Source organism: Oncorhynchus clarkii, chromosome 28 (genome assembly GCF_045791955.1).
Source record: "Oncorhynchus clarkii lewisi isolate Uvic-CL-2024 chromosome 28, UVic_Ocla_1.0, whole genome shotgun sequence".
In the NCBI taxonomy this organism is placed as follows: domain Eukaryota; kingdom Metazoa; phylum Chordata; class Actinopteri; order Salmoniformes; family Salmonidae; genus Oncorhynchus; species Oncorhynchus clarkii.
In genome coordinates, this window is record NC_092174.1 from 4025896 (window position 1) to 4144969 (window position 119074).

Sequence of the window (119074 nt, forward strand, 5' to 3'; positions counted from 1 at the left end):
TCCCTCCCTCCCCCGAGAACAGTGTTTTGTTTTGTGATCTCTCTCTCCCTACTTCCCTCCCTCCATCCCCCCAGAACAGTGTTTTGTTTTGTGATCTCTCTCTCTCTACCTCCCTCCCTCCATCCCCCCACAACAGTGTTTTTTTGTGATCCCTCCCTCCCTCCCTCCCCCCAGAACAGTGTTTTGTGATCCCTCCCTCCCTCCCCCGAGAACATTTTGTTTTGTGATCTCTCTCTCGCTACCTCCCTCCTTCCCTCCTTCCCTCCCTCCATCCCCCCAGAACAGTGCTTTGTTTTGTGATCTCTCTCTCCCTACCTCCCTCACTCCATCCCCCAGAACAGGGTCTTGTGATCCCTCCCTCCCTCCCTCCTTCCCCCGAGAACAGTGTTTTGTTTTGTGATCTCTCCCTCCCTCCCTCCCTCCCTCCCCCCAGAACAGTGTTTTGTGATCCCTCCCTCCCTCCCTCCCTCCCTCCCTCCCTCCCTCCCTCCCTCCCTCCCTCCCTCCATCCCCCGAGAACAGTGTTTTGTTTTGTGATCTCTCTCTCCCTACTTCCCTCCCTCCATCCCCCCAGAACACTGTTTTGTGATCTCTCTCTCTCTACCTCCCTCCCTCCATCCCCCCACAACAGTGTTTTTTTGTGATACCTCCTTCCCTCCCCCCAGAACAGGGTTTTGTGATCCCTCCCTCCCTCCCTCCCTCCCTCCCTCCCTCCCTCCCCCGAGAACAGTCTTTTGTTTTGTGATATCTCCTCCCTCCCCCCCTCCCCCTCTCCCTCCCTCCCTCCAGAACAGTGTTTTGTGATCTCTCTCTCCCCACTTCCCTCCTTCCCTCCTTCCCTCACTCCATCCCCCCAGAACAGTGTTTTGTGATCTCTCTCCCTACCTCCCTCCCTCCCTCCATCCCCCCAGAACAGTGTTTTGTTTTGTGATCTCTCTCTCCCTACCTCCCTCCCTCCATCCCCCCAGAACAGGGTTTTGTGATCCCTCCCTCCCTCCCCCCCTCCCTCCCTCCCCCGAGAACAGTGTTTTGTTTTGTGATCTCTCCTCCCTCCCTCCCTCCCTCCCTCCCTCCCTCCCTCCCTCCCTCCCTCCCTCCCTCCCTCCCCCCAGAACAGTGTTTTGTGATCCCTCCCTCCCTCCCTCCCTCCCTCCCTCCATCCATCCCCCGAGAACAGTGTTTTGTTTTGTGATCTCTCTCTCCCTACTTCCCTCCCTCCATCCCCCCAGAACAGTGTTTTGTGATCTCTCTCTCTCTACCTCCCTCCCTCCATCCCCCCACAACAGTGTTTTTTTGTGATCCCTCCCTCCCTCCCTCCCCCCAGAACAGGGTTTTGTGATCCCTCCCTCCCTCCTTCCCTCCTTCCTTCCTTCCCTCCCTCCTTCCCTCCCTCCCTCCCTCCCTCCCTCCCTCCCTCCCTCCCTCCCTCCCTCCCTCCCTCCATCCCTCCATTCCCCGAGAACAGTGTTTTGTTTTGTGATCTCTCCTCCCTCCCTCCCTCCCTCCCTCCCTCCCTCCCTCCCTCCCTCCCTCCCTCCCTCCCTCCCTAACCCCAAGAACAGTGTTTTGTTTTGTGATCTCTCTCTCCCTACTTCCCTCCCTCCATCCCCCCAGAACAGTGTTTTGTGATCTCTCTCCCTACCTCCCTACTTCCCCCCATCCCCCCAGAACAGTGTTTTGTTTTGTGATCTCTCTCTCCCTACCTCCCTCCCTCCATCCTTCCCTCCATCCCTCCCTCCATCCCCCCAGAACAGTGTTTTGTGATCTCTCTCTCTCTACCTCCCTCCCTCCATCCCCCCACAACAGTGTTTTTTTGTGATCCCTCCCTCTCTCCCCCGAGAACAGTCTTTTGTTTTGTGATCTCTCTCTCGCTACCTCCCTCCTTCCCTCCTTCCCTCACTCCATCCCCCCAGAACAGTGTTTTGTTTTGTGATCTCTCTCTCCCTAACTCCCTCCCTCCATCCCCCCAGAACGGGGTTTTGTGATCCCTCCCTCCCTCCCTCCCTCCATCCCCCCAGAACAGTGTTTTGTGATCTCTCTCCCTACCTCCCTACCTCCCCCCATCCCCCCAGAACAGTGTTTTGTTTTGTGATCTCTCTCTCCCTACCACCCTCCCTCCATCCCTCCCTCCATCCCCCCAGAACAGTGTTTTGTGATCTCTCTCTCTCTACCTCCCTCCCTCCATCCCCCCACAACAGTGTTTTTTGTAATCTCTCCCTCCCTCCCTCCCTCCCTCCCTCCCTCCCTCCCTCCCTCCCTCCCTCCCTCCCTCCCTCCCTCCCTCCCTCCCCCAGAACAGTGCTTTGTGATCTCTCTGCCTCCCTCTCTCCCTCCCTCCCTCCATCCCCCAGAACAGTGTTTTGTGATCCCTCCCTCCCTCCCCACAGAACAGTGTTTTGTGACCTCTCTCTCCCTACTTCCCTCCCTCCCTCCCCCCAGAACAGTGTTTTGTTCTGTGATCTCTCTCTCTCCCTACCTACCTCCCTCCCTCCCCCCAGAAGTGTTTTGTTTTGTGATCTCTCTCTCCCTACCTCCCTCACTCCCACCATTCCCACAGAACAGAGTTTTGTGATCTCTCTCTCTCTCCCTACCTCCCTCCATCCCCCCAGAACAGTGTTTTGTGATCCCTCCTCCCTGCCTCCCTCCCCCAGGACAGTGTTTTGTAATCCCTCCCTCCCTCCCCCAGAACAGTGTTTTGTTTTGTGATCTCTCTCTCTCCTCCTCCCTTCCTCCATCCCCCCAGAACAGTTTTGTTTTGTGATCTCCCTCCCTCCCTCCCCCCAGAACAGTTATTTGTTTTGTGATCGCTCTCTCCCTTCCTCCCTCCCTCCCTCCCTCCATCCCCCAGAACAGTGTTTTGTTGTTTTGTGATCTCTCCCTCCCTCCCTCCTTCCCTCCATCCCCACAGAACAGTGTTTGTGATCTCTCTCTCCCTACTTCCCTCCCTCCCCCCAGAACAGTGTTTTGTTTTGTGATCTCTCTCTCCCTATCTCCCTCCCTCCCTCCCCCCAGAACAGTGTTTTGTTTTGTGATCTCTCTCTCCCTACCTCCCTCCCTCCCACCATTCCCACAGAACAGTGTTTTGTGATCTCTCTCTCTCTCCCTACCTCCCTCCCTCCCTCCATCCCCCCAGAACAGTGTTTTGTAATCCCTCCCTCCCTCCATCAGAACAGTGTTTTGTTTTGTGATCCCTCCCTCCCTCCCCCCAGAACAGTGTTTTGTGATCTCTCTCTCCCTCCCTCCCTCCCTCCATCCCCCCAGAACAGTGTTTTGTGATCTCTCTCCCCCTCACTCCCTCCCTCCCTCCCAATAAAACTTGTTTTTCTCAGTTAAATGTTTGGTGCATGCATGGTGTTGCTTTGTCCTCAGTCCTCCTTTGAATGCTGTGTCTAACATGATGGCATGTTAACCTGAGTTTAGCAGGTTAATCATATTAATGTCAGATTACATTCTATTATTTGGCACTGGCTATGTACTGTTAGTGTAGCAGGTTCTTCCTTTCATGTGTCCCTCCTGTACTCCCTGTTCACCCATGACTGCGTGGCCAAGCACATTAACCATCTGAGCCACTGCCTGTACACCCCGCTATCATCCACTAGATGTTCAGGAGTCTTATGGCTTGGGGGTAGAAGCTGTTTAGAAGCCTCTTGGACCTAGACTTGGAGCTCCGGTACTGCTTGCCATGTGGTAGGAGGGAGAACAGTCTATGACTAGGGTGGCTGGAGTCTTTGACAATTTTATAGAGGTCCTGGATGGCAGGAAGTTTGGCCCCAGTGATGTACTGGGCCGTTCGCACTACCCTCTGTAGTGCCTTGCGGTCGGAGGCCTAGAAGTTGCCATAACAGACAGTGATGCAACCAGTCAAGATGCTCTTGATGGTACAGCTGTAGAACCTTTTTGAGGATCTGAGGACCCATGCCAAATCTTTTCAGTCTCCTGAGGGGGAATAGGTTTTGTCCGCTTCACGACTGTCATAGTGTGCCTGGACCATGTTAGTTTGTTGGTGATGTGGACACCAAGGAACTTGAAGCTCTCAACCTGCTATACTGCAGCACCGTCGATGAGAATGGGGGAGTGCTTGGTCCTCTTTTTCCTGTAGTCCACAATCATCTCCTTTGGCTTGATCATGTTGAGGGAGAGGTTGTTGTCCTGGCACCACACGGCCAGGTCTCTGACCTCCTACCTGTAGGCTGTCTTGTTGTTGTCGGTGATCAGGCCTACCTGTCACGCCCTGACTTAGAGAGCTTTTTATGTCTCTATTTTGGTTTGGTCAGGGTGTGATTTGGGTGGGCATTCTATGTTCAGTTTTCTATGTTTTGTATTTCTTTGTTTTGGCCAGGTATGGTTCTCAATCAGGAACAACTGTCTATCATTGTCTCTGATTGGGAACCATACTTAGGTAGCCTTTTCCCACCTGTATTTTGTGGGTAGTTGTTTTCTGTTTAGTGTTCTGCACCTGACAGGACTGTTTCGGTTTCGTTTCTCACTTTGTTCTAGTGTTCAGTGTTAATAAAAATCATGAACATTTACCACGCTGCGCTTTGGTCCAATCCTTCATGCAACGATGACGTTACACTACCAATGTTGTGTCATCTGCAAATTTAATTATGGTTTTGGAGTCGTGCCTGGCTGTGCAGTCATGAGTGAACAGGGAGTACAGGAGGAGGCTGAGCAGATACCACTGATGGGCCCCTGTGTTGAGGATCAGCGTGGCGGATGTGTTACCTACAGTTGAAGTCAGAAGTTTACATTCTGTCACGGCCGTCAAAAGAAGTGGACCAAAGTGCAGCGTGGTGAAGGTACATATTCCTTTTATTTTAGAAAATGACACCAACAAAACAACAAACGAAGAAAACAACCGTGAAGCTTACAGGGCTAAGTGCCACTAACAAAGATAACTTCCCACAAATGACAAAAGGGGAAAAGGCTGAACCATACCCGGCCAAAACATATAAATACAAAATCATAGAAAACAGAACATAGAATGCCCACCCAAATCACACCCTGACCAAACCAAATAGAGACATAAAAAGGCTCACTAAGGTCAGGGCGTGACACACACCTTAGCCAAATACATTTAAACTTAGTTTTTCACAATTCCGGACATTTAATCCTAGTAAAACATTCCCTGTCTTAGGTCAGTTAGGATCACCACTTTATTTTAAGAATGTGAAATGTCAGAATAATAGTAGAGAGAATGACTTATTTCAGATTTGATTTCTTTCATTACATTCCCAGTGGATCAGAAGTGTACATACACTCAATTAGTATTTGGTAGCATTGCCTTTAAATTGTTTAACTTGGGTCAAACGTTTTTCGGGTAGCCTTCCACAAGCTTCCCACAATAAGTTTGGTGAATTTTGGCCCATTCCTCCTGACAGAGCTGGTGTAACTGAGTCAGGTTTGTAGTCCTCCCTGCTCGAAAACGCTTTTTCAGTTCGGCCCAAAATGTTTCTATAGGTTTGAGGTCAGGGCTTTGTGATTGCCACTCCAATACCTTTGTTGTCCTTAAGCCATTTTGTCACAACTTTGGAAGTATGCTTGGAAGACCCATTTGCGACCAAGCTTTAACTTCCTGACTGATGTCTTGAGATGTTGCGTCAATATATCCACATAATTTCCCTGCCTCATGATGCCATCTATTTTGTGAATTGCACCAATCCTTCTTGCAGCAAAGCACCCCACAACATGATGCTGCCACCCCCGTGCTTCACGGTTGGGATGGGTGTTCTTCAGCTTGCAAGCCTCCCCCTTTTTCCTCCATACCTCCCCCTTTTTCCTCCAGATGGTGATTATGGCCAAACAGTTTTATTTTTGTTTCATCAGACCAGAGGATATTTCTCCAAAAAGTATGATCTTTGTCCCTATGTGTAGTTGCAAACTGTAGTCTGGCTTTTTTATGGCGTTTTTTTATGGTAGCTTCTTTCTTGCTGAGTGGCCTATCAGGTTATGTCGATATAGGACTCGTTTTACTGTGGATATAGATACTTTGCACCTGTTTCCTCCAGCATCTTCACAAGGTCCTTTGCTGTTGTTCTGGGATTGATTTGCACTTTTCGCATCAAAGTACGTTCATCTCTAGGAGACAGAATGCGTTTCCTTCCTGAGCAGTAGGACGGCTGCGTGGTACCATGGTGTTTATACTTGCGTACTATTGTTTGTACAGATGAACGTGGTACCTTCTGGCATTTGGAAATTGCTCCCAAGTAAGAACCAGACTTGTGGAGGTCTACAATTACTTTTCTGAGGTCTTGGCTGATTTATTTTGATTTTCCCATGATGTCAAGCAAAGAGGCACTGAGTTTGAGCAAAGAGTTTGAAGGTAGGCCTTGAAATACATCCACAGGTACACCTCCAATTGACATAATTTTCTGGAATTTCCAAGCTGTTTAAAGGCACAGTCAACTTAGTGTATGTAAGCCTCTGACCCACTGGAATTGTGATAGTGAATTATAAGTGAAATAATCTGTCTGTAAACAATTGTTGGAAAAATTACTTGTCATGCACAAAGTAGATGTCCTATCCGACTTGCCAAAACTATAGTTTGTTAACAAGAAATTTGTGGTGTGGTTGAAAAATGAGTTTTAATGACTCCAACCTAAGTGTATGTAAACTTCCGACTTCAACTGTACCCTTACCACCTCGGGGCGGCCCGTCAGGAAGTTCAGTATCCAGTTGCAGAGGGAGGCGTTTAGTCCCAGGGTCCTTAGCTTATTGATGATCTTTGAGGGCACTATGGTGATGAACACTGAGCTGTAGTCAATGAATAGCATTCTCACATAGGTGTTCCCTTTGTCCAGGTGGGAAAGGGCAGTGTGGAGTGCAATAGAGACTGCATCATCTGTGGATCTGTTGGGGCGGTATGGAAATTGAAGTGGGTCTAGGGTTTCTGGGATAATTGTGTTGATTAGAATTTGTTAATTCGTCCATCACTCCAGTGAATGTGACCAATCTAAGGTTTCTAGACACGCATCTGCCTCTGCAGTGATGATGTTCTGCTCGCCCAACGTCACACTTGCAAGCTCTCAAGTTTGGCCTGTCTGCTCGCGGGACCCATCCTCTGCGCTCTCAACTCAGTGTTTGCTTACTCAATTATGTTTCATCTTGCTGACCAGACCGCTCGCGAGCATTCGTCCGTGTGCCCCGCATGTTGATTTTTGTCCCCCCATACCAGACGTGATCAGGACACCCAATTTGAAATATCAAAACAAACTCTGAACCAACTATATTAATTTGGGGACAGGTCAAAAAGCAATAAACATTTATGGAAATTTAGCTAGCTAGCTTGCTGCTGCTAGCTAATTTGTCCTATTTAACTAGCTATCTAGCTAATTTGTCCTGGGATATAAACATTGTGTTATTTTACCTGAAAGGCAAAAGGTCCTCTACTCCGACAATTAATCCACAGAAAAAAGTGTAAATGTAGTTAATTTTTAGTAATCTCTCCTCCTTCAGGCTTCTTCTTTGGACTTTATATGGCGATTGGCAACCAACTTTAAGGCGCATTATTACCACCAACTGGACTGGAGTACGGACCTCAGTTCATCTGTCAATCACCCACATGGGTAAATTCTCCTAAAAACCAATGAGGAGGTGGGAAAGGCGGGACTTGCAGCGCATCAAGCGTCACAAACAGAACACGAGTGGTGTGGTTACCCTTCCCTCTCTGTTGAGGGATGACAGTGTACTAAAACAGGACATTTCATTCCTATTGATGCATTCCAAACCATGACACATTAAAAAACATTTCCATTTTATTTTTTGGGGACAAAAATTGCCTATGAAGTCCTACATGCAGAAGATCAATGACTTGTCAAACACATTCTAGTCACATTTATAGTCACGGCTGAGATGGTAAAGAACAAGTAGAAACACTTTGCTCAAAGACCTACGACCAGATGTAGGCAGACTAAAGACATTTACATAAAGGCCCCAGTGATTAAATAAATAACTACTTAAACTGGCGGTTAAGCATTACACTTTGGACCTCGGAAGTGTTCTTTTTCATCCTATTCATTCGTCCATTCAACATTTTCTCTGTATTTGGAATGTCTTGCTGAGGAGCAAATGTAAGTAACGTTTTGTGGAGAAACAACAACAGCATTACATCCTCACATTCAAAGAAAACCCTTGATTACATCCATTTCGGCAACCAATAAGTTTTTAATTACATGAAAGTATCCTAAAGGGATGATAGTAGTATCTCAATGTGTAGTCCTTCATTTTGTATCATTAAATTAAATACCACTGCTCCCCCAAAGTCAACAGCTCTTTCATTACAATCCTGTGATTGTAAGACAGTTAAAAGACCCCCCCAAAAATGCTGCCCCAACGCATTACAATCCACTTTCATGTCTCCACCATCAAAGTCAAACTCCAGTCATAGATACTTTGATGTAACCCAGTATGATTGGTTTGAGGAGACTGACAGGAGACTTATTTTAAACATTACACATTCCTTTTTTCCCCCACTGACAAATCAATCAATCTACCATCCGAATTCTATTTTACATGGAGGCCTATCATAATGTGCTGGCATAATCGGACTGGTAGAGCTGCTGTGATGAAAGCTTTGAGGACTTGTCATCTTTTCTTTAAGTTAAAATTACACCACAGAACACAGTTTCACAAGTCATGCAATATACCGTACAGTAACTACAATTAGAAAAAGAATCCTCATAATAATAATGTAAACGTAAAAAATGTCACCATGAATAAAATGACAAAATAAATGATTAGCTAGTTAAAACACAGTGTATTCTTTAAAATTGTAATTACATATCAAAGAATAAGTGTAAACATATTATCCACCTTGCTGGCTGACCCCTCACCCAATAAATAAAAACGTCATTTTGGTGATCAGCTGCACATCATTTGTAAAAAGACATAGAAAGAGAGAGAGAGAGAGTCTTGGAGATAATTGTTTCCAATACGTAGCACATTCCATATAGGCAGACGCTGTATATGTTTCCTTGGGATTCATTTTCCAGTTCGCCGAAGGTACCGTATTTTCGGAAAAAGCAAAAAGTAAACAAACAGGAATAAAAAAACAACTAAACAAAAATGCCGATATAAGGGTAAGCGACGAGCGGCATGGTCGACGGTTCCTCCTACCAGTATGTGGCTGGAAAATGTAAAAAATAGCGCTGCAATATACGCTACATATCCACCAGAGAAACAGAAAAGTAAGGTCCCTGAAATAAATATCCTCATTCTTCTATATTTTTGGAAGAATAAAATAATAAAATGACACATCTTTACATAAAAAAAATTGTGTTCCACGTTGTAAGAAAAAAATATTTAAAAACACGAGCTATACCATCCTGGAGTTAGTGTCTGATGAGAAGTGTCCGAGGTTTTGCTTTTGTCGACGGCCCCTGTTGTTTTTCGGGCATTTCCTGTAAGTACAAAAAAGGAAATTAGTTTTGAGCCTCAGATTCTAAGTCGGTGCTTAAAACTAAGCTATGAGAGATTTATGTGGTTTTGTTAAATGATGGATGGTTTGTTTAACTGTCGGCTAGGGAAGATTAACTTTCCCCACACACATTAATATTGTATTCTCTTCTAAGCACTGAATAACTTAATAAAACTTGACGGCAAGTTAATTGATTGCCTTTGATCCAGATGTTATTTCTCAGCATCCATACACCTACTCCACGGAATTACTATCATGCGATGAGTAACCTTGCCTAAGATTTGAACAGCTAGGCTTTAGCTCAGCGGACTAACAGTCCTGTGCCACGCCGGAGACCTAGGTTTAAACCCTCGTCAGTCACACATACGGTTGGCTTCCTTGGCTGTAAGCCGTACACACCTCACGCCTAGGGTTATTTTCAATCCTTTCAGTCGCTGAACTTGACGACAATGTGGAAGACCGAAACGTCACACCCTCCGTGAGAGTTGCGACACCTAGCCGCTTACCTCATGATGCACATCACCACGGCAACGATGACGGCGATCTGTACGGCGCCAATGATGGCGGCGATGAGGACGTAGTGGAGCTTCTGGCCGCTGGGCACCACATACAGGACGTTGAAGTCCTGGGGCTCCTCGCACTGTGCCCCCTTGTAGCCCGAGTCACACCTGTTGGCGCCATCGCAAGGAGACAGAGCCACGATGAAAAAAAAATGACATTAAGATCAGCTGTACAATGTCACAATGCTCCATTTCTATTATGAACAAAATGTTCCGACCATTCCATTTATGACAGACACATGACATACAGATTATCAGACCGCTTCATGCTCTATCCAAACAGTGGGGCGTCTCGCCTGTCAGCGATCTGCCTGCAGCACGTGAACGGGAAAGAAGAAAGGAAAGGAGGAGCCACGACAGATATGAGACAGACCTGCAGGTGGCCATGTTGTACTTGATCTCGCATTTCCCGTGTACACAGAAGCCAGCGTAGCTCTCCGCACAGGGGATGTGCATCCCGGCGTAGAAGCCATCCCCTGGGTCTGCGGTGTCTGAGAAATTGAATTTTAGAAGAAAAGACATAACCCAAGCAACTTTGCAAACTATTCCTAGCAATCGCCAGATCCCTAATTACTTGCAAGACTTCTTTTGAGCACAACTGTTTATTTATTTCGGCCTAGGACACGTGAACGACTGTGTCTACAGCAATATAGCTGTCAGCTGCGAATGTGTACATCAAAATCAAGTAAACTACTAAATCTTAAAATGAAAACAAACATTCCCAACAAATAAGGAGAGAATGGCATTTGCGGTAATGATATGTGACGACATCACATGCACGTTTTGATTTGATTCCCTCTCTCGTTAGGAATAGCTGTATGTCATGTGTATGTTAGGCATTGTTATGGTAACCTTTTGTATGTAGCGTTTGATTGCACAGTATTATGAATTGCATCGGCACTGAAGCCATTGATTCAAAATGCTCAGAGATGTATGGGAATGACGAGAGATTGAGTTGATTATAATAGCAATGCACAAAATGCTCAGAGATGTATGGGAATGACGAGATATTGAGTTGATTATAATAGCAATGCACAAAATGCTCAGAGATGTATGGGAATGACGAGAGATTGAGTTGATTATAATAGCAATGCACAAAATGCTCATATGTATGGGAATGACGAGAGATTGAGTTGATTATAATACAGTGCCTTGCGAAAGTATTCGGCCCCCTTGAACTTTGCGACCTTTTGCCACATTTCAGGCTTCAAACATAAAGATATAAAACTGTATTTTTTTGTGAAGAATCAACAACAAGTGGGACACAATCATGAAGTGGAACAACATTTATTGGATATTTCAAACTTTTTTAACAAATCAAAAACTGAAAAATTTGGCGTGCAAAATTATTCAGCCCCTTTACTTTCAGTGCAGCAAACTCTCTCCAGAAGTTCAGTGAGGATCTCTGAATGATCCAATGTTGACCTAAATGACTAATGATGATAAATACAATCCACCTGTGTGTAATCAAGTCTCCGTATAAATGCACCTGCACTGTGATAGTCTCAGAGGTCCGTTAAAAGCGCAGAGAGCATCATGAAGAACAAGGAACACACCAGGCAGGTCCGAGATACTGTTGTGAAGAAGTTTAAAGCCGGATTTGGATACAAAAAGATTTCCCAAGCTTTAAACATCCCAAGGAGCACTGTGCAAGCGATAATATTGAAATGGAAGGAGTATCAGACCACTGCAAATCTACCAAGACCTGGCCGTCCCTCTAAACTTTCAGCTCATACAAGGAGAAGACTGATCAGAGATGCAGCCAAGAGGCCCATGATCACTCTGGATGAACTGCAGAGATCTACAGCTGAGGTGGGAGACTCTGTCCATAGGACAACAATCAGTCGTATATTGCACAAATCTGGCCTTTATGGAAGAGTGGCAAGAAGAAAGCCATTTCTCAAAGATATCCATAAAAAGTGTCATTTAAAGTTTGCCACAAGCCACCTGGGAGACACACCAAACGTGGAAGAAGGTGCTCTGGTCAGATGAAACCAAAATGTAACTTTTTGGCAACAATGCAAAACGTTATGTTTGGCGTAAAAGCAACACAGCTGAACACACCATCCCCACTGTCAAACATGGTGGTGGCAGCATCATGGTTTGGGCCTGCTTTTCTTCAGCAGGGACAGGGAAGATGGTTTAAATTGATGGGAAGATGGATGGAGCCAAATACAGGACCATTCTGGAAGAAAACCTGATGGAGTCTGCAAAAGACCTGACACTGGGACGGAGATTTGTCTTCCAACAAGACAATGATCCAAAACATAAAGCAAAATCTACAATGGAATGGTTCAAAAATAAACATATCCAGGTGTTAGAATGGCCAAGTCAAAGTCCAGACCTGAATCCAATCGAGAATCTGTGGAAAGAACTGAAAACTGCTGTTCACAAATGCTCTCCATCCAACCTCACTGAGCTCGAGCTGTTTTGCAAGGAGGAATGGGAAAAAAATTCAGTCTCTCGATGTGCAAAACTGATAGAGACATACCCCAAGCAACTTACAGCTGTAATCGCAGCAAAAGGTGGCGCTACAAAGTATTAACTTAAGGGGGCTGAATAATTTTGCACGCCCAATTTTTCAGTTTTTGATTTGTTAAAAAAGTTTGAAATATCCAATAAATGTTGTTCCACTTCATGATTGTGTCCCACTTGTTGTTGATTCTTCACAAAAAAATACAGTTTTATATCTTTATGTTTGAAGCCTGAAATGTGGCAAAAGGTCGCAAAGTTCAAGGGGGCCGAATACTTTCGCAAGGCACTGTAGCAATGCACAAAATGAAAAGATGCAAAATACAGTCCTGGGTGCTGTTTGAATTCTGTTGTATCTGTTCTTCTTTTGATCTGCTTCTATGCTACAGTAAGTAGGTGAAGTGGTGTATTGGTACGCTGTATTACATTATGTTCGCCGAGCGTTTAACAAAAAAATATACTGTAGCTTTATGGTGGGATTATGACTTCAATGCCACTACATAAATCAACAATTGTAATACAATGACAGGTAGATTAAATAGAGTCAATTGAAAAAAATGCTTGCCTAAAAGATTGTACGAACTGCCGTCATCTTTCTTCCCCATTTTCTCTTTATCTGCTGGTGGAAATGAGAGAAGATAAGTTGAAGCTCTCTCTCACACACACACATTCATATATGCATATAATACACATGTGTATATAGTATGTGTGTGAAATAGGACAGACATAAGCACCCACCAAATGATAATGAATAATATGATTGCACACACACACACTCATTCACTTATGTTGTTCATCATGAATACAGTCATCAGAATACGACCAAGGTTTTAGATACACATTCCTCCTGAGGTCTTTTTAAGAGTTGGTAAATGTAGCCTATGCTACTGTTCGGTCTGTGCTGGTGCCTACCTCCTGATCTTATCAGGATTGGATATATAGCCATCACCCATCTGGTATGCTGGATGGCCTCTGTCTGTTTAGTCCCCTTAGATCTACGAGGGGGGACTAATGGGTTTGGGATTGGGCCCTATGTCTGCCTGTGAGGACTTGGAGTTGCCCGTCAGTCAGCCTGCCTGTGTCTGCCCGTCAGTCAGTCTGTCTGTATCTGCCCGTCAGTCAGCCTGCCTGTGTCTGCCCGTCAGTCAGCCTGCCTGTGTCTGCCCGTCAGTCAGCCTGCCTGTGTCTGCCCGTCAGTCAGCCCGTCAGTCAGCCTGCCTGTGTCTGCCCGTCAGTCAGCCTGACTGTGTCTGCCCGTCAGTCAGCCTGCCTGTGTCTGCCCGTCAGTCAGCCTGCCTGTGTCTGCCCGTCAGTCAGCCTGCCTGTGTCTGCCCGTCAGTCAGCCTGCCTGTGTCTGCCCGTCAGTCAGCCTGCCTGTGTCTGCCCGTCAGTCAGCCTGCCTGTGTCTGCCCGTCAGTCAGCCTGCCTGTCTCTGCCTGCCTGTTTATCTTGTCTGCATGTCTGTCAGTCTGTCTACACGAGATACCGCTGGACGCAGGTCCTGTCCATCTGTCTGGCTACAGATCGGTCTCAAACAAACAAACTGGCTGAGAATGTTTCTCTTCATGGATGTTTGGAGGATAATTATTTCCCAGGAAGTGGGGGATGTTTGCTCTCTGTCTGAAGGGGGATATCTATCTGTCAGAACGGAGGCGTAAAGAGGTCTATCTATGTGTTTTACGTGCCTTTCGATGTGAGGTGAGTCCGGTATGTAACAACAAGTGCAGGGAGTTGTGCCAGTGCCTGTTGCTGTGACAGTGTGCGTGATTGTGGTGTGTCTGTGTGTCAATCTGTGTTTCTGTGTTTGTAGTCTTCCTATCATACAAAACAGTCGACAGCTAACGCTGGCTTGACACAACGCCGCTCTTGTCTTGTTGCGATGGCTCGCGGACGAGAGCGGTTGGTGGGGTGCATGTTAAACTGGAAGATGAGAGGAAAAGAGGAATAGAGTGAGGCTGTGAATAAGTAAACACGGCAGCACATACTCATCCATTTTTTAGATTCTATCCTTCCTCTAGAAATATTGACAGTGCCTCTTTCTTTTGTGTTTGTTTTTGATGTTGCACTGTGTAACGGCTCACAATGCAGCCACAGTGGGAAGTCAGTGATTGTAGAAAATTCTAGAGGGATAATCCTGGTTGTTTTAACCTAAAAAAAAGTGTCCCTGATTATGAGAGAATTGCTGCGAGATGTAGCATTACTGAGATAGCTACAGATTTACCTTGCTGTTGCTTTGATGTGTAAAAATCTAACATGCAACAGTGGTTAAATATGTAGTGCCACCTGCAAACAAATGCTTGGGCTTTATTTTGAAGCTGTCGAGTTTACCAACCCTCGAGTTAGTGCACAACCTAAAGGAATTTAAATATGATCAAATATGTATCGACTCTAATCAATGACACTGTGGTTGAACGAATGAATCTGCTAAAATAAAATCATGGGGAAAGTATTAATTGAAACTGCGATAACATTTGGCATATGGGCTTTCGAGCGTCACAAAATATCTTAATCCCGGTTTGTGTCAAGGAAACCGGTGCAATCCTGGCAAGTTGGTCTGTTGCTCTACATAATGAGGCAGGTGCTCCTCCTCCCAGATCCTGCAAGGCACACTGTCGCTTAGACTTCTCTCCCAGAGAGGCAATCAGTAGCTTTGTCATAGCCGCTCCTGACATCTGCAAACCAGGTTCCAAATAATATTATGCTTTCATTCAAATAATTGACCTGGGATTGATTGAGCATATCTGGCACAACAGAACCAATGGAATGCAAACCCCAAATGCAAACCCCTCCCACCTGGCAATACAGACAGGCTCAATCAGATGCTCAACGTATCTGAAAGAAAACAAATACTGCTTGATCCCAAGTCTGGACATTTGACTGCCTTAAACAACCAACAAGAAATCCATAAAAGGTCCTGCATTTTTTCTATTAGGACCTGTGGGAACACTCGTTTTAGGCTATCGGCCAGGTTTTGTGTAAAAAATAAGTAGGGGGGGGGGGGTTATTGAGTAAATCAAGTCTAAGAAGATATACTCTGAGGATGGTTTTCTGAAATAGCTTGGGGTGTTGGCACTCTCAACCCCAGAGTCTGGAAACATCAGACAACAACACAGGACTACAAACTACCCCCCCCCCCCCCCCCCCCCCCAAAAAAAAGTCATCCAGCATTGGCTAGATCAAAACTTCTCATACTGTGACCTGGGATAACAGAACTAATTTGAGCTTTTTCCCTCAAAAGATGCCTCTGAAACACACAAGGCGTAGCGAGCTTCAATCACGGCTGAGTAAATTGAATTCTGGGAAGGTTTCGACGTGACAGGGGTTTGGAATGGCAGCGGGGGAGTATAAATAAATGTTATTCCTTTTGAGGCTCTGGTCAGGGCTTGTGTGCTTGTTTACAGACTTCTGAGGCTTTGATACGCTTGCCTAGTGCTCATTGATTTCAGTGACTGATCGATCGGCTCAGTGCTGGCGACAGGTGTCTGCTTGGTGACGCTTATCTGGCTGCGAGCAGCTTCAGTCAGGCGAGCATGAAGGACTCTACGAGTGGAAACGGGGCCTAGCATTACCACAGCTTTTGTGTCAAGTGTGACTTGTGACTTTGTATAACTTGTGCGATGAGGCTACAATGGGACGACAGCTTTTGGGGTAAGATAGCATATGGTTAGCTAGCATTTGTAGTAGCATAGGGTTAGCGTAAGAAAGTCTCCAGGTGAGATGAGTGAAGCTAACAGTATTGTTCCTGGAACTAGTGTAATTACACTTCCCCGAGAGACTCAAAACGGTTGACTAAAATGTGAACATACTGCTTAAAGTGAGGCATTGGCCTAGCCCTAATATGGCTAGCTTCCTATGGCATCTACCATGATTATGGAGGCTAGCTGTATACTGTAGGTTTGGCCCAAATAGACTGGGGCCAGTTCCCAGTTTGTTTCCAGTGTAAGTAAGAGACTGACACTAGAATAATGCTAACATAAACACCCCCCCCCCCCCCCCCTCCGATCCAATTAGTGACAACAATTTGTGACGACCCTCCCACTCTGTCTGCCGTATTCTCTCTTTGTTGTTCCCTTATTAGGATGCTGGTGGGCAGAGTTGGGAGGGTCGTCAGCTACATGGGAAACACCTGGGCCCAGGTGTTTCCCAGGATAAATACACCACTTCCCCATTCATGGAGGAGACTCTCTCCATGCAGACACTTTGATAGTTTTTTTTTTGTTGTGTTTCTTGGTGGTTTTTGGTTGTTTGCTTTAGCACCTTTCAAAACCCTGCATTATCACATTCATGCATGCAAAACACTCACTTACACTACTGATTACTGATTACACACACCATTGTATATTTTCCTTAGTTGCTTTAGTTAATAAATATATATTTTGTTACTCCTTATCTCCACGTTGTCTCCCTTTTGTTACGGGCTTTGAGCCAGTTCGTGACAAGTGGGGGCTCATCCGGGATATTTGAACTATTGGGTTGGGAGACCGTGGAGGTACGTGTTTGGTTTGCATATTTTTTTGTTTGTTTGATAGGCCCAGTATTGGTTGCCTTTGTTGTTTGGGTTGTGTGCTGTGTTGGAGAGAGTATAATGGTTAGTTTCCAGGCCCTGCCTAGCCTGGAAACATTTGTTCTACTTTCTGTTGGGACATCAGTCTGAGGTGAGTAATCGGCTGTACCTCGGTGGGAGATTTGGGTAGGGTAGTGGAACTTGCCTTTTTCCCCCTGATAGGCTTAGCGACATGTTTCATTTTTTTTTTAATATCAAATCAAATCAAATTTATTTATATAGCCCTTCGTACATCAGCTGATATCTCAAAGTGCTGTACAGAAACCCAGCCTAAAACCCCAAACAGCAAGCAATGCAGGTGTAGAAGCACGGTGGCTAGGAAAAACTCCCTAGAAAGGCCAAAACCTAGGAAGAAACCTAGAGAGGAACCAGGCTATGTGGGGTATGGTTATTGTTTGTTATTTTTGTGTGGTGTCTGTGGACTGAGCAGTTGTCTCGGGGGCACATCCGTGGCTTGGTGGAATTTGCCAGCATGCTGGGGAGTTTTTCCTTGCCAGCGGGCTACAGTGCGTAAATTCCCACCGCAAATCCGCACGAAGACTAGGGTTGAGTTATTGTAGGTTTTGGGGAAGCTCCGTATCTCATCTCTCTTCTGTGGTGCTCAGGGTGATTGTCAATTCTCGGGTTGTGGTCTAGTGTGCTCAGCAGAGGGGAAGAGCGAGTTCAAAAGGAAACATTTTGGAATTTCAGTAGATGACTACGTCAAAATGGGAAAATCCCCAAATCTGGTCTTGCTGGGCTTTGAAAAGCTGCGCCATAACCTTTGCGAATTACAAAAATACACCAATTCAACCCAGTTGTGTACAGTAGGTTGTTTGTGTGGCCAAATGAAAAAAAAACGTTAAAAAAAACAACCAATTTTACAAGCAGTAAACCAGTTTTACTAGTTGCAGAGAGCGTAGTGCTCAGTCTCACCTGGGCATCTCCCAAGATGCTTGACGTCGATCTGCTCCTGCTTCATGCACGAGGCTTCTCGGACCAGACAGGGGTTGTTGTAGGAGTTTCCATCCGTGGCGCACACAGGGTTCTCATTGTGTCCACTGCAGTCAATGTTACATATGCACCTGACAGAAAAAGAGGAACATGTTTAACCCTTATTGTTTCACTCCAAACTCCTGGTCTACTTCCATCAGCGTCGACTACAGTATATTAGGAAGATCTCTTGGACGTGTACGTTCAGAGAGTGATTATGTAGGATTATACTCCATGATACTAATACTGTATATTGATGCAGTATGATATAGTATTGAAATGTAAAATGTATTTTAGATTCTAATGACAATGTGTTTAATATTGTTGGTCCTACAATGAGGCCAGAGACAACTCATCAACGCTTAAGTTCAATATTCTATGACCTATTGTATGATATGAAAAAGATATTAGATAGTTACTATTTTACAGACACTCACCAGACGTCCTCAGAGTCCTCGTCGCATTCCGCTCCATACTTGCACGTGCCGCACTTTGTGAACTTCTTCCCCGCGTCTGTGCCTGAGCCTTCGTATTCTGGGAGAGCAGGGTGGACAACATCCAAAACACTGTTACCAGCTATTTGGGTTTCATCCATAGTTTGTTTCACAGCATCCTGAACCATGGCTTTACTTATTCCCATTCTACTCTCTCTTGCTCAGGCAATGACTCAGTATAGGAGAAAGCCCTAGCCCCTTGTCACTTCATGTAGAACCAAGATAACTAGGCGTGGTAGTAGCTTCACCTTGCCTTCTGATAGGCAAGTAGGATGTTTTGCCATATTCCTAATCAAATCTTTTCAGCGCCTAAGGCCTAAGGGTTAAGGCCTAAGGGTTAAGGCCTAGGGCTTTTTCATGACTATCATTCACTAGGTTTCAAATCAATTGGTGACACACACCATATCATTATGTGACTCCAGGTTTACTTCCATGTGATGGTGAATATATCATATATTTGCGCATAAAGGCGTTTCCACTGCCATCTCTCGCATAATACATTTTACCGACACAAAAAGATCCCACCATGTCGAACGAACAAATGATCTGCCGTCATTGTACCGAAACGTCCTGTTTCCATCACTCTCATTTACAGGAGGCGGATAAGGGGGGGGGGGGGGGGGAGACACTAGTGACTCACACATTCTATTACGCCAGGTTGAATGAGTAAAGGGATTTATATAATGACAGTGAAAAGAAACCATGGTATTTTGGAACTATAGCAATGCATTACTATTATCTGGCAGTGGAGTGGTGATTTTTTCAGTGGAGCAGAGCATTCACTACGGAACAGGCAATAACACCCAAACAACACCCAAATGCAGATATCAACGAGGTGAGGTATCATTATCATCTGTGTGCAAATGATTGGGGCTGTATTCATCGAGGGCCGTTTAGGGATTCATCCGGTGTAATTTCCTAATGTAAAACACGCCCACCACTGTCAAAGCAGATTACAATTAACCCATATTTGATCAAATGCAATAAACCAGGGCGGCCGTCGTGGGGGGAATATGGGTTATCGCCGCTGTACTGACAGATTGGCCCGCTGCTTATGCTTGTATTGCCTGTGGTGCTCAGTTGTGTTTAGTCGGGATGACACAGGATCAATAGATAAAGATCTGCTAAGGCTTTGTTGTCGCTGCTAGGCTGACCTGTGTCACCAGTTGTTGTCAGCATTACCCAAGAAACTATATGTACCACATTAAAATCTCATGAGGCATTTATACGTTATATTCTCCAAGAATAAATGGCTTTAGATACAGTCACATCCCAGATTATTTCCCCTTAAATTGTAGCACATTATTACAGATTCGATTGATATACATTACTTGTGTGATAAAACAGAGACGTGAATATTATTTGTATCTGTAAGGGTTTTCCTCCTCCTCTTCGTCTGAGGAGGAGAAGCGAGAAGGATCGGAGGACCAATGCGCAGCGTGGTAAGTGTCCATGGTTCTTTAATAACAGAAACTCAACATGAACACACTACAAAACAATAAACGTGGCAAAACCTGAAAACAGTCCTATCTGGTGCAGAGAACACAGAGACAGGAAACAATTACCCACAAACCCCCTACACAAAACAAGCTACCTAAATATGGTTCCCAATCAAAGACAATGACCAACACCTGCCTCTGATTGAGAACCATATCAGGCCAAACATAGAAATAGACAAACTAGACACACAACATAGAATGCCCATCCAGCTCACGTCCTGACCAACACTAAATCAAGGAAAACACACAAGAACTATGGTCAGAACGTGACAGTATCCTTTTATCAAATGGGTTTAACGGATGTAAGAACACATCCAGCAGTCCGCCCAAACTAACAGCAGGATATTATACACCTGAAGTGAACACAACCCTACCACCCCACAACAACCCTTTCACATTGCTAGCAACCTACCACTCCATGGAAACGGCTATACAGTACCTCACTGTGCATCCCCACTCAATCAATGCCGGTGTACGTGTTACCTTCTATCCATCTTTTTACATTATTACAACACGCCTACGCCTGGGCGCAAACACACAACAGCCATGAGCCATCCACAGAGGCACACACAAAGGCTGAGTGTACCAAACAAACATTCTGTTCTCAGTTCTCCCTCGCTCTCTCTCTCTCCATCTCACACACACACACACACACACACACACACACACACACACACACACACACACACACACACACACACACACACACACACACACACACGCGCGCGCGCTGAGTGCTGGTCTGGGGAGGATGGCTCACAACAATGGCTGGAATGGAGTAAATGGAATGGTATCGAACACAAAGTTCCATTCCATAATTCCGTTCCAGCCATTACCATGAGCCTGTCCTCCCATCCAACCACCTCTGATACACAACATATTCGGTACACACACCAGACAATCCTCAAACACACCAGACAATCCTCAAAACAAACCAGACACAGCAATCACACACACACACAATCCCTACAGAGAACCACTGTGAACACCCAACAGTGTTCAAAGGGGACAGCAAAACACATCCAAAGCACACAGACAGATACACAAGCATCAGAGCTCAATTGCACTTTAATAATTTATATCATCAACAGCTCAGCCAATCGCCTGTAGTGGATTATGCACGTCTATCCAGTCCTGTGCAGATGGTAGAGATATTGGGGCCCCAGTCACTGCTTTCCAATTAAAACCACATTAAACAACAAACGCTGCGGTCGCCACATGCAGATGGTCACAAAATGTCTCGATGGGCCTGGCATTTGTGCAAGTGAGAGAATACACTGTTCAAATATTACTGACAGGCTACAGATATGCTGTTGGGAAATGGTGCTAATAGCCTACAAATGGTTTGTTGAGCATATATAGCTTGTTGAAAATGACGATATAGACTGTTGAGATGCTAAAGACATGCAATTGAAATGTTACCGATAGTCTGTAGATGGACTATCCAAATAGTGTTACTGAAATATCAATGCCTCCATCAGAAGTTACTGGGACGAACGAACGGCCATTTTCTCTCAGACCATTAACAGGGACTTAATATTCCAGCTCGCTTACAGACTGTGTACAAAGCCATGCGGTTCACTGGCTTGTGTAACCCCCATTCACAAATCATCCAAAAAGCCAGCTTGAGTATTCATTAAAGGAATCTGTTGTGTATTGTCTGAAATGTATTCCCGAGACAAACTCAAGAGTTGGAAGCTTTCAGAAGTAGTGAATAAGCAGGGGGATGTAAAGTTAAACTGCAATCTAAATAGGCATTTCCAGAAATGACCGACACACCAATTGTCACAGTCAAGGGACTGCATTAGCATTCAGCATGAACAGAATAGGAAATAAGTGCTTGGTGTATCAAGCCTGTGTACTTCCTAGGAGTTGGTCCACCATTCCATGTCGCACGAGGAAAAATCTTCAAAAAGGGTTAAAAGTTAGAGGCAGTACGGAGGTTTATTTGCTAATTGTTTACCTCACATTTTACCTAAATGGTTCACATATACACATACGACCGTCATTCTTAACTTGTGAAACCGCACAATCCGTGGTTTCAGGTGCGCCCCTTTCTTGTCCAATGTAGTCATTTTGGGGCCTTTGAGGTATGTAAGTATGTTTCACTGATATATTCGCCTCAGAAGTCACAGAACAAATGACTGTAAGTGCAGATTATTTCAATGCTTTATCATTTAGTACATGTGTAGTTCGAAAACCATATCGGATGTATATGCTTAACACAGGATTAACCATAGAGTATACCACGTACCTCCGTCTCCAGAGCCGGAACCAGTATCTGTGAAGACAGGAAAGACGTTGTCACAATTCTAATCCACATATGGTGTATGCCCTTCAAAAACACTGCTTCCCTATATTTCTTGGCATAGTGTCGTTGCATTAAGAAATGGACCCTGGCAACACAAATCTTGGCACAGTGTGCTTGAATTAAGAAATGGACACATGCTTCCAAGATTTTGGCATGGTATTGTTGCATTAGGAGATGAATATTGGCTGCATCGTTTAATTAAAGTTCCCCACAGATTTCTTTTACAGCACCTCTATTCAAATTCATAGTTCACGAAAACTTTTAACAGAGGGACCAGACGTAAATTCTCTAGAAACTACCAAAGATCAGCTTCAAGGTTTACTCAACCCAAAACCACAGCCCAGTCTTGACTGCAAAAACATTGACTGTAGTTCAATCTACCTCCATTGGGCCGACCAACCTGTGCTCCCGCACATTGGCTAACCGGGCTATCTGCATTGTGTCCCGCCACCCCTCTTTTACGCTACTGCTACCCTCTGTTCATCATATATGCATAGTCACTTTAACCATATCTACATGTATATACTACCTCTATCAGCCTGACTACCCAGTGTCTGTATGTAGCCTCGCTACTGTTATTTTTCACTGTCTTTTTACCGTTATCTTATTTCTTTACCTACCTATTGTTCACCTAATACCTTTTTTCACTATTGGATGGAGCCTGTTGTATTCGGCGCACGTGACAAATAAACTTTGATTTGATCAAATCCATACTGCAGAAAAATGACTGTTCCACTGTAGGTAGCTAACATTTACCGAGTGAAAAACTTGTCAGTAAGTAACATTGACACACTTCTTGGTGTGGGTTTGATCCATTTTTTTAACAACTCTTATACCGAATGCTAATTCTATTATGTAACCCAAACAATACGTTTTTCCTATCCGAATTCTGACACACCCTTGACTCTGACCAATTTTGTTACCAATTTTGACCCCCTGATCCCAGCAAATGCTGATTGCTTATCATAAACGATGTATGATGTCTCCTCTCTCCATGCCCCTTTTAATGTGTTCTTGGACAGTGGAGAGCATCCACCTACACGGACACTCCTGTAACTACTCCTACTCACTACTGCAAAAAATGCTTAGCCCTATTGCTGCATCCTAAATGGCAACCTTTTCCCTTTATAGAGCACTACTTCTGACCAGGGCCCATAGGGCTCTGGTCAAAAGTAGTGCACTAAATAGTGAATAGGGTGCCCTTATCAGGGTCCTTAGTATTCATGGTGTTGCCTCGGCAGTCGGCTCATAGCCGCCAAACGCTTCAATGACAGAAAGCCTAAATATAGGCAAGAGGAAATGGGACTAAGCAAGGAGAGGGGGGAAGGAAGCAGAGGGCATATTGCGGCGCAAGAACGCTCGGGTAAGTCGTAAAAAGAGTGCACTGCTGTGATGCGTCACCAGGGAAATCAGGCCACCGCCCCGAGAGATTGGTTTCACGACACGAGCTGGAAACTGTTGCTCAAAGTTTCTCAAACGTTTGCTATGTGTTATGACAATGTGACCCCTGGGATGTCTGTGATACTCGAAGAGAAAACCTGTCTGTCTTAGTGTAGGCACAGGTGAACAAGTGATGTGAGTGTGTGTTTGTGTGTCTGTGGGCAATCTGTGCAGGGCTTTTGTTTCTGCCTCAGAATTGGCTTCTGGGTTAGACCTGGTGAACCAGTCAGATATTTCCTATTCAAAGCCATACCCTGATGAATGACAAGCAAATAACTAACACTTCCAAATACACCTATTCTGAAATTGTGATTTCGACAACAGGTATCCCCAACAGAGCCAGCTGCTTTCCATCTTTTTCTTTAATTGCTAATTGATGTAGACCTAAGAAACGAGGTGAGCAGAATCTCAAACCAATCAGTGTAATCAATAAAGTATTGAGGAGAGTAGAAACCCTGTAGACACGCCAGCCCTTGAGGACTGGGATTGAGAGAACCTGGGGCTGCGTTCTAATTCCCACACTTCTCCCTGAAGTATGGACTTGCTCACTCCCCCACATGGACGTCAAAGCTCATTGGATTGGCATCAGCTAGAACTAGTGCTGAAAGAGTTTCTACCATATTTCGTCCATATTTCGTTCCTTTTAAATCCACCAGGGGAGTGAAGGAGTGCACACACAGGGGTGAAAGGTAGACAAACAGACTGCAGCCCTGAACAAGTCTACATCCATTGAACGTTACTGTAATAATATAAATACAATTATTTGAACAGACATTTCCATTCAAGTGAATGTTCTGTTCTGGGCTGTGATGGGTTGTGGACATATGAGTCAAATTGCTGTGGTCTGAGGGAATTTATTTTATTTTTTTCCTTTAAGAAATGATATTTCTCTGATTGTAACGTAGAAGTGGAAACACTCACCTGCAGAGCATGGCCCATCAGATGAGCGTGATATGAGCCTCTGCTGTTTGCAGGAGGCCTGTCTTCGGTAGCATTCATTCTGGTAGGTATCGCCATTGGAGCCACACACAGGGATGTAGTTTTTGTGGCACTGAAATTAAAAGCAGAAAACAACAAAAAACAAAAAGGTGAGTGCGTCTACATAATGCAAAGAGGCAATATACAACCTCAGAAGGTTGAAGAAATTTGGCTTGTCACCAAAAGCACTCAAACTTTTACAGATGCACAATCACCGCCTGGTAACGGCAACTGCTCCGCCCACAACCATAAGGCTCTCCAGAGGCTAGTGAGGTCTGCACAACGCATCACTGGGGGCAAACTACCTGCCCTCCAGGACACCTACACCACCCGATGTCACAGGAAGGCCAAAAAGATCATCAAGGACAACAACCACCCGAGCCACTGCCTGTTCACCCCGCTACCATCCAGAAGGCGCAGTCAGTACAGGTGCATCAAAGCAGGGACCGAGAGACTGAAAAACAGCTTCTATCTCAAGGCCATCAGACTGTTAAACAGCCACCACTAACATTGAGTGGCTGCTGCCAACATACTGACTCAACTCCAGCCACTTTAATAATGGAAAAATGGATGTAAAAAATGTATCACTAGCCACTTTAACCAATGCCACTTCATAAAATGTTTACATACCCTACATTACTCATCTCATAAGTATATACTGTACTCTATACCATCTACTTCATCTTGCCTATGCCGTTCTGTACCATCACTCATCTATATATTTTTATGTACATATTCTTATTCATTCCTTTACACTGTGTATACAAGGTAGTTGTGGAATTGTTAGGTTAGATTACTTGTTGGTTATTACTGCAGTGTCGGAACTACTAGAAGCACAAGCATTTCGCTACACTCGCATTAACATCTGCTAACCATGTGTATGTGACAAATAAAATTTGATTTGATTCTGATTTGAGAGTGCAGATACTTTCACAACAAGAAAACGTGAGAGGTAGTTGCGAAATAGTAGTAAGCTAGCTAATGCACAAGCTGTCATTGAGTAGCCAAAGCCATAATATAAATATGCAGTGCCTTCGGAAATTATTCTGACCCCTTCCCCTTTCCATATTTTGTTATGTTAGCACCTTATAAAATAAAAAACAGAAATACCTTATTTACATAAGTATTCAGACCATTTGCTATGAGACTTGAAATTGAGCTCAGGTGCATCCTGTTTCCATCGATCATTCTTGAGACGTTTCACCTGTGGTAAATTCAATTGATTGGACATGATTTGGAAAAGCACACACCTGTCTACATAATGTCCCACAGGTGATAGTCAGTGCAAAACAACCATCTCGGCAGCTGTCACGGCTCTCGTGGGTTGAAGGAGACCAAGGTGCGGACCGGGGACCGTCGCTGGAGGCTCCGGACCGGGGACCGTCGCTGGAGGCTTCGGACCGCAGATCAATGCTGGAGGCTTCGTGCCATGGATCATCACTGGAGGCTTCGTGCCATGGATCATCACTAGAGGCTTCGTGCCATGGGTCATCACTAGAGGCTTTGTGCCATGGATCATCACTGGAGGCTTCGTGCCATGGATCATCACTGGAGGCTTCGTGCCATGGATCATCACTGGAGGCTTCGTGCCATGGATCATCACTGGAGGCTTCGTGCCATGGATCATCACTGGAGGCTTCGTGCCATGGATCATCACTGGAGGCTTCGTGCCATGGATCATCACGCACTGGAGGCCAGGCGCGCTGAGCCGGCACCATCCGTCCTGGCTGGTTGCTCACTCTAGCCCGTCCAATGCGGGGAGCTGGAATGTAGCGCACCGGGATGTGAACGCGCACTGGAGACACCATGCGCTCCACCGTATAACACGGTGCCTGACCAGTACCAAGCACGAGGAGATGGCTCAGGTCTGAACCCTGACTCTGCCACACTCCCCGTGTGCGCCCCCCAAATATTTTTTGGGAGTGGCCTCCCAGTCTTTCGTGCCAGCCGTGACCCTGTGTAATCCTGGGCCCTTTTCCTCGTTGCCTCCACCTTTTTTGCTGCTTCCACCTGCTCCCATGGCTGGCAATCCTTTCCCGCCAGGATCTCCTCCCACGTCCAGGATTCTTTCCCATTCAGGCTGTCCTTCCATGTCCAGTTCTCCTTACCACGCTGCTTGGTCCGTTTGTGGTGGGTAGTTCAGTCACGAACGTCGTCAGGGAAATGACCGGACCAAGGTGCAGCGTGGTGAGCGTACATTTCTTTTTTATTTTGAATGTCGCCAACAAGAAAACACCCAAAACTAACGTGAAGCTGACTAGGGCTATACAGGCCACAACTAACTACCCACAACTAAGGTGGAAAAACAGGCTGCCTAAGTATGATTCCCAATCAGAGACAAAACAATAGACCGCTGTCCCTGATTGAGAACCATACCCGGCCAAAACATAGAAACAGTAAACATAGAAACAAAGAAACTAGAATGCCCACCCTAGTCACACCGCAGCACTCCACCAATCAGGCCTTTATGGTAGAGTGGCCAGACGGAATCAACTCCTCAGTAAAAGGCACATGACAGCCTGCTTGGAGTTTGCCAAAAGGCACATAAAGGATCATGAGAAACAAGATTCTTTGGTCTGATGAAACCAAGATTGAACTCTTTCACGTCTGGAGGAATCCTGGCCCCATCCCTACGGCAAAGCATAGTGGTGTCAGGGACTGGGAGACTAGTCATGATTGAAGAAATGGGAGAAACTCCACAAATACAGGTGTGCCAAGCTTGTAGCGCCATATACTAGACTCTAGGCAGTAATCGTTGCCAAAGGTGCTTAAACAAAGTACTGGAGTCTGAAAACGTATGTAAATGTGATATCAGTTGTTACACATTTCTAAAAAAACTGTTTTTACGTTGTCATTATGGGGTATTGTGTCAAGATTGATGAGGGGAATAAACAATTTAATAAATTTTAGAATAAGGCTGTAATGTAAAAAAATGTGGAAAAAGTCATGGGGTCTGAATACTTCCCCTAATGCACTGTACATTCTAGTCATCTATCGTTCATTATGAGGGAATGTCATGAATGGTTATAACCTATGTCATGTCGCATCTAGGAAGCTTCATAAAGGCTTTGCAGGCAAGGACTGATTGACGACATACTGTAGGCTATTGCTCAGTCTCCCCATTAAACTATGTCTCTAAGGTATTCTGGTTTCTTCACACACACACCTGTCCTCCTTCTGTTGCAATTACAGTCATATTAGAGAGAAATATGGTGGCCTTCTCATTCAGCACCTCAGACTACAGAAAGCAACCTAGACTAGAGGGCGAAAACAACAGCACTCCCCTCCGAAGCTATACCAAGCACCCCCGGGGGTGGGTAGTAACGCACAACAAGTAACGCTTTACATGTACTTAAGTCTGTTTGTGGAAGAACTAGTACTTTTCTAGTTACTCTCTGTGGGCTGTACTTGTACTCTTACTCAAGTATTTTCTGAAGAAAGTAACTTACCTTTTACTCGGTTACATTTTACCAAATCACTTCAGTTACATAGATTTATTTTACTCTATTGTCGCTGTCAGATGAAAACGTAGTGACTGTTGTGAATATACATTTATTTTACTCTGTGATTATACATTTATTGGCTCTCAGTTGTCCATCAAACCCTGTAAGTCCACCACAGCTCTTGAAGTGAAGCACGTCTTCACCCCTAAGGAGATTTTTTTGACGTTGACACTAGTGTTTTGCGGGTACTATTTATTCAAGCTGCCAGTTGAGGACTTGTGAGGTGTCTGTTTCTCAAAGTAGACACTAATGTACTTGTCCTCTTGCTCAGTTGTGCACCGGGGCCTCCCACTCCTCTTTCTATTCTGCTTAGAGCCAGTTTGCGCTGTTCTGTGAAGGGAGTAACTATGCTGGAGGACATCTGCAAGATGGTGCTAGCAGGCTTAAATAACGCATTTCAAATAAATTGCACTAAGTTATTGTTATCTTTGTTTGCTGTCACATTTTACCATAAGGTGTAAAAAATTAACAAACTAAATGTGTAACTAGTATTTAAGTAGTTTTCTGACCGGATCCTTTTTACTCTTACTTGAGAAGTTTCTTAAGAGGGCGACATTCTGAACCTGATAACGTAGGTAAACATGTACACACACACAATCTGGTAGAAACTACACCACATACCTGAAACTGGCACACACACTTCAGCGTGGCTCCGTCATCCCTGCAGACACCTCCAAAACGGCAGCTGGAGTCGTCACACACTCGTAGGTCGCTCTTCTTCTCCGACAGATCTAGTAAGACAAAGAAAAAAAGAGGTCATTCATTAATTTTGAATGTAGGCTACACATCTTTGTGCATTCCAAATGGCACCCTATTCCCTATTTAGTGCACTACTTTGACCAAGTCCCATCCATTCAAAAAATGCTGCATTAAAAACAACCCAATTTGGGTTATTTGGTAACCCAGCCCTGGGTAAATACTGGACAGAACACATGTTGGGTTATTTGGTAACCCAGCCCTGGGTAAATACTGGACAGAACACATGTTGGGTTATTTGGTAACCCAGCCCTGGGTAAATACTGGACAGAAAACATGTTGGGTTATTTGGTAACCCAGCCCTGGGTAAATACTGGACAGAACACATGTTGGGTTATTTGGTAACCCAGCCCTGGGTAAATACTGGACAGAACACATGTTGGGTTATTTTGACCCAGTCAGTTGGGCTGCGTAAATAACCCAACATGTGTTCACTACTACCCAACATGTGTTCACTACTACCCAACATGTAGTGAATCTTTGTTTTCATTTCAACAATTTACTATCTGTGATGTTCTATATGCTTTGCTTAAGATTGATGTGAAAATAAATCCACTGGGGCTGATATGCTTGATCCACTTTTACTGCAGCTCTCTGCCACCCTAACAGCTGAATCCTTTTACCTGATGATTAAATCTGGTACTATCCCCAAGGTTTGGAAGGCGGCCCATGTACTCCCTTCACAAAGGTGGTGACCCTTGTGACCTAAATAATTATCGCCCTATTTTATCTTAGTATTAAATGTATTATACATTTTAATCAGTCGGGTTTTAAACCAGGTCATAGCACTATCTCTGTTGCATCTTACATTAGTTATAAATTATGTAGTTTCCTGTATGAATCTTCATTGACCTGTCAAAGGCTTTCGATACTGTTGATTACTCACCCCTAATTCAGAGGCTTTGTCATAGACCAGGCTGCATGTAATTCATTGACAGATACAACTCAATGTGTATCTGCTGACGCTGTTAAATAAAATTTCCTGCATATTACGAAAGGTGTCCCACACGGGTCGATTCTGGGTCCTGTAGTTGTTACGGTTCACATTAACAATACCACAGCCACTTCAAAGCAACACAGTAACACATGGTAAGCCAAGTACATTGCTTTTGTTGGTTCTGGTAAGGAGTTAATTTGGCCCTTGGACTCCCTTCCCAGGTCTATACAGGTGTAATGGAGGGTATATACAGGCATACGCGGTATACCCACGTATTTTTCAGTGAGCATTGCATTTACTCACTTCTTAATCCCCAGGATGTGTAGCAAATTAGTGAAGTGGAAGTATACGCCGTTTCAATGAATAAGGCTGATCAGTATGTTTAGCTTAAACTGTTGATAAACTATTATTTCTTCACATTTTAGCACAGCAATGTGGTAGGCCTAGAATGGTGCGAATGTTAAACATTTTGTGGGAAAACACTGTTCTAAAATTCACCCCGCACCTGTAAGGGGTTTCATGGACAGAGATGGAAGTATTTATTTGAAATTTAGAGAGGGAAGGGAGATCTAAAGATGCAACAATTACCATTGCTAATATGACTGGGATAATGACTTTGGCTGCTAGACAATGAAAGAAAGCTGAAAAGAATACCAATAGAACAGGAGAACACATACGAAGTCTTTATAAAATAATTGCCTCCATGTTTCTATGGTGGGAATTTGGCTCTAGGCTACTTTGAAAAAAGGTACGAAATGATTCATAATATCAAGTAAATGTCCAGGTTCCAAACAATTAAGGAACAGGGAAAATATAGTGAGGCTAATTATGGCGATGCTAATGATAACTGTCTTCTGGTAGATGGAAAGGCTTTCCCAGAAACCTTCTCAATTAAATATTAACTAGTTACAAAGTAGTATTTGCCTACCTAGCAGAATGGTATCATGATTATTTGCATCAATCCAGTGGCCATTTGTTTTGCAAACTCCATCTCATGTGTTACAGAAACACCACTAACCAAACAACCGTGCTAGGTGCATGGGGACATTTATAAACCGTATGTACGTATAAAATATACCCCAAAATGTGCGTGCACCAGTTCACGCAAAAGTTGGTATTTAAAACAATTTTACTTGACGTGAGATGGACTAACACTCCCCAACATTATACCATGCGGATGCACATCTGCTAGTGGTTGAAATATTGTGTTGCAAGCTGGCAAGTATTTTGTACAAATCGGGGATATGATGAAAATCTTATTCATAAAAAACAAAAAAAACATACTAACAATAACGTAGCCATTTGCCATTACTGGGAAGAGTGAAAATATGTTTGTTAGAATAGTATTTTCCTTGAAATAGGCATCTTAAAATTAGACATAGGAATTTGTTTTCTATTTATTTTATTTTCATAACCATTGCAGAATATATTCCTCACTTTTTCTGGCTGTGATGGGTTCATTTTCCCGAAGGAGCCATACAACAAATGACCATGTGCATCTCTCACCCTAGTGGCCTAGCAAATAGGCCATATGTATCTCTGGTTTTGCAAGATCATTAGCAGCATGGTTTATAATACCGGCATACAGTCGAATTTAACAGCTTATCTTTGACATTTATGTCGGCCTATGCATCGAGTTTTAAGTATTTATTGTCACGTACACAAGTACAGTGAAATGCCTTTCTTGCTTGCTCTTTCCCAACATTGCAGTAATGAACATCAGTAGTACTATAAAACAATGAGAAAAAAACCTCTTAGCAGAACAAAAAACACACGTACTGTAATTGGATTTTATTTAGTAGCCTGCTCTACAATGTTACAGAATTCACGGGCAGTCCATCATATTTCGGTTGGTGGAAAAGTCGATATAAAAGGTTCTGCTGACAGGTCCACGACAATTTGACATTGTTTTCTCGTTTCGTAACGGACAGTCCTTTTCCAGATACAGCATAAATTACTGCTAAAGATTAAAACATTCTGCCAACAGTATGGGTAGGTTAAAGTATTGCTGTGCGATAGGAGTGCGACATCATGGCCCATTTAATCTCAGAACCTATAGCAAGGGAGGACATACACTACATTACCAAAAGAATGTGGACACCTTGTCAAACACCTCATTCCAAAATCATGGGCATTAATATGTAGTTTGTCCCCCCTTTTGCTAATATAATAGCCTCCACTTTTCTGGGAAGGCTTTCCACTAGATGTTAGGAACATTGCTGTGGGGACTTGCTTCCATTCAGCCACAAGAGCATTAGTGAGGTCGAGCACTGATGTTAGGCGATTAGGCCTGGCTCACAGTCGGCATTTCAATTCATCCAAAAGATGTTCGATTGGGGTTGCGGTCAGGGCTTTGTGGAGGCAGATCAAGTTCTTCCACACCGATCTCAACAAACCATTTCTGTATGGACCTCCCTTTGTGCACCTGGGCATTGCCAGGGTGAAACAGGAAAGGGCCATCCGCCAATCTTTTGCCACAATGTTGGAAGCACAGAATTGTCTAGAACGTCGTTGTATGCTGTAGGATTAAGATTTCCCTTCACTGGAACTAAGGGGCCTAACCCGAACCAATGAAAAACAGCTCCAACCATTATTCCTCCACCACCACACATTACAGTTGGCACTATGCATTGGGGCAGGTACCGTTTTCCTGGCATCTGCCAAACCTGGATTCATCTGTCGGACTGCCAGATGGTAAAGCATGATTCATCACTTCAGAGAAAGCGTTTCCACTGCTCCAGAGTCCAATGGCGGCTAGTTTTACACCACTGCAGCCGACGCCTGGCATTGCGAATGGTGATCTTAGGCTTGTGTGCAGCTGCTCGGCCATGGAAACCCATTCCATGAAGTTCCCGACGAACAGTTATTGTGCTGACGTTGCTTCCAGAGGCTGTTTGGAACTCGGTAGTGAGTGTTGCAAACGAGGACAGACGAGTTTTACTCGCTATGCACTTCAGCACTTGGTGGTCCCTTTCTGTAAGCTTGTGTGGCCTACAACTTTTGGCCGTTGTCGCTCCTAGATGTTTCCACTTCACAATAACAGCACTTACAGTTGACCAGGGCAGCTCTAGCAGGGAAGAATTTGACGAATTGACTTGTTGGAAAGGTGGCATCCTATGACGGTGTTTGTCTATGGCTAATGTGCTCGATTTTATACACCTGTCGGCAACGGGTGTGGCTGAAATAGCTGAATCCACTAATTCAAAGAGTTGTCCACATACTTTTGTATATATAGTGTATAAACCCAATTATCTATTGATAAACTAAATATTGAACAACATTCGTCTAGACCTCAAAAGTCTCCTGATGTGGTTTAAGCATTGTTGTTGACTTAGAAAAACAATAGAATTGGATGTTCTATTTAAAAGTGTGACATAAAAGGGGAAAAATCTGAAACCTGTGAATTTCTGACTAAGTTTGACAGCCTAATTTATCTGTTTAAATAGTAGGCCTACTATTATCCTACTTGCACAGTACAGCTTGGGTTAGCTTGACTGTGAAAGACCCAATATGAGATTCATAATTTTAGATCATTCAAGAGTGTGTAACAAGCTAGGTATCCATGCAATCATGCGAATATTCAAAAATCAGCATGACAAAAATATGCTCAGATACCCACCAGCGGTGTCTCCACCAAATGGACTTCTTGCGGTTAAAAATCAGTGCGTGATGACGTAGTGCACTCAAAATGTACTTTTTCACTTAAGTTTTCATGTACTGAATAAAAATCTAAAGTTCAATTGTCACGAACCGGCTCAAAGCCCATAACAAAAAGGGAGACAACGTGGAGATAAGGAGTAACAAAATATATATTTATTAAATAAAGTAAACTAAATACGATATACAATGGTATGTGGAATCAGTAATGTAAGTGAGTGTTTTGCATGCATGAATGTGATAATGCAGGGTGTTGAAAGGTGCCAAAGCAAACAACCAAAAGGCCACCAAGATACAACAAAATCTGTAAAGGTGTCTGCATGTAGAGTCTCCTCCATGAATGGGGAAGTGGTGTATTTATCCTGGGACACACCGGCCCAGGTGTTTCCCATGTAGCTGACGACCCTCCCAACTCCGCCCACTGACATCCTAATAAGGAAACAAGAACAAAGAGATAATACGGCAGACAGAGTGGGAGGGTCGTCACACAATGTGTTTGCGTCGCATTTTCAACTCTACCGATAGTTTTGTCTCTGTTGCATTAAATAGCAAATGTGCTGACTCTAGTCTTGGCACTTGCGCTCTAGCCAACAGCTCGCAGATACAGTGCAGGCAGGCTGTGCTGGTAAACTAGTCTACATAGTGAGAATATTATGGATAAGTCCGAATATTTGTATTTGTCAAACAGCAGTTAATTATCAAATCATCATGTCACCAGAATAAGACCCTCAATATTTTTTTGGGAAAGGAGCATCAATCGCCATGCACTTTCACCACCCTGTGAAGTTCATCATCATTTATTTCATCTGTAGCCTAATAAACTGCATGGTTTCCAGAGTCATAATGAGAGGCCCACACACCTTATCGCGTGACTCCAAGTTTACTTGGACATGATGGTTATTATATCAATATTTGTGCATAAAGATATTTCCACCACCATTTCTCACTGAATTAATTTTACAGACACCAAAAGACCCCACCATGTCGAACGAACAAATATCTGTCTGCATTTATAAAATTGTACCGAAACGACCGGTTTCCATCATAGCTTTCGTGCTTAAAAAATATATATATGGTATGACCTTACACACATAAAAACTGTGGATGTAAAAGTGGTTTGTGTTTCTCATAGAATTTCCTTTAGAAGGCGGGGCGTTTGGGAAATGTTTGTCAAAAGGAGAGGATACACACTTCTCCAGGCACCATTACTTCTATAGTAATGATAGGGCTGCTGACTACCAAAATGTGCAGAGTACCTAAATTAGCGACGTTTAGCAACAGACTCAGCAGAGATCAAAGGGAGGAAATCTGCACAAAATTATGTAGCGGTAGCAGCGTATTACTCAGTCATGCCTCTGTATGTGTCACACACCATGCCTGAGTGGTCTTTGAAGAGCCGTGTTATGGTCTGTAATTACCACTTTTGGACCAGCCTAGACTAGCTAACGACTATCTGCGCTAACCAGACCAGGCTTTCAATGTTGCTCCCAGAACGAGACACAAAAACACAGTGCTACTGTGTTAGTGAGTAAGACTACACCATTTCTACATTGAGTCGACCCAAAGGCCTAGACCCTATGCCATGCCTAGCCACTCATGTAGATCTAAAATTATTTGATACATTTATTAAGCGATATTTGCGTCACCTTGCCCATAATCTCTGGGACAGACGCACGTAATATAAAAGGTATCGTAGCATCTGTCAACAGACTGTGGGATGCGGCGGCTAACAATGAACTTTGTTCCTGTGCCCTGATTTCTTGTCAATGATCATTTGGAGAGAAAAAACAATTGCGACTTCACAGGTGCTTGCATCTTTCAAATGTAGCCAAAAGACTTTCCCGAAACCTGGAAAGAGAAGGGAGTGGAGCTACCACCCAGCGTCCGTAGTATCTTTTCTAACACATCTCCCACAGAACTTAATTGAGCATCTGACACAATTACACAAGATTTTACTTATGGGTTTCCAAGATTACCTTGCCCTAGACTGGGTGGAATGTTTTCCCTTATTGCTTATACCTATCCAATTGTTTGAAATCTACAGGAGGGCCTAGGTACACTCTTAGAAGAAATGGTTCTATCTAGAACCTAAAAGGGTTATTCTGCTGTGCACATAAGGGAACCCTTTGAATAACCGTTTTTGGAACTAGGTAGAACCCTTTTGGATCTAGGTAGAACCTTTTTGGGTTCCATGTAGAACCCTTTCCACAGAGGTTTTCTACCTGGAACCAAAAAGGGTTATCCTATGGGTACAGCCAAATAATTATTTTGGAACCCTTTTTATAAGAGTGTAGTAGGGGCTTGGGGTTGATTTAGAAATCAGAATGACGACAGCCTTAGATGTGCAAAGTAAACTCTGCTTTCCAGCTGCTCTCTGGGCTTACCAACCACTTGGACAGAGAACCATGTAAGCTATTCCAATGTTAAACCCATTGGAATGGATAACGCCTTGCATATATTGTACAAATGTCTTGTTCCAGATCTTTCTAGATGTTTGCATATCTAAATTGTTTATCTTCGTCTCAGCGTTGCAGTTCCTGAACAAACCGTTGCACCTTCGACCTACTACTTAAATATTTTATCTTTCCCATTCACCCTCTGAATGGCACATATACAATCCATGTCTCCAGGCTTAAAAATACTTACTTAACCTGTCTCCTCCCCTTTGTCTACACTGATTGAAGTGAATTTAACAAGTGACATCAACAAGAGATCATAGCTTTCACCTGGATTCACCTGGTCAGTCTATGACAATGTTTTGAACACTCAGTGTATAGGCCTTGTCTCCTGTACTATAAATATTGTTACTTAACCACACTTATCTTTCCAGAATGAGCCAAATTAGACAATTTCATAGAGCATCAAAGAGATACAATGTTGCTTAAGCGAATCTCTCCCGACCAGCACAAAATTGGCTGATTTGTATATTTTCTCATTTGACTAGGTGATGTTCCTTCTGACTGGCTGTCGACGTCATAGCAGAGCAGAGGAGCAGAGAGAGGAGTGTGTTGAGGTGGCCAGAACCCTGAACCGTCTGTGTAGTTTAATGTGTTCCGGGGAGGGGCTGTCAACAACAGCTGTTTACGGCAGCTGTCCACTGCTGGCTGGCTTTAATCTCTCATTGTTTCCTTCCTTCCGCTGGCTAGTGTGCCTTTCATGGCTAATTAAGCCAAGCCATTGCCCCATCCATCAGGGTAGATTGTGCCTGGTGCGGTTGAGGATGAAGCATGTGTGTCTGAGTTTGAGTGTATTTGGGAGTAAACATTTCAGTTGCAGGCATTTCTGTGCCTAACTTAATATACATAGACGCCAAATGTATCTATTAACAGAGATTTCTGTGTATATCTGTGTGAGTGCTTGTTTACAACAGAGCACTGTCTATCTATTTTATATGTTCCCTGGAATATAGGCTATATATTCCAACAAACTCACCAGAAATTTGTGATTTTTTAATATATTTTTTATATACAGTTATATATCACAATATTATTTTTGGACGATATTATATCTATATTTGACTCCAAGTATCGATTTGTACCTGCCCCAAACTTCTGTATTTTTCATCCTATAGCTTGTCCTCCATCTTTTAAAAAATATTTTTAAAATAGTGTTTTACAGCACTTTTATTTCTCTGACTGATCAAAACTCGTTCTCACGTTCTATCGTATTTCTGCAGAAGAAATATAGTGATCAATATGTTTGGAGTATCAAATCGCAATACAATTGCAGAATCTAATCATAATACATATAGAATCGTTCGATTTTTTAAATTGTGAGAATCGCAATGCATATCGTATTGGCACCTAAGTATAATGATAATATCGTACAGTGAGGTCCCTGGCAATTCCCAGCCAGACTAGAAATGCAACATAATTCCTTATTCAGCCAGAACTGGAGAGAACTCAGTGGTCCGTGGCTGTCTGGGCCGAGCGCAGATCAACCTCTGTCTCAAATCCCCCCCGCTTGCCTGAGTCGTCATGCCCACCTAGCGGTCTGTCTCCTGGGTCGTTATCTATGCCGAGCCCCCCTGACTCCAGGCTAGTAGACGTCAATACTTCAACTCCTGTCTGGTAGACTGGGGTCTACACTTCACTGGTTTTCCTCGGCTCAGACAGAAAGGGTCTTTTAGCTTTTAACCCTTTCAGCTTGAAACTGTTTTTCGGCTTGATACACCAGGATTAAAAGGTTCGATTCCAGCTGTGGCCACCCATATGAAAATGTATGCACAGATGACTAAGTTGCTTAGGATAAAAGCGTCTTCTTAATGGCACATATGATATTGAATTGAGAACATTCTTATTCATCGCCATTCATAGTTGGACATAAATATGTTTTGAATGTATATTTAGACTTTGCTCAAGACTTTGCTCAAAGTGTCTATGGATTCCTCCCTGTTGTGTTGAACATTGTCAGATCAAATGGAATATTGTGTAGCGAGCCTCACCTCTTCTCTTTACAGTTTAATCATGGACAAACCTCCATTCCCCTTCACTCCTTGCAAGCCAACACATTTCAAAGGAGAACCTTGGATGTTTGACATTGTACACAACTTGACAGTTGAGTAGCATTCCTACTTGTGAAAAAGAGATATGTGCTGCCCTCAACTACAAACAATCACGGGAGCATGTACACATAGAAACACACACAAACACACACAACTCATGGCAGAAGTCAAACGTTTTCATTTCATAGCAAAACAACCTTTTCAAGGACGATTGTATCATATTGATATTGTCTAAACGCAACGAGAGACTGTAGGGAGCGTCTGCGATGCCATTCTCCGAAAAGAAACATGAGAGGGGGGCGCTGAGCAATTCATGTAAAATGTCACCATCAGAAATACATTATAGGGACTTAATACCCAAACAGCTATTGATTTCATAAATAATAAATATACACTACGGGTCAAGTTATAGAACACCTCCTCAGTCAAGGGTTTTTCTTTATTTTTATAATTTATGCATTGTAGAATAATAGTGAAGACATCAAAACTATGAAATCACCCATATTTAATCATGTATTAACCCCAAAAATTATCTAAATATATTTTATACAGTATATGGGATTCTTCAAATAGCCACCTTTTGCCGTGATGACAGCTTTGCACCCTCTTGGCATTAGGACTGCAACAGGAAAGGAAGACTCAGAGTTACCTCTGCTGCAGAGGATAAGTTCATTAGAGTTACCAGCCTCAGAAATTAAAGATCAAATAAATGCTTCACAGAGTTCAAGTAACAGACACATCTCAATATCAACTGTTCAGAGGAGACTGCGTGAATCAGGCCTTCATGGTTGAATTGCTGCAAAGAAAACACTACTAAAGGACACCAATAGTAAAAAGAGACTTGCTTGGGCCAAGAAACACGAGCAATGGACATTAGACCGGTAGATATTTGTCCTTTGGTCTAGAGTCCAAATTGGAAATGTTTGGTTCTAACCACAGTGTCTTTGTGAGACGCGGTGTGGGTGAACAGATGACCCCCCGCATGTGTATTTCCCACTGTAAAGCATGGAGGAGGAGGTGTTATGGTGTGGGGGTGCTTTGCTGGTGACACTGTCTGTGATTTATTTAGAATTCAAGGCACACAGCATTCTGCAGCGATACACCATCCCATCTGGTTTGGGCTTAGTGGGATTAACATTTGTTTTTCAACAGGACAATGACCCAACACACCTCCAGGCTGTGTAAGGGCTATTTGACCAAGGAGAGTGATGGAGTGCTGCATCAGATCTGGCTTTCACAATCCCCCGACCTCAACCAAATTGAGATGGTTTGGGATGAGTCGGACCGCAGAGTGAAGGAAAAGCAGCCAGCAAGTGCTCAGCATATGTGAGAACTCCTTCAAGACTGTTGGAAAAGCATTCCAGGTGAAGCTGGTTAAGAGAATGCCAAGAGTGTGCAAAGCTATCATCAAGGCCAAGGGTGGCTATTTGAAGAATCTGAAATATAAAATATATTTAGATAATTGTTTTGGTTAATACATGATTTCATGTGTTAGTTCATCATGTTGATGTCTTCAATATTATTATACAATATAGAAAATAGTCAAAATAAAGAAAAACCCTTGAATGAGTAGGTGTTCTAAAAGTTTTGACCAGTAGTGTGTGTATGTATATAAATATATATATATTTATTTTTTTGTTATTTTAGTTTTTTGTGAAACACAGCAAAAAGAGGCTTTCCCAATCACATAATCAATAGAACCACTTTAAACTGCTATCCTACTACGGTCTTTCACTATTTAAATGTAAGTGCAGCAGGACGACTGATGGGTTTGTCTAATTACTTCATTTAAATAACAGGCTCTGGCTCGGAAGCACATCCTCCACCTGCCACCCGGGTGGCTGAGTGATAGCCGGTCTCTTTTCAGACCCTTAACCCGAGATTTATAGAGGGACACATCTCATCTCCCATCCCCCACTAACACACACAAACATGTAAAACAGACACACACACGCTCACATGCAGTGTGTAGATGCACACACAAAGCACACCCACCATGCAGAGTGCAGACAGACACCCACACAATCTTTCATTGCTATTCACTGCTGGGTTGATTAGTTGACTTCCTGGGTGACTTCCTTGAGGGCTTAAACCCACTTCATCCCCTCCATGCACGCACGCACGCCCTTTGCAAATGCTTTGGTCTGCTTAGGTCTTGAGCAAGGAAGTCCACATAGAGTAGTTGTTTTAAGGTGTAAACACTAGTGTAGAACACAGGTATGTTGTAATTTAGCCTCAATAACCAAGATTGTTATACTGGAAGTGTAGACTCACAAAACCTTTATTTCTACTTCCATTGTCAACGACAGACATTGACTCACTTTCAGGGGTGTGAATATTTACAAGGACTTTAGATCTTCCTCTGCAAAACATGCCCACCCCCCCCAAAAAAAAAAATTATATGAGGAAACCGTTGTCTTTAACCAAATCAAGACAGTGCCACCTTAGAGAAGCTGCTTTGCAAATTGATGAACAATGAGGAGTGAAATGGTTTGTCCATTGTTGTTTTTTGAGACCAAGAAAAGCTTGACCTCAAAAGAAAGATTAGTTAGCACCTTTTTTTTTTACCATTCTCTAAAAAGCCTTTCACTGTTCTCTTCACACCACGAGCAAAAGTGCCTGCTTTTGGTTTTTGAATAAAACATGATATTTTCCATTTTTCACCCTGAGTCTTTTTTTGTGCCCATTTGCTACAGGCAACACAGAAAAATGCACCAACCATGAAAAAATCGAAAATCTATATGGTAAAATTAGACTTGTATTGTCTGTAGCCTTTTTTTCTCTAGTCTCTGTGTGACAAATCATAATCTTGGAGACTTTAAGGTAACTAGGTACTACAAATATTGTGTTATAATGCTTCCAAGAGCTTTACATGGTACTTTGGCTTGATAAGAACATTTACGGCATCAGTGTATTACAATGTGCTTTAGTCATGCACTCTGAAATGTCTACAATCACCCTCGGACAATTAGTGTAATATGAATTTACCTATTCATAAATGTTTAATATCATACAGTGTTGGTATATGGTAAATCAACATTTTATGCCATGTAATTTCAAGGAATAGGAATAGAGCAACGCAATAGATTCATCCACCTTGGAATTCATTAGGCTAGATGAATAAATATTGAACAAATCCAAGATGGCTCCCTCAGGAAGAACCCCCTCTCCTGCAGACAGAAGGCTTTGCTTATTACAGTGCGGGCCTGTTTGCCAAGTCATCCCAGTGATCCGCAACTCCTGCGGAGGTGTCTAAATGAGTGTGTCTCTTTCTATACTAAGTGTGCAAACAGCACAGGTGTAGGAGAACGTGTCTGGCTTTCTATGAGGTGAGCACAAACGTGGGATGCTAAAAGATTGGCTTGTGTGGCACAGACCTCGGTCGAATCAACGTCAAATACCAAGAAAACAATACTCTTTCAGTCAAAACAGCTTTGAAATGTCAAATGCCCAATTTAAAGCAACACACTGTAAGATGTAGCCTACATGCCATCAAAGTGTGGACCACCAATCTTTTTTTTTTTTTTACAAACAACCATGCAAATCCATTCCAAAAAGTGTTCACATTCAAATAGCACTTGATTTCTAAGATACATCTGGAGTGCTCAAGGAATGACGTTCCATGAGCAATATTACTTGATTTGAAGCAATACATACTTTGTTTACAGTCTCATAACATGCCAGTTGCCTAAATAACACAACATGAAACCACAGGCATCAGAAACCTAAGCTTTAGTCAAAGACAATGCAATGGGACTTTAGTTTGGGCACAGTCAAATAAGTTCAGCTTCAGCTTCAAACACCAAAGCCAGGGTGGTGCCTCTGTCAAAACAAATCCAAATTCCTAACCCACCGCCTGGTTTACAACTAAAAAGCCCAACCAAATGACTTTTGCTATGTCAACTGAAGGCTTATGCAACCTGAGAGGATACAGTGCAGATACAGTAAATGTTACAATTTCCTGCTTACCAAAGGTGGATCTATTTTCTATTTTGAAACAAATATAATTTAAATATAATGCCAGCGAGTAACTAGAGGACACAAAGGTAAGAGAAACTGTATATGCTTGCAATATAAATTGGCAACTGTAAACTTTTGTAATGACTAAGAAGTAATTATTAATTTGATAAGTGCACGTTCATAGTTTGGGTCAAAATAGCAGAGCCTTTTTAACCTTCCAACCTTAACCTACTGTACCTAACTTAACCCTCATCCAAAGTTGACATTTCTAAACTTTAAAGGAGAACTCACCAGGCCGATTGTCGTTCTGTACACTAGGGGGCTGTTCGTCCTCTTGCTGTCGGCGCGGTGTGTTATAGGGACCACTGGGCGACTGACGGATGTCATTGTCGCCCGTTTCTACATGTAGAATCGGTTTGCACTCGGTTTAGAGGTGCTAAATACTCTCAGCCTGCAATCCTACTGGTCTGTCCGTGCCTTAAATAAACGTATTGCACTCCAGCCGTAAGAATTCAACATTCAGAAAACATTCCAAATAGAAAACTGACATTGCAATCTGTGTTTCACACTAAACTACAGTATACTTTCTTCCTTTGGTGGACAGCAAACTCCACACTCCTGAAGGGAAAAACTATATTGTGGTTGTGTCCTCTTGCTTCAAAGAGGCATGAATATCTATCCCAGCACATGGTTACAAAGGAGGAGGGAACAGAAATCTTACAGGGAGAGGGATGAAATAACTCACTAAAACCACAGAGAAAGAGCAGGAGCTTCTCAGCAGGCGGCGAAGGAACAGGGGGATGAAGAGCCTGACGCGATGAAAGATTTAAGTGCTGGGGGAATTCAAAGGCTGAGTGACCCCAGGCCTTTCAGCCTGTAAGCTGCACGCAGGCGCTTTTGGTGTGAGTGTGAGAGAGAAGAGGAGAGAGAGAAAGAGGGAGGGGTGAGACAGGGGGGTAGAGGGAGAGCAAGAGAGATGGAAAGATACATAGATGTAGAGAGAGTGAGAGAGAAACACAACTTTTGACGCCAATTGACTCAACATAAAAAATCGAATTACTTCAGGACTAAAATGTTTTCTTTTCCAGTCCTCAAATAGACAAACATTTGAAACAGCCACCATCCTCCACAAACCCTTAGAGGAGAAGAAGACAGAGCGAAAGAGAGCGAGGCATGCAGTGCCCTCAATGGGTCTTCTTTCCAGAGGTTTCCATCTGTCTGTGTAAACAAGACAAAAGACCCAGTGGCCTTTTCAGAAACACAACAAGACCTCTAGAGGAGGACCATCTGCCACCTCAGGGTTTGGGAGAGCCTGCATGGACGAGGCCCTCAACCAGGGAGAGCCAACCAAAGATCCACTCCATACCGCGATTCCCCTCCATTCAGCCAATGTTTGTCTCCTCACACAATCAACACAAGTAATACACTGTGTTCAGTCTTTGCTTCACTTTACAGTCCACCAACCCCCTGCCATGTTCTGGGTTAAGGCAAACCTCTGACCCCAGCTAGTGCAGATAACCTTAGTGATGGTGATGGTAGAATAGGTCTACATTGAAAACAAAAGGCAATAGCAAAGAAATGGTGTGTCCCCCAGGGTAGGTCCTAGGCCCCCTAGTTTTCCTGGGTGACTACCGGCTAATGTAAATCAAATCAAATTTATTTATATAGCCCTTCGTACATCAGCTGATATCTCAAAGTGCTGTACAGAAACCCAGCCTAAAACCCCAAACAGCAAGCAATGCAGGTGTAGAAGCACGTACTGTATACGTCCGATCCTAAAAGGCAACACAAGTATTGTTGAGACCATTTGTATCTTCAAATAGTCCAGTTCCCTGACATTGTTCAGACTGTCCAGGTTTTGTCCATTGTTCAGGTATTGAGATGCTTTCAGATCTTTAAGGTGTTCATATATGCAGTTTAGATTGAATTTCTTCCCACAGCCCAAAACTGGTTGAATCAACATTGTTTCAACATAATTTGTCAACACATTGTGACATGGAATATATGTGTGAAATACATCGGATTTGCAAAAGTCATCAATGTAATCTGTCTTTTTGAGTGGATGTATTGGTTGTAATCTTATTGATCAACATCTCAAACAAATATTACCCATTTGTCCATGCCGAAATGGTATGGTGTGCCCAGTGGGTTGAAATCACACTGAAATGGCTCCATACAATCATAGCTACTATTTTTGTTTTCTAGATTCAGTGACGTTTGCTGCCTCGTGTTAGATTCTCCATTTCAGTTGCAACACATCGAACAAGAGAGTTAATTGAATGATTACTGAAACTACCTAGTATTCACACCCTCTCAGCCTATCCCTGGATCCATCTGCCAGAAACGGCAGACCTAATGTAGGGAACAGCCAAGCAAAACCACTCTGATATCCCATGTCCTTATTTATCCATTAATCTGATGGATTTCACGTCCTCCCTACCTGGATGTGTCTGCTGGTTCCGCTCCTGATGAAATGAGACCTACTGGCAGAGACTCCCAAACCTCTCCCTATGGACCGGCCAACATGGCCAACATCCTCTAATGCAGCCTGCCCTGCCTCCCTCTCTCTCCGCCTCCTCTGTCTCCCTGCCAGACATGCAAACACTCAAACGTCGACTTGGACAGTTATACAATGGGCAAACATAGAGATGGACAAACATATGACAAACACATTTGTTCTTGCTCTCTCTCTCACAGACACACACCCTTGCTCTCTCGCCCCCTCTCTCTCACACACATGCACACCCTAAAGACAGGGTAAGAAAGCCTCCGCCTCCAGTGGCATCAGCCTTGGCAGTGTAGCCTTTGGTGCAGCTGGGAGGCCAATACAACTGGCAAATGGCGTGGCCACAGATTGGACACCAACCAGCCTACTATCAATCTCCGGCCCCATGTCAACAACCCCATGTCAACATCCATAATCCCTTCCCCCTGCCATTGGTGTAACTATATGCATTATTACTGTACTACAATTCAATACAGTTTGTTTGGTCTCCCAATGATATCTGCCATTCAGCCACTGAGTGAACACTGCAATCTATATGTTGCACTGCCTTCCTAGTTGCCATTGGACATGACAGATCTCCACAAAACTGTCCTTCCTTATAGTGGTTCGTTCTGGAAGTGGCTTTTGTCTTAAAAGTGGGGCATGGAGCTCAAAGAGGCTTCATAAATGTCTGTTTTGAAAGTCAATGGAAAGGGCTTTTGTCTTCTCTCAGGCAGTTCTCACAGTCCCTCATGAAGAGTGTTAATATCCTCTCTGCATGTTCTTATTGTTTATGGGAGCCTTACGGGAGAGACTGGAAGGGAGCACAGCAATCACCACTAACACGCAGAATGCCGGAGATGAAATGACAAGCAATGCAGATTTTGCCACACATCCTCTAACCCTAGTGAATAGTCTCTAACTCTAGTAGATTGTCTTCATACTCATTTCATTTCATTTTCCTGTGTCTGTCCTCAAATGTAACTAGTTATCACAGTCTGTACATCCCACCACCTTCATCTTACTGCAGTCTTGAGCGCGCCTTCTCCCGATCCATGCAATCGCATAAATCTCAAAGTGAGCGTGTTACGGAGGAGGGAAATTCTCGCCCAGTATTGATTTAAAAGCAGAGACCCAACCGATTCAAGTGCTGTTCGATTTGATTTTACTACTTCTTCTGACAAGCGACATCACTCTCTTCTGTAACACTAAACAGATTTAGCGGTGAGTATCGCCCCTCCACAGATCCACAAGACTGCACAATTTGCTGCTGCAGTGGGGGCCGGAAAAGCAGAACAAGAAAGGCAGCATCTGCGAGTGAGTTACAGTGATAAACAACAATGAAGTAGGTGATGTAAAACTCAATTCTAAAAGGTACATCAATTTCTGCGATGCAGTGATGTAGGCCTACCACTGAATCACAAATACATCCATAAAACAAATCAGGATTTATTGTAAGGCCTGTATGACCAACGTTCCCATTTAGCAGATTCTCTTATCCAGAGCAACTTACAGGGGTAATTAGGGTTAGGTGCCTTGCTCAAGAGCAAATCAACAGATTTTTCACCAAGTCGGTTAAGGGATTCAAACCAGCAACCTTTCGGTTACTGGACTAATGCTCTTAACCGCTAGGCTACACCACACAATTATCACAATCAGAAAAAAATAAAATAATATATAATGATAATATGGCCAGAATGTTTGCGCAATATGTGATATTTTCTACCTGTCTATAGCATGAGACACTTTTTGAGGCAAAACCCTTTCTGCTCTGCTGGTGCATGGAATGCTGTTGAATGAATTTGGCCAAGGACTCAGTGATACGAGAATAATCAGGCCCTCATTACAATTCTGGGCACACACACAAGAGGATGCCCAACTTGATGCATTCTACTTAACATAGGCCCATTCTATCTAGCATATTCTAAATTCTGCTTCCTTTATCTGTGTAAGAGGAGATGGCAGATCCTACTGCTGCTGTTCAAGGCATCCTTCTTGTGCTTCTTTTGTCTATCCACAATCAATGGGAAGGAAAGCTAACCCCAACCCAATGCCTCAAATGACTGCATAACAGACCCTACAGCCAATATGAGCTGCTTTGGACAGTTCAATATTAGAGAGGAAAGAAACAAAAGCCTGCCCTAGATCAGGGGTTACAAAACCTTTTGGGTACGGGGACCCCTTTTGTGATAGCAAATTCATCAGGGGCCCTTCAAAATTAAAATACAACTTGACTTTAGAATGCGCTAAAAATAGCTACAGCACCTGGCTGGACTAACCAGGGGCTCTATTCAATCTATCGCTGAAGCATTACAGATTGCGCGACAGAAATATAAAGGTAATTTCCGATTGAGCCGACATGTGCAGCGTTTAACGGTGAATGAGGTGTCCATTCCCTTTAAATGTCAGTAACGCTGGACTTCCGCAATACGGACTGAATAGAGCCCCAAGTCCCAGGCCCTGGGAAACAACATCATAAAGCCCCCCCCCATCTTCAAATTGGAGAGACTATTTTGCAGTATTAAAGTCATCTCCTGTAATTCAACACATTTTCCCTTGTGGCAGGGAATCAATTAACTTTTTAAAGCTTACAATTACAGTGCCGTGATGTAAACACTTTAAGGTATACTAGAAGTAATGAGTTGAAAACTGTATCATTGATTGAGTACTGTGGATCCCTGTGAGCCTCCCAGGCCCTGTGTGCACATAAGAGTAGCCTATATTGTAGATGAATGTTACATTGTATTGTATAGCAACGTCTAAACTTATTCTACAGACCCCTTGGTCAAACCAAGCATATAAATGCATACCAATAAGGTTTGCTATCAATAAGAAATATGTGAATATATGGAATCAAAATACGAAACACGTCTCATTGAAAATATCACCTTGTCAGGTATAAATTAATGTATAATAGTTATTTTGCTAGACCGTACCCTCAGTTAACAAACTGGCTGCATAGACAAAAAGACAGGATGCCATCTTCCACAAATGTACCCATTCTTTTGACATATGTACATTTTGTACACTGGCCTCAATGCAGCCTTGTCGTCTTGTCGACACTGGAAGTGCTCTCGTCACAAAACATGGTTTTGCTTAATATCAAAATTTGCATAGCTAAACAAGCGTTCACCATTTTTGTGTCTACAAGAGAAGAAAAACAAAGGAGGAGAGCGCTTCAAATTCAATGCAGACACAACATTCGGCAAACGGGGCCGACCTGGCACGGAAAGTATTTTGTTGCCATGGCTTTGGCACAAAGCAGTGCTTCGCATGAAGAATGTGTACATTAAAGTAATGGACTTCGTTATGAAAAGCCAACTGACATTTAGTCCTGAGGTGCTGACATATTGAACCCTCCATAACCACTGTGATTTATGAACATTTGAACATATTGAAGAACGATCTGGCCTTAATGGCCATGTACTCTTATAATCTCCACTCTAGGTTTCTTCCTAGGTTCCTGACTTTCTAGGGAGTTTTTCCTAGCCACTGTACTTCTACATCCTCTTTGCTTGCTCTTTGGGGTTTTAGGCTGGGTATCTGTATAAGCACTTTGTGGCAACTGCTGATGTCAAACGGGCTTCATAAAATAAATGTCATTGAATTTGATTGACTTGTTCTTACTAAATACATCCTGATAGACCATAACTTCCTTGTTATGCATCTGTATCTTGAAGCCGAGGAACAAAGACAAGATGCAGTGTGAACAAATTAGAAGGGATACCCGAGTCAGTTGCACAACTGAACGCATTCAACCGAAATGTGTCTTCCGCATTTAACCCAACCCCTTTGAATCCACGTCATTGGTGCCCGGGGAGCAGTTGTTGTTGGGGTTGCCTTGTTGCCTTGCTCAATGGGTCACTATTTCAAATTCACTTTTGAACTTCAATGTCCAAATGCAGTGGGGGGAGACTTGTTGACAGTCTTTCTACAATTAAGGAAAAGTCATTAAAACAAGGCAGCAAGGTGTCATGCACCCACTCACACTAGCCTCTTAGATGTAAACAATTCCCTGTTTAAGGAACCTGCGTGGTTCTGGTACAGGTTCGAACCAACATTGTCGCTTATAAATCGATCTGTGGACACTGTAGATTGAAATGGCTTGCATTGAGCGATAGCCCTGGTTCCCACAGACACATTCAGCGCCAGTGTGACGTAGAATGTGAAACCTGAAACCACTTGAAGCTGGAATGTTCCTCCTACCATTTAATTCGCTCTTCCGACTGTCCATCTCCTGGCTGAACCATACATCACAGCCACTGACAAAGCACATGCCTGCAATCCTTACTGAAATGTCTTCAGTCAATAACGAGGCAATCACTTTGTTATCGTAAGCCTAAATATCTTCAGGAGTAAAAATGTGCTTAACAAATCAGAGAATAAGTTGCATACAATAAGTAACTCTGTGTGCAATAATGGTCTTGAATGACTACCCCATCTCTTTACCCCACACATACAGATAATTGGTCCCTCAGTCTAGAAGTGAATTTCGAGCACAGATTCAACAACAAAGCCCAGGGAGGTTTTCCAATAGCTCGCAAAGAAGGGCACCTACTGTATTGCTAGAGTTAAAATAAAATGATGAATTATACTTTGGATGGTGTATCAATACCAGGGGTTGGAACCAAAATTATTTTCCAATCGTTTCATTGAGAACAGAACCACAATTTTTGTTTCGTTCCACTGTTCCGATCAGCAAGTAACAGTGTATATAGTTCCTTATTGTTATTTTTTAACCTGTGAAAGCAAAAACATTTTTTTTACATTTAGCTTATTAAATTACTTCTACAAATCAGTGTGGATAGAGCAATAAAGCTAGTTGTTTACATGTTTGATGGACAGACAGGTGTTGGGGAGGCAGGTTAAGAGCATTGGGCCAGATACCGAAAAGTCGGTGAAAATGTGCCCTTAAGCAAGGCACTTATCCACAGCGACATACAGGCGCAATTATGGTTAAGAGTGTCTACTAAAATGAAAATGTAGCCTACGGCGCAAGATACGACTGAAATTTTGCGGGTGGGGAGAGAGGGTTGAAAAAGCTTGAAGAGCTAGGCATCTTTTGACATGCATTATCTGAATTAGATCCACAGAATTAAACCTAGGAGGAGCGGTTTCTATGGAGGAACTTTGAAAGTCCTTTGAGCTAAACTCCCTTTTTCAGGACCCTGTCTTTCAAATACAATTGGTAAAAATCCAAATAACTTCACAGATCTTCATTGTAAAGGCTTTAAACAGTGTTTTCCATGGATGTTCAATGAACCATAAACAATTAATGAACATGCACCTGTGGAAGGTCGTTAAGACACTAACAGCTTACAGACGGTAGACAATTAAGGACACAGTTATAAAAACTTAGGACACTAAAGAGGCCTTTCTACTGACTCTGAAAAACATCAAAATAAAGATGTCCGGGGTCCCTGCTCATCTGCGTGAACATGCCTTAGGCATGCTGCAAGAGGCATGAGGACTGCAGATGTGGCCAGGGCAAAAAAATTGCAATGTCAGTACTGTGAGACGCCTAAGGCAGCGCTACAGGGAGACAGGACGGACAGCTGATCGTCCTCGCAGTGGCAGACCAAGAGTAACAACACCTGCACAAAATCGGTACATCCGAACACCATACCTGCGGGACAGGTACAGGATGGCAACAAGAACTGCCCGAGTTACACCAGGAACGCACAATCCCTCCATCAGTGCTCAGACTGTTCGCAATAGGCTGAGAGAGGCTGGACTGAGGGCTTGTAAGCCTGTTGTAAGGCAGGTCCTCACCAAACATCACCAGCAACAACGTTGCCTACCCCCACCATCGCTGGACCAGACAGGACTGGCAAAAAGTGCTCTTCACTGACGAGTCGCGGTTTTGTCTCACCAGGGGTGATGGTCGGATTCGCGTTTATCATCGAAGGAATGAGCCTGTACTCTGGAGCGGGATCGATTTGGAGGTGGAGGGTCCGTCAGTGGTCTGGGGCGGTGTGTCACAGCATCATCGGACTGAGCTTGTTGTCATTGCAGGCAATCTCAACGCTGTGCATTACAGGGAAGACATCCTCCTCCCTCATGTGGTACCCTTCCTGCAGGTTCATCCTGACATGACCCTCCAGCATGACAATGCCATCAGCCATACTGCTCATTCTGTGTGTGATTTCCTGCAAGACAGGAATGTCAGTGTCCTGCCATGGCCAGCGAAGAGCCCGGATCGCAATCCCATTGAGCACGTCTGGGACCTGTTGGATCGGAGGTTGAGGGCTAGGGCCATTCCTGCCAGAAATGTCCGGGAAATTGCAGGTGCCTTGGTGGAAGTGTGGGGTAACATCTCACAGCAAGAACTGGCAGTTCATGAGGAGGAGATGCCCGGCAGTACTTAATGCAGCTGGTGGCCACACCAGATACTGACTTACTTTTGATTTTGACACCCCCCCCACACATCATTCCATTTCTGTTAGTCACATGTCTGTGGAACTATTTCAGTTTATGTCTCAGTTGTTGAATCATGTTATGTTCATACAAATATTTACACATTAAGTTTGCTGGGGCAAAATGCAGTTGACAGTGAGAGGACGTTTAGCTAGCTTGCAAGCTTGACTGTGCAGAATTGAACCAGAATTAAAATCCCATCTTACCTTTTTGTAGCTAATAAATCCAACGTGAAACCTAGACCTATAGTATCCTTAACTAGCATTGAAAAAGTTTATCCATTATTCTCTTGCTAATAAAGAAATCCCTTTCCCCATCTTCTGAATCAAGCTTGCAACACACAGTAGCCCATGCTTCAAATCAAATCAAATGTATTTGTCACATACAAGTGGTTAGCAGATGTTAATGGGAGTGTAGTGAAATGCTTGTGCTTCTAGTTCCGACAATGCAGTAATAACCAACGAGTAATCTAACCTAACAATTCCAAAACTACTACCTTATACACACAGTGTAAAGGGATAAAGAATATGTACATAAAGATATATGAATGAGTGATGGTACAGAACGGCATAGGCAAGATGCAGTAGATGGTATCGAGTACAGTATATACATATGAGATGAGTATGTAAACAAAGTGGCATAGTTAAAGTGGCTAGTGATACATGTATTACATAAAGATGCAGTAGATGATAGAGTACAGTATATACATATACATATGAGATGAGTAATGTAGGGTATGTAAACATTATATTAAGTAGCATTGTTTAAAGTGGCTAGAGATATATTTTACATCAATTTCCATCAATTCCGATTATTAAAGTGACTGGAGTTGAGTCAGTGTGTTGGCAGCAGCCACTCAATGTTAGTGGAGGCTGTTTAACAGTCTGATGGCCTTGACATAGAAGCTGTTTTTCAGTCTCTCTGTCCCTGCTTTGATGCACCTGTACTGACCTCGCCTTCTGGATGATAGTGGGGTGAACAGGCAGTGGCGCGGGTGGTTGTTGTCCTTGATGATCTTTATGGCCTTCCTGTGACATCGGGTGGTGTAGGTGTCCTGGAGGGCAGGTAGATTGCCCCCGGTGATGCGTAGTGCAGACTTCACCACCCTCTGGAGAGCCTTACGGTTGTGGGCGGAGCAGTTGCCGTACCAGGCGGTGATACAGCCCAACAGGATGCTCTCGATTGTGCATCTGCAGAAGTTTGTGAGTGCTTTTGGTGACAAGCCGAATTTCTTCAGCCTCTTGAGGTTGAAGAGGCGCTGCTGCGCCTTCTTCACGACGCTGTCTGTGTGGGTGGACCAATTCAGTTTGTCCGTGATGTGTACGCCGAGGAACTTAAAACTTACTACCCTCTCCACTACTGTCCCATTGATGTGGATAGGGGGGTGCTATCTCTGCTGTTTTCTGAAGTCCACAATCATCTGCTTTGTTTTGTTGACGTTGAGTGTGAGGTTATTTTCCTGACACCACACTCCGAGGGCCCTCACCTCCTCCCTGTAGGCCGTCTCGTCGTTGCTGGTAATCAAGCCTACCACTGTAGTGTTGTCCGCAAACTTGATGATTGTGTTGGAGGCGTGCATGGCCACGCAGTCGTGGGTGAACAGGGAGTACAGGAGAGGGCTTAGAACACACCCTTGCCCCAGTGTTGAGGATCAGCGGGGTGGAGATGTTGTTACCTTCCCTCACCACCTGGGGGCGGCCCGTCAGGAAGTCCAATCCCAGTTGCACAGGGTGGGGTCCAGACCCAGGGTATCGAGCTTGATGACGAGTTTGGAGGGTACTATGGTGTTAAATGCTGAGCTGTAGTTGATGAACAGCATTCTCACATAGGTATTCTTCTTGTCCAGATGGGTTAGGGCAGTGTGCAGTGTGGTTGAGTTTGCATTGTCTGTGTACCTATTTGGGTGGTAAGCAAATTGGAGTGGGTCTAGGGTGTCAGGTAGGGTGGAGGTGATATGCTCCTTGACTAGTCTCTCAAAGCACTTCATGATGACGGAAGTGAGTGCTACGGGGCGGTAGTCGTTTAGCCCAGTTACCTTAGCTTTCTTGGGAACAGGGACAATGGTGGCCCTCTTGAAGCATGTGGGAACAGCAGACTGGGATAATGATTGATAGAATATGTCCGTAAACACACCAGCCAGCTGGTCTGCGCATGCTCTGAGGACGCGGCTAGGGATGCCACCTGAGCCTGCAGCCTTGCGAGGGTTAACACGTTTAAATGTTTAACTCACGTCGGCTGCAGTGAAGGAGAGTCCGCAGATTTTGGTTGCGGGCCGTGTCAGTGGCACTGTATTGTCCTCAAAGCGGGAAAAAAAGTTAATTAGTCTGCCTGGGAGCAAGACATCCTGGTCCGTGACGGGGCTGGTATTCTTTTGTAATCCGTGATTGACTGTAGACCCTGCCACATACCTCTTGTGTCTGAGCCGTTGAATTGTGACTCTACTTTGTCTCTATACTGACACTTAGCTTGTTTGATTGCCTTGCGGGGGGAATAGCTACACTGTTTGTATTCGGTCATGTTTCCGGTCACCTTTCCCTGGTTAAAAGCAGTGGTTCGCGCTTTCAGTTTCACGCAAATGCTGCCATCAATCCACGGTTTCTGGTTTGGGAATGTTTTAATCGTTGCTATGGGAACGACATTGTCAATGCAGTTTCTAATGAACTCGCTCACCGAATCAGCGTATTCGTCAATGTTGTTGTTGGAAGCAATGCGGAACATATCCCAGTCCACGTGACCGAAGCAGTCTTGAAGCGTGGAATCAGATTGGTCGGACGAGCGTTGAACAGACCTGAGTGCGGGAGCTTCTTGTTTTAGTTTCCGTCTGTAGGCAGGGAGCAACAAAATGGAGTCGTGGTAAGCTTTTCCGAAAGGAGGGTGGGGGAGGGCCTTATATGTGTCACGGAAGTTAGAATAGCAATGATCCAAGGTTTTACCAGCCCTGGTTGCGCAATCGATATGCTGATACAATTTAGGGAGACTTGTTTTCAGATTAGCCTTGTTAAAATCCCCAGCTACAATGAATGCAGCCTCCGGATATGTGGTTTCCAGTTTGCAAAGAGTCAAATAGAGTTCGTTCAGGGCCATCGATGTGTCTGCTTGGGGGGGAATATATACGGTTGTGATTATAATTGAAGAGAAATCCCTTGGCAGATAATGCGGTCGACATTTGATGTGAGGAATTCTAAGTCAGGTGAACAGAAGGACTTGAGTTCCTGTATGTTGTTGTGATCACACCACGTTAATCATAAGGCATACGCCCCCGCCCCTCTTCTTACCAGAAAGATGTTTGTTTCTGTCGGCACGATGCGTGAAGAAACCAGCTGGCTGCACCGATTCCGTTAGCGTCTCTCGAGTGAGCCATATTTCCGTGAAGCAAAGAACGTTACAGTCTCTGATGTCTCCCTGGAATGCTACCCTTGTTGTGTGCGGTGTGCCCGTCTCCGGAGCCTGACCAGAAGACCGCTTTGTTTGCCTCTTTTACGATGTTGTTGTTTTGGGTCGCAGGCTGGGATCCATTCCGTTGTCCTGGGTGGAAGGCAGAACACAGGATCCGCTTCGGGAAAGTCATATTCCTGGTCGTGCTGATGGTGAGTTGACGTTGCTCTTATGGTTCAGTAGTTCTTCCCGACTGTATGTAATGAAACCTAAGATTACCTGGGGTACCAATGTAAGAAATAACACGTAAAAAAAAAATACTGCATAGTTTCCTAGGAACGTGAAGCGAGGCGGCCATCTCTGACAGCGCCGAAAGTAGGGGGGAGGGGCAGTAGCCTAAACACGCACAAGCATAGGCAAAGATTTTCAGCTTGCACGCTGACAGAGTGGGGGTTTTGGATAAGCGCTTTGTTGTTTTCGATGTGTGACTAGAAAAAAAATGCCTTGAACGTAAAATAAGGTATTAACCGGTTGGTTCCCATGCTTTTAAAATAACGGTTCTGTTCCGGAACAGAATGAATCAATTTTGTTCCAGGTTCCGTTTCTGTTCCTTGAAAATGTTTGTTATTTTCCTGTTTTCGGTTCTGTTCCCTGAACCGGTTCCAACCCCTCATCAATACACCAAGTCACTACAAAGATACAGGCCTCCTTCCCAACTCAGTTGACAGAGAAGAAGGAAACCTCTCAGGGATTTCACCATGAGGCCAATGGTGATTTTATACCAGTTACAGAGTTAAATGGCTGTGACAGGAGAAAAATGAGGATGGATCAACAACATTGTAGTTGCTCCACAATACTAACCTAAATGACGGAGTGAAAAGAAGGAAGCCTGTACAGAATACAAATATTACAAAACATGCAATACGGCAAACAACTGCAAGGAATGTGGCAAATAGATTAACTTTTTGTCCTGAATACAAAAAGGAATATGTTTGGGGCAAATCCACACATCACTGAATACCACACTTCATATTTTCAAGCATGTTATGGGTATGTTTGACATTGGAAAGGACTGGGGAGTTTTTTTTTAATAAAAAAAAGGAATAGAGCTAAGCATAGGCAAATTCCTATAGGAAAATATGGTTAAGTCTGCTTTCCAACAGACACTGGGAGTCAAATCCACCTTTCAGCAGGACAATCACATAAAATGCAAGGCCAAATATATACTGGAGGTACTTACCAAGACGACATTGAATGTTCACTAGTGGCCTAGTTAAAGTTTTGATATAAATCGGCTCGAAAAACTGCGGAAATACTTTAAAGAATGGGCAAATACTGTACAATCCAGGTTTGCAAAGCTCTTAGAGACTTATCCAGAAAGACTCACAGCTGTAATCACTGCCAAAGGTGATTCTACAAAGTATTGACTCAGTGGGTTGAATACTTATCTAATCAAAATATATCTGTGTTTTATTTTCCATTAATATATATATTTTTAAACACTATAAAACAATGCATGGACTCTAATGCCTCAAACAGATTTGAGCTTGTCTAGTTCATATTTGAATGTACATTTTCTTAGTGCTGGAGCAATGGCCCTCTTTAAAAGCAGCTGTTTCATTTCTTATTCAGAATCTCAGTGCAAGGCATTTTTCACAAACGGCATTCATTGCATTCCCTAAAGGGAGGGCCTGTTTTGGTTGAAACCCTTTACTCTCAGTGTGGGCATTGGACCACAGTTTATAGTGTGTATCCTTTGGCTGTTATGAGAAAATATCAACACTGTGTTCTGTTGGGCTTCAAGGACATCTGTAACAGAATCATACCAGGAGCATTAGTCATCTCCATTTCCTCCAGTTGTCCAAACGCACCCTCTTGCTACAGGGCTCCTTCATAGACACCAGCACAACACACACTACTATTGCACAACCGACCAGAAGAAAGTACAGAATATCCACAACCATATGCCAAGTCAAAGGAAAAGCAACAATGATCCCTAATAAAAGTCTGCATTGTTGGAGGCTAAAGGGGAGGAAACAGAATGTATATTTGTATTTATTAAGGATCCCCATTAGCTGCTGCCAAGGCTAGATCTTGTGGAAGGATGAAATAGCATTTAAAAAATGGTCAAATAATGTTAATGAAAAAAGGTAAATCATTATTAGAATTTATTGCTAACATATAAAAGTGATAACGAACTGGTTGCATCAACCTGCCTAATGTTAACTAGCTACACTAGATATCTATCTAGCTAGGCTACTATAGATAACGCGGATCATTCTAGATTCGTTTAAGAGGTAGTTAAACTGCTTTTATAACCTGCTGTTATTAACACATACCTTGTTTTCCATGAAAATGTGTGTTTGCTCTCTCGTGAGGCAACCAGGCAGGCAGTTACCACAGCCACAAAGTCAAAACGGGCTATATTGTAAAATGTAGGTTCTGTAGGCTGTAGCTAGAATCCACCTGTCACAGCGAGTGTGGAGTTTACAATATGAACAGGGTTGAATTCACTAGACAAAACAGGCAAACGGGCTGCAATTGGGGGAGGTAATATGTCGACTTGTGAAACGTTTTTCTACGACGGGAACTATTGAATATATCTGGTAAACAAGATCGCTGCTGCTGCTTTAAAAAGTACTGGGGAAAAGCTGTCTCGCTATTCCTTTTCTGGCGGCTCTGGAATGGTATAAAGGGTTAGTTAGCATGCTTTCTTATGCTGACCACACAGTAAGCTGATGTTATAATGTAATGTCATTTTCTCAGAGTGTGGGGGTTAGCCGCCACATCTTAATTTGCTTCTGTTTTAGCAAGCTTCCAGAAAATTGGAACGGAAATGGCGCCACACCAAACTGGAAGTCTTCCGACTAGCTTGGAAAGACAGTACCGTTCAGTATCGAAGAGCCCTTACTGCTGCTCGATCATCCTATTTTTCCAACTTAATTGAGGAAAATAAGAACAATCCGAAATTCCTTTTTGATACTGTCGCAAAGCAAACTAAAAAGCAGCATTCCCCAAGAGAGGATGGCTTTCACTTCAGCAGTAATAAATTCATGAACTTCTTTGAGGAAAAGATCATGATTATTAGAACGCAAATTACGGACTCCTCTTTAAATCTGCGTATTCCTTCAAAGCTCAGTTGTCCTGTGTCTGCACAACTCTGCCAGGACCTAGGATCAAGAGAGACACTCAAGTGTTTTAGTACTATATCTCTTGAAACAATGATGAAAATAATCATGGCCTCTAAACCTTCAAGCTGCATACTGGACCTTATTCCAACTAAACGACTGAAAGAGCTGCTTCCTGTGCTTGGCCCTCCTATGTTGAACATAATAAACGGCTCTCTATCCACCGGATGTGTACCAAACTCACTAAAAGTGGCAGTAATAAAGCCTCCCTTGAAAAAGCCAAACCTTGACCCAGAAAATATAAAAACTAATCGGCCTATATCGAATCTTCCATTCCTCTCAAAATGTTAGAAAAGACTGTTGCGCAGCAACTCACTGCCTTCCCGAAGACAAACAATGTATACGAAATGCTTCAGTCTGGTTTTAGACCCCATCATAGCACTGAGACTGCACTTGTGAAGGTGGTAAATGACCTTTTAATGGCATCAGACCGAGGCTCTGCATCTGTCCTCTCCTAGACCTTAGTGCTGCTTTTGATACCATCGATCACCACATTCTTTTGGAGAGATTGGAAACCCAAATTGGTCTACACGGACAAGTTCTGGCCTGGTTTAGATCTTATCTGTCGGAAAGATATCAGTTTGTCTCTGTGAATGGTTTGTCAGCTGACAAATCAACTGTAAATTTCAGTGTTCCTCAAGGTTCCATTTTAGGACCACTAATGTTTTCACTATATATTTTACTTCTTGGGGGTGTCATTCGAAAACATAATGTTAACTTTCACTGCTATGCGGATTGACACACAGCTGTACATTTCAATGAAACATGGTGAAGCCCCAAAATTGCCCTCGCTAGAAGCATGTGTTTCAGACATAAGGAAGTGGATGGCTGCAAACTTTCTACTTTTAAACTCGGACAAAACAGAGATGCTTGTTCTAGGTCCCAAGAAACAAAGAGATATTCTGTTGAATCTGACAATTAATCTTAATGGTTGTACAGTCGTCACAAATAAAACTGTGAAGGACCTCGGCGTTACTCTGGACCCTGATCTCTCTTTTGAAGAACATATCAAGACTGTTTCAAGGACAGCTTTTTTTCCATCTACGTAACATTGCAAAAATCAGAAACTTTATGTCCAAAAATGGTGCAGAAAAATGAATCCATGCTTTTGTCACTTCTAGGTTAGACTACTGCAATGCTCTACTTTCCGGCTACCCGGATAAAGCACTAAATAAACTTCAGTTAGTGCTAAATACGGCTGCTAGAATCCTGACTAGAACCCCAAAAAATTATCATATTACTCCAGTGCTAGCCACCCTACACTGGCTTCCTGTCAAGGCAAGGGCTGATTTCAAGGTTTTACTGCTAACCTACAAAGCATTACATGGGTTTGCTCCTACCTATCTCTCTGATTTGGTCCTGCCGTACATACCTACACGTACGCTTCGGTCACAAGACGCAGGCCTCCTAATTGTCCCTAGAATTTCTAAGCAAACAGCTGGAGGCAGGGCTTTCTCCTATAGAGCTCCATTTTTATGGAATGGTCTGCCTACCCATGTGAGAGACGCAAACTCGTCTCAACTTTTAAGTCTTTATTGAAGACTCATCTCTACAGTGGGTCATATGATTGAGTGTAGTCTGGCCCAGGAGTGTGAAGGTGAACGGAAAGGCTCTGGAGCAACGAACCGCCCTTGCTGTCTCTGACTGGCCGGTTCCCCTCTTTCCACTGGGATTCTTTGCCTCTAACCCTATTACAGGGGCTGAGTCACTGGCTTACTAGGGCTCTTTCATACCGTCCCTGGGAGGGGTGCGTCACTTGAGTGGGTTGAGTCACTGATGTGATCTTCCTGTCTGGGTTGGCGCCCCCCCCCTTGGGTTGTGCCGTGGCGAAGATCTTTGTGGGCTATACTCGGCCTTGTCTCAGGATGGTAGGTTGGTGGTTGAGGATATTCCTCTACTGGTGTGGGGGCTGTGCTTTGGCAAAGTGGGTGGGGTTATATCCTTCCTGTTTGGCCCTGTCCGGGGGTGTCATCGGATGGGGCCACAGTGTCTCCTGACCCCTCTTGTCTCAGCCTCCAGTATTTATGCTGCAGTAGTTTATGTGTCGGGGGGCTAGGGTCAGTTTGTTATATCTGGAGTACTTCTCCTGTCCTATCTGGTGTCCTGTGTGAATTTAAGTATGCTCTCTCTAATTGTCTCTCTCTTTCTCTCTCTTGGAGGACCTGAGCCCTCGGACAATGCCTCAGGACTACCTGACATGATGACTCCTTGCTGTCCCCAGTCCACCTGGCCGTGCTGCTGCTCCAGTTTCAACTGTTCTGCCTGTGATTATTATTATTTGACCATGCTGGTCATTTATGAACATTTGAACATCTTGGCCATGTTCTGTTATAATCTCCACCCGGCACAGCCAGAAGAGGACTGGCCACACCTCATAGCCTGGTTCCTCTCTAGGTTTCTTCCTAGGTTTTGGCCTTTCTAGGGAGTTTTTCCTAGCCACCGTGCTTCTACACCTGCATTGCTTGCTGTTTGGGGTTTTAGGCTGGGTTTCTGTACAGCACTTTGAGATATCAGCTGATGTCTGAAGGGCTATATAAATACATTTGATTTGATGATTTAGGGGTGAGTAAGGCTCCCATAGGAAGCGCTGGTGGGTGGGAAAGTCTTGGAGATTAATGGACACCATTAGAGTGATACGATAACAGACCTTGTGTACATACAGGACAGCACAGCCAATGTGCTATATCATGGACAGTATTAGTATGCTGTATCCATGTCTTATCAATACACTACTGGTTTCTCATTGCCTTTGTTGCAGTTATTTCAGCACCACGGCAGTAGTGTGTGCCGTGGTAGACAGGCCCCGTCCCGCACACTTGTTGTTTAGCTTTTTTCATTTAACCTTTATTTAACTTGGCACGTCAGTTGAGAACAAATTCTTATTTACAATGACGGCTACCAAAAGGCCTCCTGCAGGGGTGAGGGGCTGGGATTAAAAAAATAAAAATATAGGACAAAACACACATCACGACAAGAGAGACAACACTACACTACATAGAGAGAGAGACCTAAGACAACAACACAGCATGGTAGCAACACAACATGACAACATGGTAGCAGCACAAAACATAGTACAAACATTATCGGGCACAGTCAACAACACAAAGGGCTAGAAGGTAGAGACAATAATACATCACACGAAGCAGCCACAACTGTAAGAGCGTCCATGATTGAGTCTTTGAATGAAGAGATAGAGATAAAACTGTCCAGTTTGAGTGTTTGTTGCAGCTCGTTCCAGTCGCTAGCTGCAGCGAACTGAAAAGACGAGCGACCCAGGGATGTGTGTGCTTTGGGAACCTTTAACAGAATGTGACTTGCAGAACAGGTGTTGTATGTGGAGGATGAGGGCTGCAGTAGATATCTCAGATAGGGGGGAGTGAGGCCTAAGGGAGTTTTATAAATAAGCATCAACCAGTGGGCCTTAACCTCAACCACCCTGCTAATCTTATACCTAACCCTAAATTAAGACCAAAAAGCTCATTTTTGTTTTCATGAATTTTTACGATATAGCCGATTTTGTGGCTGTGGTAAACAGTGGAAACCCTATATATCGACATTCAAAGTCTTGGAATGCTTCAAGACGGGTCACTCAGTTAGGCTTCAAGACAGGTCACTCCACCGAGACTGCTCTTCTCTGTGTCATGGAGGCTCTCCGCACTGTCAAAGCTGACTCTCTCTCCTCATCCTCCTAGATCTATCCACTGCCTTTGACACCGTGAACCATCAGATCCTCCTCTCCACCCTCTCAGGGCTGGGCCTCTCAGGCTCTGAAGGCTGAGCAGGCTGCTCCTACCCGGTAACGTGGAAAGGATCTATGTCTACACCATGTACTCTTACTATTGGTGTCTCCCAGGGCTCAATTCTAGACTCTCTATACATCAAACCGCTCGGCTTCGTCATATCCTCACATGGTCTCTCCTATCATTGCTATGCGGATGACACTCATGTACTTTCACCTTCCCCACCTTCTGCCTGGCAGATATCTCAGCTTGGATGTCGGCCCACCACCTCAAGCTCAACAAGACGAAGCTGCTCTTTGGGAAGGCCTGCCAGCCTTCAACTCACTGTTGGCTAGGCTCCCCGCTTGTGCCATCAAACCTCTGCAACTTATCCACTGCAATGTATCCAGAATGCTGCAGCCCACCTGGTTTCCAAACTTCCCAAGTTCTGCCATGTCACTCTGCTCCTCTGCACACGCCAATGGCTTCCAGTCGAATCTCGAATCCGCTACAAGACCATGGTGCTTGCCTATGGAGCAGCAAGAGGAACTGCCAGTCCCTACCTTCAGGCTATGCTCAAAACCTACACAACAACCCAAGCATTCCGTTCTTCCACCTCTGGTCTCTTGACCTCCCCACCCCAATGGGAGGGCAGCTCCCGCTCAGCCCAGTCCAAGCTCTTCTCTGTCCTGGCACCCCAATGGTGGAACCAGCTTCCCCCTGAAGCTAGGACAGCAAAGTGAATGCCCATCTTCCGAAAGCACCTGAAACCCTACCTCTTCAAAGAGTATCTTAAATAATCCCCCTCCTCACCTCAACTTACCTGAACCAACACTTGCAATTGAGCACCCCCCCCCCTTTCCAGCTCTGACTTCTCTGATAATTACTTTGAGGAAAAGTGTACTTACTAAGCCTGTGATGTGGTTGTTCCACCCAGCTATCTTATGATGAATGCACTAACTGTGATATGTGGTTGTTCCACCAAGCTATCTTATGATGAATGCACTAACTGTGATATGTGGTTGTTCCACCTAGCTATCTAGAGATGAATGCCCTAACTGTGATATGTGGTTGTTCCCCCTAGCTATCTTACGATGATTGCTTTAACTGTGATATGTGGTTGTTCCCCCTAGTTATCTGAGATGAATACCCTAACTGTGATATGTGGTTGTTCCACCTAGCTATCTGGAGATGAATGCACTAACTGTTAGTCGCTCTGAATAAGAGCGTCTGCTAAATTACTGAAATGTAGATGGAAAATGTAATGCTGTGTCTTGCAATTTCTTGGCATGCAATGTCTCATTGGGCCTATCATCAATAGGTTAGGAAATTCTACACTCAACAGACCGAAGACTGAGCACACACTTGAATCCTTAACGAAGACAGAGGAAGAGGTGAAGCGAGAGATTTCACTCTCACCAAAATCTGTCCATAAGCCCAATGCGTTGTTATGGGCTTAATTTGGACCTAAGCTTGTAGCTTGCCTTCCCGCCTTTGGGACGAGGACTCACATTATTAAGGCGTGAGGATCTCATATCTCTAGTGAAGAGCAAGAGCAGGCTAGCCAGCATGAGGGAGAGAAAAGGGGGCAGGCAGATATAATGTCTTGGTAATAAGTGGGTCTGATACAGATCACAATGTCTCGTCTTGCATGCCACGCAAACTCACCAGAGTAACCTAAAGTTCACCTCCTTCTCTCCATTTTTATTTAAAATTACACAGCTCCCCCCAGCCTACTGTCTAGCTAGGTTATAACAAGCAAAATAATATGTTTTGTGCTAACTGCACATTGCTTTTCTGTTAGGGAATGGTTTTTAATTTTCACCTTTATTTAACCAGGTAGGCCAGTTGAGAACAAGTTCTCATTTACAACTGGGACCTGGCCAAGATAAAGCAAAGCAGTGCGACAAAAACAACAGTTACACAAACAAACGTACAGTCAAATAACACAATAGAAAAATCTATGTACAGTGTGTGCAAATGTAGAAGAGTAGGGAGGAAAGACAAAAAAATAGGCCATAGAGGCGAAATAATTACAACTTAGCATTAACACTGGAGTGATAGATGTGTAGATGACGATGTGCAAGTAGAGATACTGGGGTGCAAAAGAGCAAGAGGATAAATAACAATATGGCGATGAGGTAGTTGGGTGTGCTATTTACAGATTGGCTGTGTACAGGTGCAGCTGCTCAGACCGCTGATGCTTAAAGTTGGAGAGGGAGATATAAGTCTCCAGCTTCAGTCATTTTGCAATTTGTTCCAGTCATTGGGAGCAGAGAACTGGAAGGAAAGGTGGGCCAAAGGAAGTGTTGGCTTTGGGGATGATCAGTGAAATATACCTGCTGGAGCGTGTGCTACAGGTGGGTGTTGCTATGGTGACCAGTGAGCTGAGATAAGGCGGGGCTTTACCTAGCAAAGACTTATAGATGACCTGGAGCTAGTGGGTTTGGCGACGAATATGTAGTGAGGGCCAGTCAACGAGAGCATACAGGTCGCAGTGGTGGGTAGTATATGGGGCTTTGGTGACAAAACGGATGGCACTGTGATAGACTACATCCAGTTTGCTGAGTAGAGTGTTGGAGGCTATTTTGTAAATTTCATCGCCGAAGTCAAGGATCATTAGGATAGTCCGTTTTACAAGGGTATGTTTGGCAGCATGAGTGAAGGATGCTTTGTTTGCGAAATAGGAAGCCAAATATTCTTAATGTGAAGGATCCCAACTACGTTTAAACGCTTTAACATTTAAACGTTCACACCCCTAGGGTAGAGAGCTATTGGAGACTCCCCAAGTGTGCAGGTCAAATATGAAAGTGTCAAGTGATCAGACGAGAAGAAACCTTGAGGGTAGAAGACTGCAAGTGGCAGACATTCCAAACAGAGGTATGGCCACAGAAGAGTTGTCTACTCTAAAAGGTGATCATTACTGAAAAACTGAACGAAGGCCTAGTGAATCTGGAGAGCACATTCAGATAGCTGGAGCGCACACAGAAAGTTCAATGTTATCAGTCACAACTGAACCTCAAGACGTCGAAGTAATGCACGAGTGGTGGAGAAGAGCAAGCTCTTTCTGAGTAATTAGGCATGTTTTGGGAAACTGAATCTATCGGTTATTCACATGGAAGAAGAGCAAAGCACAAGACAGTTGAATCAAGACACACTGCAGAGAATGTGAAGTACATTGACGGGATATATGAAGTAAGGCTTCAATGGAGAGAAGAGCAGGTAAATCTATCATCCAGTTATGTAAATGGTAGAAAATGGATTTCACAGTCTGATAAGAAAGTTCAGTAACAGCCTCCCGAGCGGCGCAGCGGTCTAAGGCACTGAATCACAGTGCTAGAAGTGTCACTACAGACCCGTGTTTGATCCCGGGCTGTGTCGCAGTCGGCCACGACCGGGAGACGCATGAGGCGTCGCACAATTGGCCCAGCATCATCCGGGTTAGGGGAGGGTTTGGCTGTACGGGATGTCCTTGTCCCATCGCGCTCTAGCGACTTCAGTGGTGGGCCGGGTGCATGTACGCTGACACGGCCGCCAGTTGTACGGTGTTTCCGCCGACACATTAGTGTAGCTGGCTACCGGGTGAAGCGTGTGTCAAGAAGCAGTGCACCTTGGCAGGGTCGTGTTTCGGAGGACACATGGCTCTCGAACTTCACCTCTCCCGAGTCCATACGGGAGTCGCAGCGATGGGACAAGACTCTTAACTAACAATTGGATATCACCAAATTGGCAAGAAAAAAGGGCTAAAAAGTAGAAAAGAATATGATAATAATTATGTTCAGAAACAATGTTTCTCTGTATGATAAATACAACGACGTCATTCAAGTTTATCTAAGCTAAGGTATGGTAGAGCAGATGCTTGGTGAGCATTCAGATAACCCTGTATACTACTTACCGGATCACACAGAGATCAAGGAGGAGAGGACAACTATCAAGCTCAGAGTAGTGTTTGATGAATCCTTTCTTGAGAGAGATAGTTGTTCATTAAATGACTGCTTACTAACAGGAGGACCGAAACTAAACCTGGACCTGTTGAGTATTCTGATTAAGTGCAGGCAGCACAGAGTAGCGTTAAAGGCAGACATCACAAAAGCATTTCCGCAAACCTCACTAAACAAAATGGACAGAGATGTATTGAGATTCTTATGAACAAGTGACATCCCTATGCAAAATGAAGATATCAAGATGTGCCTTTGGAAAGTATTTAGATCCCATGACTTTTTTTTATTTTCACGTTACAGCCGTATTCTAAAATGGATTAAATAAATAAAAATCCTCAGTAATCTACAAATACCCATAATGACTAAGCGAAAACAGGTTATACATTTTAGCAAATGTATTAAATGTAAAAAACTAAAATACCTTATTTGCATAAGTATTCAGACCCTTTGCTATGGGACTTGAAATTGAGCTCAGGTGCATCCTGTTTCCACTGATCATCCTTGAGATGTGTCTACAACTTGATAGGAGTCCACCTGTGGTAAATTGAATTGATTGGCCATGATTTGGAAAGGCACACACCTGTCTATATAAAGCTCCCACAGTTGAAAGTGCATGTCAGAGCAAAAACCAAGCCATGAGGTTGAAGGAATTATCTGTAGAGCTCTGAGACAGGATTGTGTCGAGGCACATATCTTGGGAAGGATGCCAAAACATTTCTGCAGCACTGACCAATCGGAATCCACGCTTCAAGATTGTTTTGATCACGTGGACTGAGATATGTTCAGAGTAGCTTCAGAAAATAATATTGACACATATACTGATATGGTGAATGAGTTTATCAGGAAGTGCATAGGAGATGTTGTATCCACTGTGACAATTCAAATCTACCCCAACCAGAAACAGTGGATAGATGGGAGAATTTGAGAAAAACAGAAAGTGCGAACCTGTCACACCTGCTCCAGCTCTTCCCCCCTGGCGTCGAGGGCACCAGGCTCCCCAGCAATGCGCACTCCTGCCACCATCATTATGCAGACCTGCCTTCCCCTTGTCACATGCGTCTGTGATTATTGGACTCACCAGGACTCAATCACCTCTGTCATTACCTTCCCTATATAGGTCTGGTTACCGGCTCTGTTCCCTGCTTCAGCATTAATTGTCGTTTGTCTTTGTTTACCCGTGTGCTGACGCTGTTCCTGTTCTGTTACCTGTCTGTTCCTGATTAAATGTTGACCACGTACCTGCTCCTCATCTCTGGTGTCGGTCCTCACAGAACCACCGCATTTAACCAGGGCAAGAAGACTGGGAATATGGAAGAGTACAAAGAGTGTAGTTATTCCCTCCACAAAGCAGCAAAACAGGCTAAACAAAGCTGAGTCCCAGTTCAACGGCTCAGACACCAGACGTATGTGGTAGGGTCTACAGACAATCACGGATTATAAAAGGAAAACCGGCCACGTCAAAGACACCAACATCTTGCTTCCAGACAGGCTGAACACCTTCTTCGCTCGCTTTGAGGATAATACAGTGCCACTAACGCTAACGCTATCATGGACTGTGGGCTCTCCTTCTCCGTGACCAACGTGAGCAAGACATTTAAGCATGTTAACCCTCGCAAGACTGCCGGGCCCAGATGGTATCCCTAGCCGCGTACTCAAAGCATGCGCAGACCAGCTGGCTGGTGTGTTCAGATATATTAAATCGCTCTCTATCCCAGTCTGTTGTCCCTACATGCTTCAAGATGGCCACCATTGTCCCTGTACCTGAGAAAGCAAAGGTAATTGAACTAAATGACTATAACCACATAGCACTGACCTCTGCCATCATGAAGTGCTTTAAGAGACTAGTCAAGGATCATATCACCTCCACCTTACCTGCCACCCTAGACCCACGTAAATTTGCTTATTGCTCCAATAGATCCACAGACGATGCAATCGCCACCACACTGCACACTGCCCTGTCCCATCTGGACAAGAGGAATACCTATATAAGAATGCTGATCATTGACTATAGCTCAGCATTCAACACCATAGTACCCTCCAAGCTCTTCATCAAGCTCGAGGCCCTGGGTCTGAACCTTGCCCTGTGCAATTGGGTCCTGGACTTCCTGGCGGGTCGCCCACAGGTTGTGAAGGTAGGAAACAACACCTCTTCGCTGCTCAGCCCCCTCCTGTACTCCCTATTCACCCATGACTGCTTGGCCAAGCACGCATCAAGTTGGCAGCTTCATTAAATAGTACCCGCAAACACCAGTCCCAATGTCAACAGTGAAGAAGTGACTCCGGGATGGTGGCCTTCTAGGCAAGAGTTGCAAAGAAAAAGCCATCTCTCAGACTGGCCAATAAAAACAAAAGATTAAGATGGGCAAAGAACACAGACACTGGACAAAGGAACTCTGTTTGTGCTGTTCTGTGAAGATCTCTAAAGATATCATAGACAGCACCCGCACGAAACTATGCAAATGTGAAAACAAATTCACATGGAGCTGTAAAGTGAATGGACTGACTTATTCCTTGCCACCCATTCTGAAACTAACTGCATCTTTTGTGTAGTAGCTGACGTGTATAGTGTTGAGTCATCCGCAAGTCGGTAGTAAAGATTGAAAAAAGTAAGGGGCTATGACAGCTGCCCATGGGGAATTCCTGATTCAACCTGGATTACGTTGGAGGCTTCCATTAAAGATCACCCTCTGTGCTCTGTTAGACAGGTAACTCTTTATCCACAATATAGCAGGGAGTATAAAGCCATAACACATGCGTTTTTTCCAACAGCAGACTATGATCGATAATGTCAAAAGCTGCACTGAAGTTTAACAAAACAGCCCCCAAAATATTTTTATCATCACTTTCTCTCAGCCAATCATCAGCCATTTGTGTAAGTGCTGTGCTTGTTGAATGTCCTTCCCTATAAGCATGTTGAAAGTCTGTTGTCAATTTGTTTACTGTAAAATTGGTCCAACTATTTTTTTTTTCAAAAGTTTAGTAAAGATTGGTAACAGGCTATTTGGTCGGCTATTTGAGCCAGTAAAGGGGGCTTTACGATTCTTGGGTAGCGGAATGACTTTTGCTTCCCTCCAGGCCTTAGGGCACACACTCTCTAGTAGGCTTAGATTGAAGATATTGCAAATAGGTGTGGCTATATCATCCGCTATTATTTTCAGTAATTTTCCATCGAGGTTGTCAGACCCCGGTGGCTTGTCCTTGATGATAGACAACAATAATGTTGTCATCTCTTCCACACTGACTTTACAGAATTCAAAATGTTTGATCATTTGGTCAGTTATACTTGGATGTGTAGTGTTGGCGTTTGTTGCTGGCATGTCATGCCTAAATTCTTGTCAATTCAAAAATATTTAAAGTAGTTATAGTGCAGAAGGGAGAATGGCTCATGATAATGGCCGGAACGGAGCTAATGGAATGGCATCAGGCACCTGGAAACCATGTGTTTGATGTATTTGATACCATTCCACTGATTCCGCTTCAGTCATTACCAAGAGCCCATTCTCCCCAACCTCCTGTGAGTAGCTGGAAATGATATCTCAATTTGCAGTACGTTTGCCAATTGGTTGTGCAACCAGACTTATTTGTTGTTCCTTTTGCCCCATCCCTCTCAAACATACAATTTTCAATTCCTCATCAATTCGAGAGGATTTTACAGTTTTTACAGATCTTTTCTTAAGGCAAATTTCTGCAGCATTAGTAAAGATGTGATCAATACATGTTGATGATTTCATTCCTATGATGTTTGTAACTCGTAGGTTGACTGATAAACAGGTTTGTCACGTTTCTTCAAAATCGAACCCAGAAGCAGACCAGGACAAGGAGAGTAGGAAGAAGGTGAGTATTTATTTACAAGTGAATGGGTAGATATATCCAGGTGGCGTAGCGGGCAGCGGTGGTGAGTTGATGGGAGTAAATAGGTGGATCCAATGGGGAAGCGGAATCCGACGACGACCAGGCGGGAATGGGGTAAATGATCCGGGTGAGTAACTGAAGACAGAACAAACGGAGGTAAGTTTAAGGCAAGCAATATGAAAAAAAAAACAACAAAACAAATTCTATCCAACTTGAGGCTGATACTATGGCACAACATACTGTTCATGGCTAACGATCCGGCAGGGAATGGATGTCAGGTCCGGGCTTATGAAGAGGAGAGATGATGATCAGGACCAGGTGTGCAGATAGCTGATGGGATACAGGTGCGGGTAATCAGAAACCCCAACTGGCTACATTGCCCGGCAACCAGACAGGGTGCGTTCCAGGATGCCGGAAAAAACACTCCAGGACAGAACATAGGCAAAAAACAGACTCAGGAAACGGGATTCGTGACAGTACCCCCCCCCTCCGACGAACGCCACCGGGCGGACTACCCGGAGCGCCAGGGTGGAGGCGGTAAAAGTCACGAAGCAGGTCATCGTCAAGGATCTGACGCCGAGGAATCCAACTCCTCTCCTCAGGACCATATCCTTCCCAATCCACTAAATACTGGAACCCTCGACCCCGCCGTCTGGAGTCCATGATGCGGCGCACCGTGTAGACAGGACCACCTCCGATCATCCGAGGAGGAGGACGAGGAGGAGGGGGTAACAGAGGACTGAGGTGAACCGGCTTGAGGCAGGAGACATGAAAGGTGGGGTGTACTCGAAGCGTTGCCGGCAATTTGAGTCGGACCACAACAGGGTTAATGATTCTCTCCACCACGAACGGACCAATGAACTTTGGTGACAGTTTCCTCGACTCAGTCCGTAGAGGAAGATCCCGTGTAGCCAACCACACCTTATCTCCGATGGTATAAGTGGGAGCAGGAATACGGCGACGATTCGCCTGGATCTGATACCGGTCAGAAACTCTAAGGAGGACCTTCCTGGCCCGATGCCAGATCCGGTGGCAACTGGACAGAAGGGACCGAAAGATCCCTCTCCTGAGAAGGAAACAAGGGAGGTTGGTATCCGTACAGGCATTGGAAGGGGGACATCCCAGTGGCAGATGAAGGAAGGGTATTATGGGCATACTCGACCCAGGGTAATTGAGATGACCAAGAGGTGGGATCAGAGGAGACAAGACAACGCAGCGTGGACTCCATCTTCTGGTTGGCTCTCTCCGCCTGACCATTAGATTGGGGGTGAAATCCAGATGTGAGACTGACTGTAGCTCCAATGGCCAAACAGAAGGATTTCCAGACAGCAGAGGTAAACTGAGGACCACGGTCAGAAACAATTCACAGGGCAACCTGTGGACCCTGAACACCTCCCTAACCAGGATCTCGGACGTCTCAGTGGCAGAAGGCAGCTTGGAGAGGGGAACAAAGTGGGCAAACTTGCTGAATCTATCCACAATGGTCAGAATAACCGTGTTACCAACAGAAGAGGGCAACCCCGTGACAAAATCCAGGGCCAGATGCGACCAAGGTCGCCGGGGAATAGGTAGGGGGTGAAGAAGCCCAGAGCTGGCCCGATTGGTACTCTTATTCTGCGCACAAACAGGACAAGCGGCAACAAACCTCCGGGTATCTTCTCCCATGGCAGGCCACCAAAATCGTCTGCGCAGTAACGCCATAGTCCGAGCAACACCAGGGTGACAAGCTATCTTGCTGGCGTGGGACCACTGAAGGACAGCAGAACGAACCGACTCAGGCACGAACAACCGACCGGATGGACCGTTATCGGGCCCGGGCTGTGTCCGAAGAGCCGCCATCACCTCCTCCTCAATCCTCCATGTAACGGCTCCCACGACAACGTTCTGGGGAAGAATCGTCTCAGTCTTGGCCCCACTCTCCTCCATCTTGGAGAACATCCGGGACAGGGCGTCCGCCTTCCCGTTCTTCGACCCAGGTCGGAACGTCAGGGAAAAATTGAAGCGTCCAAAAAACAAAGCCCACCGGGCCTGACGGGAGTTGAGACGTTTAGCCGATTGCACGTAAGCCAGATTCTTGTGGTCAGTCCAGACCACAAACGGTTGCTCCGCTCCCTCCAACCAGTGACGCCACTCCTCCAAGGCAAGCTTCACAGCGAGAAGCTCCCGGTTACCCACATCGTAGTTTCTTTCAGCTGGAGAAAGACGACAAGAGTAGAAGGCGCAGGGATGGAGTTTACCGTCAGTGGAGCTACGCTGGGACAGGATGGCGCCCACCCCCACATCAGACGCATCCACCTCCTTAACGAACTGACGGGAAGTGTCAGGTTGAGAGAGAATCGGGGCGTTGGTGAATCGGCTCTTCAAATCTAGAAATGCTCGGTCTGCCTCAGGAGACCAACAGAACTTTCTGGTGCAAGACGTCAGTACAGTTAACCTGTTGCGACGACCAAACCCGGATCCGGGATTCTATTTATAGACCTAAGCTCATTACCATAACGCAACGTTAACTATTCATGAAAATCGCAAATGAAATGAAATAAATATGCTATCTCTGAAGCTTAGCCTTTTGTTAACAACACTGTCATCTCAGATTTTCAAAATATGCTTTTCAACCATAGGAAAACAATCATTTGTGTAACAGTAGCTAGCTAGCGTAGCATTTAGCGTTAGCATTAGCGTTAGCATTTAGCAAGCAACTATCACAAAAACAAGTAAAGCCTTCAAATAAAATAACTTACCTTTGAAGAACTTCTGATGTTTTCAATGAGGATACTCTCAGTTAGATAGCAGATGCTCAGTTTTTCCAAAAAGATTCTTTGTGTATTAGAAATAGCTCCGTTTTATACATCACATTTGGCTACCAAAAAAAACCGAAAATTCAGTCCTCAAAACGCGAACTTTTTTCCAAATTAACTCCATAATATCGACTGAAAACATGGCAAACGTTGTTTAGAATCAATCCTCAAGGTGTTTTTCACATATCTCTTCATTGATATATCGTTCTTGGAAGCATGGTTTCTCCCCTCAATCAAATGGAAAAGTACAAGCAGCTGGCAATTGCGCACCGAATTCCACGCAGGACACCAGGCGGACACTTGGAAAATGTAGTCTCTTATGGTCAATCTTCCAATGATATGCCTACAAATACGTCACAATGCTGCTAAGACCTTGGGGGAACGACAGAAAGTGTAGGCTCATTCCTTGCGCAATCACAGCCATATAAGGAGACAATGGAAAACAGAGCTTCAGAAATTCTGCTAATTTCCTGGTTGACGCATCATCTTGGTTTCGCCTGTAGAATGAGTTCTGGGGCACTTACAGACAATATCTTTGCAGATTCTGAAACTTCAGAGTGTTTTCTTTCAAAAACTGTCAAGAATATGCATAGTCGAGCATCTTTTCGTGAGAAAATATCGCGCTTAAAACGGGAACGTTTTTTATCCAAAAATGAAATAGCGCCCCTAGAGATCCAACAGGTTAAAGGGGCAGCCACCCGTCTGTAATCACGGATAAACCTCAGATAAAAATGAGCAAACCCCAGGAATCTCTGGAGCTGCAATCTCGTACCGGGCTGGACCCAATCCCGAACCGCCCGAACCTTCTCTTGGTCCATCTTGATCTCTCCCCTGGAGATGATGTACCCGAGGAAGGACGTCGTGTGGGCGTGAAAATCGCACTTCTCAGCCTTCACGAACAGACGGTTCTCCAATAACCGCTGCAGGACCTGCTTGACATGCTGAACGTGGCTAGAAAGCTCCTTCGAGAAGATGAGGATATCATCCAGGTAAACGAACACAAAAATACCAATCATATCTCTCAGAACGTCATTCACCATTCTTTGGAACACAGCAGGAGCGTTGGTCAGTCCAAACGACATCACCTGGTACTCGAAATGTCCCATCGGAGTATTGAACCCAGTCAACCACTCTTTGATCCGAACCAAATTATAAGCATTACGTAAATCAAGCTTCGTAAAAACCGTAGCATCCTGTAAAGAATCGAAAGCCGAGCTCATCAAGGGCAGGGGATACTTGTTCTTGACCGTAATATCATTCAAACCCCGATAATCAATACACGGTCGAAGAGAGCCATCCTTCTTGCTCACAAAAAAAAATCCTGCTCCCAGAGGTGATGACGAGGGCCGAATGAGACTTGCAGCTAGAGACTCCTTGATGTAGGTCTCCAAGGCCTCACGTTCAGGTCGAGAGATACTGTATAACCGTCCCTTGGGAAAGGCGGCTCAAGGAAACATATTAATCGCACAGTCATAAGGTCGGTGGGGAGGAAGGGACTGAGCCTTCTGTTTACTGAATACTTCACCCAACTCGTGATATGTTTCTGGAACCAGGGACAAATCAGGAGGAGCACTGACCTGACTGGAAACGGCAGGAGAACAGGCAGTCCTAAGACAGTTAGCATGACAATCAATGCTCCAACTAGTTACCTTACCCGTCACCCAATCAAACGAGGGATTGTGTTCCTTCAGCCAGGGGTAACCAAGAACCAGAGTAACATGGGGCGAGGACAGAATGAAGAAGGAGATAAACTCTGAATGATTCCCCGACAACAACATCTTAACCGGTTCAGTCCTCATAGTGATCCGTGCCAGACTACTGCCGTTCAGAGTGGTTGCTTCAATGGCTTCCGGCAATTGCTCCTTGGAAAGCCCCAGCTGTTCCACCAAGTCGGCATCAATAAAGCTGCCATCGGCACCTGAATCGATAAAAGCGTTCATCTCTAAGCTCTGATCCTTATTCATAAGGGTCGCCAGGAAAACGGGGTCTGACAGGATTCTTGAGAGGTTGAATCTGGCTCGCTAAAATTCCTCCCAAAACTAGCGAGCCGGGCAGTTTAACGAGCGCTTTGGACAAGCGGAGATGTAATGTCCTGAGCTACCACAGTAGAGACAGCTGTTGGTCTCACGTCTACGTTGGCGCTCCTCCTTGTTAGCCCGTGTCGCCTCACTTGCATTGGTTCAGGATCTGGTGGCAAGACCCCTCCACTAATCCTGTGTGGGGAATAACGATCAATACGTTCTGGTTCACTTCCTGAACCGAATGGTAACCGAGTTGCTGATTGATTGGATGGGCCCCACTGCTTCTCCCTCCTTCTCTCTCTGACTCTATTATCTACCCGAATAGATAATGTGACCAAGCTGTCTAGGTCACTAGGCTCTGGATAGGATATCAGCTCGTCCTTGAGTTGCTCCGACAACCCCTGGTAAAAAGCCGCTTGTAGTGACTCCTCATTCCAACCACTCTCCACAGACAATGTTCTGAACTCGATCATAAAGTCTGCCACACTGCGAGCTCCTTGGCGAAGAGTGAACAAACGTTTAGCTGCGTCCTTACCTCGGACTGGATGGTCAAAAAGCCTTCTCATCTCTCCCGTGAATTCCTGGTATGAAGCCATGCAGGTCCCCTGTCGTTCCCAAACGGCTGAAGCCCATTCCAGAGCTCTTCCACGCAGCAGTTCAATAACAAAGGCTATCCTAGCCTTGTCAGTGGCGTAAGAATGGGGCTGCAGATCAAACACTAACCCACACTGCATAAGAAACGAACGGCATCTTCCCAAATCCCCTTCATATTTATCAGGCGTCGGTACCTTGGGTTCACGGAAGGAAACCGCATCAGACACGGCAGGTGAGATGGGTGAAACAGGTAGTGAATGAATCGCCAGCAAACTAAGCTGATCCTGGATTTGTGTCAAGCTAGCAGATAAGTTCTGGATTGCAACCGCTATCTCCTGTAGCGCCGTCTTGTGTTGTCCCAATGTCTTCCCCTGCTGGGTAATGGCATGGCAAACGGAATCCAGGTCCGCTGGGTTCATTCTTGGCCGGATTGTTCTGTCACGTTTCTTCAAAATCGAACCCAGAAGCAGACCAGGACAAGGAGAGTAGGAAGAAGGTGAGTATTTATTTACAAGTGAATGGGTAGATATATCCAGGTGGCGTAGCGGGCAGCGGTGGTGAGTTGATGGGAGTAAATAGGTGGATCCAATGGGGAAGCGGAATCCGACGACGACCAGGCGGGAATGGGGTAAATGATCCGGGTGAGTAACTGAAGACAGAACAAACGGAGGTAAGTTTAAGGCAAGCAATATGAAAAAAAAACAACAAAACAAATTCTATCCAACTTGAGGCTGATACTATGGCACAACATACTGTTCATGGCTAACGATCCGGCAGGGAATGGATGTCAGGTCCGGGCTTATGAAGAGGAGAGATGATGATCAGGACCAGGTGTGCAGATAGCTGATGGGATACAGGTGCGGGTAATCAGAAACCCCAACTGGCTACATTGCCCGGCAACCAGACAGGGTCCGTTCCAGGATGCCGGAAAAAACACTCCAGGACAGAACATAGGCAAAAAACAGACTCAGGAAACGGGATTCATGACAAGGTTGCAGGCACTGGTTACAGTTTGAAACTTTTTCTTGAGTGGGCAGCTTGATGAAAGCCAGACAATATTTAAAATCCCCCAGAAAATATACTTCTCTGTTGAGATCACATACATTATCAAGCATTTCACACACATATTATCCAGATACTGACTTAGCACTTGGTGGTCTATAGGAGCTTCCCACAACAATGGTCTTTAGGTGAGGCAGATGAACCTGTAGCCATATTACTTCAGCAGTATTTAACATGATATCCTCTCTCAGCTTTACAGGAATGTCGTTCTGAATATAGACCACCACACATTGGCATTTGTCTTTTCTGTAGATGTTATAACCATGTATCGCCACCACTGTATTATCAAAGGCATTATCTAAGAGAGTTTCAGAGATGGTAGGAATATGAGTGTCATCTGTTACTAGCAAGTTAAGGATTTCATGAACATTGTTTCTTAGGCTACATATGTTAATGTGGACTATTTCTAGCACTTTTCTGGGATGCTAGATTGTTTTTATTGCTTTACAGGAAAGCTTATCAGAAGTTATTGTTATGATATTTATGTTTGCGCTGATTCAGGAACACAATGGTAGGAATTAACGAAGCAGGGCTTGAGTCATTGATAAGTCATTGTCTCAATACAGCCTTGAAATGCGTGGACTGAGTCCAGGAGCCAAGATGATTTGGATGGACTCCGTCATTCCTGTAGAGCATATTTTGTTTCCAGAAGGTGTCAAAGTTCTCTATAAAAGTGATTCCAACAGAGCTACAGTAATCTTTTAGCCAGGTGTGTAATGCCAGTAGCCTGCTGAATCTTTCACACCGCGGCCCAACGATGGTACCGGATCTGAAATAATTGGCGCATTTTGGAATTTTTCAGTGCTAGAATCTGTTCTTTGAAATACATTTTCAGAAGTGCCGAGCTAGCCCTCCTAATTTAGTTTGACCCCACATGGACTACAACAGCGTCAGCTCCCATCATCTGTCGTAGAATGGTCGGAAGCAGCCTTGTAATGTCCTGTACTCATGCTACAGAATAGCACAGGGTTTTTGCCCCGGGAACCAGATGTTTCTTACCATAGAACTGCCGATGACAACAGCTGGTGCAATGGCTGAGGAGGTCCAGCTGTTCTTTCGCCTGTAGAGGAAATGTAATTACCTACTATGTTGTTTAATTAGACAGACATACTATGCTGTTTTTACTGAGAGAATTGTCCATTGATATTTTAGTATTTTGCTGACACAGGCTTGTCTTGTGTGACGTAGTCATAAGTCTGGGCGTACAGATAAGAGCTGTTTGGGTCCGACTGCAATATGTGACATCTTGTTTTTACAATCTACAGGAACTTAGATGTGTGGAAACACACAGGAAGGAACAGACAATGGTGGCAACGTCAGCTATCTTAATCTGCACAGACAAGCTAAATCAGCTTTTACACACCATGTTCCATCCCTGTTTCCACCCATCTGATAAAATGCCACAGACAAAATATGTTGTACGTTTTCTACAAGACGAGAGAGACAACTCTGTTCGTTGGGCTTTCCTAACGATGCACTGTTGAGTAGTTATTGATTGCTTAATTTTTGCAAATCTTATAATAAAGTTGTTTTGAAGAATAGTCTCTCTCCTTTTGTTAGAATTACCACGACACTGCTCGAGTGGTTTCGCAAACCGATGGACCCTAGCCAGCTGTAGTATCAACCATGGATGATAAATGGGCCGGAGTTTCAGACAGCCTCACGGTCTGATGAGGGTGGGAGGTCTGAGGATCTGAACCCGAGGTAGAAGCCACCGGAGAGGGAGACAGAACTGAGGACGAAGGCACAGGTACCTCCGGATCCTATCTCGAATCGGAAACCCCCAGAGAAGAAGGCTCCAGAACTTCTGGATCCAGGGCTAGTCTGTGTCCGGTCCAGGCTTAACATCACAAAGGAGGACACTGTTTTTGAGTGCCACAGCGAGTGACATATCTCCATGGCTGGTTGGAAGGATCAAGAACATCCACCAAGTCATCCAGGACCTACTAACACCTTTCTCCCTTAAGGATCCCTGCAGAGTACCGGCCAGTCGGCTGTGGAGAGCCAACACAGCGGCGACACTTCCACCGGGCCAGAGTGGCGTCTGGCTACTGGGGTAGAAGATAAAGAAAATGTAGGCAGGCATGGATTACCCAGTAGCTTGTGTAGGTTGGCTACTTGTTTGCTATGAGTAGCCACTGTAGTCCTCTGCCAGAAAACAGTTGCTACGTTGAAAGTCCGGGCAGTCCACATTGTCCCGGAATTAAGCAAAATAAACAGCTCCTGCAGTGTTGGAAGCATTTGTTAATGTCCACGGAGGCCAACCGGGCCTCCGAGTCTCTCCTCTTTGCATGGAACTCACAACTTGTCCTAGAGAGAACCACACGGCTGTTAAAAACACGAGGCCAAGGTCAGCCTACACCAAAAACACACAATTCATTTGAATTTTTGTTAAATTCACAATGTGAAAAATGAATGGAGGTGTAGAGTATTATAACTCAGGCAAGTAAAACACGCTTTACACACACATGGGAAGTAAGACTATGGGGCTACAGAAATGCTTGATGACTGACAAGGCGAGTGAATACCATTATGATTTTGTTCCTATTTCCATTTCACCAAAGTTTTAGAATAAAAAAAATGTAACAAAAAAAATTAAATAAAACCTGGATTTAATTTAAAATCCAAAAATTAAAATGTGCTTAATAAGTCACATAATAAATTGCATGGACTACCTTGTATGTGTGGGGTACAGATACAATTATCTGTATGGTCCCTCAGTTGAGCAGTGAATGTCAAACACAGATTCAACCACAAAGACCAGGCCTCACAAAGAAGGGCACCTGTGGGTTGATGGGTAAAAACAACAAGCTGACATTGAATATCCATTTGAGTGAAGCTATTAATTACACTCTGGATGGTGTATCAATACACCCTGTCACTACAAAGATACAGGTGTCCTTCCTAACTCAGTTGCCGGAGAGGAAGGAAAATTCTCAGGGATTTCAACATGAGGCCAATGGTGACTTTAAAACAGTTACTGAGTTTAATGGCTGTGATAGGAGAAAACTGAGGATGGATCAATAACACTGTAGGTACCCAGCAATACTAACCTAATTGACAGAGTGAAAATAAAGCCTGTGCAGAATCAAAAAAAATATTTCAAAACATGCACCCTGTTTGCACAAGGCACTAAAGTAGTACTGCAAAAAAATGTGTCAAAGCAATTCACTTTTTTTGGTCCTGAATACAAAGTGTTATGTTTGGGGCAAATCCAATACAAAACATTACTTAGTACCACTCTCCATATTTCAAGAATGGCTTCATGTTATGGGTATGCTTTTAATCGTTAAGGACTGGGGAGTTTTTCAGGATAAAAAAAACAGGATGGAGCTAAGCACTGGCAAAATCCTAGAGGAAACCCTGGTTCAGTATGCTTTCCAACAGACACTGGGAGATGAATTCACCTTTCAGCAGGACAATAACCTAAAAAAAGGCCAAATCTATACTGGAGTTGTTTACCAAGAAGACAGTGAAAGTCCCTGAGTGGCCGAGTTACAGTTTTGACATAAATCTACTTGAACATCTATGGCAAGACTTGAAAATGGTTGTCTAGCAATGATCAAAAACCAATTTGACAGAATACTTTTTTAAAGAATAATGGGCAAATATTGTACAATCTAGGTGTGCCAAAGCTCTGAGACTTACCCAGAAAGACTCACGGCTGTTATTAATGTGAAAGGTGATTCTTACATGTATTGACTCAATCAAGGGTTTTTCTTTATTATTACTATTTTCTACATTGTACATTGAAGAACAAAATTATGAAATAACACATATGGAATCATGTAATAACCAAAAAAAGTGTTAAACAAATCAAAATGTTATATTTGACATTCTTCAAAGTAGGCACCCTTTGCCTTAATGGCAGCTTTGCACACTATTGGCATTCTCTCAACCAGCTTCATGAGGTAGTCACCTGGAATGTACTTCAATTAACAAGTGTGCCTTCTTAAAAGTTAATTTGTGGAATTTCTTTCCTCAATGTGTTTGAGACAATCAATTGTGTTGTAACAAGGTAGGGGTGGTATACAGAGATAGCCTTATTTGGTAAAAGACCAAGTTAATGCTTCAGAGTTTAAGTAACAGACACATTTCAACATCAACTGTCGAGAGGACACTGCATGAATCAGGCCTTCGTGGTCAAAAGAAACGTCTACGAAAGGACACTAATAAGAATAATACTTTTTTGGTCCAAGAAACACGAGCAATGGACATTAGACCTGTGGAAATCTGTCCTTTGTCTGAAACTCAAACAGGATGTACCAGTGACGAGACCCTTCAACGCTGGTCTGACCAATTGGAAGCCACGCTTCAAGATTGTTTTGGTCACGCGGACTGGAATATGTTCCGGTCAGCCTCAGAGAACAACATCGACCTATACGCTGACTCGGTGTGTGTTTATTAAGAAGTGCATTGGAGATGTTGTACACACTGTGACTATTAAAACCTACCCTAACCAGAAACCGTGGATAGATGGCGGATTTGCGCAAAACTGAAAGCACGATTCACAGCATTTAACCATGGAAAGAGGTCTGGGAATATGACTGAATATAATGCAATGCAATCAATAAAACAAGCGAAATGCCAGTACAGGGACATGGTGTAGTCGCAATTCAATGGCTCAGACACGAGGCAGATGTGGCAGGGTCTACAGGAAATCATTGACTACAAAAAGAAAGCCAGCCACGTCACGGACAGCGACGTCACGCTTCCAGACAAACTAAGCACCTTTTTTGCCCGCTTTGAGGATAACAAATTGCCCCCCCCCCCCCTTCCTTCTCCGTGGATGATGTAAAAACGTGTTAACCCTTGCAAGGCTGCTGTCCCAGAGCATGCGCAGACCTGCTAGCTGGTGTGTTTACAGACATATTCAATCGCTCCCTATCCCGGTCTGTTGTCCCCACATGCTTCAAGATGGCTAGCATTGTTCCTGTACCCAAGAAGGCAAAGATAACTGGACTAAATGACTACCACCCGTATCACTCACTTCTGTCATCATGAAGTGCTTTAAGAGACTAGTCAAGGATCATATCACCTCCACCTTACCGACCACCATAGACCCACTTCCATACCATCCCAACAGGTCCACAAACGAAGCAATCGCCATCACACTGCACTAGCCCAACTTCACCAAACGGTGCATGATTTAACAAAAGCGCATTTGCGAAAAAAAGTTGCAAGAATGTACCTAACCATAAACATCAATGCCTTTCTTAAAATCAATACACAGAAGTATATTTTTTTAGGCCTGCAAATTTAGTTAAGAAATTCATGTCAGCAGGCAATATTATCTAGGCAAATTGTGTCACTTCTCTTGCTTTCATTGCACGCAGAGTCAGGGTATATGCAACAGTTTTGGCCACCTGGCTCGTTGAGAAACAAATTTGACAGAATTTGTTTGCCAGCAGCTCTTCGCAATGCTTCAAGCATTGCGCTGTTTATGACTTCAAGCCTATCAACTCCCGAGATCAGGCTGGCAATACTAAAGTACCTATTAGAACATCCAATAGTCAAAGGTATATGAAATACAAATGGTATAGAGAGAAATAGTCCTATAATAACTCAAACCTAAAACTTCTTACCTGGGAATATTGAAGACTCATGTTAAAAGGAACCACCAGTTTTCATATGTTCTCATGTTCTGAGCAAGGAACTTTAACGTTAGTTTTTTTACATGGCACATATTGCACTTTTACTTTCTTCTCCAACACTTTGTTTTTGCGTTATTTAAACCAAATTGAACATGTTTCAATATTTACTTGAGACTAAATTGATTTTGTTGATGTATTATATTAACTTAAAATAAGTGTTCATTGTTCATTCAGTATTGTTGTAATTGTCATTATTACACATATACACTGCTCAAAAAAATAAAGGGAACACTTAAACAACACAATGTAACTCCAAGTCAATCACACTTCTGTGTAATCAAACTGTCCACTTAGGAAGCAACACTGATTGACAATAAATGTCACATGCTGTTGTGTAAATGGAATAGACAACAAGTGGAAATTATAGGCAATTAGCAAGACACCCCCAATAAAGGAGTGGTTCTGCAGGTGGTGACCACAGACCACTTCTCAGTTCCTATGCTTCCTGGCTGATGTTTTGGTCACTTTTGAATGGCGGTGCTTTCACTCTAGTGGTAGCATGAGACGGAGTCTACAATCCACACAAGTGGCTCAGGTAGTGCAGCTCATCCAGGATGGCACATCAATGCGAGCTGTGGCAAGAAGGTTTGCTGTGTCTGTCAGCGTAGTGTCCAGAGCATGGAGGCGCTACCAGGAGACAGGCCAGTACATCAGGAGATGTGGAGGAGGGCAACAACCCAGCAGCAGGACCGCTACCCCCGCCTTTGTGCAAGGAGGAGCAGGAGGAGCACTGCCAGAGCCCTGCAAAATGACCTCCAGCAAGCCACAAATGTGCATGTGTCTGCTCAAACGGTCAGAAACAGACTCCACGAGGGTGGTATGAGGGCCCGACGTCCACATGTGGGGGTTGTGCTTACAGCCCAACACCGTGCAGGACGTTTGGCATTTGCCAGAGAACACCAAGATTGGCAAATTCGCCACTGGCGCCCTGTGCTCTTCACAGATGAAAGCAGGTTCACACTGAGCACGTGACAGAGTCTGGAGACGCCGTGGAGAACGTTCTGCTACCTGCAACATCCTCCAGCATGACCGGTTTGGCGGTGGGTCAGTCATGGTGTGGGGATGAGATCCTCAGACCCCTTGTGAGACCATATGCTGGTGTGGTTTGTCCTGGCTTCCTCCTAATGCAAGACAATGCTAGACCTCATGTGGCTGGAGTGTGTCAGCAGTTCCTGCAAGAGGAAGGCATTGATGCTATGGACTGGCCCGCCCCGTTCCCCAGACCTGAATCCAATTGAGCACATCTGGGACATCATGTCTCGCTCCATCCACCAACGCCACGTTGCACCACAGACAGTCCAGGAGTTGGCGGATGGTTTAGTCCAGGTCTGGGAGGAGATCCCTCAGGAGACCATCTGCCACCTCATCAGGAGCATGCCCAGGCGTTGTAGGGAGGTCATACAGGCACGTGGAGGCCACACACACTACTGAGCCTCATTTTTACTTGTTTTAAGGACATTACATCAAAGTTGGATCAGCCTGTAGTGTGGTTTTCCACTTTAATTTTGAGTGTGACTCCAAATCCAGACCTCCAGACCTCCAAACCATGGGTTAACAAATTTGATTTCCATTGATAATTTTTGTGTGATTTTGTTGTCAGCACATTCAACTATGTAAAGAAAAAAGTATTTAATAAGAATATTTCATTCATTCAGATCTAGGATGTGTTATTTTAGTGTTCCCTTTATTTTTTTGAGCAGTGTCTATAAAAATCGGCATCTGCTTTTTTTGGTCCTCCAATAATCAGTATCGGCGTTGAAAAATCATAAATCAGTCGACCTCTATCGTTTTGACAATATCACAAAATTATTTTCGCATTTGTTGGCTGTAACTGTGCCAAAGCTCCAGTATTTCTCCTTCGTAGCTTGTTTTTTATTTTTATATATGGAGCCAATTTGTTTTCAGCAATTATTTCCATGACTGATTAAAACTTATTTTCTCATGGCTCTCTTTTGTCCTTCTGCAGCAGACATATGGTGTGCAATATGTTTGGAACATCGAATTGCAATTAAATCACAGTATTGAATAGTATCGTGAGAATTGCAATACATATCGTATCAGCACCTAAGTATCGCGATAATATCATGAGGTCCCTAGCAATTCTCAGCCCTAATGTGGTGCACAAGCTCCTTCTGAGCCCTGGAAGTGCCATAACAGACATCATTTTGCAAACAAAAGCAGAGGTGTTTTTTCCTCCCAGGCCATATCAGATAGTATTCTAGAGGTTTTAACAGATCACTCTAAAGGCTCATAAAATATCAAATATGTGTTCTTCAAGGACTGAAATCAGTGCTCCCTCTCTAGTACCTGAAATGTGATAGTACTATGAAAGCTTGCTGACGAGACTATGTTGGCGAGCAAATAAACCGCCTCTACCCTCCGCACTGTTGGCAAAAGTACAGTCACCAGAGAAAAAACTGGACGAGCTCTGTTTGAGACTATCCTATCAAACCTGAAGAACTGTAATGTTCTGTTTCACAGAGTCATGGCTGAACTAGGACATGGATAATACACATCTCACTGGCTTTTCCATGCACCGGCAAGACCGGTCAGCAGCCTCAGGTAAGATGGGGGGGGGTCTCTGTTAACAACAGCTGGAAGTCTCGAGGTTTAACTCACCTGAGTTAGAATACCTCATGATAAGCTGCAGACCATACTACTTCCCAAGAGTGTTTTCATCTATTTTCCATAGCTGTCTATTTACCACCAGAAACCGATGCTGGCACAAAGATTGCAGTCAACGAGCTGTATAAGGAAACAAGAAGAGGCACACCCAGAAGTGGCACTTCTCGTGGCAGGTGATTTAAATACAAGGAAACTGAAATCTGTTTTACCTCATTTTTACCAGCATGTCACCTGCGCAACTAGAGGCAACAAAATTCTATATCATCTTTACTCCATAAACAAAAATGCATCTTAGGCTCTCCCTCCCTCCTTCTGACAAATGTGACCATAACTCTATCCTACTGATTCCTGCTTACAATCAAAAACTCAAACATGAAGTATCAGTGACGCTCAATGACGGAAGTGGTCCGATTAAGCAGATGCTAAGCTACAGGACTGTTTCACTAGCAGAATGGAATATGTTTCAGAATTCATCCGAGTTTACCACATCACTCACCAACTTCATCAATAAGTTCATTGAGGACGTCATCCCCAGTGACCTTATGTACATATCTAAACCAAAAGCTATGGATTACAGGCAACATCCGCACTGAGCTAAAGGCTAAAGTTGCTGCTTTCAAGAAGCGGGACACTAATCCGGACGCTTATAAGAAATCCCACTATGACCTCAGACAAGGCATCAAACAGGCAAAGCTTCAATAAAGGACCAAGATCTAATCCTACTATGCCGGCTCTAATGCTCATCAGATGTGATAGGGGTTGCAAACTATCACAGATTACAAAGGGAAACCCAGCCACGAACTGCCCAGTGAGTGGAGCCTACCAGACGAGCTAAATGCCATCTATGATTGCTTTGGGGCAAGCAACACTGAACCATGCATGAGAGCACCAGCTGTTCCAGACGACTGTGTGATCTCCCTCTCCGAAGCCTATGCGAGTTTGGCCTTGTAAATGTTAACCTGTTTAAAGGTCTCAGGGCCAGACGGATTACCAGAACGCGTACTCAGAGCATGCGCTGACCAGCCGGCAAGTGTCTTCCCTGACATTTTCAACCTATCTGCGACCCAGTCTGTAATACCTACATGTTTCAAGCAGACCAACATAATCCCTGTGCCTAAGAATGCCAAGGTAACATGTCTAAATGTCTAAATGAAATCTTAGCCATGAAATGCTTTGAAAGACAGGTCATGAATCACATCAACACCATCATGCCAGACACCCTGGACCAATTCCATTTCGCATTCTGCCCCAACAGATCCACAGATGATGCAATCTCTATTGCACTCCACACTGCCCTCTCCCACCTGGACAGAAGGAACACCTATGTGAGAATGCTGTTCATCGACTACAGCTCAGCGTTCAATACCATAGTGCCCTCCAAGCTCATCCTTAAGATCAGAATCCTGGGACTAAACCTCTCTGCAACTGCATCCTGGACCTCCCGATGGGCCCCTCTCAGGTGAGTTTCAAGTTCCTTGGTCCACATCACTAAAGAATTCATATGGTCCACAAACCACACACACCAACACAATCGTAAAGTCACGACAACGCCTCTTCCCCCTCAGGACGCTGAAAAGATTTGGCATGGGCACTCAGATCCTCAAACAGTTCTACAGTTGCACCATTGAGAGCATCTTGACTGGCTGCATCACCGCTTGATATGCCAACAACTTGGCATCCGACAGCAAAACGCTACATAGAGTAGTGTGTACGGCCCTGTACATCACTGGGGCCGAGCTCCCTACCATCTAGGAACTCTATACCAGGCGGTGTCAGAGAAAGGCTCGAAGGATTGTCAAAGACACTAGCCACCCAAGTCATGGACTGTTTTCTCTGCTACCGCAAAGCAAGCAGCACTGATGCACCAAGTCTGGAACCAACAGGACCCTGAACAGCTTCTACCCCAAAGCCATAAGACTCCATAATAGTTAAACAAATAGCTATCTGCATTCACCCTTTTTGCATTAACTATTTTGACTCATTACATACACTGCTGCTACAGTTTATTATCTATCCTGTTGCCTAGTCACTTTACCCCTACCTATATGTACATACAGTATGTTTAGCCTTACTTGAAAAAGAAAGATAAAGCGTTAAGTAAATGTTAAGGTTTCCCTTTACTGGGAGTAAAGGGCCTAACCCGAACCATGAAAAACATCCACCAACCATTATTCCTACTCCACCAAACTTTACAGTTGGTACTATGCATTTGGGCAGATAGCGTTCTCCTGGCATCCGCCAACCCAGACTTGTCCGTCGGACTACCAGATGGAGAAGCATAATTCATCACTGCAGAAGACGCATTTCCTCTGCTCCAGAGTCCAATGGGGGTGAGCTTTACACCACTCCAGCCAACACTTGGCATTACGCATGGCAATCTTAGCTTTGTGTGCAGCTGCATGGCAATGGAAACCCATTTCATGAAGCGCCCAATGAACAGTTACTTCCAGAGGCAGTTTGGAACTCGGTAACGAGTGTTGCAATTGAGGACAGACGATTTTTACGTGCTATGCACTTCAGCACTTGGCGGTCCGGGTCTGAGAGCTTGTGTGGCCTACCATTTTGCGGCTGAGAGGTTGTTGCTCATAGACATTTCCACTTCACAATAACAGCACTTGCAGTTGATGGGGGCAGCTTTAGCAGGGAAGAAATTTGACGAACTGGCTTTTTGGAAAGGTGCCATCCTATGACGGTGCCATGTTGAAAGTCAATGAGCTCTTCAGTAAGGCCATTCTACTGCCAATGTTTGTCGATTTTATACACCGGTCAGCAATGGGTGTGGCTGAAATAGCCAAATCCGATCATTTGAAGGGGTATCCACATACTTTTGTATATATAGTGTATCAATGCGGGCTCAGCTTTGCTTTTCCCTTTAACTGTGACAATAAATGCAATAACACAAGTTCTCGAGTCTTCCTTCTTCATTAAAGAGTGAAATGTGATTTCCACAAAAACTTTCAATTGCCTGATAAACAAAATATATAAATTCCACTGTTTATGCTTGATTACCAAGAATACCATTCTTGTTAAAAGGTCCAATTAAGTATTGTGATTTCTTTTTGACAATTTGTATTGAAAACAGAAGAAAAACAAAGCTTCTTAGCAATTTCTCAAGCAATAATTTTGCTAGGACTGTCTGGGAGTGGTCTATGTGGAGAAGGGAAAACTGAAAACGAGTTTGTTGGCAGAGAGGTTTGGAACTCTTTGTTATTGGTCTATTACCTCATTTATTGCCTGTGACCAGGGTGGAAATGCAAATAAATGCTAAATGATTGAGCAGTTGTTGACTGCACTGGGCCTTTAACCATATAAACCAGACAGTGTTTTAAAATTCTAATCTCCACTTTGTATTGTGGAGATGTTTGTGTTCATCCAAACATTGAATAGGTGACTTCTCCATTAGAATTGTGTATGTGTCTGGGGGTTTTAGAATTGTCATTCATGTCGTAGCTGAATTTCACACTGAGGCAATTCAAGCTAAGTGTGCTGTTGCTCAAGGGCACAACAAGAGCATGCCCCATTTAAGATTAGGACCTGCTATGCATACTAGCCTATTTTGTGAAATACTGCCATTACAGGACTTGACACTGATTCTAGATCAGCCTGGAAGACAAGCTTGAACCCACATGGAATTAGAACTTGTAAACTATACAAGTATAAGCTATCAGTGGATTCCAAGCAAGTCTAATAACGATTTCAGCAAAAACAATTGTAAATGTAACAAGACACAAATGACAATAAATATTCATATTCATCCATCAAAGCTAATGTTGGAGCTCCTGTTCAAATCTATCAGATTCACCAGTGTGATAGGACGACTTCTACGAATATCATAAAGGCATGTGAAAATCGCTCAATCAGGTAGCACGTTGGGAGGTGATGAAGCCGTGATGCTCCATCAATGACAGTCAAATTAAGATTCAAACTTGAGACTTTGAAACAACTCCCGATTTATGTTCTCTGTCGGTGTGTACCACAGTGCATGTGTTCTGCATGTGTGATCTAAGATAGATATATATATATATATATATACACATACACACACACAAAAGGTATGTGGACACCCCTTCGAAATAGTGGATTTGGCTATTTCAGCCACACCCGCTGGTGACAGGTGTATTTAAATAAAATAAAAATAAAAAATAAATTAGCACACAGCCATGCAATCTCCAAAGTCAAACATTGGCCATAGAATGGCCTTACTGGTGTATAGCTCGCCGCCATAGGACTCTGGAGCATTGGAAATGCGCTTTCAGGAGTAATGAATCACGCTTCACCATCTGGCAGTCCGACAGACTAGGTTTGGAGGATGACAGGAAAACGCTACCTGCCCCAATGCATAGTGCCAACTGTAAAGTTTGGGGAGGAGGAATAATGGTCTGGGGCTATTTTTCATGGTTCGGGCTACAGCATACAATGACATTCTAGACGATTATGTGCTTCCAACTTTGTGGCAACCGTTTGGGAATGGCCCTTTTCTGCTTCAGTATGACAATGCCCTGGTGCTTAAGGCGAGGTCCAGACAGAAATGGTTTGTTGAGAGCGGTGTGGGAGAACTTGACTGGCCTGCACATCGGTATGGATGTCCCTCCAGCCACCTCTCCCTGTCCAGGTCAATCAATTGCCTGGTCACAGCCGGACCACTGCGGCCCCCCTCCGCTGAGCCGTGCTCTCTGATTCAGAGTACTGTCCCTTTGGTTGTTGTGGCCTGCACGCAGTCAGCGTTTAAGCAGCTGTCTTCTCAGGTGAGATCTGTGGCTCTGGCCTCAAAATCAGCTTCGAGACATGGCAGAGACCTGATAATTCCGGCCATTGTGATAGGGAGTTCGATGGTGAGGCATATATCTGTACCTGGGGCAAAGACTTTGTGTTTTCCTGGGGCAAAAGTTTAGGGTATCACCAGGTTGCTTCCCGAGGCTGTGCATCAGTCACCAGGGGCTGAAACTGTCATGGTTCACGTGGGGTCGAATGACATTATGAAGGGCAGCTCAGAACAGCTGAAGACGGATTGTAAAGAACTGATTGTTCACTACTTGACACCAACAAACGCCCCATAATATCTGGCACTCTGCATTCCCTAAATCGTGGCATTTAACAGTTCAACAGACTTTTGGCTCTCCATAACTGCCTACGAGACTATTCATAGCATTGTTGAGACAATGACTTATCAATGACCCAAGCCCAACTCAGTTAATCTCTACCATTGTGTCGCTGAGTTGTCATAATGCTTCAGCAAATGTACATTATCCCAGTGGCGTTGGAAGATAATGTAAGTAACCTAATTAATGTCCCTTACTGCCCTGAATGCCTCTGCTGATCCTACAGCTATCATATGCAGTAATCATATGCCTATGAACCAGAGTTATGCTGTTGGCACTGAGGGGGTGTGCCCTGGAAAGATGTCCACTGTGTGCAGTTCACGCTGCACTAACATAAAAAACCTGAGCATGTCTACCTCTGCTAAGCTTCCCAGTAAAGCAAGAAAAAGAATCAAGCATCCCACATATGAAGCTTAAGAAACAAGGTTAATGAAATCAATAATTTGCTAGTAACAGATGACATTCATATACTGACAATCTCTGAAACTCATTTAGATAATACATTTGATGTAACAGTGGTAGCAATACATGGTTATAAGATTTATAGAAACTACAGAAATGCCAATGGGGCAGTGTGGCTGTTTATATTCATAACCACATTCCTGTAAAGCTTAAAAAGGATGTAATTTCAAATACTGTTGAAGTAATGTGGCTACAGGTTCACCTGCCTCACCTAAAGCCCATTCTGGTGGGAAGCTGCTATAGACCACCAAGTGCTAACAGTCAGTATCTGGATAATATGTGTGAAATGCTTGATAATGTATGTGATATCAACAGAGGTATATTTTCTGGGTGATTTAAATATTGACTGGCTTTCATCAGGCTGCCCACTCAAGAGAAAGGTTCAAACTGTGTACCTGCGACCTGGTTCAGGTTATCAGTCAACCTACCAGGGTAGTTACAAAAAGTACAGGAATGAAATCATTAACATGTATTGATCACATCTTTACTAATGATGCATACATTTGTTTGAAAGCAGTATCCAAGTCCATCGGATGTAGTGATCACAACATAGTAGCCATATCTAGGAAAACCAAAGTTCCAAAATCTGGGCCTAATCTAGTGTATAAGAGGTAATTTTGTAGTGAATCCTATGTTGTTGATGTAAAGAATATTTGTTGGTCCGTGGTGTGTAATGAGAAGCAACCAGACACTGCACTTGACACATTTATGAAATTGCTTATCCCAGTTACTAATAAGAATGCACCCACCATTAAGAAAATGACTGTAAAAATTGGAATTTAAAAATTGTATGGTTGAGAGGGATGAGACAAAATAAATGGCAAATACGTTTGGCTGTACAACGGTTTGACAAACGCACTGCAAATTGAGACATCATGTGACTAAACTGAATAAAAAGATGATGAAACTACACTATGAAACAAAGACAAATGACAGAAAGACTCATAGTAAAAAGCTTTGGAGCACCTTAAATTCAAAAAGGAAAACTCTGCTCCATCATTCATAGAATCAGATGTCTCATTCATCACAAAACCCACTGATATTGCCAATTACTTTATTGATTTTTTTAAATGGCAAGATTAGCAAATTTAGGCATGACATGCCAGCAACAAATGCTGACACTACACATCCAAGTATATCTGACCAAATAATGAAAAGACAAGCATTGTCATTTTTTATTCTGTAAAATGAGTGTGGAAGAGGTGAAAAAGTTAATGTTGTCTATCAACAATGACAATGCACCATGGTCTGATAACTTGGATGGAAAATTACTGAGGATGATAGTGGACAATATTGCCACTCTTACTTGCCATATCTTCAATTTAAGCCTACTAGAAAGTGTGTGCCCTCAGGCCTGGTGCAATAGATGGTATAAAATACAGTATATACATGTGATATGAGTAAAGTAAGATATGTAAACATTATTAAAGTGGCATTGTATAAAGTGACTAGTGATCCATTTATTAAAGTGGCCAGTGATTGGGTCTCAATGTATGCGGCAGCCTCTCTGAGTTAGTGATTGCTATTTAGCAGTCTGATGGCTTTGAGATAGAAGCTGTTTTTCTCGGTCACAGCTTTGACGACCCTGTACTGACCTCGCCTTCTGGATGGTAGCAGTGTGAACAGGCAATGGCTCGGGTGGTTGTCGTCCTTGATGATCTTTTTGGTCTTCCTGTGACATCGGGTGCTGTAGGTGTCATGGAGGGCAGGTAGTTTGCCTCCGGGGATGCGTTGTGCAGACCACACCACCCTCTGGAGAGCTTTGCAGTTGTGGGCAGAGCAGTTGCCCACAAGCTCTCGATTGTGCATCTCTAAATGTTTGTCAGGGTTTTGGGTGACAAGACACATTTCTTCAGCCTCCTGAGGTTGAAGAGGCGCTGTTGCGCCTTCACCACACTGTCTGTGTGGGTGGACCATTTCAGTTTGTCTGTGATGTGTACGCCTAGGAACTTCAAACGTTCTACCTTCTCCACTGCTGTCCCTTCGATGTGGATAGGGGGGTGCTCCCTCTGCTGTTTCCTGAAGACTACAATCATCTCCTTAGTTTTGTTGACGTTGAGTGAAAGGTTGTTTTCCAGACACCACATTCAGAGTGCCCTCATCTCCTCCCTGTTGGCTGTCTCATCATTGTTGGTAATCAAGCCCACTACTGTTGTGTCGTCTGCCAACTTGATGATTGAGTTGGATGCGTACATGGCCACGCAGTCGTGGGTGAACAGGGAGTACAGGAGTGGGCTGAGCACTCAACCTTGTGGGGCCCCAGCATATGTAGGAACTACTTCAAGACTGTTGGAAAAGCATTCCGGGTGAAGCTGTCATCAAGGCAAAGAGTGGCTATTTGAAGAATCTCAAATATAAAATATATTTTAATATGTATAATTATTTTTTGGGTTACTACATTATTCCATATGTGTTATTTCATTGTTTTGATGTCTTCACTATAATTCTACAACGTAGAAAATAGTCAAAAGAAAAGAAAAACCCTTAAATGAGTAGGTGTTCTAAAACTTTGGACTGGTAGTGTATATATTGAGCACCTACCCACTACTGATGTTAACTTTAGACAACTTATAATCAAGCAACATTTCAGCAAATATTTAACTGGCATACTGCCAGCTGACTGGTCGAGTAACCTCTTCTAACAGGACGCCTTTCATAAGGATTAGTGACACGTCCAATACATCGCCAACCAGACTGACAGGAACCTCTTGACTCGATGTAATACAGCCACCATCCGCTGGGATTTTGTGCTGTATCACCACATCTCTCTACAACACACACACTCATACTCTCTAGCCATTATGTGGCAGCATCTGCACTCGTAGCAGTTTTTGTCACCACTACGCCGACCCTCTAGCTGATGCGTTTCAGGCGGCATATCTGTGTTGTTACTGCAACGAGAACAAGCTCTTTGATCTGGGGCAATGATCGGCTCAAACAGGAACGGCTTCAGTAAGTTTATTGGCTCCCTATCTAATGTTATTTCATTCGCTGTTATAAACTCATCTTCAGACTCGGAGCGACTCAGTAAATTCAGCCATTTTTGGGAGTTCCAAACTTTTCCCTCCTGCCAGTGACGTAACAATGCCAATATGGTGATTTACAGTTAGCTGGAGTCCTAAATCCTAGTGATTCCATTCCCCTTTAACAGCATTCTCATCAAGGCAGGTCCTACAGGCCCTAATTTTGTCACACCTGGACTATTGTTCAGTCATGGTGTCAGGTGCCACAAAGAGGGGCTTAGCAAAACTACAATCATTGCTCCCATTCCAACTTGGCGTGGCTTAGCGGGTTGACGGAGCAAGGAGTCTGGATAGCCAGGCAACTGATTCCATCCACCACAACCTCAAACTGTTAGTGGTGGAGACTTGGGTTACGTACCAACTGACACCCTATTCCCTATGTAGTGCACTACTTTTGCCTAGCCCTACGGACCCTGTTCAAAATAAGTGCACTACATAGGGAATAAAGTGCCATTTTAGATGCAGCCTCTGAGAGGCAAGGGTTTCATTATGGAGGGAATGAAGCGGACACTCCCACTGCAAAATCTTCTTTTGTTTCAGTGAACATATGTCACTAATAAGAAGCCCTGTAAACCCTACAATTACACAATCCTGCTCTGAACTGGTTTACAAGATCAGCACCCTTAAAAAAACTGAGCTGGGCAGAAGGACTTGAACACACACACACACACACACACACACACAACTACACAGATGCTCGCATATACAGTGCCTTCAGAAAGAATTCACACCCCTTGACTTTTTAAAAATGTTGTTGTGTTACAGCCTACATTTTTTTATTAATTAAAAAGAGGTTTCGTGTCAAGGATTCAAATCCTTTGTTATGGCAAGCCTAAATAAATTCAGGAGTAAATATTTGCTTAAAAAGGCAAATAATAAGTTGCATGGACTCACTCTGTGTGCAATAATTGTCTTTAACATGATTTTTGAACAAATAACTCGTCCCTGTACCCCACACATACACTGTATTCAGATCCCTCATCAATCTACACACAATAACCCGTAATGATCATGTGAAAACAGGTTGAGAAAGTTTTGCAAATGTATAAAAAAACCACAGAAATACCTTATTTACATAAGTATTCAGACCCTTTGCTGTGAGACTCGAAATTGAGCTCAGGTGCATCTTGTTTCCATTGATCATCCTTGAGATGTTTCTACATTTTGATTGGAGTCCACCTGTGGTCAATTCAATTGATTGGACATGATTTAGAAAGGCACACACCTGTCTATATAAGGTCCCACAGTTGACAGTGCATGTAAGAGCAAAAACCAAGCCATGAGGTCAAAGGAATTGTACGTAGAGCTCAGACACAGGATTGTGTCGGGGCACAGATCTGGGGAAGGGTCCAAAAAAAACACGGAAGCCACTCCTTAGTAAAAGAGAACACGACAACACGCTTGGAGTTTGCCAAAAGGCAAATAATCAAGATTCTCTGGTCTGAAGAAAACAACATTGAACTCTGAAACATGACAAACATGACACGCTTAACCGCGCTCCTTAACACCCGCCACCTAAACACGTAAGCCAGCCGCACGAATGTGTCGGAGGAAACACCATTCAACTGGTGACCAGATTCAGCCTGCAGGCACCCAGCCTGCCACAAGGTGTCACTAGAGTGCAGTGAGCCAAGTAAAGCCCCACCGGCCAAACCCTCCCCTAACCCAGATGATGCTGGGCCAATTGTGCGCCGTCCTATGGGACTCCCGGCCATGGCCGGTTGTGGCACAGCCCAGGAATGAACGTGCCTTAAACCGCTGCGCCACTCGGTAGGCCCATGGATTCATTGTTTCATTGTGTGAATTGTTTGCCCTTAGATTTTTTATTTTGGTCAATCCCCCATTAGATATGTCACCAGAAGTAAATGTACCGTTAATCCCCGTTAATCCCCGTCATTTGGTTACATACATTTCTGTTAATGCATGTATTAATTAGTAATTTACCATTCTCAGAGAAACGTTGTTTGCAGAGTTCAGTACCTGCTACACTTGTGAGAAACAAGTTTGCCTAAGCAGAGAAATAGATGCACTTCCTCAGTCAAGAAAGCAAAATCTAGCTACTTTATATCTTAGACTGCTGGAGATCCTTCAATTTTGGAAAACAGTTAATGCACTGAAGTGTGAAAATTCCTCTCCTTCCCTGCGTAAGCAAGTTGTCAGAATCTGGTATCATTAATGAGAAAAATTATTTTTTTATTTGAAAGAAATGGTGGTTGAACTGACCCTGGTCAGCTAATCGACTGCCTGTGTATTTGAGTCTGTGTATATTTTTAAAACAAACCTATACTTTCCAATTGTATTTCCAAATGTATTAAAATGTTCAACAACTTGTCTTTTCAAATCAAATATAATCGGAATACTTACTTTGAATATATGTGATAACAATTAAGATATTTGAAATACTATTTGAACCCAGGTCTGTTATACATACGTACATTGGATGGTGCCCTTAGTGATCGTGTCCTTGCTGGATTGACAAAAAAACTATTTAAAAAAGCATTTTGATGAGTTAATAAATCATTAAAATGTGCTTCTTCTGTAGGAACAGGTCTATAATCGATCCCTGCGGGACACCCTTTGTTATGTCCAGAAATCCTGATTTAACACCAGCAGTAAACAACACTTGTAACACTGTGTTCCGTCCTTTAAATCATTTTGAAACCAGCTACCCACAGCCTGGTCCAGGACAATAATGAAAGCCTCTGAATAAGTAATGAGTGATCCACAGTGTCAATAAAAAGGACCGGACAGTGTTTCTTCTTATCCAAACAATTAAGAACATCATTTAAAACCAAAGAAGTAGCAGAGATGGCGTTATGACCTGGTCTGAAACCTGACTGGTGTACATTTAGAATACAATTCATAGTTAAAAGGGATCTAAGTTGAGTATTTACCAATGATTTTAGAATATTTGCTCGGTAAGAGAGCTTGGGAATGAGGCAATTGTTATTTAGGTAATATGGGTCACAAATACTCACTAGAAGTTGACTGAATTTCCATTGAGCCAAATGGAGGCTGGGAGAGGAAAGAGCAGTCAACTCAATGACTAGGGTCAATTAAACCACCATTTCTTTCAAATAAAAAGCCTACAGAGCTAAATGCTAATTAAAAGCATCACTTATCAATTTTTTCTCAGTAATGATGCCAGAGACTGAGACAACTTGCTTAGGCAGGGAAGTATAGGAATTTCCACACTTCAGTGCATTAACTTTCCAAAATGTTGACGGATCACCAGCAGAGTCTGAGATAGAACTAGAAAGTAGCTTGATTTAGCTTTCTTAATTGAGGAAGTACATCTATTTCTCAATTGCCTGAAATGCTGCCAATCAGCAATCAGCACCAGCAGTCCATTTTCCTCATAATTCCCTTTACTTGTGTACTTACTGACAACAATAAACATCCTGACATACATTCTGTGGCACAAACGACAAAATATTAAACTCTTCCATTAATAGCACTAGTTCCTCCAGAGCTTTCTTCCTACTTTTTCTGGCCAATTCCCATTATAATGTTGGTCTATAAGCCACTGCTTTGCGCTCAGAAGATTGCTTGGGCTAAAACCTCTGTTAATACTCTGTTGTAATGAAATTCTACGATTAATACAAATATAGTTTTGAAACAAATGTAATTGATTTGGACACGAGGCCTAGGGTGTTAGCTGGGAGTGTATTACTATGCATAGGCTAGCTGCAACTGCATTATGTGCAGCAATGAATAAGTTGTTTAGTTTGGGTAGTGAAATAGAACATCTCATTTGCCTTTACTGATATGGCATTTTGTTCCATTTATGTGTGGTCGCTTGAAAAGAGTGAAGAATTAGGTTCACAGTGCATCGGTCTATGATGAAAATGCTTAATGTTTAATGTGATGGGAAAAGGCAATTCTGAGGTTCATGAATAAAACATGTATACCAGGTTATTCCAACACTCTCCAGTGAGTTAGCTACAGTAGAGTCCTCTTTAAATCTCCATGCACGAGAAGAAAAAGACAATCTTCCTCTTAAATTGTTAATATATAACAGAACGGATGTTCCAGCATAGGCTAACGGCAAGAGCTGCTGTGCATTTTTTTTTTCTACATGAAAAGGTTGATGACAGAATTGAGATAGAGGGACACAAGCTGGCCAGGGCGGTGTTCCATTCTTCGATTATTTCCAATATGCTACACCTGAGTGACAGGCATTAGGCTACATATCTGACAGTTGAAATAGGACATAATCTCCGCGTTTTTAGATGAGCTATTCAATGGCCCATTCCTAGGTATACAGAGAGCAACATTTACTAACCTACTAGGGGAGCGCATTGAAACTCAAGGTATTTCTTATCCGAGACATGTTTGAATAGGATATTTAAACATTGTGACACCATTCACAACCCGTGCGTAAACATAAGCAAAATATACGGCATCATATTTTGAGCACCCTTACCTGTGCAGTCTTTTCCTTTCCCTTTGCATTCGCCACTTTGTAGGTAGGATGCCAATGATCCAGGCAATGAAGCGATAGCCACGAAGCAGAGGAACGCCAAGGAATAACCAGCCAAAGGTCCGGGCAACCTACCAGGTCGCAAGCTTCCAACCATGATGAAAAGGATGGAGACGATAACCAAACAAGGCTACTGTCACAGAATGTATCCTAAATTAAGTCAGTTAGACAACTTGACGAAAATATTGATGGGTAAATTTTGTTGAATGAAAGAACACAGCATAGAAGCAAGGATGCTTGCACGAAGGAACACGCACTATGACAACGGGACGCGATGCAAAAATAATATAGCGGTATTCTTAGATGCAGAGCACACAATTCTGAAGGCTCTTTACTCCAAATAAACGAGGTGGTCATCTATGAAACCTCGGTGGCTGACGAAATTCCCCAAGACGACAACAGAAGCAGCAACAGCATCCTCGTAGTCCGTCCTTCCAACACGCTCTGGGTCGTTTTATGATTTATCTGACGCCCCGGATTTAACACCGAGGCAAATCCCTCCTTTCAAAACAACACCTCGCTTGAATCTTCCTTTGAATCAATGTAAGCAGTCCTACACTCCCGGTACGTTTCCGTTCATAAAACCAAATCTGGTTTCAATAACCGGGAATTAAAGAGAAAAGGCGCCGGATGCGAAACAGCCACAGCAGCTACAACAAAGAGATTTTGAGAGAATAGTCACGTGAGAGGATGCCCCCCTTCCTAGCCCTTTTGGGTGAACTATCCCTTTAATAGCTCTCCTGTGTGTAAAAATCAAATCAAATTGTATTTGTCACATACACATGGTTAGCAGATGTTAATGCGAGTGTAGCGAAATGCTTGTGCTTCTAGTTCCGACAATGCAGTAATAACAAGTAATCTAACTAACAATTCCAAAACTACTGTCTTGTACACAGTGTAAGGGGATAAAGAATATGTACATAAGGATATATGAATGAGTGATGGTACAGAGCAGCATAGGCAAGATACAGTAGATGGTATCGAGTACAGTATGTACAAATGAGATGAGTATGTAAACAAAGTGGCATAGTTTAAAGTGGCTAGTGATACATGTATTACATAAGGATACAGTCGATGATATAGAGTACAGTATATACGTATGCATATGAGATGAATAATGTAGGGTAAGTAACATTATATAAGGTAGCATTGTTTAAAGTGGCTAGTGATATATTTACATCATTTCCCATCAATTCCCATTATTAAAGTGGCTGGAGTTGAGTCAGTGTCAGTGTGTTGGCAGCAGCCACTCAGTGTTAGTGGTGGCTGTTTAACAGTCTGATGGCCTTGAGATAGAAGCTGTTTTTCAGTCTCTCGGTCCCAGCTTTGATGCACCTGTACTGACCTCGCCTTCTGGATGATAGCGGGGTGAACAGGCAGTGGCTCGGGTGGTTGATTGATGATCTTTATGGCCTTCCTGTGACATCGGGTGGTGTAGGTGTCCTGGAGGGCAGGTAGTTTGCCCCCGGTAATGCGTTGTGCAGACCTCACTACCCTCTGGAGAGCCTTACGGTTGAGGGCGGTGCAGTTGCCATACCAGGCGGTGATACAGCCCGCCAGGATGCTCTCGATTGTGCATCTGTAGAAGTTAGTGAGTGCTTTTGGTGACAAGCCGAATTTCTTCAGCCTCCTGAGGTTGAAGAGGCGCTGCTGCGCCTTCTTCACGATGCTGTCTGTGTGAGTGGACCAATTCAGTTTGTCTGTGATGTGTATGCCGAGGAACTTAAAACTTGCTACCCTCTCCACTACTGTTCCATCGATGTGGATAGGGGGGTGTTCCCTCTGCTGTTTCCTGAAGTCCACAATCATCTCCTTAGTTTTGTTGACGTTGAGTGTGAGGTTATTTTCCTGACACCACACTCCGAGGGCCCTCACCTCCTCCCTGTAGGCCGTCTCGTCGTTGTTGGTAATCAAGCCTACCACTGTTGTGTCGTCCGCAAACTTGATGATTGAGTTGGAGGCGTGCGTGGCCACGCAGTCATGGGTGAACAGGGAGTACAGGAGAGGGCTCAGAACGCACCCTTGTGGGGCCCCAGTGTTGAGGATCAGCGGGGAGGAGATGTTGTTGCCTACCCTCACCACCTGGGAGCGGCCCGTCAGGAAGTCCAGTACCCAGTTGCACAGGGCGGGGTCGAGACCCAGGGTCTCGAGCTTGATGACGAGCTTGGAGGGTACTATGATGTTGAATGCCGAGCTGTAGTCGATGAACAGCATTCTCACATAGGTATTCCTCTTGTCCAGATGGGTTAGGGCAGTGTGCAGTGTGGTTGAGATTGCATCGTCTGTGGACCTATTTGGGCGGTAAGCAAATTGGAGTGGGTCTAGGGCACATATGTCAGAGTCAAGGCCCGCGGGCCACATCCGGCCCGCAAGAAGGTTTTTTACGGCCCCTGGGATGATCTTGATTTATTATTAGAACCGGCCCGCAGCAAGCCGGCAGCCCGCAGATCTTTTACACGCACCAATACTACATTTCCCACAATGCAAAGGTGACGCACCGAGCAGTAGGCTGCTTCATTTCAATATTTATTGGCACAGCAGTCGTCAGCATCACAGTAAAATTAACTTTCAGATACCCATCAAAAATGGCAAAACGGAAGGTGGATACTGAGAACCGGGGGTTTCAAACAAGGTGGGAGTCGGAGTATATGTTCACGAAGGTAGCTGGAAAACCTGTGTGTCTTCTGTGTGGAGAAAGTGTGGCGGTACTGAAAGAGTATAATCTGAGACGACATTATGAAACGAAACACGCGGACAAAAACAAGAATATGGACATGGAACAAAGGCTACAAAAGGCAGAGGAATTAAAACGAGGCCTCAAATCTCGACAGGCTCTGTTCAAAAAAGCCAAATCACAAGGCCAGGCTGCTGTCAAGGCCAGTTTTATTTTGGCAGAAGAGATCGCTAAATCAGCCCGGCCATTTACGGAGGGGGATTTCATCAAAAACTGCATGATTAAAGTTTGTGACGAAGTTTGCCCAGAAAAAAGGCAACTCTTTTTAAATGTGAGTCTGAGCAGAAACACCATTGCCGAGAGAGTAGACCAGTTGTCCATCAATCTAAAAGAGCAGCTTGTGAAAAAGGGAAAAGATTTTATTGCATATTCCTTGGCTGTGGATGAGAGCACCGACATTTCTGACATTGCCCAGTTGTCAATTTTCATCCGCGGAGTGGACTCCAACCTAAGCGTGACAGAGGAGTTTTTGGCTTTACGTCCTATGCATGGCACAACTACGGGGCATGATTTGTATGAAGAGGTGTCAAGATGTGTAAATGAGATGGAGCTGCCTTGGGAAAAACTCGTGGGTTTGACAACCGACGGAGCACCTGCGATGTGTGGACACAGGAGCGGACTGGTGGCGAAGATACGGGAAAAGATGCAAGAGGAAAACGCGACAGGTGAGCTGACAGCTTATCATTGTATCATACACCAGGAAGCGTTGTGGGGTAAAGCCTTGAAAATGGAGCATGTAATGAGCATCATCACGCGCACAGTTAACTTTATCAGAGCCAAAGGTTTGAATCACCGCCAGTTCAAGGCATTTCTGACGGAGTTAGAAGTCCGTGACTGGGCTGGATTTCTTCCTGTAGTCCGTGATTGACTGTAGACCCTGCCACATGCCTCTTGTGTCTGAGCCGTTGAATTGAGATTCTACTTTGTCTCTGTACTGGCGCTTAGCTTGTTTGATAGCCTTGCGGAGGGAATAGCTGCACTGTTTGTATTCGGTCATGTTACCAGACACCTTGCTCATTGGCAGTGAACAGCTAAAACAGATGTGAAATCTCTACTCTGGGAAGGGATTTTTCACTGTTTCGTATTGGGTGCTTGCAGTGAACAACTTGAAGAAAATGATGGGCTGCAAGTCTTATTTTCTTCTGTTTGTTCATGTTGTTCCCACACCACATTTGCAGTGAAGGGTGATTTTCACAGTGTGTTGAAGACAGTCTTGGGTAAGAGTACACTTTTACAGGCTGACTACATGGTCCACGTGCGCGAGCATGGCAAAATAAATTAAGAAATCTATGTTAAACAATTATTGCACCCACACTGCTCGCACACGCCATTGAGCATCTGCGTTGCCAAGGGCTAACAGACTGACCACAACGCTTGCATCACGTGCGCGAGCGTTGCAAAATAAATGTAGAAATCTATGTTATTCAATTATTGCACCCACACAGCTCGTGCGCGCCAACGAATGTCTGCGTTGCCAAGGGCTAAAATAGAAGTCTGTTCTATTTCTGACGCAGATCGCACTGCAAGTCCTGCCTCTCCCATCTCCTCATTGGTTTATAGAAGCAGGTACCCACGTGCCATCTCCTCAATGGTTATACCCACGTGGGTGACCTTAAGACGAACGAGGTCAGTGGCGGTAATGCACCTAATTTATGAAAGTTGCCAATCGCAATATAAAGTCAAGAGAAGAAAAGCCTGGAAGGAAGAGAGATGACTAGAAACGATTTGGTTGACTGTTTTATGTGTGGATTAATTGGAGGAGTAGAGGACCTTGTGCATTTCAGGTAAAATAACACCTCAATGTTTATATCCCAGGACAAATTAGCTAGCAACAGCAAGGTAGCTAAATAGGACAAATTAGCTTGCAAGTGCAAGCTAACTAGCTAAATTGCCATACATTTTTTATGCTTTTCGGCCTGTCCCCAAAATAATACAATTAGTTCAGAGTTTGTTTTGATATTTTAACCTGCGTGTCGTGATCGTGTTTGGTTTGGGGGGACAAAATAGATTTATGCGCGATGGTGCACGAGCGCAGCCGGTTTGGGTTCCGTGTTAGGAAAAAAGGTGCTATCTATGTCACGCCCTGATCTGTTTCACCTGTGATTGTCTCCACCCCCTCCAGATGTTGCTTACTATCCCTGGTGTATTTATGCCTGTGTTTGCTGTCTCTCTGTGCCAGTTCGTCTTGTTTGTCAAATCAACCAGCGTTTTTGTGTCTCAGCGCCTGCTTTTCCCAGTCTCTCTTTTCTCACCCTCCGGGTTTTGACCCTTGCCTGTCCTGACTCTGAGCCCGCCTGCCTGAGCACTCTGTCTGCCCCTGACCTCGAGCGTGCCTATCGTCCTGTACCGTTTGGACTCTGACCTTGTTTATGAACTCTCGCCTGTACCCGACCTGCCTTTTGCCTACCCCTTTTGTTATAATAAATATCGGAGCTCAACCATCTGCCTCCTGTGTCTGCATTTGGGTCTCACCTTGTGCCCTTATAATCTAGAACTTAAAAGGGTTCTTCGGCTGTCCCCATAGGAGAACCCTTTGAAGAATCCTTGTTGGTTCCAGGTAAAACCCTTTTGGTTCCATGTAGAATCCTTTCCACAGATGGTTCTACATTGAACCCAATTTTTGTTTTACCCAAGACCAAAAATTGTTTACCTACACCCAGAAAGGGTTCTCCTATGGGGGCAGCCGAAAGAACGCTTCGGAAAATTTTTTTCTAAGAGTATAATTTCACTGTCTCTCCACCCCTACAGCAGTAAGTGAACTGGTTATGGCTGGTAGGGTTTTTCCCTGAGTTATCACAATTTTTGTTCATCCATTTTTCATCAATTTTTCACATTTTTCCACGGTACTTCACTGTTTTCCCCAATTCCTCTCTCCAAATTCAAAAGTGAACACCAATTTATACTATTTTCACATTTCCTTGTCTATTTTCCAGTGTAATAGCTTTAAAGTAATGCTTTTCTCCATATTTCACCATCCCACAACAGTGAGTGGCATTGCCTGCAATCATTGGGTAGCATTTTACATTTTCAAAGCCTACAGCTCCTCGGTACTGCTGCCGTTTTCCCCCATCGATTCTCTCTGCCTCAATCCAACCATGCTGAACAGCAGAATCATACATTAGGCTATGCGAACCTCTCAAAGGTATACAGTGTATCCTTGGCGACGGACATTTATTGTGCTGAGTGTAAAAGGCCATGAATGAAGCGTGGAATCCGCCGATTCTCTGGGTCCCTCTCTGCCCAGGATAACGGTTTTAATGTAGCGTAAGGGGATACTGTGTGGATTGCAGGGGCTAAATGGATAAAGCCATCAGCAAATCAGCAATGCTAATTCCATTAACATCCAACTAATTGGCTTACTACATTTATGCAGGATTGGCAGAGATGTTGTCTGTCCACAATGTTATTCAGAAGTTTTAGGGAAAATCCTATTGAGGTGAGATTTGTTGGGCTATACAACATGAATGGTAACATGAATGACATGACAAACACCCAACACAATACTGACGACTCCTAATTATCATATCACAATTCTCAAGCAACATAATTGGTAAATCCCAGCATCAGTGAAATCTCCCCCATTAAAGAACAAGTGCCAGCAACATTAAGTGCTAAAAGACCTATGACAGAGGATACCAGACTCCTGTACACAATGCAGGAATTTTGCTAGGATTCTAGCAACAACGCATTATGGCAGCATACTGTGTAAGACTAGAGGCCCTACTACCGGGCATAGGGAATCTGAAGTGGGCAGTGGGCCTTATCCATCCTAGCGTGCAAGGTCTAATTCACTCCCACCATCTGCACCACCAGGCCTTCCTCTTCCAATCCCAGCAGACCACCAGTGAGCTGGGATAATCCCGAGCCATCATGGAGTACCGGTGGTAGGAGTTTAACCCTCAAGTTAATCAGCCCAAGCCCTTGAAAGGTGTCCCGCTGGTGGACCCCCTAATGCTTACAGTACTGTAACATAGGAATCACCCCCTTCAGGCTTCAACTTGAACCATTATGTTAAGACTACTTCAGCTATGCTTATACAGATAACCATGGGAAGATAGCACTAATGCATACTCTATTGCAGCCATTCTGGGGCTATACTTTGCAGTAGAGGAGTTAACCCTAAATCCTTTGGACTATTTTAGAGATGCTAAATCTTAGGTATATTGGTATTTGGTATTTTGTCCCCAGATGAAGTTTCAAGTTTTATTAGTCGTATGTATGGGATACGCATAGTAACATCGTCCAACGAAATGCTTACTTACAGGTTCCTTCGACAATGCAACAATAAGAAATAATATAAGATAGGAATATGAACATAAAGTAAGTAAACATTTTAGCACAAGGATAATACAGGAAGACACAATTTATAGTCCAATATTTACATGTGTATTTAGGAATGGGGGGGGGGGGTAAGTGTATAAATTGAGCAGTATAATAAGAGTCTGGTAGCAGCAGTTGTGATGTGTGTGTGTGTCTGTGTCTGTGTGGGTGTGTGCATGTGTCCTAAGGTGCAAACAATCAGAGCACGTGGTCAGGCCAGTTCCAGTGTTCAGCAGTCTGATGGCTTGTAGATAGAAACTTTATCTGAGCCTGTTGGAATCAGATCCCATGCTTCGATACCGTCTGCACAAGGATAGGCCGTTGATGCTGCTGCGTGCCTTCCTCAGGCACCGTTTTGAGTAGATGTCCTGGATGGGTGGTAGCACGGTCCTAGTGATGTACTGGGCTGTCTTCACCACCCACTGAAGGGCCTTGCGGTCGTAGCCGGAGCAATTCCTGACCGGGCAGTGATGGTCAGGATGCTCTCAATGGTGCTGTTACATCTGCGCCTGCCAAGCCCTCTACTGTTCATTCTGTTTCCCTAACCTGCTGCCACTCCCCTGGTGCTCATTCCCTGTGTGTGTGTGTGTGTGTGTGTGTGTGTGTGTGTGTGTGTGTGTGTGTGTGTGTGTGTGTGTGTGTGTGTGTGTGTGTGTGTGTGTGTGTGTGTGTGTCCTTCCTGATCGGCAGCCTCCTGGAGCAGCACTTTCCTGGGCCATGGTGGTGTGGGAGAGACAGTCCCCCATCTGCTCCTCCTACTCCAGCTTCACAGACGAGATGAGGAGAGTCTTCGACCACCCTGTCAGCGGTAAGGATGCTACTAAGCGACTCCTGTTCCTCCGTCAAGGCTCCCATAGTGTCGCTGAGATGGCGATCGAGTTTTGCACCCTTGCCACTGAGAGGCTGGAATGAGGAGGCCCTTCAGGGAGCATTCCAGCAAGCTCTCACTGTGTCCAGGGATGAGCCTGATGGACTAGAGGAGCTCATCTCTCTTGCCATCCGCAACGACAACCATCTCCGTGAGCGTCGGAGGGAGAGGGCAGGTGGGGTTGCATGCCCCATCACTACGCCTGCTTCTTTGCTTGGTTCTCCTCCTCCGACTGCCTCCCTTCCCAAGTCTCTTCCAGAACCTAAACCCATGCAGCTCGGCCGGGCCCATCTCTCACCTGAGGACAGGCAGCGGCGAATCAGCACTAGGAGCAGTTGTGGCTGATATACTGTTGTGCCAAATTGCCGGCCCATCTCCCCCCAGACCCTTGCTAGACGGCACCCTTGTGCTTTTCCTCTGCTTGCCCTCATCGACTCGGGCGACGAGAGTTTCCTGGACCGAGTGTCAGGATTTGGCCAGGGTTGTTCCGGTTTTTGGTCACTAGATGCCCCCATTGTGCTTTTTGACCTTTTGTTTTCCCTTGATCCCCATTATTATTTGCACCTGTGCCTCGTTTCCCCTGATTGTATTTAAACCCTTAGTTTTCCTCAGTTCTTTGCTCTGTGTTTGTATGTTAGCACCCAGCCCTAGTATTCTGTGAACTCTTGTTGATCCCGGTGGACTCTCTTGTGGAATTCTGTTTTTGTTCTTGTTTATTTATTTTTGAGTATCTTTTGAGGCTTTTTATGCTATTCCTACCACCTTGTGGATTTACCTTTTTGTCTTGGAGGATTACCTTTGTTCTTGTGGAATTCTTTTTGAGGTTGTGGAGTTACATGTTTTCCTGAAGGACTTCTCTTTTTACTTCATTAAAAACACCATCTCAAGTACTGCTGTGTCTGCCTCATCTTCTGGGTTCTGCCGACTATTCGTGGCTCAGTAGGTTAAGTGACTGTTTCTCACTCCGGAGACCCGGGTGCGTAACCGGGTCCTGACAGAAACACAGAGCCAAAAATGAACCCAGAGGCAGCCAGTTCCCAGGACCTTGTTGCCATGCTGTCCCACCACCAGGAGACTGTCCAATGCCACGAAGCCGCCCTGGTTCAGCAAGAGGCCTTAATGGCTAGACATTCTCATCTTCTGTCGGAGATGCTGACTTCCATAAAGCAGATATCTGATCGACTTACCCCGGCAACAGTTCCCGTCCCAGTACCTCAGATTCACGTACCCATGGCAGTTAATCCCCTGGCTGAACCTCGTCTTCCACCTCCCCAACGGTTCTCAGGTGATCCAAGTGCTTGTAAAGGGTTTCTCACCCAATGTTCTCTCTCCTTCGAGCTGCAACCCTCGTCGTTCCCCACCGACCGGTCTAAGATCGCATATATCATCACCCTGCTGTCGGAAAAGGCCCTGGCCTGGGCTACTGCTGTGTGGGATGCCCATAATTCCTGCTGTGCCAGCTACTCTGCCTTTGCTGAGGAATTCAAACAAGTGTTTCAAGGCCCAAGCAGTGGTCCTGACTCAGCCAAACAGCTCCTGACTCTCCACCAAGGTCGGCGCAGCGTGACGGACTATGCCATCCAGTTCCGCACGGTAGCAGCAGCGAGTGGCTGGAACAACGAGGCGCTCACGGTGTGCTTTCTGAAAGGCCTTTCCGACACTATCCAAGATGAACTGGCCACTCGGGAACCACCGGACAATCTCGAGTCCCTGATCAAGTTGGCCTCACGCATTGACCAGCGTCTGAGAGAGAGAGAACTCAACCGTAGACCTCTAGCCCCTATCAGTCCCAGCTCCGAGTCCCCACCTTTATCCTCGCTGGCTCCACCGGAACCCATGCAGATTGGACGTATCTCCCAGGCTGAGAGAGACCGCCGGATGAGGGAGCGACGCTGTCTATATTGTGGCAAACCGGGCCATTTCCGTTCCACGTGTCCCGGGCTCCAGGGAAACGCTCTGTCCCGTACAGACCGGGGGGAACTGTAACGGGAAACATAACCTCCTCCCATCCGTCCAACTCCCGTCTGCTCATTCCAGTCACCCTTTCCTGGGACAACCACAAGCTTCACCTTCAAGCCTTGGTAGACTCTGGAGCCGCAGGTAACTTCATGGATGGTGTCTGGGCGAAGGAGAATGGCGTTCCCTCTGAACCTCTAAGTGACCCCATGAGGGTTACTACATTGGATGGAAGCCCTTTGGGATCTGGACTTGTCACTCATGTCACTACCTCCTTGCGACTTTCAGTTTCACAACACCAGGAATTGATGAACTTTCATTTGATCTCCTGTTCCGAGTTCCCTCTCGTCCTTGGATACCCCTGGCTTCACAGCCATAACCCTCACATCGACTGGTCTGTGGGCACTATCAAGCAGTGGGGTTCTACGTGCCAAGCTACTTGTATTTTCTCGAATTCCCCGAGTTCTACTCCCGAGTCTTTAGAATCCATCGACCTGACCCGAGTTCCCGAGTGTTACCATGACCTCAAACTGGTATTTAGCAAACAGAGGGCCACCATGCTACCACCCCATAGACCTTATGATTGCCCCATCGAACTGTTTCCGGGCACTTGCCCCCCCAGGGGTCGGATCTTTTCCCTATCTCCACCCGAACGAGCTGCTACCTACATCAAGGACGCTCTGGAAGCAGGCCTCATGCGTCCATCCACCTCCCCGGCGGGAGCAGGGTTTTTCTTTGTGGCCAAGAAAGACGGTGGCTTACGTCCTTGCATCGACTACCGGGGACTCAATGCCATAACCGTCCGTAACCGTTACCCGCTACCCCTTATGGCCACAGCCTTCGAGCTGCTCCAGGAAGCAGTTGTTTTCACTAAGCTTGACCTGCGGAACGCATACCATCTTGTGCGGATCAGACCTGGTGACGAGTGGAAGACCGCTTTCAACACGCCTACTGGTCACTATGAATACTTGGTGATGCCCTTCGGCCTGACCAACGCCCCAGCGGTGTTCCAAGCGCTCATAAACGATGTGCTTAGGGATATGCTTAACATATTTGTGTTCGTTTACTTGGATGACATCCTCATCTTTTCGAGCTCTCTTCAAGAACACACAAAGCATGTCAGACAAGTACTCAAATGCCTCCTAGACAGCCATCTGTACGTTAAGCCGGAAAAATGTGAATTCCATTCATCCCGAGTACAATTCCTGGGATTTGTAGTGGAACCCGGTCGAGTCCAAATGGACCCCAGGAAGGTAGGGGCGGTAGCGGATTGGCCCACCCCCAAATCTGTTAAGGAAGTTCAGCGTTTCCTGGGCTTCACAAACTTTTACCGCAAGTTCATCAAGAACTTCAGCTTGGTGGCAGCCCCTCTCTCAGCTTTAACCAAGGGTGGCAATGCAAGGTTTTTGTGGGGAAGAGAAGCTGAGACGGCCTTCCAAGGACTCAAGCAGCGCGTCCTCTCTGCTCCCATCCTGATACTACCGACTACGGATGAACCGTTTGTGGTGGAGGTAGACGCCTCAGAGGTTGGTGTTGGAGCTGTCCTGTCTCAGAGGGGTGAAGACAAGAAGCTTCATCCGTGCGCTTTCTTCTCACACCGGCTTACCCCGGCTGAGAGGAACTACGATGTGGGGGATCGTGAACTCCTAGCGGTTAAGATGGCATTGAAGGAATGGAGACACTGGCTCGAGGGGGCTTCTCACCCGTTTCAAGTGCTCACGGACCACAAAAATCTGGAGTATATCCAGCAGGCGAAGCGGTTGAACTCTAGACAAGCTAGATGGTCTCTTTTCTTCAATCGATTCCAGTTTATCCTCACCTATCGGCCCGGGTCGAAGAATCTCAAACCGGATGCCCTGTCCCGAGTCTACGCTCCTGCCATTCGAGATGACACGGACATGCCTGTCCTTCCTGCTGCTAAGATCGTGGCTCCGATCTCGTGGCAAGTTGAGGATACCGTGAGACGAGCTCAAGCTCTCGTACCGGACCCGAAAGGAGGCCCTGCCAATCGGTTGTTTGTCCCCAAGGCAGTGAGGACTCAGGTCCTTCTGTGGGGGCACTCCTCTCGCCTCACCTGTCATCCGGGCGTAGGTCGCACCTTGGAGTTCATCCAGCGTAAGTTCTGGTGGCCTACCATAAGAGAAGACGTTGCCACTTTCGTCAATGCCTGCCCTGTGTGCTGCCAGGGCAAATCTTCTCACCTCCGCCCTCAAGGACTCCTTCACCCGTTACCTGTTCCCCACAGACCCTGGTCCCATATCTCGTTGGACTTTATTACTGGCCTTCCTCCATCCCATGGCAATACTACTATCCTAGTCATAATCGACAGGTTTTCTAAGGCGGCCAGGTTCGTCCCTCTGACTAAGTTACCTTCTGCCAAGGAAACTGCTGAGTTGGTAATTAATCATGTGTTCCGAGTCTTCGGCATTCCTCAAGATATGGTTTCTGACAGAGGTCCCCAGTTCGCCTCAAGGTTTTGGAAGGCCTTCTGCCAACTCATGGGGGCTTCTGCCAGTCTATCTTCAGGGTACCATCCGGAGTCCAACGGTCAAACAGAGAGGATGAATCAAGAGCTGGAAACCACCCTCCGATGTATGACTCGTAACAACCCGTCCACATGGTCGTCCTTCATTGTTTGGGCCGAATACGCGCACAACACCTTGCGCTCCTCCTCCACTGGTATGTCCCCGCACGAGTGTCAGTTTGGCTATGCCCCTCCATTGTTCCCGGACCAGGAGGCAGAAGTCAGAGTGCCTTCAGCCTTGAAGTTCGTCAGACGCTGTCGGCTTATGTGGAGGAAGACCCGTCTTAATCTTATGCGTTCCTCAGAGGTACCAACAACAAGCCAACAGACGTCGCCGTCCCGGGCCTACCCTGCGCCCCGGCCAGAGAGTCTGGCTCTCCACAAGAGACTTACCACTACGGGTGGAGTCTCGCAAGCTGTCCCAAAAATACATCGGTCCCTTTAAGGTTGCCAGGAGAGTTAACCCAGTTTCTTATCGCCTACACTTACCCAGATCCCTTAAGATTAATCCCACGTTTCACATTTCCTTATTAAAACCTGTTGTTTTTTCTCCCCTTGTCCCGGCAGACAGACCTCCCCCTCCGCCTCGTGTCATTGGAGGCCAGCCGGCTTATACCGTCCATCGGATACTGGATTCCCGCCGGGTGCAGCGGTCCTGGCAGTATCTGGTGGACTGGGAAGGCTACGGTCCCGAGGAGCGCTCCTGGGTTCCTGTCAAAGACATACTGGACCCTGACCTCATTCGTCGGTTCAGGGCCCTCCACCCCGAGAGAGCTGGTAGGAACGTCAGGAGCCGTTCCTAGGGGGGGGATTCTGTCAGGATTTGGCCAGGGTTGTTCCGGTTTTTGGTCACTAGATGCCCCCATTGTGCTTTTTGACCTTTTGTTTTCCCTTGATCCCCATTATTATTTGCACCTGTGCCTCGTTTCCCCTGATTGTATTTAAACCCTTAGTTTTCCTCAGTTCTTTGCTCTGTGTTTGTATGTTAGCACCCAGCCCTAGTATTCTGTGAACTCTTGTTGATCCCGGTGGACTCTCTTGTGGAATTCTGTTTTTGTTTATTTATTTTTGAGTATCTTTTGAGGCTTTTTATGCTATTCCTACCACCTTGTGGATTTACCTTTTTGTCTTGGAGGATTACCTTTGTTCTTGTGGAATTCCTTTTGAGGTTGTGGAGTTACATGTTTTCCTGAAGGACTTCTCTTTTTACTTCATTAAAAACACCATCTCAAGTACTGCTGTGTCTGCCTCATCTTCTGGGTTCTGCCGGCTATTCGTGGCTCAGTAGGTTAAGTGACTGTTTCTCACTCCGGAGACCCGGGTTCGTAACCGGGTCCTGACACCGAGGTGTCGTTATCTAGTTGGGCCTGGACACTGTTCCACTCAATTCACCCCTCGATGCCAATGCTCTCAACGGACAGCTCCTCGCCCGTGTCTGTAAGAGAATCCTGTCATCCTGTCATCCTGCATCTTTCTGAGAATCAGCCGGAAAGGATCAGTCACCATTTAAATTGACTGCCCTCACTCTCCCCTGGTTCACGGCCAACCTTGGTTAAAGCTGCACAATCCACAGATCAACTGGACCACCGGAAAGGTGGATTCCCTGGCTGCAGGACATATCAGGCCTTCTTCCTCTCCGGTAGGTGCTGGATTTGTTTTTGTAAAGAAAAAGGATGGGTTGATGAGGCCGTGCATAGACATAGGTAGGCTGAATAACATCACTGTGAAGAACAAGTATACCTTGCCACTCATTATTTCTGCTTTTTCCCCCCTCCATGGTGCCACAGTGTTCACCAAACTTGACCTCCGGAATACCTACCACCTTGTCCGAATCAGAGAGGGGGACGAGTGGAAGACAGAGTTCAGTATGAGTATTTGGTCATGCCTTTTGGTCTCACTAACACCCCTGCTGTTTTCCAGAGCCTAGTCAATGATGTACTGAGGGATGTGATTGGACGCTTCATTTTTGTCTATGTGGATGACATTTCAACTTTTTTCTTAGGACATTGAGGCTTATCAGCAACACGTTCGCCTAGTACCGTTGGAGAATATGCTTTTTGTTAAAGCTGAAAAATGTGAGTTCCATGCTTACTCTGTGTCTTTCCTGGGTTATATTATTGCACAGGGACGGTTACTTATGGATCCCGCCAAAGTCAGAGCAATCACAGAGTGGCCTGAGCCCTCAAACCTGAAGCAGCTCCAGCGTTTCCTGGGGTTTGCACATTTTTACAGACGTTTCATCCGTAACTACAGCTGTCTGGCAGCACCTCTCACCACTCTCACCTCCACCTCCACTCCGTTCCACTGGACCCCTGAGGCAGAGGCAGCTTTCCTGTGACTCAAGCGCCGATTCACTTCCACTCCGATCCTTACCCAGCCAGACCCAGAACTCCCTTTCATCATGGATGTTACGAATCCCTTTTGGCCCGACAGTCTAGGGGGGATGGTAATGAGACCCGTAACATAACTCATGCAATTTATAATAGTGACAAAGTAAAAGTGTGAACGAAATAACCACGACAACTGAAATCTACCGTTAAACTCAGGGTTTATTAATAAACACACGGTAATGGGGGGAGCAGAGAGAGAGTGGTCACTTTTATCCAATACTTCCAATATGGGTACTACCTTTCCTCCGGCAATATCATTACCCATTATAAAGGTCACACCTTTCACTGGCAACATAGGACGTACCCCCACTCTGAATATTCAACTGATTAACTCAGAGTGTACTTTCACAAAGTGCAATGGCACTGGGACAAAACCCATTTCAATACCCTGCACTAACACACTGTAACCACAGTATGTATCGTCAGATAAGGGCAACACATCAGACAATATAAACGACTGCGCCGCACCAGTATCTCTAAGGATTTTAACCGGACGCTGAGACGCTTCGTCATTCGTTAGGGACACAAACCCCTCGAAAATGAACGGTTCATAACTGCGGTCGGGGACTGGGTCTTTCAAACTGCAGTTACCCTGAGGCACCTGTTTCGTTGCAGACCTCACAACCGTACGAATTAGACCAAAACCTCTTGGGCTTTACCAGTTAATTTACACTGAAGCAATAGGCACCATATGTCTTCAGGCCATTTCAATGCTACGCCTGCCTATACGCTCAAATACACAGAAATAGGAATCAACCTCCAACTCTCTGAACAAAGGTACTAAGGCAATCTGCCTACTAATGTCAAACGTGTTTGAGGACACAGCTGGTGAGGACGGCTCACAAACAGTGACAGCAGGACCGGAGGCTAGCCTCGCTGTCTCTGCCTCCAGTTCCATCTGGCGCATTTTAAACGTCATCTGCCGCTGTTCTTTATCTGACTCAATTTTACACATCTCCAAATCTAACTGCCGCTGTTCTCGTTCTTTTTCTGCCTCAATTTTACACATCTCCAACTGGGGAGTCTCTCGCCTAATTTGGGCTCTCTCTTCCGCCTCCAGTTGGAACTGTGCTAAACGGGCATCCCTCCTGGCATCACCGGTTGACAGTGGGGAGAGTGGATCGAAACGGGGCAATGTGGCTGGAGCTTTAGCCTCGCCCTCATTCTCAGACACCAATGGGCTTACAGGAGCAGCAGCATCCCCTACAGGGGTAGTAGGCTCAGGCAGCGGTAACACAAGCACCTGCTCTTCCAACAATACATTTAACACTAGCTGTTTAACCTCCACCTTAACTAAACTCTGCGGAATCGATATTGAATAATGGTCAGCCAAGGTCATTAAATCAACTCTACGACATTTATCAAAAACCTCCCACGAAGGGTTATCCAAAAAGGACCAACTCAAAAGTAGCCACCTTAAACTACTTCATAAGAGCCAACAAAAATAGCAAACTACTTCAGCTATGACGCTCAACAATGAACTATACCACTATCACAATGTGCAGGAGCGGCATGGGTGTCAGTTATGTCATATAGGGGGGATGGTAATGAGACCCGTAACATAACTCATGCAATTTATAATAGTGACAAAGTAAAAGTGTGATCGAAATAACCACGACAACTGAAATCTACCGTCAAACTCGGGGTTTATTAATAAACACACGGTAATGGGGGGAGCAGGAAAAGGGGCTGAGCTGGACCCAAGGAAAGAAACAATAAGTATTCAAAAACACCCCTAAGCTAGACTAGCCTACTTTAACAACAGCTAACTAACTAACCAAAAATACAGTGGGTGGTCCGCCCAGTTCTAACTAGTGTATTTAACAAAGTTTACCTACGGGTAGTGTATGCCCATGGGCGACTTGTCTTGGTTCTGGGGGAAAAAACTGTGATTGGGTAGGAAACAGGAGGAGGTGTGTCTTCTGATTGATGATTGATTGGTGACTGATTGGGGAGTGATGATTTTCACCTGTGAGGGGAGAAGGAGAGAAAAGAACCACACACACAGGATACACACACAGGATACTTGTATCCGTAACAATGGAGGTGGATGCCTCCGACACCGGGGTAGGTGCTGTTCTGTCTCAACGTTCCCCCTCTGAATAGAAGCTCCACCCATGTGCATTCTTTTCCCGTAAGCGCTCACCGGCAGAGAGAAATTTTGACATCGGTAACCGGGAACTCCTGGCAGTGAAGCTAGCTCTTGAGGAATTGTGTCACTGGCTGGAGGGTTCTATTCTCCCCTTCATCGTGTGTAGGGACCACAAAAACCTGTGCTTCATTCAGACCGCCAAGTGTCTGAATTCCCGGCAAGCCAGGTGGATATTGTTCTTCGGCAGATTCAACTTCACACTCACTTATCGTCCCGGTTCTAGGAATACCAAGCCTGACGCCCTCTCCCGCCAGTTCACCGCCAACAACCATTGTGCCATCCAGCTGCATCATTGCCACCGTCTCCTGGGAGATCGAGTCCTGTATTTGCCAGGCTCAGCAGAACCAGCCTGATCAAGGTAACGGTCCTAGAAATGCTCTGTTTTTCCAGATTCAGTTCGCTCTGATGTTATTCAGTGGGCCCATTCTACTCGCCTCACCTGTCACCCGGGTATGAACCGGACCCTCGCCTTCCTGCGTCAGCGCTTTAGGTGGTCCACCATGGAGAGAGATGTCTGGGAGTTTTTCTCAGCCTTCCAGGTCTGTGCCTGGAATAAGATCTCCACTAAACTCACTTCCGGCCTGCTTCACCCTCTTCCCATACCCAGTCGCCCCTGGTCACACATAGCTCTGGACTTCGTCACTAGCCTTCCCCCATCTAACGGTAACTCCGACATCCTCACCATAATTAACAGATTTTCCAAAGCGGCTCACTTCATTCCCCTCTCCAAGCTTCCGTCCTCCAGTGAGACTGCGGCCCTGCTGGTGTCCCATGTGTCTCGTCTGCGTGGCATTCCTACTGACATCCCAGGTATGGAGATCCTTCTGTTCAGCACTAGGAATCAATGTCATTCTTTCATCTGGATAGCACCCCCAGACCAACGGCCAGACAGAACGGGTCAACCAAGAGATGGAGACTGCCCTATGCTGTGTGACTTCGCCTAACCCTTCCTCCTGGAGTACTCAGCTACCCTGGGTGGAATATGCCCACAACACCCTCACCAACGCCTCGTCAGGTATGTTACCCTTCGAGTTTGCTCTGGATTATCAACCCCCCTTGTTCCCCGCCCAAGAGGTCGAGGTGGTGGTTCCTTCAGTCCATGACCATCTGTGCCGTTGTCATCGCACCTGGAGGAAGGCCCGGGCTGCCCTTCTTCGTGCCTCCATCAGGACCCAGTCCCAATCCAACCGTCACTGTGCCTCAGCTCCAGTCTACACTCCAGGCTAAAAGTTATGGCTCTCATCGAAGGACCTGTCATTGAAGGTGGCTTCTAAGAAACTTTCTCCCCGATTCATTAGTCCCCTTGAAATTGATTGTGTCATTACTCTGCTGTGCACCTGAAACTTCCAGCCACTCTCAAGATCCACCCTACCTTCCATGTATCCCTGATCAAACCTGTCAGTTCCAGTCCCCTGTCTCCTCCTGCAGCAGCTCCTCCACCCCCTCAGCTCATTGATGACCATCCTGCCTATATTGTGCAAGGAGCAGGCACAGGACGTATTGGACTGCCGAGTCGCACTGGATATCTGATGCATGGTGCCGGTACTGGTGGTACCGGGCTGGAGACACGCACCTAATGGCGAGGAGCAGGCACAGGACGTACTGGGCCGTGGAGACTCATTGGAGATCTGGCTCAATGCGTCCTGGCTGGATGCCCATTCTAGCCCGGCAAATGCGAGGAGCTGGAATAGAGCGCACCAGGCTATGAATGAGAACTGGAGACACCGTGCGCCTCTCTGCATAACACGGTGCCTGACCAGTCACACGCTCCTCACAGTAAGCACGAGGAGTTGGCTCAGTTCTCCAACCTGACTCAGCCAATCTCCTCGTGTGCCCCCCCCCAAAAAAATATTGGGGCTGCCTCTCGAGCTTCCGTGCTAGCCGTGTCCCCTCATATCGTCGCCGTTCCTACTGCGCTGTTTCCACCTGCTTCCATGGCAGTCTCGTCCCCTCGGTACTTCTCCTCGTGGTCTCGCCGTTCCGCTTTCGCTGCTTCTATCTCCTCCTTAGGACAGCGATACTCCCCAGGCTGCGTCCAGGGTCCTGCTCCATCCAGTATTTCTTCCCATGTCCATACTGTCTGCTCCTCCTGAACACGCTGCTTGGTCTTTTTATGGTGGGTTCTTCTGTCACGGCCGTCGTAAGAAGGAGACCAAGGCGCAGCGTGGTATGCGTACATTCTCTTTAATTAGACGAATGAACACTGAATAAACTAACCAAAACAAACCATGACGCTATATAAACGAGTGCTAACAGGCAACTACACATAGACAAGAACCCACGAAACCAAAAGGGAAAATGGCAACCTAAATAGGATCCCCAATCAGAGACAACGATAAACATCTGCCTCTGTTTGGGAACGAATTTAGGCCACCATAGACATACAATTACCTAGACTTACAAAAAACCCTAGATATACAAAAAACTAACCAAAATTATGCGAAAATATTGATATAATAACCATCATATTGAAGTAAACCTGGAGTCACACAATATGTTGTTGTGTGGCCATCCCAGTAGGACTCAGGAAAGCATGCAGTTTATTAGGCTACAGATTAAATAGATGATGAACTTCACAGGGTGGTGAAAGTGCAAGGTGATGAGCTTGATGCTCCTTTCCAATAAATATTGAGGGTCTTATTCTGTTGACATGATGTACCATGCTTGGCTGCTGTTTGACAAATATAAATAATCATCTCAATGTAGACAGCCTACCCCCAATGTATCTTCCAGCTGTTAGCTAGAGCGCATGTGTCAAAACCAGAGTGGGAACATTTGCTATATGACGCAACAGTTTTTGTGACAAAACCCATCAGTAGAGTTGGAAATGCGATGGAAAGCCATTTCATTTGTATTTTTCATTCGGCACATAGGAATTTAACGGCAAAAGTTATTTTTATGTGCATTATGTCACCACGCACAGCCTTTTATCAACAAAAGGTTAGTTTGATGGAAACACATCTCTGGTGGGAAAATACGCATGTTGTTTTATGCAGATTTTAGAATATTCACATGAAAATCTGAAGTAAATTGGATGGAAACCTAGTTATTGATCAAAATCAAATCCAATTTTATTGGTCACATACACATATTTAGCAGATGTTATTGGGGGCGTAGCTAAATGCTTGTGTTCCTAGCTCCAACAGTGCAGTAGTATCTAACAATTCACAACAATACACACAAATCTAAAAGTAAAGAAAGGAATTAAGAAATATCAATATTAGGATGAGCAATGTCAGAGTGGCATTGACTGAAATACAGTAGAATAGAATACAGTATATACATATGAGATGAGTAAAGCAGTATGTAAACATTAGTTGAAAGAACTGACTAAATGAAATAATGTGAGATTTTTTAGATGACATAACATTTGAGGACACAACTTAAGGGCCAATGTATTTTCAATGTTTTGTTCACCTACACAAAGCTCGCCAACTTTTTCCCTCTCTTTCTGGCTGCCCTCCCACTTCCCTTCTAAGTTCAAGTTTGTTTATTTGTCATATACACATAATTTACATGGAGGACACAGTGCAATTAAATGCTTACTTGAAGGTTAACCTCTCGACAATGCAACAGAAATAGAAAAAGTAAGTAGCCAAGTGAATAAAAACAAAAGCTCAATGGGTCGTTTTGTTATTATTTTTATTTATTTTTTACAAATAGTTACATAGCCTATATGGAAATAACATACAGGTGTCAAACATATTTACCTGCAGAATGGAATAGGCTATAAGACCTTAAAGCAGCAATCAGCAGTAGAAACAATAACAAAGCAGTCACCCCACCCCTGGTTCTGTAAAAAGCTGAGGGGTGGCTTTGGATAAATGTATTCACTCTCAAATTCATAGACTGGGCTATGGATACAAGGATTGACCATCCATGATATCAACACTATAGTTTAACCATGTTTTGAGGCTATAGTGTTTGTTTACATTTTCATTGTTACAAACATTGGAGGAACAAATACTTATATTTTGGGTTCTGATGGGGTACGACTGTTGAAATAAGCTCATGAGGCATTTATAAGTAATATTCTATAAGAATCAATGGTTACATATCATTACTTTATACTTACTGTAAGTCTAAAAATGGATGTAGCAACTGTTGATAGTCCCTTTAATTTTAAACAGGGTTCAATATAATATTGGAGTAAAATTCAGCTTCAGTCCACTGGGTGTCACTGTCAGAAGATAATGCTTCAGTCAGAATAACGTTCTCTCCTTTCTTTGGTCTCAGCTAGCTAGCCAGCCAGTAGCTACCGAAGAGGCTAGCCAGCCAAGCTAGCTACAGAAATGAAACCCATCAAATTCACTCGCTGGAAATAAACACTTCATAATATCATGGCTTATATTAGCATCCTTAGCTTGCCCATTCCCTAAATATACTGTTAAATTACTCTGACTGACATCCAATAGTTTAAGGACGTAGAACACTAACGCTAGCTTATTAGCATTAGCCAACCCTTATGCTGATGGGAGACTAGCTTGTTTGCCAACACCAACCCTGCACAAACCTGTGGCTAACTCTGCTGCACTTTGACTTTCTGGCTGTTCTGTCCTCTCCACCTCATTCACTGCTTCCTCACCCTGCTCAACCTGGTCACTTTTTTGTGCCACTCTTTTGGAATAAATTCCCAATATCCAGACAATGACTGAGTGACAGGCGTTTTGCTGAGTGATGACAGGTAGGGGTGGGAGAGGGGTCAAGAAACGTGCATTGTGAAATCTAGACCAATCACAGCAGGCACTCTGTCGCTCCAGGGGCTTCTTGCAGTGCCTGCTAGTGCCTAGCACAGTATAATGTATTGTTTATTTTTGTCATAACAAAATGTCAGTAAAAAAATAAATAAATGCTGCATAGTGCAAATGATGGGCGTTTATGGAAACTCTTATCAGAATGAAATGTTAAACAAAATATATATAAAAAAAGGTTCGGGGCTGGATAAAAAACGTGGCCTAACGATGCCACTGGTAGATATGATTTCCTACAATTTCAAGATTCAAGGCAGTTTTGGTAGATTCATAACAGTTTTATGAGTCATTATGTGTTGGCCATGAGAGGAAAAGGAAGAGCAATATTTACAAACCCTCAAGTTCTGATTACATGCATGTTTGAATACTGAAATTAATTAAATTGAGACTAAGCGTTAATGATGTTTAGCCTCACACTCTTAGTAGTTGTGGAAGTTGGCCCGATACTGCTGTTAAGTTTTTGCATCACTGACTAACTGTAATGACCCAACCATGTTTTAATAAGTCAATAACAGCCCCAAACATAAAATGAAAATTAACTATAAAATGATGTGCAAGTTCA

The 119074-nt window shown here is 44.5% G+C and overlaps 1 protein-coding gene across 2 annotated transcripts; it reads right to left on the bottom strand.

The window, feature by feature from the left end:
- Positions 1-7741: 7741 nt before the first annotated feature.
- LOC139387428 (transmembrane protein with EGF-like and two follistatin-like domains 1a) lies at positions 7742-97470 on the bottom strand. Of its 2 annotated transcripts, none has more exons than XM_071133583.1 (10): positions 96761-97470; positions 28830-28939; positions 24649-24778; positions 22231-22257; positions 18421-18517; positions 17927-18075; positions 13013-13066; positions 10349-10466; positions 9922-10083; positions 7742-9398 (listed from the first exon to the last, which is right to left on the bottom strand). In XM_071133583.1, exons 1-10 carry the CDS (start codon positions 96912-96914, stop codon positions 9314-9316), a joined length of 1086 nt encoding a protein of 361 aa, XP_070989684.1. In that variant the 5' UTR covers positions 96915-97470; the 3' UTR covers positions 7742-9313. The 2 variants fall into 2 exon arrangements, with proteins under 2 accessions (XP_070989684.1, XP_070989685.1); XM_071133584.1 differs by having other exon boundaries at positions 9075-9398; positions 13013-13063; positions 96761-97135.
- Between the last annotated feature and the right edge of the window lie 21604 nt (positions 97471-119074).

Coding starts and splice junctions, on each gene's coding strand:
- LOC139387428 (XM_071133583.1), bottom strand. CDS start 96,914: ATGGTTGGAAGCTTGCGACCTGGTAGGTTGCCCGGACCTTTGGCTGGT. Junction 13,067..17,926: donor GCATCTTGGGAGATGCCCAG/GTGAGACTGAGC, acceptor CATTTCCACCAG/CAGATAAAGAGAAAATGGGG. Junction 10,467..13,012: donor CAGTTCGTACAATCTTTTAG/GCAAGCATTTTT, acceptor TCAATTTCTCAG/ACACCGCAGACCCAGGGGAT.